Raw genomic sequence first — 141,877 nt, forward strand, 5'->3', positions numbered from 1 at the left:
TTTGTTTTTAGCGTTCAAATCTTTACTCCACTTGGAGATTTTCCCAATGCGTGGCATGAAAGTACGGAGCCAAATTTACTTTTTCAAAAAATGTCTATTCTGTTGTCCTGATATCCTTTACTTAAAATTCCTCTCTCCCATATTGATTTGAGATGTCACCTGTATCATTTACTAACCTCTTGTATCAGTTCTGGTCCATCGGTCCCTTTATCTCCCCAAGGCCATGCTGGTTTCATTGAGAGCTGTGGTGTCCCCCACTGTCTGATAGGGCTAGTCTCTTCTTGTGGCTCTTCTTTTTTTTAGTTATTTCTCAGAATTTTTGCTTGTTTATTTTCCCATATAAATTTTAAAATGCCTTGCCTAGTTCTGGGGAAAAACAAAACCCGTGGTATATTATTGGGACTGTACTAAATGTGTAGACTAACCTTGGGAGCACTGACTTTTTCATGATCTTGAATCTGCCCGACCAAGAGCACCAGCGGGGGCTGGGGCGGGGAGAGAGAAGGAGCCCCAGCTCAAGGTCGAGGTCATGAGGCATGTGTGTGACGGCATGAGTAGGGGGGAGGGTGAAGTCTGACTTCACCATGTCTCCAGCCACTCCTGCTACGACAGTATTTGTGCACAGCACTCACCCCAGTTGTTCCTGGTCCACTCCTGTTATTTGAGGTTTTATGAGAGGACGTAAGGAGCATTGAGGAAGTTTAGCAGGACACCCTAAACCTGTGATCTAATTTCATAATCTCCTGAACATCCAATTTAGGGTTAGGATTGGTCAGTGTCACTGGGGAAGAGGTGGGGGGCGGGACGCAGAGGAAGGCAAGTTACAAGTTTGGCATGTGTTTCCTATGACCTAACACTGGGGAAGGGGTTTTACAAGGAGGTGTAGATTCCCAGACACCCCAGAAGGGAGCAGGGCTCAGCAGCTTGCAAGTGCTTAATGCAGGGGGTGGAATTCTGTGACACACACCAAAGAGGGTGTGCAAAATGGGGTTTAAGTTTTGTGGGTTTTTTTAATTTTATTGAGGTCATCATAGTTTCTAACACTGTGAAATTTCAGTTGTAAATTATTATTATCAGTCACGATATAAATGTGCCCCTTTACCCCTTATGCCCACTCTCCAACCCCCTTCCCCTCTGGTAACCACTAATCTATTCTCTTTGTCTGTGTGTTTATTTTTATCTTCCAAATACGAGTAAAATCATACAGTGATTGTCTTTCTCCGTCTGGCTTATTTCACTTAACATAATACCCTCAAGGTCTATCCATGTTCTTGCAAATGGGCCAGTTTTATCCTTTTTATGGCTGAGTATTATTCCATTGTATACATATACCGCATCTTCTTTATCCAACCGTCAATCAATGGGCACTTGGCTCATTATATATAATAGCCACATCTTGGCTATTGTGAATAATGTTGCAATGAACATAGGGGTGCATAAGTCTCTTTGAATTGTTGATTTCAAGTTCTTTGGATTAATACCCACTAGTGGGATAGTTGGGTGGTATGGTATTTCTATTTTTAATTTTTTGAGAAATTTCCATACTATTTTCCGTAGTGGCTGCACCAGTTTGCATTCCCACCAGCAGTGTATGAGGGTTCCCGTTTCTCTACATCCCTTCCAACATTTGTTACGTTTTTGTCTTGGTAATTATAGCCATTTTAACAGGTGTAAGGTGATATCTTAGTGTAGTTTTGATTTGCATTTCCCTGATGATTAGTGATGATGAGCATCTTTTCATGTGCCTATTGGCCATCTATATATCTTCTTCGGAAAAATGTCTGTTCATATCCTTTGCCCATTTTTTGATCAGGTTGCTTGTTTCTTTGTTGTTGAGTTGTGTGAGTTCTTTATATATTTTAGAGATCAACCTCTTGTCAGATATATGATTTGCAAATATTTTCTCCCAGTTGGTGGGTTGTCTTTTTGTTTTGATCCTGATGTCCTTGGCCTTGCAGAAGCTCTTTAGTCTGATGAAGTCCCACTTGTTTATTTTTTCTTTTGTTTCCCTTGTCCGAGTAGACATGGTATTCGAAAAGATCCTTCTAAGACCAATGTCAAAGAGTGTACTGCCTTTATTTTCTTCTAGGAGTGCTATGGTTTCAGGTCTTACCTTCAAGTCTTTAACCCATTTTGAGGTAATTTTTGTGTATGGTGAAAGAGAATGGTCTAGTTTCATTCTTTTGCACGTGGCTGTCCAGTTTTCCCAACACCATTTATTGAAGAGACTTTCCTTTCTCCATTGTAGGTTCTTGGCTCCTTTGTCAAAGATTAGCTGTCCATAGATATGGTTTTATTTCTGGGCTTTCAATTCTGTTCCACTGATCTCTGTGTCTGCTTTTGTACGAGGACCATGCTGTTCGGATTACTGTAGCTTCATAGCATATTTTGAAGTCAGGGATTGTGATGGCTCCAGCTGTGTTGTTTTTTCTCAGGATTGCTTTAGCTATTTGGGGTCTTCTGTTGCCCCATATGAATTTTTGGATTCTTTGTTCTATTTCTGTGAAGAATGTCATTGGGATTCTGATTGGGATTGCATTGAATCTGTAGATTGCTTTGGGTAGTATGGACATTTTAGCTATATTTATTCTTCCAATCCATGTGCATGGAATACCTTTCCATTTCATTATGTCATCATCGATTTCTTTCAATAACATCTTATAGTTTTCACATATAAGTCTTTCACATCCTTGGTTCCATTTATTCCTAGATATTTTATTCTTTTTGTTGCTATTGTAAATGGGATTGTATTCTAGAGTTCTCTTTCTGCTAGTTCATTTTTATAATATAGAAATGCAACTGATTTTTGTGAGTTGATTTTGTACCCTGCAACTTTGCTGTAGTTGTTGGTTATTTCTAATAGTTTTCCAATGGATTCTTTAGAGTTTTCTATATATAAAATCATATCATCTGCAAGCAGCAAGAGTTTCACTTCTTCCTCTCCAGTTTGGATTCCTTTTATTTCTTTTTCTTGCCTAATTACTTGGGCCAAGACCTCCACTACAATGTTGAATAAGAGTGGTGAGAGTGGGCATATTTGTCTTGTTCTTGTTCCCAGAGGGATGGCTTTCAGTTTTTCCCCATTGGGTATGATGTTGGCTGTGGGTTTGTCATATATGGCCTTTATTATGTTGAGGTACTTTCCTTCTATACCAGTTTTATTGAGAGATTTATCATGTATGGATGTTGGATCTTGTCAAATGCTTTCTCTGCATCTATTGAGATGATCATGTGGTTTTTCTTCCTTGCTTTGTTAATGTGGTGTATCACATTGATTGATTTGCAGATGTTGAACCATCCCTGCATCCCTGGTATAAATCTCTCTTGATCGTGGTGTATGATCCTTTTAATGTATTGCTGTATTTGGTTTGCCAATATTTTGTTAAGGATTTTTGCATCTACGTTCATCAGCAATATTGACGTGTAATTTTTCTTCTTTGTGTTGTCCTTGTCTGGCTTTGGGATGAGGGTGACGTTGGCCTCATAGAATGTGTTAGGAAGTATTCCATCTTCTTCAACTTTTTGGAATAGTTTGAGAAGGATAGGTATTAAATCTTCTTTGAATGTGTGGTAGAATTCTCCAGAGAAGCCATCTGGCCTGAACTTTTATTTTTGGGGAGGTTTTTGATTGCTGTTTCAATCTCTTCACTTGTGATTGGTCTATGCAGATTCTCTATTTCTTTTTGATTCAGTTTTAGGAGGTTGTATGAGTCTAAGAATTTATCCATTTCTTCTAGCTTGTCCAATTTGTAGGCATACATTTTTTCATAGTATTCTCTTATAATCCTTTGTATTTCTGTGGTATTTGTTGTAATGACTCCTCTTTCGTTTCTAGTTTTATTTATTTGAGTCTTGCCTATTTTCCTTAGGGGGTCTGGCTAAGGGTTTGTCAATTTTGTTCATCTTTTCAAAGAGCCATCTTTTCTTTGTTTCATCAATCCTTTGTACTGTTTTTTTAATTCAATTTCACTTATTTCCAATCTAATTTTTATTATTTCCCTCCTTCTGATAACTTTGGGCTTTGTTTGTTTTTCTTTTTCTAATTCTGTTAGGTATAGTTTAAGATTGTTTATTTAAGATTTTTCTTGTTTGTTAAGCTGGACCTGCATTGCTATGAATTTCCCTCTTAGGATCTCTTTTGCTGCATCTCATGAGTTGGTATGGTGTATTTTCATTTTAATTTGTCTCCAGATATTTTTTTTGGTTTCTCCTTTAATTTCTTCAGTGATCCATTGGTTGTTCAGGAGTGTGTTGTTTAATTTCCACATATTTGTCACTTTCCCAGCTTTTTTCATAGTTGATTTCTAGTTTCATATCATTATGGTCAGAAAAGATGCTTGATATGATTTCAATCTTCTTAAATTTATTGAGGCTTGCCTTGTTTCCCAACATATGGTTTATCCTTGAGAATATTCCATATTCACTTGAGAAGAATGTGTATTCTGCTATTTTGGGATGGAGCGTTCTATATACATCTATTAAGTCCATCTGGTCTAGTTTTTTCATTTAAATCCATTATTTCTTTGTTGGCTATCTGTCTGTATGATCTATCCATTGATATAAGTGGGGTGCTAAGTTCCCCTACTATTATTGTGTTGTTGTTAATATCTCATTTTAGGTTTGTTAGTAGTTGCTTTATGTACTTCGGTGCTCCTGTGTTGGGTGCATATATATTTATAAGTGTTGCATCTTCTTGCTGGAGTGTCCCTTTTATCATTATATATTGCCCCTCTTTGTCTCTCATTGCCTGTTTTACCTTGAAGTCTACATTGTCTAAGTATGGCAACACCTGCTTCTTTTGTTTGCTATTAGTTTGGAGTATCATCTTCCATCCCTTCACTCTGAGCCTGTGTTTGTCTTTACAGCTGAGATGTGTTTCCTAGAGGCAGCATATTGTTGGGTCTTGTTTTTTAATCCATCCTGCCACTCTGTGTCTTTTGATTGGAGAATTCAACCCATTTTCATTTAGAGTGATTACTGATATATGAGAACTTAATACTGCCATTTTATCACTCATTTTCCAGTTGTCCTGTATTTCCCTTATTTATTGTCTGTGTATTTTGGACATCCAATTCAGTTTGGTAGTTCTCTATGGTGGTTTTCTCAGCTTTCTCTTTATCTGTCATTTGTATCTCTGTTCTGATTATTTGTATAGTGGTTACCATGAGGATTGTATAACAAAACTCTCATAGATGAGATAGTCCATTTTCTGATAGCTTCTTACTTCCTTAGTCTAAGCCAATTCCATCCCTTTCCTCTCCCCCTTCTAAGTTGTTGTTATCACAACTTATTCCATCTTGTGTTGTGAGTTTGTGGTTAAAATGACAAGATTATATTTATTTTTCTTTTCCTTCCCTTTATCTTTAATGTTATAATTATTTGCTAACCTGTTCTGATAGAGAGCTGCAATTTTCTGATTTTGTCTGCCTATTTATCTCCTTGCTCAAGGATTTTTAAACCCTTTCTTTTTTTCAGGTATGAGGGTCTTCTTGAGTATTTCTTGTAGCGGGAGATCTTGTGGTGATGAACTCCCTCAGCTTTTGTTTATCTGGGAAAGTTTTTTATTTCTCCATCATATCGGAAGGATATCTTCACTGGATAGAGTATTCTTGGCTGAAAATTTTTCTCTTACAGAATTTTGAATATATCATTCCACTCTCTTCTAGCCTGTAAGTTTTTGCTGAGAAATCCACTGAAAGCCTGATAGGGGTTCCTTTGTAACTTATTTTCTTCTGCCTTGCTGCCCTTAATATTTTTTCTTTGTCATTTACTTTTGCCAGCTTTACTACTATATGCCTTGGAGAAGATCTTTTTACACTGATACAATTAGGAGTTCTATTAACTTCTTATACTTGTATTCCAGCTTCTTCCCCAGGTTTGGGAAGTTTCCAGCTATTATTTCCTTGAACAAGCTTTCTGCTCCATTCTCCCACTCTTCTCCCTCTAGAATACCTATAACTTTTATGTTGCCCTTCCTAATTGAGTGAGATATTTCTTCATTTCTTTTTACTCTTAGTTCTCTCTCTTCCTCTATCTAAAGCATTTCTGTGTTTCTGTCCTCCAGACTGATAATTCTATCTTCCACAATATCAGCTCTGTTATTCAGGGAGTCCAGATTTTTCTTTATCTCATCCATTGTGTTTTTCATCTCCAATGTTTCTAATTGGTTTTTCTTTATAGTTTCAATCTCTTGTGAAGAATTCTCTCTGTTCATTAATTTTGTTCCTGATTTCATTGATCTGTATTTTCTTATAACTCACTGAGTTTTTTATGATAGCTATTTTCAATTCTCTGTCATTTAGGTTGTAAACTTCTGTGTCTTCAGGTTGATTTCTGGGTGCTTGTCATTTTCCTTCTGGTCTGGACTATTAATATATTTCTTCATACTGTTTGATGGCATGGATTTGTGCCTTTGCATAGTGATAGTATCTGGTCACAGATTCCATTTGCCACCACTGGAGGGGGAGGTCAGCAGTTGTGTATTCTGAGCCCACCATGGCCCCTAGCATCTATGCCTGTCCTTAGAATCTATGCTGACAGGGCTTGTCTGTGATTCCAGCTCGCTCGCTCACAGCTGCTGCTTTTCTAACCTATGCATGGCTGCTCTGGCCAACTGGCTGAGCTAGAGCACTGGGCAGTGGGAAGGGTGCTTTCTTTTATGTGAGAATGTGGGGGAGTTCTTGCTCTGCCCTCACTGTCTGCTTTCCTAGGGTGCTGGCTTGATGGAGACACCCCCACAATAGCTTAGCCACCTCTGTGTGGGGCTTTCCCACAGAGTGTGAGGAAATTTGGAGAGCAAAGGGGCTCCCATGGAGAGCCACCCCGCCTTCCTCTTTTCTCAGAGCCATGCATAGTCCCATGCACTGGGTTGCTACCATTTGGGAGGGAGAGAAGATCCCCTTACTTCCTTCCACTTCCTCCAAGGAGTCCAGCACCTCCACCTTCAGACATACGGCTGCATAGATCTCTCAGATGTCTTTTTGTGTTGTGTGAATGTTGTGAAACCTCATCTGTTGGTTTATTAATGTCCTTTTCATTGTCTCTTAGCAGGGGAGAGTCTAAGGGAAGAGCTCACTCTGCCATGGTGCTCAAGTTTAAGTTTTAAAGGTTACAGAGAAAGGCATTTATGGATAGCAGAGATGGACCTCAGCAAGATGTTGAGAATCATGAATTTTCCCCTAGTCTTTCCATTTTAGGCCCTTTCCTCCATCCATATGAGCCTTCCTCCAGACATATGAACCTGCTGTTGGCATTGGGCCCATCATATTCCAGCCATACCAAACAACTCAAGATGTTCAGAGGCAGTGATGGCTCTCATCTCTCTGTGTATTTGCACATGCTCTTCCTCTGCTGAGATGCCCTTTTCCCCTTGGCTGCCTGGCATCTCTTTCCCATTCTTCCAGACTCAGTTCAAGAACCCCACCACTGCCATGAAGCCACCCTGACCCTTTTCTGAATGCCAAGAGTCTCTGAGGCTTAGTCACCCTCCTGGGAGCACTCCAGTGCTGTGTGCTCTGTCCACTCTCTGCTTGCCCCCCTTCCCCTGGGTTATGCCCTCATGGTATGCCTCCGTGAAGGCCTCCCCCGTTAGACTCAGCTTCATTTGTATTTCAGTGCTGGACATGTAGAAAACATCCAACGCGTATTTGTAAAAATAGATGAGCTAACAAAGCATGAAGCAGGGGGCCCCAGGTTCAGATCCCAGGCCTCTACCACCCCCACTTACCACAACTAAGTGACCTTGGATAAGGTATCAAACTTCTGTTAGCCTCAGTTTCCATGCAGGTAAAATGGAGAGAATAATACCACCTCCTCAAAGGATTGTTGACAGGATTAAATAAGATAACACAGGTAAATGTCTAAAAGGCCCTCAATTCATGTAGCTACTATCATTGCCGTTAATGAGGTTTGAAGCTTGAGTGTTACATTTAACAAGAGGATCCCTGGTTGGGCAGAGGCTCACATTCCCTTCCTACCACACTCTGCTCCTTCCAGTAAACGCTCCTGCCTCGGCTGAGGGAGCGACCACCAGTGTAGACGGCCTCGGGGAGTTCCTGGATTGGGTGGCCTTAGGAGCAGCTGCCTCAGCAACAGAGAGCTCCTGCGCACACAGCAAAGTCTTGGAAGCCGGCTTAGCGCCCAGTGGCATGCAGAGCCCAGCAGGGCCAAAGCACAATTACAGTTCCCTGGGCTTTCTGGAACATTCATCAGAAATGCTTACTGAACAGCAAATCCCAACTTCACATAAGGTCCCATCGGAAAAGTGCTGACAAAGGCCTCGTTATGCAACTGAGACGGCAAATGATTAGCACAAATGCTCCCCAACAGAAGTGGAAGAAACACCCCCTAAGGCCTGAGTCATTCTCCAGAAGGAGACTGCAGAGAAAGTTGCTTGCATTAGCCCAAGAATCCGGCCAGGATTTTCTCCCTACAACAGACTTGGTTGAAAACCTTAGATAACAGCCTGCCGGCCCAAAGGAGATAGGCCAAGACCTAGGTATCTTGCTGAGGGGCTGGGGGGCTGCCAAGTCTGTCTTCACCCCATGGGAAGGTGCACAGAGAGGGCTGAGGGGCAAGAATTTATGAGCACCAGTCGCCCAAGGATGGAAAGGGGAAGCCCACGCTGCCAGCTCAGCCGCAGGGGACTTTTCCAGGCGGTTCCGCCTTGTGCTCCCACGCAGTGAGCACATAGTAGGGTCCAGATAAACAGTGTTGAATGAACAGATCTCCTGCACTTCAGGCTCTTGGCCCACAGGGGTTTGAAGTAGGTCATCAAGGCAGAGGGAGGGTGGCAGGCAGATCACCTCCCCCTACCAGGTGCCCACCTGCCTCCTCGAGCCAATAGCACTCCCGGGTTGTCCTCCTCTGTCTTGGGGCCCAGGGAGCTGAGGCTGGCTCTGTCCGTGGAGAGACGTTTCTCTTCTGGCTGAGGGCTAACACTCAGCCTCAGCAGTGTGGCGTGAGTCCCCGCACAGATTGTGAATCCGTGAGGACTGCAAACAGAGCTGCTGAATAAATAGTCTATGCTTTCAAAGCCCTTAAACGTGGGCTTCATTTCATGCTGGGATTCGCATTTGAGAAGTTTCTAAATGCCAGTCCGTGCATGTGTCCAGGAGCCACTCTGAATGGAGGTGTGTATAGACAACACAGCTTCGAGGCCACGTCAGTCTTTACCGTCCACCCGCGGCCCTCCCCGACCCCTGCCGCCTCATCAATAGCACCTTTGACAACACCGCCTGTCTTGTCGGAGCTTTTGACTTTGAACTCGGCCCCCAGGAAGAATAAGGCCTTCAGCGTTAGCCCCAGCCTTCCCTGATGCCACCATCGCACATGAGCCAAAGCAAAGGCGGCCTCACCAGAAGGCCAGGCCCTCTCGGCTTCCGCAGCTGGACTGGTTGGGATTCAGGCGCTTATCTTCAGAGCAAACTAGACACAGCCCCTAGCGGCATTCCCACCAGGCCCAGGGCAAGGAGCACCGAGCCAGGCCCCAGACGGCAGCTCCTACCCCAGCTCGGCCGCTAACTGGCTGAGGGCTTTACCCCCATCACTTAACCTCTCTGGCCTTCAAGCTTCTCACAGAGATTCCAGATGAAAACACCAGCTGGCCTACTTCACACAGTCCCTGCGAGGATGAAATGAGATCAGGGCTATGAAACAGCACTTTGGAAACAGAAAGCTCCATGTCTGCACCACACCGTGGGTCCCTACCGCAGCTTCGGGACAGCCGCAAAGACACGAGCTTGGAGGGCTGACCTCCTGGGCCAGGCTCAGTCTGTCCCGGAGAGTGTCTCCACCGATGGCCAGGTGGAGCAACACCTGGGGAGGGGAAGGTGTTCTTGCCTGACGTCAGGAGCCCGGGGTCCGGGCCAGCCTGGCCAGCCAGCACCTAGCCCTCAATCTCTCCCACTGTAAAATGGGAGTCAGACCAGCTGACCTCAAAGGCCCCTCCCACATCTACGTGCTGGGAGTCCAGCGGCCAGACTGATACTGCCTGCACGCTCTCTCCACTGGTGTTCAGAAGTTTATTCAGGGGTTTGCAGGGCCAATGTGCCCAGCACTGAGCCAGGAGGTCAGAGTACACAGGAGGAGCTCAGGCATGGTGCCTGGTCTCGAGGAGTCAGAGCCGAGTGGGAACGGCAGGACACCCAGGGCACGTGACGTGCGTGCCTGCACCGGAGACTCCCTTCCCCTCCCGACAAGCGTCTGCTGAGCACGTCCTATGGGCCAAGGACTGCGTCGCTCTCTTCACTTGTTCAATCTCCCACCACCCTATGAGGGAAATGTCATTGCCTCCATTTTCATAAATAAGGCAACAGAGGGTCAGAGAGGCAAAGCGACTTGCCCCACGTTCACACAGCTGTTAAGTGACAGAGTCAGGAAAGTGCAGGTCCTGCCTCCCTCCAAAGTCCATGTTCTTGAGCACAAGGCTCTCGCTGGCAGGAGTTGGCCAAGAAGGCATTGTGGGAGAGAAAGGTAGTTATTTATTTGTGCATTATTTATGTCCCTCACTCAACATAATTCCAAAAAGCTTTAAAGTTGTGTTTTTAATAAAAGGTGTACAATAATTGTAAAAGATCAAAACCCAAGGAGTAGAACAGGAAGATGATTCTATCTGACGCCTGAACTAAAATGCTTTACTTGCCGCTTGTTCATTCACGCATCTCTGCACTCACGGAGCATTCGTGGAGCGCCTTGGGAATGCCCGATCCCGGGTGTTCCATGCGGCTGTGAAGACTCCCTGCCCTCAAGGAACTCAAAGTTGTGTGTGCGTGCACGTGTGTGAGTGTGTGTGTGTTGAGAGAAAGGGAATGAGCCCATCAGCCTGGCCGTGCTGGAGGAGAGCGTGGATGCCGTGAGCACTGAGGGGCCTCTTTCCCAGGCCCGGGGAGGCAGAGAAGCTTTCTCTGAAGCACGGGTAAGCGGGGTTGGGTAGCACAAGTATTTCAGACCTTATGGGCCCTACACAGTGTTTGAGTTTTCTGGTGACCAAGGCAAAAAGGGCATTGCGGCCTGTTCCAGAGGGGTCTAACATCAAGGAAGCCTCCATTTTTCTCACTAAAATCGAAGACCATGGATATCCCTGTTTCAGAGACATGACCCATACAGGGCAGTGTCTTCCCGGGGGGTCTGCAGACAAGGCAAACCTTTATCAAATGGCTGTGACTTATAGCAATCCCCCCAAAAGTGAGAGTAGAATGCCCAAATGTGTCCCCACACACACGCTGACACGGGAGTCAAACTAGTCAGTCGTCCTACGTGGCTTTCCACTTCTCACACTTGGTGCAGCAGCTGAGCAAGACGAACGCAGGCGTGGGAGCTGAGGAAGCAAGCAATGAGAAGGGAACCTGCTTTTTTAAGAGCCTGCCACGTACCAGGCCCTGCGCTGGGCACTCCATGCACATGGGCTCATTCAGTTCTCTCACTTCTTGAAAGTAAGTGCCACTTAACCCACTTTACAGGTGACATATTGAGACTTAGAGAAGTTGGGTGGCTTCCCAAGACCACATAGCTGGAGCTTATGTTGGAGGACCTGGAAATTGAACCGGCCCACATTGGGACAGCTCATCTTCTTGAGCTGGCCACCCACAGCTCTCACTCATCCCACTCATTCTAGATTGCCTGATCCCCTGGTCCAAACCACTCCTTTGACAGAGGAAGAAACTGAGGCCGACACAAGGCAATGTCCGAGACCAGGACAGGGACCACAGCCTTGCTTTCCTGACTCCCAGGCAGATACCTTTTCCCTCACACCTTTTCCTCCAGGCCCAGCAGAAGGCCTTGTTCATCCTGGTGCAGCAGGCAGCCAGGCACCCCCACTAAAGACTACTTCCCAGTGGAGTGGAACCTGTCAGGGCCACTCTGCCCTTTGCCTGCCCTCCATCTCAAGGACATAGCCACTTCATTACAGCCCCGAGGGCCACACACAGAATTCCCCAAAGGATGAACACATCCTAGACCCCGTCCAAAGGGCCGCTGTGTGCAAAGGCCCCTCCATTTTCTCTTATGAGGCGATCTCCACTGTGCGCAGAGAAGCCAAGAAAAGCGAGAAGGGAAATCCTGCCACCAGCCTTCTCTGTGGATGCTTTTCTCTTTCTGTCCATGCGTCCGACTTCTCCCTGAATTTGTGTGCTCTGAGTTATGACATTTTTAAAAGCCAGATGAGGGGCTTAGCAAATTCTTCACCAGTTGCAAATTATCACAGGAAGAATGCCGTCCCGGGGCCATTAGGGAAAGGGCCCTGGACTGCCAGTCTCTCCGTTGGAGTCTGAGACAGAACAGCAGCAGCAGGACCCTCTGCAAAGTGGGCTCCTCTGGCCTGTGCCAGGCCCCATTGTGGTCCCATGGTCGCCTGAGACCACAAGCAGCTGGGTGGATGCGGGCCAGGCCAAGGAGGCCGGTTCCATGGTTCACTTCCCGTTGCCTTGTTGGTCAGTCAGCTTCCCACAAAGGAACTCAGAGGTTGGTTCAGAGAACTGTGAAAGAGTAAACAATTCCACCCACCTCCATGTTCTGCCAACGAGAAATCTCTAAGTGTGTGCCTACACACACCTAGTGGTATACACATACCCCGTCACCCCTCCTTGCAGGTGGGGCATAGGAAAGAGAAAACACATGTGGCCAGTCCGTCCTGATACCAGCTGACCCGATCTGCCGAGGTCCAGCCGGCAGCGCCACATGCGGGCTTTCCCACGCGTCCTCCCAGAGAGGAGAGCATGGCATAATGCAAACGCTGAGTATTTTTCACAGTAAGATTGTCAGTAAATTTAGACACTTAAGACCTAGAACTTGCCGTTCTCGGTCCCTCCCTTCTCCCGTGTCTTTAAAAGTCAGCAGCTCTGTGGCCAGCAGCAGAGGGACGTTTGCCTCCGGCCCTGGGCCCTAGTCTCCATCCATCGCCGGCTGCGGGGTGGTGGTCATCAGAGGCAGGCTGCTCACCCAAACAGGTGTTTCATGCAGTTATGTGTGCTCACTGGGGCACACTGGAATCTCTCGATTTTTGTCATCCCCCTGAGGTCGTATCTATTTCCTCCCCCTTCCGAGAGGCAGCTGCTGATCTCTGGTTAAAACGGCCTGGTGATTTCTAACAAGTTCCTCATCCCTCTGTAACGGCCTCTCTCAATCCCATACCTGGACAAGCAAAACGCGATTGTCCCCTTTTATTACCAGTAGCTGCGCTTAGTAAATAACCCCTTGCCAGCCTTCTTGGCCCTCTCCGTCGAGGCCCCTCTTTAACCCTTCTGCGCCCAGCCTCGTACATGGGGGAGATCTTTCCTTACTAACTTCCCACGTCATTGACCAGGACACCTGGCCACAGCGCAGAGCAAGCACACACACTTGGTGCAAATTCGGAAGGAGACTTGCAGATGCCCGGCTTTTTGGTGCCGGAACATCTTTTTTTTAACCAGGAGAGGAGGGTGGGTAAACCAGGACTGGCAGTTATTTGGAGGGTCAGGATGGAGAAACCCAGACGACTGCCAGCTTGCCTCCGGGATAAGCTTCCTGCAGAGGGACTCAAGTGAACTTGCCTAAGCAGATGCCTGAGTCTCCATCCGCAGCCGAGACACTCTCCCCACGGGGGTCTCTGCAAACACCCTCGTCAGATCCGCCCAGCTCTAAATCCATGGCGCTTCGTGGCTCGACCGAAAGTCCCTGTTGTTCTACCTGCCAGAAGAGAGTTTGCTGAGCAAATTAATCCTTTCAAATGAGATTGCAGGGTATGCACGGAACCGCCTAAGAGAAGGAGCCATTCTGCAGGGTGGAAGCAGGAGGACCGGGATCAGGCTAGGAAACGGAGTCCAGAGTTCTAGCCTCAGCCCTGCTGTTGAGGATGTGCTGGTGGCCTGGAATAAGGGGTAGGCTCTGGACTGGCCTCAACAGTGAGGAAGAGCTGCCCCAGACCAGCACTCTATGAGCTTCTGCTTTGAGACACTAGTTCAAGATTCTTTCTGTTTCTCCCCAACTCTGTTTTCCCTCAGTGTGCCACTTGCACACTCTCCTGGGACCCACTGAAACTCCATACCTACTTTCTTTCAGTCATTCAACAAACATTTGCTGAAGTCCCTCTTTCTGCCAGGCACTGTTCTAGGTGCTAAAGATACAGCAGTGGGGAAAAAAAGAAAACAGATAAGGATCCTGGCCTCTTGGAGCTTACATTCTGGTGGAAGGAGGTAGATCATAAATACCCAACACACACCCACACACGCACATGCATGCACCTGCGCACAAACATATGTGCATGTACGTGGTCTCTCAGAAGGGGATAAGAGCTTCGGAACAGTAAAGTGTTAGGGAATGGGAAGCCCTGAGGTAGGGGGCAGGGAGGGGTGCCCTGGACAGGGAAGGTCTCTTTAATTAGGTGACATGTGATCAGGGACCTGAAGGGAGGGAGAGAGGGAGGGAGCTACAATGACTGGAAGAGCATCCTGGAGAGATGGAACAGCTACTGTGAAGACCCCGAGGTGAGAGCCAGCGGGGCATGTTTGGAGAACAGCAAGGAGGCCAATGTGCGCTCTGTGGAGCAGAGTGGAGGGGAGAGCAGGTGGCGAGGAGGTAGGGAAGGCAGCTGGGCCAGACCCCACAGGCCTTCCAGGCCATTCCAAGGGCTCTCTCCTACTCAGAGAGATTATACCACATTTGTTAAGCAAGATTCTATAGTTCAGATTTTTATTCACTTAGGTGAGTCTCCCTTAACCTCCCAAGTGATTCAGGTGAGAGGAGTCTGGCCCCAGGTTGATGGGGATGCAAGAAAGCACATGTGAAGTCTGAAGAGGCTGACCCGGGGGCAGTGGCAGTCCTAGGACAAGCCCTGTGGGGGTGCGGAGCCTAACTGACTTATGAGACCTCCCCTCCCCAGTGTCTGCTGTCAACGCCACTGCCCAGGGAAGGGAGAGGGCCCTATTAAGGGGCTGGACTGGACGGTGGGAGAACAGAGGCAGGACCACCCCGATGGGACCAGCCAGCGGTGAGTCCAGGGGCTGTGGGCAGACAGGCCCCCAGATGCTGCTGAGTTATGTCCAGCCGCTGAGAGGACCAGGAAGCTGACCTGAAGCAGAGGACCTGGAGGAAGGAAGCCCCTGTTCTCCAGGGCCTACAGTGCTGATCAAATGCCTGTGCAGGAGGCGACCCTGAGAAGCCCAGCCTGGCAGAGGAGGCCTCCAGAGGAGGACAAAAGATGATGCTCCTGGGGGAGAGTGTTTGCGACTCCACATCTGTGGCCAGCTGAACCCCTCAAGGGACACGGCACCTGGCGTGAGGGAACCTGTGGCACCAACAGAGCCATGCCCAGAGTCCACATTCCTCGCTAAACCTACACTTGCCACCCAAGGCGCAGGCTCTGGAATGGCTCCAGCAATGAGGGAAGGTGTCCAGGGCCCAGCCCCGGCCTGACAACAGAGGGTGGAGCCAGGAGAGGAGAAGGGAGGGTCTTGGGGCAGCACCCCAGGGTGGAAGTCAGAGGTCCCACAGAGCACAGAGCCCTGAGGGATCCCCGGAGCATTGTCTTCACCGGAATCAGCCTTGCAATTAGTCACAGTTACCCAGAAGAAGGGACACCCAGAGGCCTCCCACTGTCCTGACACTATCAGATCTCACGCTGGGTCCACATGGAGAGGCCCAGGACCGGGCCAGGCTGAGCTGTGCCCTAGACGCGTGGGAAAGAAGGCCCCGGGCCTGCTCTCAGAGTGGGGCCCTCTGCCAGGCCAACTCGCAGGCGGTGTGGAGGACATGCTGCCCGCTGACGCCCAGAGACCTGTCCTCTCCATGGCTGCCCTGAGGCTGGACAGCGGGAGGCACGGTTTGGGCGAGTATGAGGGGCTGGAGAGGGGTCATCCCGTCACCCGGACAATAGCACGCCTGCACCATTTCCAAGCATCAGTCAGGCCGCATGTCCTCCTTCTGGAAAAGAAGGTGGCTTCACAGTCCAGGGAGAAACGCTGTACACACGCTTCCTGGAGGCGGTGTTTTAGCACTCGTCCTTCATGTCAGTGTGGCCTCACACTCACCCGCTTTCTGACACAGTGAGAATTAAGAGTGATTTCAGATTGCTGGGGTCCCTGAAAAAAAGGCCTTTCATCTTCCACTGAGGATAAAAGTGTCATCCCACAAGGATTTGTTTGGCCAGCCAGGCTGGACTCTGGATTTTAAATGGAGCAGGGTGAGAGCTGCAGCCTTTACTATAAGCTGTCAACCTCCTGCGGGGGGCGGGGCTGGAGGGCAGGCAGTCCACTGCAGGCCCAGGAGAATCAACGGGCACCTTTTCCCAGAAGCCTCTCTTCTGGCTGCAAGAGCATCGGCTCCCTGAATCGTGCCGGCCATGGCGGTTGTGCAAACTCTTAGACGAGAATTAGTCACTTCTGTCTGGGTGGTGAAGCATAGGAGGCCCCAGACCCTGGCCTGCTCAGCAGCACTCAGGTCAAGGCTGTGACTCGAGAGTGCCCTCTCCAGGGAGGGAGGCCGGGACGGGTCCGTCCTTGCTCCACGTGGCCTGGCGGCTGTGACTTTCCAGGAAATGGTCTCTTTTGAGGAGAGTGAATGGGGCAAAGCGTGAGGCGTGCCACCATCAGCCAAACCCAGAATGAGCCCCACGGCAGGAGTCCACGGCCCTGCATGAGACGTTCAGTGAAAAACTGGAGCAACCAAGCGGGTGGCAGTGTTTATTGAAGGAGAGATGAATTCCGTCTCCTTCCCAGTCCTTCCGTGCCGGGTTGGTGAGTTCAGAACTAGCTGGCAGTCAGAGAATCACAGAATCCTATGGTGGAAGGGACCTTGGAGAGCAGCGGCTCTGACCCTTCTCTCTGTAGATCAGGAAAGTGAGGCCAGCAGGTTAAGTGACTTGCCGACAGCCAGACAGGGCTTTTGGAGGCCCCACTGCCGTGCCCTGGCCTTCTCTGTGTGCCTATGACCCTTTCCCCCTCCCACCCCTCCACAGCGGCCTCCCTCACTCTCGGCCACAGGTCCTGCTCCAGCACATACAGGTGTCTTTGTGCAAACCAGGGAACGATGCCCGCTCCTCAGGGCCAAGGCCCAGGACGGGCACACAGATGGATGAGTTGAGCACAGCTGAATTTCGGCCCCATTGGCCCTCCTGGCCCACCACTCTGTGCAGAGCACAACTTCACAATCGTACGTGCAGCCCCCTGCTCCAGCCTGCAGCCACGTGTGTGCGGCCCACAGGCCCCTAGCTTCTCTCCTCGCAACCCCGCCCCACGCAGGACCTCTTCTCCCAGCGCTCTCTTTCACCCACTGGGCGGTGATTCACGCCCTTGTCACAGTGGCGATCTGCCCTCTCTCTTCCTCCAACCTAAGGTGATTTCAGCCCCATCACCCACCATCACTGTTTCTGCCACCAAAGCTCTGTGGTCAAGCCCAGGATTGAGACGTTGGTCTCAGAGACCATCTAGAGCAGAGGGTGACACACTGCGGCCCCCGGGCCACGTCCAGCCTGGGCCTGTTTTGTAAACACAGTTCTACAGGAACACAGCCAGCCCCGGTCATTTACGTACTGCCTCTGACTGCTTTCAAGCTGCAGGGCGGGGCTGGTGGCTGCAACCAAGATGGCATGGCCCACAGAGCCTATAACGTTTATTACCTGGCCCTTTACAGGAAAGTTTGCCAATCCTTGATCTAGAGCAACCTCTGTGAGGCACAGAGAGGCTCAGCGACTTAGCTAGGGTCGCTAGCTGACTTGAACCCGGGATCCCTGCCCTCCTTTCCAGTACGCCCCAGCCTTCTGGCAGAGGCCATGGACCCGGACATGGCATCAGACGCTCACCTCACTGCCAGCCTGTTTTCTGTAGCAGAATCACAGAGGAGAGATGGTTCTGCTCAGAAAACGTCAAGGTGACACAGAACTCCTTCCCAAAAGCTGAGTTAGGGAGGCTGGGGCTCTCTCCCTGCAGGGAGTCCCTGGGAACCCATGTAGCTAAGCCACTCTGCTCTTGCCTTGGCCCCACCAGGGACCCACACCAGCCTGGCTCCCAAAGATGCTGACGCAGCCCTCAGCTCCCATGCCAATCACCACTTCCTGTTCCCAGTTTTGAGCTAGTGTGCTCACTGCAGCAGCACATCCTCTGCCTCATGCACGGAGAGAGGGTGGCCAATGAAGGGGACGCATGACACTCGGATGTAGCCACTGTCCCCAGCGACTCGCAGATCAAATCAACTTTGCTTTACAAATACAAGGAAGTTTCCTTTTTCCTCTCCCCATCTCTCCTGCCCTCTTAACTCTACTTGGCAATGCTTCCAAGAGCGCAGTCCAGGAGCCTGAAAATGATCGTGTTCTTGTGTCTGCCACAGAGAATCCATGGAAGCTTCCAAGGTCACAGACAGGGGGAGGAAGGGAGAAGCTTCAAGGATGGAACCCAGCACAGCTCTTCCCCTGTCAAAAGGAGGAGCCCTGGCAGGCCAGGCAGGTGTTGGGGATCCACAGAGGCCCAGGGTGGTACACCCACTGGGGGAGGGGAGGGGCGCAGCTGAGCCCCACTGTGGGCCAGGAACCTGGTAGGTATCCCATTTAATCCCAACACTGTTGCTATGAGGAGGGACTGCCATCCCCATTTTACAGATGATAAAAGTGAAGCTCAGATTGTACGTGGTCACCCTGTTGGTGAGCAGCATATTTGGAATTCAAATCCAGGTCCGCCTGACCCCTCATCACCATGGTGCCCCCAAGGCAAGAGCAGTCCAGAGTCAGGCAAGCAGGTTCCCAGCTGGTCAGCCTCCTTCCTGGAGCGGCCAGCTTCCAGTCAAAGCTGTCTCCTGACAAGGCCATCATCCACCCCAGCAAGATCAGGATGGCAAACGGTGAGGTGGGACGCTCATGCCCTCCTCCACGCCCCCACCAAAAGGCCCCGGGGCAGGGCCACCTCTGCAGCAGCATCTTCCTTGTGCTTCTCTCCTTTCTTGAGTCCACACCATACTGGATTTAATGAGCTATTTACACAACTTGCTCACCTTGGAGAGGGAGAGAAGAATGCAGCAATGAAGCCCAGATTAACTGGAGCTCCCAGGAAAGTGGCTGCCTGTGTCTGGGCAGCCACAGGCCAGCACAGGGCAGGGCACAAATGTGGCAGCTCAGTTCGGGTGGCAGCCTGGCATGGCAGTTAAAGCACAGAGCAACAAGTCACCCGCCAGGGCTTGCATCTGAGCGCTGCCACCTTCCCTCTGTACGACCCTGGGCAAGATAAGAACTTGTCTATGCTGCGGTCTGCTTGTCTGCAGAATGGGGATACAGCACCAACCTCACTGCATCCCAGTGGGGACAAAGGGAGTTTTTTAGAACTCACACAATTTTGGAACAGGGCCTGGCACATGGTGAGAGCCATGAAAGCATCAGTTAAATATTAAATATACCTATTTTAAAATATCTACCTGTGGTTTGAGTGACGCTATTAAAATCCTTCTAAAATGTTCACTGCTCTTTTTCTGCTCTGGAAGGTACTGCACAAAATAAGTACTTCCCTCTAGAAGTGGAACGTGGCAGATGACGCTCGGGTTAACTGACGCTCTGCACAGCCTGGACTTTGAGGACAACGTCTTTGTGAAGATTTCACAGCCCTTTCTATTTACCCACTTGTTTTAACGTAGGAGGTGTAATGCTGGGGTTTTAGAAAATACATCAGAACTCAGAAGTGCGAGGTGGTTCCCCGGGCATACTGGCGCGCTCCCATTGCTCAGGACACTGGAGGTGCTAGGCAGGAAAACCATCTCACCTGTCTGTCTCGCCTCTGTCTCTCCTCCCTCCCCCACCCATCCACAGCTTGTTTAGAGTTGAGAAGCACCTTAACTATCATCTAATAGAACTTTGTAGATGAGTTAATCAAGGTTGAACAAGATGACCAGAAACCAGCCTTTCCACCACTTGAATCCACCAGCAAGGACGGTACCCACCATTTGGGTTCCAAATGACTTCGGCTTTTCTTAAAAAATTTAATCTATTTTTAAAAGACAAATATCTACTCCCACTGAGACCCTTTAAAAGAGTGAACAACAGGCAATGAATTCATTTATTTGTGTTAATACAGAATATGACCACTGTATCCCCTGACATCCTAGCCGACTTGAGAGGGAGGGCCCGATTTAAACTCACTTCACAGATTAGAAAAGGCTGGCAAAGAATTTCTCCACCTGGCAGTGTTAACACTGGGGCCTTGCCCTTATGTGAGTAAAGGAGACTTTGTCTTATTCAGGCATTTGGAGGTCAGTGACACTGGGCTGGGACTAGGGACGGGGACGCGGACACACTCACCCACACACACCCACACACACACACACAGACTCACAAGGCCTTCTGGCACGAAGTTGAGCCACTGCAAGTGGACCATCAGTCTCTGGGAGCCCAGGGACCAGCAGTTACCCAGCACTGGGGAGGTTAAACCAGGGCTCCTGGGTGGACATCTCAGTGAACAGGTGAGCCATGGGCAGGAGCCCAGGAGCAGGAGAGAAATGGCCATCCTGGCAGGCCCCAGCTGCCTGGCATCAGGAAAGCCTGGTGGAGATAGCAGGACCCGACTAGGACCTGAGGATCAAGTCAGGGCTCATGTCTTGGAAGGACTCGTGAGAACATGGTTGGGCTCAGTCTTGGGAAACCTGTGTTGCCAAGCAGGTTATGAAGGCAGGGCCTGGGGTGCAGGGAACTGAGATCACGACCCCGTGTCTGCTCTCCAACAAGGCAGAAGCCCAGCTGTGTGGCCTGCCACCAGGTCATTGCAGCACCAGGGCACAGCTCGCTCAATGCTGACTCCCCCAAGCTTCTGAACTGCCCTCCTTAGTCCTCTGCCACCGGGGGTCTCCGCCAGGCCTTTAGCCCAGTCTGAGTGATCCTTGCTGCAGTGAGAGGAGGGCGGCAGGGTCAAGAGCCAAGTGGGAAGCTGATGGCTGACTTCTTGGCTGAGCAAAATTGTCCGAGGCTGAAAGTTCCCCGGAGGGGAGAAGCACTCCTGTGTGGCTCAGTCTCAACAAGGTACCGGAGCCCAGAAAACAAGGACAAGGCAGCCCTGCAGACACATGCAAGGCCCGATCAAGAAGCCCCAGGGGCTAGTGGCAAAGAAAGCGAATTTTATAGACTTTGCTGACTCTGGGCTGGAGGCACAGTGGGCCTATATGGTATGTGGCTAACTCCCCCAAAGAACCCTAACATAATTTAAGGTAATTTAACATCTCTCTCTGGTGGCCCTACCAACCTGCTCCTGACTCCTTTCTTTTTCCTCTCCGCCCTTCAACCACAATCTCAAGCTCTAGGTCCAAGTGTCTTAATGTTACCACGTTCATTCAAACCATTAAACTAACTAGCATTAAGATGGTAACATTTTATTTTTCCCAACTTTATTTACATATTTTGAGAGAATCACAGAGAACATGGATCGTCTCAACCAAAGCAATGAATATTTAATGGTAAAATTTCAGCTATATGATACCTGGATGGGGAGGTGTTCTAAGGCAAAGTAAAGCTGACCAGCATCCATTCCTCTTTCATAAGGGCGTCCCTATTTTCCTTTGGGGAAATTTTCTCTCCCCCGTTATGCAATCCAAGGGCTGCTCCCATTAGGGATGCCAGACGTGACATACCCTCCTCTCCCACCCAAGTGCGGCAGGAGGTCGGCACAAAGACCCAATTTAGCCAGGCGAGTGATGGTTGGTGTGTCATCCATCACACAGGCAGTAGTGTCCCCTTCAGATGTCCTAAGTTCCTGCCCCTCACCTCCCCTGGGCCCGCCTCCCCCCACGGATTCTGTGAGCTGCCTTCCCCCAAAGCCTTTGAAGTTAACCAGCTTTGCCAATTGCCAAGAACACAGATTCCCAAGTGGACTCCATGGCCCTCTCCACCCACAGTAAGGCCAGTGGTGGCTCAGGATGAGGGCTGGCTTGTCTCACTGTCCCACTATGCAGAGGCCAGAACACAGTACATCAGGGTGATCACCACCATGGACCAATGTTCCCAGTGTGTGTGCAATCAGAAATGAGAGCCATGTGAGGGGATTTAGGATTGGGAGCCTGGAAAATAGCATGCCATCTCCTGATAGTGACAGGATGGGATCATGTGCAGCCCGGAAGGCCCTGCTAAGAGTGGGGACATCCCCTCCCCTGACAGTCTTCCCTCCTCCCTCCTGCCGTGTGCATACTCTCATACACGCACGTGAATACTTGCAAGCCCGCACACACATGTGCATGCACACATACACACTTAGCTGGCAGCCATCCTCATCCTCTCCGGGGAGAATCCCTCCAAGAGAATACAGCAGGCCCAGAGTCCAGTGGAAAGAAGGAACGGACACAGACCAAAAAAAAAATCTTTGCTCTTTTGGACTCCAATCCCAAAACACCCACAGCTGTCTTCTCTGGTGGGACCCAAGAGTCCAGCTCCCTGCCTTCACGATCACATACCTCAAATAAACCAGAAGTTCCACCGGGAAGACACCACCCCACTCTCCATGAGAGTAACAAGGCCGCCTACCAGGACCACCCAGGCAGCCTTAAAACAAAAACACAGTCGAGGTATAACATCCATCTGTCTCTCCCTCCATCCCCACGGCCACTTTCGTTCTCTTCCAGTTTGGGAGCAATGGGCACTGGCTCTGACTGGGAACAGGAGGTGGGAGATGACAACCAGCGGGCTCGGCACAGCCAAGACTCTCAGACCCTCCAAGTACAAAACCAGCTCCTCACAGAGCTCCGTCACCCACACCAAGGACACACGATGGATGGAGACACGTGCACACACACATACACACACACACGTGCACGCACACATACACACACTCCCCAAGGCCAGTGGGAGCCCCAGGTAAGCAGCCAAGAGGTGGCACGGGACCAAGGACAAACCGAGGAGAAGGCACACCCAGAGTGAGGCAGAGGAAACAGCTTCCCAGCACATTTATTGGAGCCTTGGCTAAGCGTGAATACTGATCGGGAGGCCCCTGCACAGCCCCGTCAGCCCGACCCAGGCAGGGACACGGGAATCAATCTCCTTTTCTTCCCATTATAGACAACATTATTAAAAAAAATAAACTTTACAATAATACATTTTCGCTTATCTGTTGGGGTATTATTCTGATAGTTTAAAAAAAGGAAAGAAAGGGGAAACCACACGATATATGTATATGGATGTGTATATACATATATGTTGAGGAAGGAGCCTTCTTATGTACATACAGTTGGCAGACGTCTTGGGAACAGGACAGAGAAACTGGACGAGAGGAGCAGGGGGACCACAGCGTGGGGCAGTAGGTAGACGTCCCAGCTGGCCTTCTCTGCCCCTCTCAGCAGCCACTCTCCCTGAAGGGAGACCTGCCAAATGGACCCGCGAGAAACCAAAAGAGCCAACAAAGGATCACTTCGCTCTGATTTCAAAATTCCTGCCCTGAAGGAGGAAGACACAGGCTTGAGTGCTGCCCCATTTGCTCTCTCCTCCCAGGGGGTCCCCAAGGGGCAGAGCGCCCAAGCCTCCCAGAGCGGCCCTGCCCCTAGGCGCTATGCTCGGGGGCCCCTCACAGGCATCCTGGGGGTTCCCAGGTCAGACGAAGACACACCCAGCACGCAGAGAGGGAGGCCAAAATAAACTCCATCCACAAAGCCAAGCGGAAGTACCGAAGGTGCCCAGCCAGACCCCTGGGGAGCAGTCACTGCTCTGCTGCCCATCACCCTCTGCCAGCCCCTGGCGGGCCCCCCAAGCGGGTAGCTTGAGAAGAACAGCTGTAGCCGTCCTGCCCCGGCCCGGCCCGTATCAGCACAGTCACAGTCTCTTGGGCTGCAGGGGGGCACCTTGGTCTCCTTTGTCGGCAGGGTCCAGAGAGGAAAATGCCAGGAGGAAGTGAGGGCATTTCTAGACTCCCATGCCCTCCTCTGCCTGGGTTCCCCTACCAGGGGACCTCCAGGCCAGCTCTCAGGCTGCCCACCTGCTTGTCTGTTGGTTTAGAAAAACTTGTCCAGAGAAGAAACCTGGGAGGAGACAGGTTCAGAGACAAGGTAGGAAAAAAAAATTTTTTGCAAGGTGTGTGTGTGTGTGTGTTTCCATTTTGTCAGGTGGGGGTCCTCGTCTGTGCAGCTCTCAGCAATCTCGACGCGGTTCCCAGCGCCTACAAGGCCAGCTTCAGCATCAGGAAAGGGACAGCGGTCAAGGCGGCCGAGGGTCTGGCTCTGCAAGGGCCTGAGTTAGGTTTGATCACCTTGTTACTCCCTGGGATGATATTGGTCGTGAGCTGCAGCAAAGAGAACCACAAACAGCAAGCAGGGCTGGGGTCAGACAAAGAAAGGGACTGGGAAGGGGACTCCTCAAGCCCTGCCCTCCAGTCCACCCAGGGCTGTTCTCCTGGTGCTCGCTCAGAGGCAGGCCAGGCTTCTAGAGAGCTGGGCTGGGCCCGCACTCGGGCAGACAGGGCAGCAGTCCCCAGGAAAGTGGACTGCTCGCCCCGCCTCAGCTGATGCTGCCAAGTCGGGAAGAAGGTCTGTGTCCAGCAAGGAGGGGTGCAGTGTAAAGACCTCAAGAAGCGCCCAGGGTCCACAAGGACCTGCTTCTTGAGAGGCGAGGAGAGAGAAGCTCCAATCTTCCTGTTCCTAAACGTGCTCGAACCCCTCCTGCTCCCGGAGCTTCCCCCGCACGCCTCCATCTGCGCTCTCTCCTGCTGCCCCCTCCTCTCATCCGAGTTACACACATACCATACACATGGAGGCAGAGGCATACTCCTGTGCTGGGGCTCCTTCCAGGAGGGGACTGTGTCCTTCCCCATCTATCTCCTCGATCTCACAGAACCAGCGCAGAGCAGGCGCTCGGTACACTTGACTTAAGAGTCATGAAGGCTTGAAGGGCCTCTGCTCAGAGCAGCCACTTGTCTCCCACCCAAGGAGACAGCCCAGGGTTCTGAATGCAGACTCTGCACCCGCCCTCCCACCCCCAGCACAATGAGCGCCCACCCAGGCCAGAAGCTCAGCTGGCCCAGCCCTTGCAGTGGGATCTGGGGCTCCAAGTTGAAGGCTCGCCTGGGAAACAGCCCCCTCTGGCCCAGTCCCCAGCACCCAGTCCCCACCCTGGCCTCACTCACCTCTGTGAAGCACATGCTTAACTCTTTGGAGTTATTGGCCTTTAGCCCCTGCTCCTGTGGGAGAGAAGGCCCTAGTTAGGATGGGCCACGAGGGCTGGGTCTCTGGCCAGGCTTTGTCCCATGATTCGGATGAGACCAAACGTTCTGTGGCCCTCCCATCCACCGCGGCCGTCATTAAACACAGGGTACATGTGAAGAGTGCTGGCTCAACCCCACGCAGCACAAAGACCCCGGCCCCTTCCTGACACTCTCAGTGATTAGGTCCCGTCTTCAACTGACAGCATTATGTAGTAATAAGCCATTCACATGCCTGTCTACATACTCAGAGCTCCTCTTGACAAGGCAGAGACCACATCTTCTCTTCCTTGCACTGACTGTCTGACTCCTAACAGTGGCTCAATACACGTTTTACTAGATGCATGAATGAATGAATGCCACAGATCAGAACTGGCATCTGAGTGCAGCTCCAGGAGGATCATGAGCCTCATCTGGGCTCAGTGGGGAATAGAACTCTGAGTGATTAGTGATGTCTGCCTCTGGTGCATGGCAGGCAAACATCCGGCAACAGTGCCAGGTGTTGGCCATTCCACCCTAAAGAACTGTGTGGCCCCTGGGGAGCTCTGTGGTCCAGGTGAGGAATGAGAAAGGAAGGCTGGCGTATTGACGATCCCAGGGTTCTTCTGGCATGAGCACTCCTGACATAACCACTTGGATGCAGGACCCAAGGGTGCACATGAAGAAGAGTCCTTTGTTATCATCATCATCACCACAGTGGTCCATGGGCGGCAGCTGGGGGACATGGTGTTTCTAGCCTGGCTTCAAATGGCTTGGTTCCCAAGGCACTTTGGGGGAAGCTCTGGCCACCGGAAGCAAATGGGGAGCCCAAGAAATCATGCCTAAATCACTGCTCTTGGCCAGAAGTATCAATAATCCCTTCGACATCACAGACATCTGCCACCTGGGGCATCTGGTCAGCAAAACAAGGCCCCAGCTGTCGCACAGAGGCCCCAGCCAGGAGCAGAGTCACCACCGACAGTGGAGATGTGACCGTGGTGATGAGGAGCACAGTAGGAATGGAGCCAGAGACCCGACCCAGGAGGATCCTGTTCAAGACCACAGCACCGGTGACTCGGGGTGCCAAGATCCAGTCTGGGCAGCCACCAACCTGCGTCCCTGAAGAAGGGCCCTTGGGACCCCAGGACTGGATTCTGGAGCCCAGGACCAAGGCCAGCTCCAGCCAGTGCTGTGGGAGGCCCGTGTGGAACAGAGCTGGCCCGCCCACCTCAGAGGCCATGCTGTCAGCACTGGCTTCCATCTGACTGTTGCCTCCCTGAGCAACTGCCAGGTCCCCACCTGGGACATCCTGCAGCCTGCGGGGCTCTGTGCCACACGGCCCTGCTCCTGTTTCTCCTGGCGGCCTTTCCTGCTCTAACTGTTCCAGGTACAACAGGGCTGTCTCTGCCCCCCAGCCCACCGCCCGGGGTCCATGTCTTCTTCCTGTACACCCCTCCCCACGCTGCTCACTAAAGAGCGGGGCTGTGTAGAACACAGGCAGACAGCCGGGAGCCAGGGCCCCACCCCGCTTGTACCAAAGCCGCTCTGTTTTTGTTTTATATGTTGGAGTTAGGGACAGAATTGTTTTAAAAAATAGTCCACTGCTCAAAAGTAAACAATGTTTGAGAACACAACTAAACTAGATGACCTCTGAGGCCTGGCCATACAACCTTTTGTGACGGGATGGCAGTTCCGCGGGAGCCCAAGGTCCTTGACATGGACCTGGACACCTGTGACTCTGGCAGGCGGCGCCCATGTCACCCAGGCACAAAGGAGCTGGCAAGGCCCCAGAGCCCCAGGACCAAGCCCTCCACAGGCTGGCACATCAGCCTGGGAGGAGAGGAGTGTCTGAATGCAGACGCTCCAGCCAACTGGCCTCCAACTGGAGTTTGCTCCTCAGAGAGAGGGGGATTTACAGGCTCCTCTTACGTGGGGAGAGGGGAGACACAGATATCAGAGAGGAAGAATGGGGCAAGAAGGAGGAGGAAAGAGGGAGAGGTGGAGAGGAGACAAGAGGAAGGGAGAAGCAGGGAGAAAAGAGAAAGGCAGCACCAGCACCAAGGGAGACAAAGAACACGGGGAAGAGAGGAAGGGGAGGGGCAGGAGGAGGGGAGAGGGGAGGGGGCTGGGAGAGGGGAGGGCAGGGAGAGAAGGGCCAGTCGGTTCATCTGTTGGCGCCCCAGTCCTTGGTCTTTATAGAAAATAGGGATAGACAAAGGGGCCTCACTGATGCGCTGTGAGGATTACAGGAGACCGTGCACAGCAGAGCTCTGCACAAACACAAGGGTTCCTTAGCTCCACAAGGCATGAAGCCAGGCCAAGCTTAGTTTTGCATCCTAGGGCAGAGCCTATGAGAAAAGCAGAGACAGCCCAGGGAGCGGGCTATGAGGTAAAACCCGGGCCGCCCCCTGCCCCTCCTCCACCTAACAGCTCAGGAGGCAGAGCACAGGCAGAAGTCTCTGCCCACGGTGGACACCTGACTTCAGAAACACAGAGCAAGCAGTGAAGGCTGCAGTCACCTCCCCCAGCCACAAACCCAGACCCCTCCCAAATCCTGAGCACAAAGAACAGTGCGGGTGTTCGCCAGTCAGCTGACCTTTTCTGAAAGTGCCATGTGGGGGAGGTGCAGGGAGAAAGAGGTTCCAGGACCTAATGCCAAAACCACCACAGGTGACTCAGATTCACAGCCTCCCTCCCTCTGCATTAACTCTTCCCACTGCTCCCGCAGGGCTTCCAAGGATGGTGAGCCCCAGCCCTGCTCATGCTCCAGTGAGAGAAAGACACATACCCTTGGTCCCCTCCGCACTGGGTCAGGCAACGGGAGGGGGAGCGGCTGTATCCTTCTCAGCCCCCAGGCTGCAGGCTGTCCCCCAAGGCCATGCCTCCCCCACAGCCGCCCTCAATGCCCATATCTCTGGGTTTTCTTGGACTCTGATGGAATGAGTCTAGAGGAACAGGAGTGGGTCACTCCAGCCCCTGCCCCCGACCCTGCTCTGAGCTCTCATCTCCTCGAGGGAGCTCAGGGTTTGGGGCTCTACAGGGTCTCAGAGGGCACAGGCCTGGGCTGCTGGGATGGCAGGAGGCAGGACATCTAACAGCAAATCCTGTGACGCAGAGGCAGGCACCGGGACTTTGTGGGAAGAGCTGACCCAACTGTGGGGTGCCACCAGAAGCACAAAAGAACGGGCCATGCAATGAACAGCACTGGGGAACCTAAGCAGGGGAAGGGACGCAGACATGGAGGAAGGATGGCAGCAAGGTCAAGGTTCAACCTTCTAGAAACTTCTCCCAGAGAGGCCCTTTGCCCGGGAAGTTGGAAGGAAATTACTGCCTTCCTCTTCTTCCTTGCCCACCTCCATCCACACTCCCAAAGTCGGGTCTGGCAGTCCCAGAGCCAGGCCAGTCTGGCACAGGTGCTGGGACTAAGTCTAATGTCGTCTCCATGAGAACCTGCTGGCCAGCTCTCTCCCGTGTCCCCTCCTTCTGGTCCCGGCCCCATCTCCAAATCTCAGTGCCCTCGGCCTTCTCCCTCCTGCACATACCCACCTCTTCTCACACTTCTGCCCCCTCCACTCCCTGCCGCCCTGGGTAACCCTTCCCATCCTCCGCCACCATCTATCACCTATAGCACGGCTCTCCGGCAGGTCTCTGACTCTCCAGTCTCTCCCCTGCCAACCAGTCTCCACCTGCTGTCAGATTACCCTCCCAAATCGCACTGCTCATCTTCTCATCACAACACGCCCCGCCAAAAAGCCTTCAGTGGCCTCAGACACTCACCGCTTCCACCTGCTCACCAGGTTTCAGCCCTGCCCCATCCCAGCTGGCATACAAGTCTCTGCATTCTCCCCAAACCCACGGCCTGCTGTTCCTCCAGATCAGCCGAGCCCCCAGGACTCATAACACCTAACCTGTAGGTAGGCTTCCTCAGTTTACCAGGCACTTTCGGTACATCCTCTCACATACAGATGGTGCATTGACCCCACTGGATCAAACCAAGTGTAAGACAAGCCCCCAGATGGTGAGTCTGCAGAAAACCAGGCTTGGGCTAAAAGAAACCAGGCAACGGTCTAGCAAAGTGCTGAGGGGAAAGAGAACCAAAAAAAGGGGAGTCAGAGCCATCAGGCACTTGGGGCTGCAGTGGGGGCACGAGGCCGCTGCTCTGAACACTTCCACGCCCACGGTGAGTCACAGCGAGAGTCCTGGGGACGGTCTGCAGCCACCTGCTGAGGCAGCGTCTCCCAGGCGAGCCACCCTGAGGGGCACGTGGGTGGAACCACGCCAGAGCATGGTCACCTGACAGGTGGCAGAGGCCTGACCTGCCGAGCTGCCGCGACTCTAGCATGAAGCCGAGCTGGCGACTGTCTGCGCAGTAGGCCTCTGAGCCCCCGCTGCAGCCACTCAAACACACCCTGTGTTATCAGGAGCTGCCCAAGGGTGACACGGGCACCTCAGCCCAAATCAGGAGGGTGGCAGATGGAGGGGAGCAGGGCACGGAAGGGCCCATGCAGAGCCTGACAGGAGGGCACTCGGAGGTCTGCTGTTACAGCACCAGGGAGGCCCCCAGGGAGGGAAGGGGGCCCTCCCAACCAGCACGGGCACCAGCACCCGCTCCTGTGGTGCAATGGGTGCCCGGGGGACCTGAACACCTCCCTCAGGCCCCATCCCTGCCCAAGCCCTCATCCTGCCACTGGGAATGCCCACTGGGGTTTGTTTCCAGCTTTGTTGAGTTATAATTGACCATCAAAAATTATATATTTAAGGTGCACAACCTCATGACCCAGCATATGTTTCCATAGTGAAATATTCACTTCCCACCTTTATCATTTTCCCTTTTTTTTTTCTTTTCTGTGGTGAGAATGCTTAAGGTCTACTCTCTTAGCAAATTTCAAGTACACAATACAATACCGTCAACTACAGTCCCATTGCCATACTCCAGAACTGACTCATCTTACGTGACTGAAACTTTACAGTGACCGTCCACATGCACCCCAGGAGCCTTGTGTCTTCACTGCCCCGACACAGCCAGGCCTTGTTCCCCTGCCCCCACACCTACGCCTCGGCTGTGCCCCGCACTGACCATACTGCAGACCCCACCAACCTTCCTGATAATTCCAGTCCCAACTCCTGCCTGAAACACCCCTCTGTTTCCCACCACCCACGAGCTCACTGTTCTCTCCCTCTGCTCTCCCTGATCTTCTGCTTTAGGTCCTCTTTCAAACTCTTTGTTCTAGGGGAGTGTGTGTGCGGGAGAGGGGAGAGGGGAGAGAGGGGAGAGAGGGGAGAGAGGGGAGAGAGGGGAGAGGGGAGGGGAGAGGGAGAGGGGAGAGGGGAGGGGAGAGGGGAGAGGGAGAGGGGAGAGGGGAGGGGAGAGGGGAGGGGAGAGGGGAGAGGGCAGGGGGGAGGGGAGAGAGGAGAGAGGGGAGAGGGGGAGGGGAGAGGGGAGGGGAGGGGGGGAGAGGGGAGAGGGCAGGGGGGAGGGGAGAGGGGAGAGAGGGGAGAGGGGAGGGGAGAGGGGAGGGGAGAGGGGAGGGGAGAGGGGAGAGAGGGGAGGGGAGAGGGGAGAGAGGGGAGGGGAGAGGGGAGAGAGGGGAGAGGGGAGGGGAGAGGGGAGAGAGGGGAGAGAGAGAGGGGAGAGGGGAGGGGAGGGGAGAGGGGAGGGGAGAGGGGAGAGAGGGGAGAGAGAGAGGGGAGAGGGGAGGGGAGGGGAGAGGGGAGGGGAGAGGGGAGAGGAGAGGGGAGAGAGGGGAGAGAGAGAGGGGGGAGGGGAGGGGAGAGGGGAGAGAGGGGAGAGGGGGAGAGGAGAGGGGAGAGGAGAGGGGAGAGGGGAGGGGAGAGGGGAGAGAGGGGAGGGGAGAGGGAGACAGGAGAGGGAGAGGGAAGGGGAGAGGGGAGGGGAGAGGGGAGAGGGAGAGGGGAGAGGGGAGGGGAGAGGGGAGAGGAGAGGGGAGAGAGGGGAGAGAGAGAGGGGAGAGGGGAGGGGAGGGGAGAGGGGAGGGGAGAGGGGAGGGGAGAGGAGAGGGGAGAGAGGGGAGAGGGGGAGAGGAGAGGGGAGAGGAGAGGGGAGAGGGGAGGGGAGAGGGGAGGGGAGAGGGGAGAGAGGGGAGGGGAGAGGGAGACAGGAGAGGGAGAGGGAAGGGGAGAGGGGAGGGGAGAGGGGAGAGAGGGGAGAGGGGGAGAGGAGAGGGGAGAGGAGAGGGGAGAGGGGAGGGGAGAGGGGAGGGGAGAGGGGAGAGAGGGGAGGGGAGAGGGAGACAGGAGAGGGAGAGGGAAGGGGAGAGGGGAGGGGAGAGGGGAGAGGGAGAGGGGAGAGGGGAGGGGAGAGGGGAGAGGGGAGGGGAGAGGGGAGAGAGGGGAGGGGAGAGGGAGAGGGGAGAGAGGGGAGGGGAGAGGGAGAGGGGAGAGGGGAGGGGAGGGGAGAGGGGAGAGGGAGGGGAGAGGGGAGGGGAGGGGAGGGAGGAAGGGAGGGGAGAGAGGGGAGGGGAGAGAGGAGAGAGGGGAGAGGGGAGAGGAGAGAGGGAGGGGAGAGAGTGGTCTCACTAGAACCAACCTCCTCAGCAAAGAATCTACTGTAGCAAATGGCATGATGGCCTGAGGGCTGCTCAGCAGAGAGAAAGCCTGAGCGGGGAGCCCTATGTGTCCCCACACAGTGCCATCCACTTGTGTCCCCTATCGTGGCACTGACCACAGTCCATGTCCGATACTTGCTGAATGGTTTGACCCTGACAAGACCATAAGGACCACAAACCCCAGGTCTGCATTGGCCTCATTCATCAATGTCTCCCCAGCATCTCACATAAGACCTGCACACAACGTGTATATAACACAGGTTGGATGGATGGCTGGATGGATGGATGGACAGACAGATAGGTGAACAAACAAATGCACATCATGGGTTTGGAGTCAGATGTAGGTTTGAAATCTTATTCCACCACTAACCAGCTGTGTGACCTTCGGCATGTCGCCTACCCTCTGGGTCAGTTTCCTGTGTGTAAAACGAAAATACCAACACCTCACTGTGTGAGAATTCACTCAAATAGGTAGAGAGTCTACTAGCACAGCACCTGGTAACTATTAGATGGCTAATAAATGGTAACCATGACATTTCTCTGCCCCCCGCCATGCTATCTAATACAATCCTGTGATAGAACAGGTGTTTAACACTTGCAAAGTGAATGTCTGGTGAACGGATCCATGAAAAACAAGCCCCCATCAGTTCTTCCCTGCTTCTTGGGTCCCAATCCACCGGGAGGAACTCATGTGCCCATCCCTGGCCCCCAGTCTGCTAATTCCCCACACCCACCCCCGACAGCATGGTGCCTCTCCAGGCCCTCAGCCCGCCCCCGGCTCCCTTCCCCAGCTGCAGAGCTCACCTGGATAGATGTGCAGGTGGTGATGATGCTGGTCCCCAGACTGGTGCTATCACTGAGATCATCTGGCAAAGAAGGCGTTTTCTCTACCCGAGGGGCCTGCGTGGCTTGGAATGAGGGGTTCTTCGGGGACAGGTTCACATCTGTGCCGTTGCCAAAGGCCTGGATGGCATTCCCTGTGGGGGAGAGAGTAGGCAGATGCAGGCAATCAGGGGCCACCTCCATCACTCCTGCCCTTCACCACCCAACCGCCAGCTTCCCGGAATAGCCCAGAGCTGGGGACAGAGTGTAGCTTGTCCAAACTTAGCTCTGCTGAAGCTCCTTTCAGATCCCTACTAAGGTCTCACAAGCAGAGAAGAAAGTAGCAAGAAAGAGGTTGAAAAAGACAGAAAAACCAGAGTAGAAAGAAATGGATGCGACAAGGAATGTAGAAGAGGATGGGAAGAAGTGGGAGGGTGGGAGCCTGGAAGGAGGGGCAGGCCACGCCCAGGGTGGCGAGCTAGTGCCCTCTTCTCTGTGTCACTCAGTCTGCGGAACACTCCCCCCCAGAAGTGCCCCAACCCAGCCCCCTAGGCACAGTTTCTCCTGGCTGCTCTGCCACCTCAGATGGTTCCAGGGTCTCGCCACTGGCATTCCAAGAGCCCCAGACTCAGCCCTCCTCTCCAGCTGGCCTCACCCACTCCCATACCATCAGCACTAATTCACTGAGGACCTTGTAGACAAAACTCTGTCCCCAAGACTTGACCCTGTGACCCAGTGCCTGCAGAAACGTCCACCTCCAAGTCCCAGGGCAGCTCAAAGTCATCACATCCGCACCTGAACCAGCATCGCTCCTTCTCACTGTGTCACTGAAGGTGTCATCTCTCCCCACCAAGTCCCCAGGATGCCTCCCTAACCACCCACTGACCCCACCTCCTAAAGACCTCTCCTCCCGCCCTCCCTGCCACTGCTCTGTCTCACAGTCACACTGTCCGCTCCCGTGCGCAGCAACTACACCCTCCAAGCGGAGTCTGCGTTGGTCACCTATCAGAACCACAGCCCTACCCCACCCCCTCCACACCAGACCCAGAGGATGAGCCTTCTGAAATGCAGGTCTGACCACAACACCACCTCCTGACACCCCTTCGGTGGCCTGCACCACCACCTCCGCCACCTGCAGGACCCTAAGATCCCAATGCCTTCAGGTCTGGGGGGCCCTTCATGAGGAGGCCTCCTCAACCTGTCCAGACAGCTCCAGTCACCACCAGAGCAAGGCTGAGGAGCCTGCAATTCCCGCAACGCCCTCTGCCCAGGCAACACGCTCTCCCTGCCTCTTCAGCTAGCCCTCAACGGGTCAGCCTCTGAGCCACCGTCAGGCCCTCTGACATGGGCATCCCCCCACTGGGCTCCTGGAGCACCCTGTGTAGACCTCTACCCTCGCACCGTTCAGCCCCGGCTGTTACCACAGTCACCCACTGAGGGTGCACCACCATCAGACTGCACGCTGCTCAGTGACAGGCACCGTAACTTGTGCCTCTGAGTCCCTGGTGCTGCACAGAAAGGGAGGATGGACAGACGGACAGGAGGAAGAAAGGAGGGAAGGAGAGGGGCAGAGGTCTTCAGGAGGGTGTGGGGAGCAAGAGTGTCAGACTGGAAAGGTCAAGGCAGACAGAGCTGTGGCTCCCCTCTCCCTAGCCTTTGGATTAGGAGTGTGATGACCTGAAAAGAAAGTCACCGATTCCCAGGGGAGCTAGACCCTTAAAGGGAGAAGTGACAGACGGCTGAGATCCTCACCACAGGGCTGTCCCTGAAGGAAGCTGGAACAGACCAGAAGCCTTCGGTCTTGACTTGACATAGGTTCAGGCCTCCCCTGGTAAACTGAGGTTGGCCTACCGACAGCTCTGGTGTGAATCTCCAAGAGCACAAAACCCAAGGTCTCCGTAGGCAACACCGTGCAGGAGACACCTCGTGGAGATCACTGGCCCTTGCATGGGAGGAAGCAGGGAGTGGCTAGGGCAGGCCTCCAGGGCCCCTCTGGGACAGGAGGGGCGTGAGGGGCTCCTGGGGATGGGGACTTACGGAGGCACGGGTTCTCGGTGAAGTCCCTGAGGAACTTCTCACACTCCTCCTCCATGTTCCCGCTCCCACGACAGCTGCACCAAGGGGACACCACGATGCCCGTGGGGCTGGCGTCCACGTAGTTGGGTGTCATATCAAACCCTGGGCAGGGCGGAAGGGAGGCAAAGTGAGAGGAGCAGTCAGGCCTTCTCTCTGGGTGACCAGACCCAGACACAACAGAGGCAAGGCTTGAGGCCATCCCTCCCTCCCACCTGCCACTGAACACACATACATCCCAATCATAACCCCAACTCCGAATGCTACCATCCCAGCGACCACGGGGTCAGCGGGGGCAGAGGGACATGGGCACAGAGGACAGATCGGGGCAGAGGAGACACCCAGGAGCTCCCCGCCGCGCGCCACAGAGCAAGGGCTCTTGCTTTCTCCTTTGCCACCAAGCAGAGCATGTGTTCCAGAGTCAGGGGGACTGAGGCTCACATCCTGGGTTTCCAACCCAGTGCCAACATTTACAAGCCAGGTGAACCTGTGCAACTTACTCAACTTCTCTAAGCCTCAGTTTCCCCAACTGCAAAATGGAGATACTAACACCTCCCTAGTAAGCGCTGTGGTGAGAATCAGATAAGACAGTCCCTGTAAACTCTCAGTGCAGTACCTGGAATATCAGAACCGTGCAATAAACGTTACATTCTCTTCTTATTCTGAAAGCCTTCTAAGGCCCCTGGGGCCCTCCTCTCCCCGTGATAAAGAGCTGGTGTCTCTGGTTTCCATCACAGCTCTGTCTGAAACTGCCACAGAGAAGGGCCAGCTCAGGCTGTCCACCTACTGGCCTGAGCTGGGCCTCAGCCCCTGCCCACTAAGCTTGGGGCAGCCAGGAGCCACTGTGAGCCCAGGCGCAGGGGGCAGCTTACCGATCATGCCTGCATAGGAGCCCAGACACGCCTGGTAATTGTCAGCAGGGCAGCTGGTAAGCGTCTGGTAGGAGGCGCGACAATTGGCATGGAAGTCCGCCAGCCGGGACCTGGTGTGGGGAGAGAACAGTTCAGTCTGGCTGCCCTCCCGCCTCCTCTGCGGCACAGGGGCTGCTCCCCACAGCTTCCTAGGATGGAGGGAGGCAAGAAGGCAGAGAGGAGGAACACAGGGGAACCAAGCTTTGGGGGCCTTCAGGCTGGGATCTCCTTGGGGACAGGACTTGCAGAGAGCCAGGCACACAGATTAGGCACAGCCTGCTCTGAGTGGATCTCTAAGTGAGAGGAACACAGAGAACCTGGGGTGGGATTGCTGAGGATGCCTGGGACCAAGCCAGGAAAGTTGGGCTCCAATCTCTGCTCAGCTCCATTCCTGGGTGACCTTGCCCATGTCCTTCAACACATCACTCTTCCCACCTGCAGAATGGGTACAACAATGCCACTCCAGCCACCTGACAGGATCATCTGAGGGTCACAGGAGCCAGCCCCCAGGGAGGTACGAGTGTCCCCTTCGGCTGAGACTTCCGTGGACATTCTTGACCAGTCTCTTCTGCATCAAGTCAGAGTGAAATCTCCACCAGCTTGCCCAACCCCATGGGCAGAATCAGCCTTTGCTTCCCCTGGTGACATAGCCTCTCTGTTGGCACCAGCGACACTGCTTCATAACTACGTGTGCATGGCCCTGTGCTGCCCCCCCGACACGAGCCATCTGAAGGCAGGTGCCGTCTGATCGGTCTGTCCCCAGCCCCCGGCCCTGGATGTGGCATCTCATGGAGCCCACGGAACCCATGTCTAACCTGCATGGCAATTCCCATTCCTCTTCCTCCTGACCTAGCACCGTGGCCATGGGCTGTCACCATCGGCCTGGGCTGGGGCCACCACCTCTCCTCTCGTCATTGCCTCCTATAGGCGAGCGCCCTTTACCTTGGGGTCCTCACGCATCCTATCATCTGTGTCTCACAGCACTGCAAGCCGTGAGTAATAAGGTCTGTTCACTGGTGTTTTCCCAGTGATGGGCACACAGCAGGAACTCTACAAGTATGTGCTCGGTATGAACACTATGGTAGTGACAGGAAGGACCAGAACCCAGCCGTGACTCCCTGCCCAGCTCTGCCCGCACCATGAGGTACCTCACAAAGCCATCCCAAAGGTCACCCCAAATTGAGCTCCCCTACTCCTCCACTGGAACTCCTCGTTTGGGAAAAGCCTGAGAAGAACGCCCTCAAAGCAGGCAGCTGTGTAGATCCCAGCACAGGACAAATTCCGGGTTGCCTGGAGGCCTCACGGTCCTGGGGATGGGGTTTGGGAGAGGGTGGAGGCTCTGCAGAGGGGTTCAACCCCCCCAGTGCCTTGTGTGTCCTGGACCCCTGCAGCCCCAGAGGTAGTGAGGTGCGGGAGACGGAATAAGAGGAGGGCCACACGAACTGGCAGGGGGCCAGGGTTCTCACCCAGCTGTGCCCTAACTCACTGGGGGCCTGAGGGGACTCCTTGCTTCTGGGAAACTCAGTTTCCTTATTTATCAAATGAATAAAAAGTGCTCTCCGTTTATAGTTTAAAAGGTATTTTCACAGTTTGGCAAGATAAAAAGTTCTAGAGATGGAGGGTAGCGACAGTCACACAATAATGTGAATGTCCTTCATGCCACTGAACTGTACACTTAATGGTTAAAATGGTAAATTTTATGTTAAGTATAATTTATCACAATAAAAAATGATTTGAGAAAAGGTACTTACATCCATCTTTTATCACTTAATCCTCAACAAAAACTCTCTGAGATCTGAGCTCTGTGAGACCTGACAAGCAGTAGTTAATATTACCCCATTTACAGAGGAGGAAACCGAGCCTCAGAGAAACTAAGTAACTTGCCCAAGATCACAGAGCGCCTGAGCCGCGGAGCCAGGACTCCGGCCCAGAGCTCCAACAAGGTGGGCGTCCTTTCTGGTAGGTCCCACGCCCTGTGCAAAAGCCCTTAAGGTCCTTCCAGAGCCAACATTCTGTGTCTCTGTCCAAAGGAAATCTGCCAGTGTCTCTGCCCTCCCTCCTGCCCATGAATACACCCTCCATCCCCTCACCACCCAGCCCCAAACAGGGAAAAGCAGCATTTCCACCCAGCCTTCAGCCCCTGCAGAATAAGACTTGGTCTTATGGCAAGCCCAGTATGTGTCCCACTCGCCCAGCAAATGAGAGAAGGTGCTGTGAAAGAATGAGCAGGGGGTGGTCTCTGCCACAGCCCAGACCTCCAGAGACCGAGAGGGGACGGGCGCTTTAATAGGTAGAGGGGATCTGGAGGCGAACAAACAAAACCTCTAAGCAGCTGTCGTGGGTAGAACCTGTCACCCACAAAAGATATGCTGAGTCCGAATCCCCAGTACCTGTGAACATGACCTCACTTGGAAACAAGCTCTTTGCACACGTAACCAGGATGAGGCTGTGGCGGATTAGGACAGGCACTCCAACCAATGACCGATGTCCTTATAAGAGAATAGACACGGACACACAGTGAGAATGCCTGTGGGGACCGGCAGAGACCCGAGTGATGCGCCTACGAGCCAGGGATGCCGAGGACTGCCAGCAACACCAGAAGCCAAGGGAAAGGCCTCTCTCCAAGCCTTCAGAGGGATCACGGCTCTGCCAACACCCTGATTTCAGATTCCTGGCCTCCAGAACTGTGAGAGAACACATTTTTGTTTTAAGCCACCCAGCTTGTGGAACAGCCATGCTTCAGAGATACTGCAGGTTCGGTTCCAGACCACTGCAATAAAGTGAATATCCCAAGAAAAGGGAGTCACGTGACTTTTTTGGTTTCCCAGTGCAGAAAAAATCTATGTTTACACTACACTGTAATCTAGTAAGTGTGCAACACCATTATGCATTGGTATCTTGCAATATCAAAAACAAAGTACATACCTTAATTAAAAAATACTTTATTACTAAAAACTGCTAACCATCACCTGAGCCTTCAGCAAGTCATGATCTTTTTGCTAGTGGAAGGTCTTGGAAAAAATGCAATATCTACAAAGCACATTAAGCAAAGTGTAATAAAATGAGGTCACCCTGTACTTTGTTACAGAAGCCACAGGAAACAAATACAGCACCTTCAAAGTCTTCATTGTTTGCTTTGGCCAATGTTTTCCTCCAGAAGGAGCCAAGGGGATACAGTCAGCCCCAGCACTGAGGAAGGCTGCAGGTAGGCAGCATAAAACCAGAACTGAGCTCCTGCAGGGTGTGGGGCAAGGAGGCTGCTAGATTACAAGCAAAGCCACTAGTTACCATCTCCTCCCACCAAAGATGCGTCCAAGTACCATCTCTTAGCCAAATACAGGAGTCCACTTCAATGCCATTTGATGACACACAGGCTGACTCCCTCCCTCCCTCCAGTCCTCCCAACCACCCAGCCATGTAGATGCCTCCCATCTCTTTACTCCAGCTGCACAGACCGTCTGGACCAGAAGATTTCCTACTTAACTGCATAGAGATGTACTGATGGCGCCCTGTTTGGTCTCTCCAACTGGAACATATGCTCCTAGAGTGGTAGACTCTACTCATTTCTTCACCCACATCCTCCAAAACCCTGTAGGCAGGGATGAGGGGACAGATACCCATTCGTCCCTTCTCCAAATATGTACTGAGCCCCCGCCACATGCCTGGCAGACTGAGAAGGGGAATGCACACAGGTCAATGCAATGTCAGAAAGGAAATCCCAGCTAAGGGGGTCAGGGCAGAGTGCCCACCAGGCCAGGGGCCAGGGCTCCATGAGAGCCATCTTCCCAGGGGAGCATGCCACCCACCACAGAGACCTGAGGCTGCATGTCCAGGCGTTGGCAGCCTCCACTCCCCTCCCTGCACACAGGGCCTCACTCCCCTTCTGCAAGGTTGGTTCTCCAGTCACCAACACTGGGAACCTTGAGGGCCTTCCTTCCCCAACCACGAGGCCCCTCAAAATGTCACTGGCCCAGGCTAGAAAAGGGGTGAAGGCAGGAAGAAGGAGAGTACAATGGCCCACAGAGATGAGGCCATCTGGAGGAGAGGTGGGGCAGAGGAAGCAAGCCAGGAAGCAGAAGGAGAAACAGATCAGACGCCAGGTGAATGGGCCAGTGGGACCCCACAGTGAGGAGAGGAGAGGGCAGATCCAGCTGCTGGAAGGGGAGAGAGTGCCTGTCACATGGCCATGTTCTGTCCATCACTCACCCGCTCTGTGACCTTGGGCAGGCCTATCATGTCTCTGTGCTCAGTGTCCCCAGTTATCAAATGGGGTGATCCCTGCCTGCCTATCTCCCTCACAGGGCTAGGTGAGAGAGCTGGGCACAGAGAGGAGGCAGGACCCTTTATCTTCTCCACCCAGGGAACTTTTCCTGTGTCTGATCCAGAAGGAAAAACACCTGTTCACCTGCCAAGGTGGTCTGGGTCCCACACAGGACAATGTGAGCATATCTCCCTCACCACTAGGCTGCAGAGTCACCCTGCGACCCAAACGAACAATGGCCTCCCCACCCCAACGTCACTCTCTATGCCTCGTAGAGGACACAGGGGAGGAGGACAGGCCCCCGAAGCCGGGCAACATGGACAAGGCCCCCGCACCCTGGGGCGACCCATGAGGAAGGGCCATCCTGTTCCTCTGAGGCTGGGGCCTACTTCCTGTAAAGCAGGCCTCTATTCAGAGCACAGGGAGGGCTGGAAGTAGGCCCGAGACCAGCAGCTGGCAGAGAGCAGAGAGGAGTGAAGGGAGCGGCTAGGCCTTCTGTTCCTCCCTTTCTCCATTCTCAGCCTCACGGTGGCCTTGGCAAGTGAGTGATAAATGGGGCTCATTTAGGAGGATGCCGCACCCAAGTCTCCAGGAGGCCTCTGATCACTCAGGTTCTCTCCACCCCTCAGGACAGGCTGAAGTCCACACAGCCAGCTCCCTCTGTCAGCATCAGAGACCAAGTGGTATCAATTTCCTTCAAGCCCACCCACGCTCCACTCCACCCAGCCATGTGAAGGTGCCCAGCCTAGTCCTGTAGGTGCAGTCTCCAAGGCAAATGTTATCCTTCTCACAGGCACGGCGGGCCAGCTGGGGATCTCTGTGCCATCTCCAGGCCCGACGCCACTCTTCCCTGCAGACGCCGTGAGGTCACCCGTCTCAGATTCTGCTCTTACTGCCGGGAACAGAGTTTTCCTGGATCAACCCCATCGTTTTGCAGATTTCTGCCTTTAGGAGTCCCCATGAGAGAGATGGCATGAAAGAAAGCATAAGAGAGAAAGAGATAGACAGACAAAAAGAAAAACAGAGCCAGCAAGAGAACCAACGTGAACATAAGCCAAGTCCGTCTCAGTGAGATCAAGGAAAGACTGCCAAATGAGCTCAGGGCAGCAGGTGGATCTGCCCGAAACACAGAACCCCTCTTTGGGCTTGTCTCAGCAGCAGCTGTGGCCTATTCAATCACAGGAAAGTGGCAGGAGAGGGAGAGAGACATTTGACTCCCAATCTGATTAAACAGTTGTCACATTAAATACAGGACATCCAGTTAATTTGAATTTCAGATAAACAACGAATACTATTTTCAGCATCAGTATGTCCCATACAATATCTGGGACATACTTATACATATATTGTTGTTTATCTAGAATTCAATTTAACTAGATATCTTGTACTTTGATTTGTTAGATCTGGCAACCCTGCTTGATGGGCAGATGTGCTCCTGCAAAGGGAAAAAGTGGCAAGGCTGGGTGTGCAAAGATCAACCCACACAAGCAGAAATCATCCAGACTGGGGGTGGGGGGGGACTTCCTACAGGTCAGTTGCTCTCAAAGTGTGGTCCGCCGACCAGCAGCAGCAGCATCACCGGGACTGTTGGAGATGCAAATCCTCCAGGCCCCACCCCAGACAGACAGGCTCTGAAACTGCTGGGGCAGGGCCAGCAATCTGTGCTTGAACAGCCCTCCAGGTGGTTCCGAGGCAGGCTGAAGTGTGGGGATATGGCACCTGCACAGGCTGCAGAGCTGGGCTGGTGGGGACACTTCAGACCCCACTCCCTGGTCTCAGCTTCAAACATCCCCACTGCATGGCCCAGCCATGGAGGAAAGCAAGGCTTCAGGCCGCAGCCCGAGAAGGCTCACGGTTACATAGCAGGATGCACGTGTTTCTACACACACACATACACACACACACACACACACCCCTCTATCCCCACAGAGACACAACTACACTTGGATACACACCTCTCAGTTCTGTGCTTTGGTCTTAACCAAGAGAAAGTCCAGGCACCTGTTCTCAGTGAGACACTCTTGCTCCAGATTGTAAACACCCTCCCAAAACACATACACTTTCTCAAATCTGTCTGGCCTAGAATAACGCTGGACAAATGGCTCCTCCAGGACCCCAAAGCATTCTAGTGCTGCCAACACAGTGCTTTTGGTCTGAAGTTCTCGTCAACTTCCCAAAGCTCCCGTTTATCAGGATATACCTGTTATGCTGCTGCCATGGAAACAAATGGGTTCCTACTAGATGGAGAAGTGGAGGAGGAGGAAAGGGAGCTGATATTTATTGAGGACCTACTATGTGCCAGGCTTTGTTATCTCATTTAACTTGCTGAACAATCCCACAAAGTAACCTATTTCACAGTGAGGACACAGCAGCTCCGAGAGGTAGTTCTCACAGTTACACACCCTACAGCCAGCACACCACGGTCAGGCACCTACCAAGGAGGACAGGGTCTTCTCTCCAGCTCTGCTGCCATGAGCCACCACTGCGAACAACACTTCCAGAGGCAGCCACCAGCACTGCCTCATGCAAATGAACAGGGCACTTGAATATTTCATGGAGGGGGAAAAAGGGCTCCCAAGAAGTGCAAATTACTCATGATGGGCTTCACAGACAATTTATGGGAATGCAGAGAAAATGGCTTTAATAGACCCAAGTGCCTCTGGAATGGCTTTCTGAGGTCCCCTCCAGCAGTGCAGGGCTTAGTTAAGTGGGTTCAATGTTATGCAACACTGAGAAAGGGGAAAATGGATTTCACCCACACGGCTGCTCTCTGACACCGCCAGGGCCCACCACAGACAGCCCGGGCCTCCGTCCTTTCCCTCTCTTCCTCCAGGAGACTGCCACCACTTGTCTCATGAAATCCAGAACCCATCTGGCTCCTTCCCTCCTGTTTATTCTCTAAGTTTATGGTGGATACTTATTCCTCCTGCCCAACAGAGCAGCTCCCTGTGGGTGGACTGAAGGAGGGGAACTTCCTCCTCTGGCCAGGCAGTTCTAATGAAGGCCGCCCACCATAGCACGCCACCCTTCTGGGCCGCAGGTGGACCCATGACCCATGTTGCCCCAACCGTACAAGTCTCTTCCTGGCACACTCACTGGTCTAGGGATAAGGACGTAACACAAGCCAGGCCAACAGGGGCCTTCCCTGAGGTTTTCCTAATGGAGAAGGCAAGGAATCAGCACGATGTGAGCCAGATAAATTGAGACCATAGTTCCAGCCGCATGGTCACACTAAGAATAAATATGCAGCTACCCTGCAGAGAGAAGAGAAACCAGAGAGAGAGGCCTATTGGTATTTGAATCCTGGAAACACTCCTGCCCTTTCTATATTTTATTGTAAGCCAATAAACTACTTTTTTATTTTTCTTAAGCTAGCTTAAGCTGGGTCTCTGTTACTTAAAACAGAAAAATTCTTGACTACTATTGAGCTTCACTCTCTGATCTTATATGATGTTCCTGTCCAAGTTCAAAGCAACGGGAAAAGGCACAGACTAAAAAGGACACAGACCAAAAACGAAACCCACCAAGGGTCTAAGCCACGCGAAAGAGCCAGGATTGCAGCAGCGCCTCAGCGAGAGCAACCTGGAAAATGGAGGGCGGTCAGACTCACGAGGGAAGGCCGACCTGGGCTGGATCTTTCCCCAGCTTACCCAGAGAGGAACGGCTCAGATGTACAAGCCACAGAAAGCTGCATCCCTATTAAAAATGACAAGGACAGAGATTGTGCCAATATATGAATATTCAAACGTGAAATCATGTTAAGGAATAAAAAAGCAGGAGACTATACAGCTCACGCACCCTGCTTAAAACAGGGGAAAATGGTAAATGTATGAACTGACGAGATCCAGAAGTAAATTTCAAAAGATGCTAATAAAATATAGTGTTCATTATGTTCTCTTTTAATACAGCTGCTTTAAGATTATAATTATTTCTTTAAGTTTAGTTGGAAGAGGCCTCAGAAATCCTGTTATTATAAACAATGATTTTTCTAAGCCTTCGGTTAGAGAAAACGTCACTGGTCACAGAAGCATCAGTGAATTCAGCTGATCCTCTGTTAGGACAGAGGTCCCAGACAGCTGCCCCAAGACAAGGAGGCGGTGGAAGAGCTAGCGCCTCGGAGAATGGGCTCCCCCCTCCAGGGCAGCCCGACTCCAGGAGGCCGCAGGCTGGAGACAGAGCCTGGTGCCGTGCTGGGCAACGTGGACAGAGCCCCCCGGACATGACCAAGGCCTCAGGGTAGGCTGCTCACATAGGAAGGCTTGATCTCCTCCCACCGGAGGACCTGAACTCGGCGAGAACCCCTCCCCTCCACCCCAGCTCCCCTCAGAAGCACACCCAGCATGAGGTCCACCTTCTGCCATCACGCTGACTGGGCTGAGACCTTGGCAGCTACTCACTAGCTGTGTGACCCTGAATAGGCCACTAAAGCTCTCCAGGCCTCCTTTCTTCATCTGCCAAATGGACATAATGCCAGTACTTCCCTCATAGGGTTGTGGCGAGGATCGAACAAGATGGCCAACAAGCCCGCATGCACACGTGCTGGACGAGCCTGCACATACCGGGTGGCCGGTCCAAGCTCGCCGCTGCTCCTGCTGACGTTAGGGGACTCTGCCAAGCACTGCCTCAAGTGGAACACCGTGTGGAAGGCATGAGCTCTTTCCCGTCAGGCCAAAGGGACATCATCTCTCTGATCTATTACCAGCACCCCTGCATCTGTACAGCGTCATGCCAAGCGCTTCCACCACCATCGCCATGTTCCACTCCAACAACCATTCTCTGAAGGCAGCGTGATTATCCTTGTTTTACAGAAATGGAGGCCTAGAGAGGTTAATTAGCTCCCTTAATATCACAGCAGCAAGGCCAGAAGCCTGAGCTTCAAATCTTGACTCCAAAGCCAGTGGGTTTGCCCTCCTCCACGCCGACCCAGCCCCACCCAGCCACCTCTTTCCCAGCCACTCCTCCTCCCCCTCTCCCAGCATCTGCAGCCACAGAACCTGAGAGGGTTACTTCTCTCTGGCATCATCCCAGGGAATCAGTGGGGTGCCCCCCAGCATTCCCTCCCTCCTCCAGGTGAGCCATGAGGGTGTCCATAGGAAATGACCTGGAGAGGGCTGTGGTTGGAGCCACTGGACCCCAGCTGACCAGAAGCTATCAATTAGACCCAGGCCACAATTGAGGGCCCAACACACCAACCACAGTGGCCAACCCAAGCCTGAGAGGGTCAGGAAAGTCTGGATGGGGCAGAAGCCAATCTGAGCCCACATGAATCTCCCACCCAGGGCCCAGAGATGGGAGCCCAGACTGCTTCCTTCTAGAGGCCATCACTGGATAGACTCCTTCATGTCCTCTGAAAACACAGGCAGATGAGCAGATACCCTCTTCTCCATTTTTCCCCAATCCCTTCACCTATGTTCCAAACCTATTATTACCTGGTAAGAGGAGAGAATTAAACATATGCATCATTTGATTTTAATTGAAGGACTGTTCTATTTCATTGAACTGCTAAGTAAGCTGAACAAGAGATTGTGTTTACATAAGCAAACCCCGAGTCACTATAGACTTGCTGTCACATTAAGTCAATACTTATGAAGGCTCTCTATTTAATTATTCAGTGAGGATTGACTTATTATTGTGTTAAGAGTGTGGTTAGCCTTGAGCTAGGTAGCCGGTCAGCTGAAAGATTTCTTTCAACTTTCTCTGAATGCTGATATGGGTCTTGCTGGTGGTATGAGGTTAGGTTTCTTCCCTCTCTCTCCACCACCACCCTCCCTCCTGCTCTAGAGCAAAAAGCTCCAGGCCCACCTCCCTCCAGTCTTAGGGTGGCAGGGGATCCTGTGGGGGCCAAGGAGCAGGCAAGACCCCAGTTGCCAGTGGTTGGCCTCTCAGACGGTCTTCCTAACCCCAGTAATTAGTCCTAAGACGCTGACCCCTGAGCTCTCAATAGCTTAGTTCTCCTGTTCTTAGTTGGAACAGTTCCAACCTTTCTTCTCTCCATTTCCAACACTGAGGACGCCTACTCAGAGACCCAGACCCCTCCCCACCATTGTTATTTCCAGCCTTTCCCTCCCTTCAACCTCCACAGAATGTGTTTCTCGGCCTTCACAATCCACCCAAACCCTATTCTTCTATGGCACCTTGTCACACAGATTCAGAGAGGTTCTTATATCAAATCATATTTCCTGAAACATAACCTACGGAGAAAAATCCAGAGGTGGAGACTTATCCTAAACTGCAGACCAACGGGAGAGGCACAGTGATTGAGAGCAAACTCCCAGGCACCAAGCCACCTGGGTTCAAACCCCAGCTCTGCCCATTACAAGAGGTGCGACCTGGGCAAGTGACTCACCCATCTGTGAGTGTCCTCACCCACGAAAAAGGTCTACTCATTTCTGGCAAGAGTAACTGAGCTTCCCGTACAGCACCTAGGGCCATGCCTGCATGCTGGCCTTGGCTTTTTGAGGGGCCCATTCTGACTCTAGTGACTACATCCCCACTAATGCCCCCAAAGGAGAACTTCCTGGGCTTTGACAGCCCATCATTTGCCACCCTGATCCTCACCCACCATGGGGACCCCGGTGATCTCTTGACATCTCCTCTCTCCTCACACTGCTCCTCCTCTCTCCCGTTCCAAACCCCTGTAGCAATATGGAACAGCACACGCTCCCCAGCCATGACGTCTCATAGACCCTTATCCTGTGGTGCTCCTCTCAACCATGTCCTCCTTAAAAACCTCTTCCAGTTCACCCTTCCACACCCAGTTCAGGTGCCAGCTCTTCCAGAAAACTTTCTGTGAATGCCTTGTCCCAACTCTGAACATGTTTCACAGACTCCAATTATTGTGCTTGCACTACCAACCATAATTTATATTTTTTATATCTGTTTCTCCCATTAAACTACAAGTTCATTCAGAACAGAAACCATTTTATTCATGTTTGAATCTTCGATGCCCAGAATACTGCCTGACACTGAACACAGACTCAATAGCCATTAGATGGAAAGAGGAAAGAAAGGATGGAGGAAAGAATGGACGGATGGATGGATGGATGGATGAGTGGATGGGTGGATGGACGGATGAGTGGGTGGGTGGATGGGTGGATAGATGGATGAGTGGGTGGGTAGATGGACGGATGAGTGGGTGGGTGGATGGGTGGATAGATGGAGGAGTGGGTGGGTGGATGGATGAATGGAGACTATATCTGGGGGCATGGAAGACTTTTCTCTAAGCAGGAAGAAAGCCAAAAATTCTCCTAATACCTCCTCTTGAAAAATAAAGTTACAAGCAGATTTTCAGCTGGCAGTACCGCAAAATACATCAACATTGCATTAATTTAGGCACCAAGATAGCTCAGGCCCCAAAAATGCCCTTTGGTAAGTCTGTCTTCCTCCCCCTCCTAAGATCCTGCCTGGTGGTTGTTAGGAATTTGGAAAAGTATCTTTGATATCTCCCGTAATAGCCATTTGCTAAAGGAGGCCCCGGTGGCCTGGAAGAATTAACATGTATCCTTAAGCACCACTCTTAGATGAAGAAGTGCCTTGGGGACCTGCAGAGGAAAATCCAATGGGTCCCAGGAGAAAGCCTGGGTAAACTGTCCATTCTCAAAGAAGCAGAAGGGCAAAGGCAATCAGTGACAGGGCACAGTGTTTGGGTCACAATGCCTGCCACTTACAAGCCATAAATCCTGGAAACATCACTGCACTCTCGGTGCCTGAGCGGCTCTGACACCCACACAGAAGAGTGCTTGGAACAAAACCACACACACAAAAGTACTTCTGAAAAAGAGAATTCACTGCATACATGTTTATGCTTTTTCTCCTTAGGAATAATAAAAAAGAGAATAAAGCAGGACTATTGCACCCAAATTCCCTTCTTCAGCTGACTCAACAGACCAGCTCCCAGTGCAGACAGCCAGAGGCAGGAGGCTGGTGTGGCAGTGGGCGAGAAGCCCGCATACTGCAACCCGGATCCAACAGGCAGCAGGAAGGACCAGGTGTGGCCGGGGTCTGCTCTCAGAGTGCTGGGAGGACACACCCTCAGAGCCATGGAGGCTGCAGGGGCCTTGGGCCCTCCCCACCAGCCTCCAGTCCAGGCCTTCTGGAGCCAGCTGCATAGGCAAATACTTTTCCTATCAGGCAAACATCTGGGCAGCTATGCCACCACTAGGAGTCTTTCTCATTATGTAGACTAATGAGAACACTGTGCTTCTCGGGAACAATTTATCAAGGCAACATCCATTATAAATGACATTTTTCCTGAACTAACAAAGGATGTGAGGCTAGGGAAACTGGTTAAAAGGAAATGTTTAGCTGATTCCAGAAACCATTCAGAAATTAATTACCCACTCCCTGGCTGGCTAGTGGTCCTCTCTGAGCTCCTCCTCCCACATGGACGCCCTGCCTGGCCACCCACCTCCCCGCCACCTGCGCCAGCAGGCTGGGGAAGGCGTGTGACGCTGGCTCCCAGGAATACACTGCCCCAGGAGGAGCGCGAAGTCTTCGGCGGCAGCACTGCTGAAGCATGTAAGACCAGATTATTTGTGGTCCCAACTTGCTGATGCAAGATGAAAAATACAGCAAACTGCAGCTGCTGAACTCAGCTTTTTTTCTTTTTCTTCCTTCTTTCTTCTTCGCTGAGGTTAGTGTTTTACAAAAAGCGTTTTAAAAAAAATAAAATCTATAAACTGGGGGGGTTGCAACCTGTCAGCTTAAGGTGAAGCACACAGAATGCAGTATCCAGGGAGGAGAGAACGTGGCCCGTTTGTCTCACCTGCAAGCAGGCCGCTGGCCCACACGCATCCCCACCTGCATGGCCATGTGAAGGCCCTGCCACCCTGACAGACGCATGCAAGGCCGCATAGCCCCTCAGGTAGAAAGTCCTCATGCCTCCCAGCCACAGGCCCTCCCCTAAGCCCTGAACGTTGGGCAGGTCCTCCCCGCTTCTTCCTTCCAACTCCAAGACAAGGGACAACTTCAGGCATCCCTTTGACATCAGTGGGCGGATGCCATGTCCCTCCTGTGTGGGCGGCGCTGATCACACAGAGCTGCACTCTCACAACAGGTCAGCTTCCACCAGTGCCTCCGTGAGTGGCTGGGTGGAAATCAGAGGCAACAGGGCAAACATCTCAGGGGGAGCGGATGGTCACTGGGTTCCACCAGATTAGTCACTGGCCCTCTGAAAACCTCCAATATAAATCAGTGAAACGTCAGAACCCTGGAGCCTCCAGCTTCATCCAAGGAGAAGATAACGTGTACAGGTGGACCATCCCACGCGGCAGAAGAAAGATGGCGACTCCCATGCGAAGGCCTAATGCCAAGTGAGGACTGAGAACTCTCAGCCAGCTCATCGAGCATCTGAACGCATCTACCTTAGAACAAGCAGGTGCTGGGGCCACATAATATCTCTCACTGCTTCCACTGACTCTCACAAACCCTCCAAGGCTGAGGTTCAAGGGATGGGGGACAGGACACAGGAGCAAGGTACAAAGGAAAGAAAAGCCTGACTCAAAATTGAGACACAGGAGGAGAGGGAAGCCACCATGGCCAACGGTGCGACGGAGAGCAGGAAGTGGATCCAGCATTGGGAAAGTACAGATGAGCAGGTTCTGGAGGCAGAATCTAGAGTGACGCTCCAGAGTCTGGATGCAAAGAACACAAGCCTTTCCAGGGCACCTATGCCTTGCACAGAAGAAAGCCCCTGAGGGGCCCGCCATCCACTGACTGTTTGCATCCCCCTAAAATTAATATGTTGAAACTTAATCCCCAATGTGCTGGTATTAGGAGGTGGGGCCTTTAGGAGGTGATCAGGTCATGAGGGTGGGGCCCTCAAGAATGGGATCAGTGTTCTTATAAAGAAGCCCAGAGAGCTCCCTCACCCCTTCCACTGTGTGAGGGTACAGTGAGAATACGGCCGTCTGCGGACCAGGAAGCGGCCCTTACCAGATCAAATCTGCGGGTACCTTGATCTTGGACTTTCCACCTTCCACAATCGTGAGACATAAATCTCTGTTGTTTATAAGGCCCCTTGTCCATAGTATTTTTGTTATAGCAGCCCAAATGGAACAAGACAGGGTTCACCACTAACCTCTCATTCTATCCGGTGAGTGTAAGGGACAGAGATCCCAAGGTCTACTTGGAAAGCTCTAAGCCCCACAAGGGAATTTTGAAGCGGAAGGTAGGTCCTAAGACCACTCCCTCAGTCCTCTTCCCAGTAGGCCATCAAGTGCGTTGGCCATAACACTACTGGACATGCAGCACTTCCTGGAGAACAAACTCCAGTTCCTCAATCCTGTTCCTGTGGTCGGCATCGGGGTACCAGGTAGGGGGGCACCACCTCAGTGTGTCAGCCAAGGCAGATCCACACGGTAGCTGGTAGAAGCAGGGCTGACTCAACAGACAAGGTCTCAGTGCAGGCAGGCAAACAGGACAGAAGAAACGGCAGCTGGTGGGCACAGTGGGTGGGAAGCCGCAAACTACGGCCCAGACCCACCAGGAAACAAGAGGGGCCACGTGTGGTGGAGGTCTACTCAAAGAGAGGCACACACAAGGGAGCTACACACTAAGAGGCACAGAGCCTAAGGGAGAACAGTCAAGCAGGCTGATGACGTCTGACCCTGGGCCCCAGGGAGCCAGCTTCCTACACAGGAAGGTAACGTGTCCAGCAGGAAAGCATGGTGGTGTCCTCCCACAGACGGTCTTCCATGGCACCTCATGTTTTGTGATGTTCCTTCTTGCTGCCCCTTGTCCTAAAGGACATGTACTGGATGACCTCACAGGCAACCTGAATTTCATCTGGATATTGCTTGTGGTGGAGATGTTGGTGCTCAAAGGAAAGAGACATTAGAGTGTACGGTTGCCCTGGATCGGGGTACAATGAGTTTCGACATATGTGAATCTGTAGTCATGAGGAAAGTGGACCGGTTGTAGAGCTGATAAGAGGAATACTCTCTGAACACCCAGAGGATACACTCCTCTGCAGAGGTAGGTCTGCAAGTAGTGGACAGATGAACATGCTGTTGGAAGGCCTTAAGCAAAGCCCCCCCAAACCAGCAGGTAAACTGGGAATAGCAATTTGAGATCAGGGAGCTGGTGACCCGCAGACAAAGGATCTGCAAGAGGCAAAAGCTGCCATTTTAATGTAGGCGTCCAGGACGCCAGGACAACGGCAAGGCTGGTGCACAGAACTAAACATGAATGAAATAAAGAATAATCATACCCCAAGGGGCCTTCGGGAGTGAGCATAGGATGCAATAGTCTCCTTGGCCGCCTGCCCCACCCCACAGGCTCAAATGCAGGCAGTACACATAATGGCATCACAGTGTTACTCCTGGTGGCAGTCCCTGTGGGACACAGTCAACTTCTTGACTAGGCTGCAATGCCAGGGCAATGCAGTCATGGCCCAGGCACAATCTCTGGACAACCAGGCTTCCAGGCTAGGACTTGCTCCCACCCACCCTCATATAGCAGACCCGCTCTGAAAGGAGTAGACGGGGAGCAACAGACACAGAGAGAACAGGATGCCACCCAAGCTTGCGTCTTCAGAGCAGAGCCAGCCAGCCAGGAGAATGTGAGGACCCAAGGATTAATACCAGCTAGTCCAGCCCAAAGGAGATTTCTGAGTTTCCAAAAACTGAGACCTCAGAGCTGGGTCGTTCCAACCCAGCTCCTGTCAAGGAGAAAGACCTGCAGCCTTGCTCCCACTACAAGGAACGGGCTGCTGCTGCCAGCAGCAGGCGACTGAAGAGGCCGGGGATACCTTCACAGAAGCCCGCGCCCAGCCAGGGGGTTGTAGGGTCGGGGGAGCCAGCCCAGGCACTCGGGAACTGAGACCTGTGTCATGGAAACCAGGATTTTTATGTTATTTATGTTTTCTATAATTGTTCCTTTCAGTCCTGCCTTTGCATTTACTGAAACCTAGCAAACTAATACTAAATAGTAAGAGCAATAATTTTGAGTGCTTCCTGTGTGTCCACTAAGCACCTCTAAAAGCACTACTGTGTTTAATCCTCACAAACACCCTGAGACAGGCACCACGAAATCCCCCACTTCAGAGAGAAGGAAACTGAGGATGGGAGAGACGACACGTGTCACAGGCTGGGAGGTGCTTGCTGGGACCTGACCCCAGGCCTGTCTGTGGGGCAAGCCAGAGACCAGCTGACCTCTCAGAGGGGTAGATGGGCTTGGGCTTCTGTTCTCATATGGGATGCCCATCACTCTCTGGGGGTGGGTATGATGGTGGCAGCAGAAGTCAAGAGAGGCCCCAAAGTGGGGTGACGGTCATGGTCAGGAGGGCAGAGTCAGCACCATCTGGCCTGGAGCATGCTTGGCCCCCTTCTCCTTGAGAGTCATGCCCGGGCTCCACCCAGAGGGCACTGGACTTTGTGGCCACAAGGAAGGCTGGCCCCTTACAGGCCTACAGTGCACCTGCTCTTGGTGTCTGCCCTTGAAATCATGGTCTTTCTCCAGCTCCTCTCTCTGCCCAGTAAACCCTGATCCAGAACTGACCTCAGCCCATCCTCCCAAGCAAGTGCCCTGGCACCCACCATGCCCCTCCCACCCCCTCCCCTCGGAAAGCCGCCTCAGCGCTTCCCAGGCTTTCTGGAGCAGCACCTGCCCTGTAAGTCCCCTCCTACCTGCCTGGCACAGGACGTACCTGTCATGAACTTTGCCAGGACCGCCAGCCTTGGGGGCCAGAGTAACAGCAGCCAGCCAGCCTTTCTCTGGCTGATGATCCCTGGAGAAGTGCGGGACCCTCGCCTCAGTGTGTTAGCATCCCAGGTCGGCACAATTCACCACTAACTGAGTGGCTTAAAATAACAGAAATTAATTCTCCCACAGTTCTGGGGGCTGCAAGTCTGGGACCAAGGTGTCAGCAGGGCTGTGCTCCCTCTGAAGGTGCCAGGGGAGGAGCCTCTCCTGCCTCCCCCAGCCACCACCGGTGGCTCCCACGATCCCGCGATCCATGGCATTCTTGCTTGTAGCCATCGCTCTGGCTCTGCCTCCATCTGCACGGGGCCCTCCCTGCATGTCTGCTGGCTCTCCTCTTCTGACAGGGACACAAGTCACTGGACTCAGGGTCCACCCTAATCCAGTGCAAACTTGTCTCTACTAATTACATCTGCAAAGACCCTAGTCACACAAGACCACGTTCTGAGGTTCCGAGTGGACATGAATTTTTGGAGGGACACTGTCCTACCCATTTACGCACATCAATCACCTTCCCCTGGCTCTCACCCCCACCCCGACCCCAGCTGGGTTCAGATGCAGGCTCAGACCCTCGGCACGTCCAGCCTGGGTGACCTCTCCTCCAAGGACCGGTTTTTAATCTCCAGGGTCTCAGTCTCTGATGCCCACCCGGGGCGGAGCCCAGCTCCACATGGGAGACAGGCAGGGCTTCCCCTGCCCCTGCTGGGGGCCTTCTCTGGGTTGGCCCTCAGGGGCTGCCATGGGGAGAGGATCAAGTCCCCTGGGCCACCAGGTCCCCAGGACCGGCTCCCTGCAGCAAGGCCCTGGGAGAGCGATTCCCACTGTGCTCTGTCCCCTCCCTGTGTCCTGCCAGGGCAGGACCACTGCAGGGCCTTGGCCTTACTTCCTCAGGTTCCCAGACTCCAATCCTATGTCCCACCAGGGCAGGCACACTCCAGCAAGGGGTTAGAGAGGCCATGCAGGATGCCACCATTGGCAGCTGACTCGCTGCAAAGGGGTCAGTTAGACCCGTGCAGTGAGTGCCCCCACTCCTTGTCTGACCACAAGCAGCAGCCTCCACGCTGGGCCTAACCCAGTCTTTGAGGCTCAGGCCATCCATCTGTTCCATTCCCACCTCAGTGGTCTCTGCACAGACATCCCATTTCCAGCAACTGTCTGCATTCCTGGCAAACACTCGGCCTGGTTGCCGAAGGACAAGCAGCATGGGTCATCTTTACAGTAAAAGTCCTGCTAGATATTAAAACAAAAGTGTCTGGATGCTGCTCACAAGTTAGTGGCAGATAAACCCAGGCCCCACTCCAGCCCAGGCCTACTCCATCTACCACTGGAAGAGCTCTAGAGAACACCGAGCAGGTGAAGACGTCAGCAAGAAACCCCTGGCGGCGGATCACAGGAAGTGGAGTCGTCTGTCAGGCTGCCCATCCCAGGACCTTCTCCTCAGGCTCCTACCATGCGCTGATCCAGGCAGGGGCCCCGGGGCCAGGCCAGCACCAAGGGGTGTCTGCACGCTCACTGTGAAGACGACCACCCAAGGAGCCAGGGAAAACTGGATCCCTGGACCCCAAACCCAGGGTATCTGTTTCACTAGGTGTCAGGAGGGACCCAGGAATCGGTGACTTGAGAAGCACCACAGTTGACTGAGATGGGCCACAGGCCACACCTCCAGAGACGACACAGAACAACAGTGAAAACCCAGCCTTTGGAGTCAGTCCTGCTTCAGGCTTCTGTTCCACCTTATAAGCTGTGTGGTCTTAGGCAAGTCACTTAAAATCTCTGGTCCTCAGTCTCCTTTTCTGAACACAGAGAAATGATAATAGCGCCCACCTGAAAGGGTTGTGAAGCTGTGAGGCCAACATGAAAACCCCTCACAGAGATGCAGCGCCCAACGTGAAAGCCCCTCCCACCTCTCCCGCCTGGAGGGCAGGTCCTTTGGGGCTGGCCTGGTCTCCCAAGCGGGTCGCACTCCCTGGGTCAACCACAGGGGAAGGGACAGGTCCCCTCCAGCAGCCACGCTCTTTGGGGTCTGGACAGCAGAGAGGCCTGTGCCTGGGCAGATCCCAGTGGAGCTACCACACAGGGCGAACAGGACCAGAGCAGCCGGGCTGCAGCCGGGCTGCAGCCGGGAGAGCACGGCAGCCTCAGGGAAGCCGGTTACTCTCTGTGTTGACCTTGCAGCATCTCCCTGAACCTTTATCTGTGTGTCAGTACACATCTCAGCCTGATCCCGGCTGTGCTGTGGGCATCAGAAAGTGCAGAGAGATCTCCTCTGGAGCCCGAGCGTTACAGCGGAGTGGGGCTGCCCGCCCCTTCACAAGTGGGCAGGGCAGTGGTCATCTGCCAAAGACCCCCAGGCAAAAGGGGCCCGCCCACCCCGCCTTCCACTCACAGATTTCCCCCTCTACAGCTGTGGAGAGCCTGGTCTCATTATTATTAAAGAAGAAGGCAATTTCTGTACAGAAGTAGCACGAACAGTTCAGAAACATTTTGGGGCAGCATGTTGACAAAATCCACAGATAATACATGGACCTGCTCACGTTAAAAATTCTTCCTTCATGCTACATACACGTTCATTCACTCATGTACCCTCATCTGAGTACACACTCATGCCCCAAAGGATACACACACCCAGTCTCCCCTCTTCCCACAGCCACTCCCAAAGGGCTCAGTGACCGTGGGTGGAATCACCAGGGAATGACTCTCTCCTCTTTGCTCTTCCAGCCACAAGAATTACGGGGCCATGTCCCACCCCAGCCTGCTTGGCCCCCCCGTGTTTCTGGGCCTTGGAAGCCCATATGCCACACAGAACAGCCCATGGGCCCACAGACCTGTCCTCAGACCTGGTGCATCTAGAACAGAGACGCCATGCCCAGGATGCTCTGCAGGTGACCTGTCTTTCACTACCCCACTCAGAAAATCCAAGGAGGGAACAGGCATCGGGCAGACCCCCACGTTCTCCCTCGACGGGAGGAGGAGGGATTGTAAAGGTATTTCTTGGGTTCTCAGAGTTGTGGCACAAGAGAGACCTTGGAGACCCCTCACTGCAGAAACGAAGTCGTTGCTGCCCAGAGGGGGCATGGCTCACCCCAGCCCCTCCTTCAGCTCCTGTCTGCTGCCAGAGGGGAGAGTCTGGGCTTTGCACAGCCACGCAAAGCGAGAAGCCCCTCCTGACAGCTCAGCCACTCAAGCACCACCTCACAGGCCCACATCTCCCCGGCTATTCCTTGGACCCTCACACATCACACACACACAGTACTCCGAAACACTCACCGCCCACATCTTTTGTGCAAACTGACAGTCATAGGGCGCAGTGCAAAGCCTCAGTTTTCTGACCTCACTGGGTAGCAGGAACTTTACTAATGCCCTGAGTTCACGGTTCTCCTCAGATCACATACTCCCCTCCTCCCCTGCTCCAAATTCTAGAAATAAGGCAAATCACAGATTATGAAGCACAAACTCTGAGACAAGTGTCATTTCACTCAGCCCCTTTGTTTAGACAAAGGAGCAAGCCCTCAGAGGTTACACAGTGTCCCTGAGGTTCCCCAGTGACATGGGACCAGTTTAGGGGTAGGAGCCAGGAATTCTGGCCCAGGGCTGGTCCCTCCCATCAAGCGGCTGACACTATCCCAGCTCTCACCTCCACATATTTGAAAAGAAGCCCTCACTCTGCATTATCTCTACCTGGTCCTCACAGCACCCCTGCTCAGGATGGGCATTACTGTCCCCATCGCCAACCCGGGTGCTCACCATCCCACAGTGAGGAAGCACAGCTCCAGGATGAGACAAGGTCCTGTGCTAGTGCCACAACCCCACCCCTGAAACCAAAACCGCCCCCATCTGAATCCCCGAGCCCACAGTCAGTGACAAAAAGACAGTGAAACTGTGTTGTTACCCAAGGTCATCAAGGAAAACAGACAATGAAGATTTGGTCATTTTCTTTTGCAGAGAAACAGAGTTCCCTATCCTTATCCATCTCAGTAGCCAATTCTAATTCCAAAAGGCCTTAATACACTCTCTTGTCCCTTTTCAAAGTCATCTTAAAATATATATTTTTAATCTAAAAGGGCTCCACCGTAACAGCACTTTTGTAGGTCACTCATCTGGCAGCCTGCCAAGAACGAGGAAGCCGCCCACACAGGGTGTAAAGTTTGTACACTAGACAGATATTCTACTCCTAAGAAAATCCTCTCTCTCTTCACTTAGAGTCCAGTGGCTCTCACAGCACACATAATTCTAACATGGGTGCTCTGGTTTTCTATTCCGTGGAAAACCAGTGAAAGAGAAAGGGCAACTGAAGGAAACTCCCAGGGGCAGACAAAACCTTCAGCAAGAAGTGACAGCAAACACAGTGAAGGAGATAGACATACCAGAAGAGCAAAACACAGTGAGTCAAGATTCACAGTATCCGGGGCTCATCAGCATGGGGGCACACAGCTCTACATAAGTCGGTAACACCTGAAGGCCACACTCCACCTGTGCGACTTAACTGGGAGTCAAGGAGAGCCACACCGTCCCCTTGTGTCATCAAGGAGAGATTAAGTTATCTTCCACAGTGTCTAAGGGGACAAAGAGCATTCAAGGACACAGCAAGTCTTTATTGCGCCCGTGCTGTGCCAGGCCCAGGCTGGATGCAGGGGCAAATGAACAAGTGAGGTGCACCAAGAGAGACGCACGGGGCACGCGCATGCAGGACAACCTGGTGGAGACGGCAGCTGTGTCTCACCCTCCTAAAGGTGCAGCAGAAGAAGAAACAACTGAAATGATGAAAAGTGGTTTCCCTTTGCCGCCCCACCCACGTGCCCCTTCTAGAAGGCAAGTAGGACTTTGAGGTCTGGAAGCCTAGTTGTCCCTGCCGCTAACGTGGCCTGATTTTCAGAAGCCTCCTGAAGGCAGGCCAAGAGCTGGAGGCACCCAGGGCCTGGTGATTGAGAGAGCAGACAATCCCAACAGGGTGGGGGAGAAGGCTGCTTCCCCAAGCTGGAGGAAACCTGGGCCCCACCGCCCTAGGGCCCCGAGGAGGGACTGCTGGGAGGAGCTGAACAGGGGGCCCCATGGCCTTGAAGAAAGTGCCTGGAGGGTCTCTCTGGGCAAGTCTGGGGTAAGCGGAGTTTACAACTGTAGGGAAAAGGGGAGCCCAGCAGATGCTGAAGGACAGGGTCCCACAGTGAGGCTGGAAGGAGGAGCAACACCACAAGCTGAAGGTCAGCTGCCCCGCCCCTTGCAGCTCACTGCCTGGAGCTTAGGGTCCTGGAGCCACGCCCAGGTGAAGCCTGGGCCTGCCTTTCCTGCCAGCCAGGGTGGGGAGGGGGAACCCAACCCGTAGCCATTTAGAAAAGTCAGGAAATGTGATCTGACCCTAGATCTTCGTAGAGTAAAATCCACACACTTGACATGTGCAATGCATCCTAAGAATAGCTCTGACGGGCTTGGGACAAAGCGGTGCTGGAGCACAGGGAACAGAGCACAACTCCTGGAAGACAGAGAAGCCTCAAAGAGGCAGAGACCTGGAAGGGTCTCCTAAGGGGAAAGGGCACTCCCCGTGTCCTAGCAGGCTGTTCCAGCAGGGCCTGTCCCCGCAAGGTCCCAGACGCAGACGCAGGCAAAGCACAGGCCAGGGACCCGTCCAGGCTCCAGGGAGGCTGGCCAGGAAGGAGTGTCAAGAAAGGAGGCTGCAGGGGTCCGAGGCAGGGGGTCTCACAGCCCACATTCTTCTGGAACCAGAGGCAGGAGGGCCCTGGGATTTGAGCATTTTAAAAGTTCATTCTGAGGACTTATCTGATGCCTGCTCACTGCCAGGCTGTTTGATTGCAAAATCCATTTCCAAATGGCCTGCTCATCTATGAGAAGCTACAGGGACCGTATGTCAGGAGCACCATCCTCCCAGGTTCCTTCTGTGCAGCCGCTCCTGTTCCACACAACCCGGCCCACAGGCCCAGACCCCCTCCCGCTCCCCCAACTCCCCGCAAATCACCAGGCACCTACCCTGGGCCCAGCCCCCACCTGCCCTCAGCCCATGATCAGGAAGAGGAGGGTCATTTCTCATTAGAATGAGCACATCACAACCCCTGCATTTATCTACAGTCTCTGGTTAGAAGGAAGGATCAAAGCCCATAGTCCGAGCACCACGGCCTTTGCCCAGCACCCCACACCTGAGGATGTGCCCTTTCAGTTCTCTAAGGAGAGAGGAGACGGAGAGAGAGAAAGCCCTGGCCCCTCCTCCATTTTAACCACCTGGCGGGTTATCCCAGGCGCAGCAGGGCCCACGGCTAAGCTGGGGGCCACTGGAAACCCTGCTCTAGTTAAAATACATCTATCTGCGGCCTTCAGAAAATAGCTATCTACAGTATTGCTTTCAGCTATAATGGAAAACTGATGGCTTTTATCTCCCCAACTTTATGACTATTGATGGGATAGAGGCTGAGGTTTGATGACCATTTAATAGCCGACCCTGTGCAGTTAGAGGAGCATCAGAAAGCAATGAAAGCTCCGAGATGATTGTCTGGCAGAGAATTCTCCGCTGAGGTCCAGGAAGCAAAACAACCACCCTCCCCGGGCTCCAGCAGAAGGAAAAAATCAAAGTCATCATCATTTCTGTTTCTCTCCCCTCCTTTCTGCCATTGACCTCTGAGAGGTTGATCCAAAGGGGAGAGAGGGGCAGGGGCACAAGAGCAGTGCAGGCCTGAGCCCTTGTGGAGAACAGGAGGGTGACAGAGGGGGCCGTGGACCTGGGCCCCCAGTGATGGACACCGCCACGGCCCCAACCTCCTGCCCAGCGCTCAGGGCACCACGGACCAGCTGGGCTTCTGGCAGGGCTACAGGGCTCAGGCCTGTCTGGGGCTTCCTGGGAAAGAGCTGGAAGGAAAGGGAAGGAAGCAGAGGCCTGGTCTAGCCCGTGATCCAGCAGGTCTGAGCCCTTCTATCCACAGCCAGAAGCCAAAAGCCACAGCCAGGGCTCTGCGTGCGCCCCACCACCCAGGCTTCCCAACATCTGCCCCTCCCCTTCCAGGGGTTCCACCGTCGCTGCCCACCTCTGTCCCCAGGTCTGCAGGCAGCACTCTGAGCTGGGAAACAGCACACTTTAACACAGGGGAGGGCCGCCAGCGGGGCGGATTCCTCGCAGCCTTCACAGATCTCCTCTCATTCTCTACCATGGCCCCAGGAGGTGGACAAGAACAGATTTGATTCTGTGCATTTTTTTAAATAAGGAAAATGAGGCTCAGAGACATTCCATGTCCCAAGTCTGGGACCCTGGTTTTTGACTCCCTTCCAGTTGACCCTCTGCCATGCCAAGATGCCTCGCGCTGCCTAGGGAGGTACGACCTGACCCTTCGCCTGGGCCCAGCCACTCCCTAGCCATGTGACTTTGGGCAGATGACTTCGCCTCTCTGGGCCTCAGCTTCTTCATCTATAAAATGGAATTCTGTTGGGATGAGCTTCAAGCTCTCCTCCAGCTGTGTTTCAAGGTGAAATCATGGAAGCTTGGGGCTCCGCCCAGAAACCTTTCAGGCGCAGTGACGTCTTGCTCTGCCCACAGCTGCCACCTTTCCAGACAGCAGCACACCTCCCGCCCATCGAGAGGCAGGCTGGGCACACAGAGCCAAGGCCCCACCCCTGCCAGCCCCATCGTTATACACGTTGCACCCAGGCCTCCAGCCACCTCTCGCCAGCAGGGCAGGGAGGCAGGATCTCCAGGGCTCTCCCTTCCCACCTTCTGCCCAGGGCCCCTTCGATGCTGGTCTGGCTCTCTCAGGCGTCCTCTACTGCCCAGCCTCCTTAAAGACATAGGCCATCATTAAAGCCACTAAAATACAATGAGCCTGCAACAGGAGGAACAGGCAGAAGAGATGGCCACCTGGCCACCAAAGTGCCTCCTCCTCCCTGGGCTTCTGGGGACAAGATTCCAATGGAGGTGGGGGGGCCCAGATCTGCTCACCTGCCCAGCTTTCTTCCCGCCCCACCCACCTCTCCTCCCGTCAGCAGGCAGAGTTGGCAGCTTCACTCCCCTGCGCTCCCTGGTTACCACTCAGTAGCTACTATTTGTTGAGTTTTCAGGGATTTCCAATCATCTCTGCTGGAAGCAGGGGAAGATTAGCAGGGAGCGGGCAATGATCCTTGCTTGGTTTACTTAGAAGTCCCGAGAGAAACAAAACACTTACGAAAACCCAATGGGGGGAAGCACCACGGCCTCAGGCCTTCCTTCCAGGCCAGACCAGCCCTCCCAGCCTCTAGGCTCCACCCCACGGCCCTCTCAGCACACCAGCCAGCTGCTTTTTTAATGCTGCCATCATACATACCGATTCCTAAAATTTTCCACTCTGGGCATCATCCGTCCTTGTCTCCGGATGGCCGCGAAATAGGCCTCCGCGTGTTCCATTCCGAACCTCACCAGCTCCATCACAGTCCTCGCCCTGCGCAGTCTCCTAATGACCCCCCAGCGGGAATGGCCCAAACCCACAAATGGAGACCACCCAGAGACACGCCCACGCCGTGAAGAGGCTGCTGCTTTCCCCTGCGCTGCCCCTCACCTCCTACCTCTGCACTGGAGCCCAGGGCTCTCAGAGAGCCCTGAGAGCCTAGAACGTGCTGCCCCCTACCGTCCGCAGGCTCCTGTCCAGACACATGAGGAGTGCGACTGGACGCGTGTACACAGACAGATTCTGCAAGTCATCTGCAGGACCCAAACCCATAGGGGAAACCAGACCGCCATTCGAGCCAGCAAACCTGCACTTACGGAGACGTGAACAAAGACAGAAACGCTAACAACGTATTCAGAGAAGAAACAACAGCCTACGAAACAGCATGTACGGCATGACATCATTTTTGTTAAAACATGTTTATGCATATTTAAAAAGACTGGAAGTATACATTCTCCAAAACGTTAATCGTGGCTTATTGCAGGGTGTTAGGATTGTGGATGATTTCTACTTTCTTTAATATAGCTTCCTGTCTTGCCTGAGTTATGTGCTATAGTGAGCACATACAGCTTTTACAGTCAGCAGAAACAGTAAAGTGAATTTCATTTTGAAAATTAGGAAAAAAAGAGAGAGAGAGAGGAGGGGAAAAGAAGCAAGGAGGAGGAGGGAGGGAGGAGAGGCGGGAGGGAAGGAGGGAGGGGAGGAGGGAGGGAGGGGAGGAGGGAGGGAGGGAGGGAGCCTCCTGGATCACATGATCCACTCCCATCACTTGACCCCTAGAGACAGGAGATCCCTGTTACACGGGCTCAGAAGCAACCTAAAAAGATCACTGGCCTCACCCTCACCCGCGGCGTGGTAAGGGGCCCTGTCCTCTGCTCTGTACCTCTTGGGATGGGGCACTCACCTCTAACAGGGTCACTGATTCCAGCTCCTGAGGAGATCAGAGTTAGCTATGGGCACAGGCAGCAACAGGACTGCAGGTGAGCTGGGTTTAGCGTGACTCCTCGTCCAGGACTCTTTTCACCTGACTCTATTTCTTCCTCATATTAAGCCACAAGCTTGGAGAAACAAGCTGAGTCCGCTGGAGTTGGGGACCAACAGGTGGGGGGCCAGGAGGGGCTGGGGAGACACTATCTGCTCAGCTCCTCCCCAGGGCATCTCAAAGCTCCAATCTCACACACACGCACACACTCTCCTCCCTTCACCAGTGCCTTCTGCTCTGAGCAGGACACCCCCCTGCCTGGGCAAGCCACGCCCAGCCCTGCTTCCCCTCCTGCCCCCTTCTCCTGGAGCCTCCATCCCGGGCCAGCTGCAGGACCCTGACTCCACACCACCTCCCGTGGCTTTCCAGCCACCCAGCTGAAGGGCTACAGCAAGCAGTCGACCGTGACAGCAGGTAACTAAGCAGGCCCTTCCTTCATATCAACCTTGCCCCTGGCGAGCCCCGCCTCCCCAAACCAGCTGATAAGCTCCCTGAAGGGACTGGTGTTGGCCATGAGCTTGGGCACCAGGCCCCACGCTCCACGCTCTTCCCGCACTGTCTTGCTGAATCCCGGGATCTCCGTCTCCAGCCCTGGCCCCTCCCTAACCCCTCACACACTGACCCCTCACACACAAACACCTCACACACACACCCCTCACTGCCATTGCCACCTGCATGCTCCAGAGGCTCTCAAACAACAGGTTGGAACCCAAACATCCTCCCTCTCTGCCCACACCTCCCCCTTTCCTCTCTTCTCTCACGTACTGGCTTTGCCCGCGGGTCACCAGGCAGAGACCCTGCCATCACCCTGGGCTCCTCCCCCTCAGGTCCGCACCCAGGAAGCCCCAGACCTGACCCCCGAGGGCCTCCCCACTCACCGTCTGCCTTCACCTGATCTCCGGCCCCGTGTCAGAGGGTCCCCCTCACGCTCCTCCGACATGGCGCGCACAGCGGCCAAAGCCATCTCCCCCAGACACTGCCGGGATCACGGCACTCTCTTGCTGAAAAGACCTTATGGCTCCCCACTGTCTCGCAGAGAAAATCAGACTCGTTGGCAGAATACACAAGGCTTTTATGAGCTGGTTCCCCCTTTCCTCCCTGGCCCTGTCCCTTTGACACACGCATGCCCTCTGTGAGGGCCCGAGGGCCACTCCTCACACAGCCTCCTCCTCCCAGCCGCCCTCCCGGCGGCCCCTGCCGCCTCAGGGCCCCCGCCCCGCAGGCAGCACGAGCCTGGGCAGCTCAGGGCGCCCCAGGCACTGGGCACCTAAAAATGGAGCTCGGGGAGGTCCTGCTGACTGGGTTACCAAGCTTCACGGAAGGACTTACTGTCCTTGTTTTGCCAGGGAGCACGGAGGCTCTGCGCCGCCACAGACCCTGCGCAGTGCACGGGACCCTGTGCCCCTTGGCGCCCTTTGGAGAACACGGCTGGGAGGCTGTTGCCTTTGAGGAACGCCGCTGGGAGGCTGTTCCCTTTGGAGAACTCGGCTGGGAGGCTGTTCCGGAGCCGTCGCGCTGCTCGGAGAGCACCCCGGGCCCGGTGACGGGGACACTGCAGGCTCAGAAGCACTCCTGCTGGACGGCAGCAAGGCAGCCAGGCCAGGCCAGCCCAAACCTCCCACCCACTCCGACAAGGAGCTATCTTCCCCTTCCTTCACCATAACTCAATGGCCTGGTTCTGCTGGAGCAGGGAGGGCACCCACGGTGCTGTGATATGTTACCCACCTCAGAGACCCAGGGAAAAGGGATAAGACCTACCTGCAGGTCTCTGAGTGTTCCAAGAGAGCCCCCGGAAGGACCTTGAGGCCGACAGCTGGCTCCAGGCCATCAGGCTAAGGCCATCTAAGAAGAGGGGAGCAGGCCCGCCTCACCCTGTGGACACTGCCCCAGGAAGACAAAGAACACATTCCGGCTGGCCTCAGGAACAGGCACATCCCACCAGCTGAGAACCTTCGAGAGGAATCCCAGCACAGGAACCCCAGGGCACCTCGCGAGCACTCTCAGCTGTGCTCAGTGCCTCCCCATGAAGAAAATGAGGCTCCTCAGGCAGCCCCAGGCTTCCTTCTCTGGGACAGCAGGCCACCTAGGCTGCTCAGAAGAACACAGGCTTAGAGAAGGTCTCTTGCCACATTTCAAGGACTCTTTTGGCCATGGCTAGAGAAGCTGAGTCAGTGGCGCCCATATCGTGGCCCCTCAGAGCCCAGTGACGTGGGAGGTAGGAATGTCTGGGGTCCAAATCACATGGAAGCATATGGTTCAGCATCAAAGACCATCAGGCACACCATGGGCTGCCCCCAAGGCTGGGGGCCTCAGAATCACAGAGTGACTCTGGCCAAGTCTGTAGTCCTAGGAACCACAGAGTAGCATGGCGGAGCACCTGGGATGGCCCACAGGAGCAGAGACCTCTACCCGACACTTCCCAAAGCCAAGCCGGTGTCAGGTTCTGCTTGGTCACTTCTCCACTGAAGGGGCAGATGAGCAACGTCTCCACACTGGACACAATCTTTCCACAAGGATCTTTCCAGGAAGCTCTGACCAACCAACTGACAAACTAGCTCTAGCTCTGAGCAGGTTTCTGCAATCACCACTTCATCAAAACTGCTGCAGAAGAAGTCACCAACGTGCTCCACCTCCCAAATCCAGTGCACGCCCTCATCTTTCCGGATCTCTCAACAGCATCTGGCCTAGTTGGTCATGCCCTCTTTTTCAAAAATCTCCTTTGACTACCAGGGTGCCATAATAACATCACCAAACACTCATCGGGCACCAACAGGGGGCCAGGCATGTTCTCAGTGCCTCCTCTCAAGCCAGCCTCTCCCTGGGAGAGCCTACCTATTCCCCCAGATTTAAATACCATAAATATGCTAATTACCCTCAGAATTTACAACTCCAGTCAAGCTCCAGACAGGAATGTCTCAAAGGTCTCTCAAAATTAACATGGCTAACATGGAATCCCTGCTTTCTGTCCCCCACTGAGCCTTTTGCTGCAGAAAGTGGCACCATCACCCACCGAGCTGCTCCAGCCGGAAGCCCATAGTTATCCTTGAGTTGCTTTGTCTCCCTTGCTGCCACATTGAGAGACATCATTTCCATCTGCAAATATCTCAAATCTACCCACTCATCTCTCTCCACACGGCCATGCCCTGGGCTGGGCTGCCGTCATCTTCTCTAGTACGACTAAACTAGCCTCCTCCCGGTCTCTCCGAGGCCCTTCTTGCCTCTTCCTCATTCCCCACACAGCAGCCAGGGCCACAGTTTTAATAATATCACTGCTGGGCTTCGGAAGCTTCCTTCCAACTAGACTCAGAACAAATCCAAACTCTGCTGTGAGCTGCGAGGGCCTGCCTGCCCCTCACCTCCTCCGGCACCTCCCTTTTGAGCCCCTTCTGCTCCAGCCACACCAGCCTCCTCTCACGTCCCCAGCAATGCCAAGTTGCTTCCCTCCACCAAACTTCCGCACGGGCCACTCCCTCCGCGTGCAACACTCTTTCTCCCGTCTGCCTTACTTCTCTGGCTCCTCATTCCTCAGGTATGAGTGTAAAGGTCATCTCCTCAGATAAACTTTTCCTGACCCCCCTTTCCAAGCAGGTCCCCCTCCTTCCCTATTATTCTCTATTTCCACATCCTGCTGATTTCGAAAATGTCAGTTATATACTAGTCTACTTACTTGAGTACCGTCCATCTCCTCTAACAGACTACAAGCTCCAAGGGGGCAGGGACCATCTCTACGTGCTCTCCAGTCAATACCTAGCATCTAGCACAGTGCCTGGCATGTGATAACTATTTGTTAAATAAATAAATTGACACAGTCATAATATAAGAATATAAAAAAGCAGATACCTAACTGGGAAAATAAACAAAATATTAAAGGAAAGCCACACGATTAGTGCCACGTGAGGACAGAGACAAGCTTTAGAAAGCATCAGTGGAAGAAGTAGCCAGGAGAGGGCTCAGTAAGATGAGCATCGAACGGGCTTTGAATGAAGGGTAAGTCTAGGTGCTACAGACTGAATGTCTGTGTCCCCCAAATTGATTTGTTGAACTGCTAATCCCCAGCGTGATGGTATTTGGAGGCAGGGACTTTGGGAAATTACTAAATCATGAGGGTGGAGCCCTCAAGATGGGATTAGAGCCCTTTATAGAAAAGAGAAGAGACAGCAGATCTCTCTCTTCGTGCACGCCCCTAGGAAGGCCGTGTGAGGACATAACCCGAAAGGGGACCCTCACCAAGAGCCCAACCACGCTGCACCCTGATCTCGGACACCCAGCCTCCAGAGCTGTGAGAAAGAAATGTCTGTTGCTTAAGCCGCCTAGTCTATGGTATTTTGTTAGAGCAGCCCCAGCAGACTAAGACACCAGCAAGGAGAGAACCCAGGTCGATGAGTGGAAGCAGAAGTAATCAAAGAGCCCGGTGGGAACAGGGGAAGATGAAGGCAGCTGGAAGTGTGCCCTGCCCTGTGTAAGCACACACACACCCAAATGCAGTGATGCCTCTGGTATGAACAAACCTGTCTGACTTAGGTTCTGATTCTCTCTGCATAAGTGGCATCTCCCCAGATGGGTTGTTCCTCCTGCCAATCATCCAGCAATGGAGTGTGTTCACACGCAGAACTCCACAAGTGGGAGCCTTACCTGAACAAGGAATGCACCTCGTCTCTCTGGGTGTGAGCTTTATGGAGCCCAGAGAGGAGCCTGGATGATAAAGATTAAAGCTACTCTCTGCCCAGCCATGCTGCTATCCCTGTAGTGGCCAGGGAGGAAAGATGGATAAACCATATCTTGTAAACTAGATATCTAGGTTACTGCTTCTCTGTGTTTATTTCCCCCAGAGCTTTTAGTAAAGTTATGTTCAACATTCCAGCCTTGTCTCAACTTGCCACAGGAAATTCCAGGAAGAGTCATTTGGGCACCCGTGGCCCAGAGCTCACAGTTGAGCGGGGTGCCTACAGGGGCCAGCAGCAGGAGCCAGCATGGGATCCCCAAGGGGCAGATGGGCCTCAGAGTCTCTGGCAGGGCTGAGGATCCCACGGCACCTCGGCACACAGAGAGTCTCTCTCCACTGGCAATCTTGCTAGTTAGCTTTTCTTCAGGAAGACAGTGACTTCTTCACCCCGTGGCACCCCTGGGCACAGCCTGGCTCTGAGGATGGATGGGACTGCTGGGCTCTGAGCTCTGCTCAAGATCAGGCAGGCCCCTGAGTGAGGCTCATCCGTCTGTGGCTCATCTCACCAAGAAGGGGCTGCTCTCCAGTGCCACCAGAGTGACCCAGGGAAGACCTGGTAGGTAGCAGAGTAGAACTGGGGTTTCAAGAGAACTTGAGTGGAAACGCTATCACCGAGTTTATTGTGTGGCTCTATTCCCATTGCAGAGGCGATAAACAGTGTCCTGTCAGTAGACTGTAAGCACCCTGAGGGCAAGGACCTCTACCTACTTCATTAACTATCCAGTCCCAACACAGGGCCTAGCCCAGAGTGGAGATCAATAAACAGTTGTCAATAAATGAATAAAGGAATGGCCCCAAGACCCCATTCCTCCTGTTACCCGTGACCCACTGGCCCCAGGAATGACTGGCTGGATTCCACCAGGCCATCCATTCTGCCCCTCCCTTGCCCATGGCAGGCATCACTAATCAATCACAGCCCTCTTCTCTACGGAGCCAGGAGGCACATTCACAAACGTCCAGACAGCCCACCCAAGTTGGTCCTCAACAGAAGGCAGAGGTTCTCAAGATTTGGGAGGTCAAGGAACCCTTTGAGAACCCACTGAAAATAACAAGTTTCTCTCTAGAATATACACATGAAACTTGGCATGTGATTTCAAGACATTCAAGACCTCTCCTATAGAAGAAGTGAAGGCTTGGAAGCCCCACAGCCCATCCACCCCTAGGCAAATAATCATTTCCTGCCATTTAGAGGTAACTCACTACAAACAGGAGCCAACAGATCCTACAGAGAGTCCTAAAGAAGCTGGGGGACAACCCAAGGAGCCAAGAGTGAAACCCAGACCTGTCCATCCACACTGCCTGCAGACACTAAGTATGCCCCAAGCTAGGCAAGAGGGGGGCTCTGCCGAAGGGACTCCTCCCTGCTCTCTGCAGACAGTCTTAAGGGAGGGGAGCCCCCACCCCTCTGCCTTCTCTGGGACAAGGACAGTATCCACTGCCCGAAGGGGCCGAGGCAGCCAGGGAAGCCCCAGGCTAGAATCTATTTATACACAGCCTCAGCACCCAGAGGTTAGACTGCAGCCCAGGCTATGGCACGGGGCCAGCGTGGAGTTATTTATATCCTCTTGGCAGAGCGAGAAGAGCAGGGCATTTCAGAGGGCCTCTTCCAGACGGTTTATAGGACAACAGAATTATCCTCCCCACAGCCCCACAACCACACCACACCCACACAATCCGTACCATCCTTGCAATGAGTATACGCTGAGAGAGTAGAAACTAAAAGATTTTGTTTAACAAGAGAAAAAAAAAAGTAGCTCCTTGTTCATTGCAAGGCTAGGGTGAGAGAATTCAGCCAAATTCTACAGATTCATTCCAAGAGATTCTCCGGGCTTTCCAGACTCCGTATCAGAAGGCTTTCAAAGGAAAAGCCCCGCCTGGTCTTGAGCCCACAGTCCTGAGGCTTGTGGGTGTGACCTGGACAAGGACGAAAGGCAGGGCCTGCACGCCGGGTCCAGGTGCAGATTCAGCTTCAAGAGCAGCTGGAAGCGCGGCTGGAGCAGGGGCCTCCACGCTCCCCCCACGGACCCGGGTCCAAAGGGCAGGCGGGGAAGAGTTCACAGGGCTTCCAACACCCCGGGCCCAGCAAGCAGCTATCCCTGCTTAACCGAAGCCTGCTTCAAACCCCTGCCCCTTGTCATCGGCGACAGTTCATCAGACAGCACAGCCGAGCCTGTTAAACATCACACAGCACCAGGGATGCACGAGCCTGCCATGGGGCGTGCCGCACAGCCCGGCAACAGACTCGCTCTCACGGAGTGCCAGGCGAGGAAGGCTCTGGCCGAGCTGCCCTGCCAGGATTCCACAAGTCCAAGCGCCCCCCGACACTGCCGTCGGCATGGCACAGCCCCCCAGGCGCCTCAAATGTTGCCCACCCAACACCCCCAACCGAATGGTTCCATCGCCCCACAGTTATTCGCCTAGGAAACATGGCGGCCACCATTCAGTTATCCGCTCAGGTAACGTCTGTGGAGCACTCGCCACACGCCAGGCTCGAGGAGCAGGTCAAGGTGTGCAGTAAACAAGACAGAAATGGCTTTTGCCTCCAGGGACCTTTCAGCCAGTCATCCAGTCCTGACAAGTCTACTTACCACTCACCTCTGAAATGACACACTTCCCTCCATCCCCACAGCCAGTCTCTTAGCCCAGGCCAGTATGCTCTACTGGAAAGAAAGCAGAAGGGACCAGGTCCCAGCTCTGAAATGTATGGGCGGGATGACCTTAGGCAAGTCCCTTTCTATGTCTCTATGTCCTCATTTGGCAGATAAAGATCCTAACAGTGCCTACTTCGTCGTGGGCTTGCTGCAAGGAGGAAATGGGACAAACCATGTAACAGACCAGCATCGGGCATGCAGTGAGCAACATCTGAATCTCTGCCCCACTGAGATCTGTTCCTCCGGCAGCCTCACCTCTGGCCTCCCCACCTCACGGCCCCCATCTGCAGCTGCCCACAAGCCCAGACTCTCGCCTACCCTCCAGCCTTCTCCCATGCTTTTCTGCTGGCTCCTTCCCCAGCTTTCTCCTTCTCATTTCCCATGGCTCAGCTCAAGGCCTCTCCTCTGGACCCCTAGGCCAAGGCAGACGGCTCTCCCCTGGGCTCCCTCCCCTGGGAGCCCGCAGCCCCCATCCCACTGCTCTGGGACCACTGCTCTCCTTGTCTGTCTCCCCTTCTGGACTGGGTGCTCCTCAGAGAGCATCAATTCACCTCTGCACACCAGCCTTAGAACTGAGCGCTGGATGCAAGAGGGACTTGATAAATGCTTAACCACACAAACAGCAAAAACATGAAATTACAAAGAGGCGAATTTCAACTCACTGTAGCAAATAATCAGTCTCCACCTATTAAGCATTACTATAAGACAGGCTCTGTGCTAAGCTTCAGACCCACGTTATGTCACCTAATCCTCACAATAACCCTGTGATGTGGGTATTTTTACTCCTGTTTTGCAGGTAAAGGGACAGGACTCAGGAAATTTTAAAAACCTGCTCCAAGTCACAGAGCTAGAAAGCGGAAAAGTCAGGATTCAAACCCAGGACGGTCAGACTCCAGACCCACACTCCACCCCAACACTGGACTGGCTCAGCTCTGGGTGTGGAGGAGCTGCCTGGTGATTTCCGAGAGCCCTTTCAGGACTGCCAGGTGACCTCATTGGGATATTAGGTGGGGGGCTTCCTGTAGACGTGGGACTAAATTCACCGATGGTCCCTTCTTGTTCCAGGCTCTCCGGCTCTAGGAGTTTAAATCATAGCTCCTTGGCTTGCTCCTCTTGGCCTCCCCATGTGCTTAGCAGGAGGCTGAGCACGCAGCAGGCAAACAATAAGCCTGTGCTGAATGAAGGGACGGACGGCAGCGCGTTCTGCACACGTCCGGCCACCCTCTTTGCCCGGCTCAGGACCATAACCCACGGGCCAGGGGACGCAGGGAAGGAACGCCTGCGACCCGCTGGCCGCGCGGTGCCCTTACCGGCACAGGTGGTCGGCGCGGCACACGCCGCGGAGGTCCAGGCAGTTGGGCTTCTCCTTGTCCTCGTAGGAGCAGCTGGGCAGGATGGTCTGCCGGCGGCGCTCGGCGCATGCCTGGTCCTGGCAGGAGCAGAAGAGCATGCGGTAGGTGTATTCGCGGGGCACGCGGTCGAAGAACTGGCGCAGCGCCTTGTGGCACCTGCGGCGGTTGCAGGGCTCGGCGGGCGAGACCTCGCGGTTGCAGATGGAGATGTAGGAGGAGCGCAGCTTCTTGCAGTTGTCGTTCAGGTTGCAGGCCTTGGCGGCGTCCAGGCAGTGGTTGCTCCTGGCGCTGACGGCCGGGTCTGCCCCTGTCCCTGGAGCAGGGAGAGAGAGAGAGAGGTCAGAGCCCGAGGGGCACCGGGAGAACGCCCCCCGCGCATGCTCAGTGCACTCTGCGCTGGCGTCCTCCCCTGCGGACCACCCAACAGGCCCAGCTCCTAAGGCTGTATGAGGGTCCAGAAGGCATGTGGAGCAGCGCCTGGTGAGAGGAAGCTGCACATGTGATGACCTATTCTGATGAGGATTGTTAATCCAAAGTCTTGTTGAAACCTTATCACAAGGGGCAAGCAACTCGGCGTCCATGGCCCTGCTCACAGGTGTGGGAAATGGGGAGATAAAGCCACTGGCTCAAGATCCCACAATGGGGTGGCAGCTGAGCGTGCAGCGGCAGCACGCTGGAGCAGGCCTTCTCGTTAGGGGCACTGCTGACACTTGGGAAGGGACAACTCCCATCGTGGAACCTTCAGCAGCCCACTGCCACCATCCCCACCCCCACTGCTGTGACCATGAAACTGTCCCCACACATTTCAGAACGCCTGGGGATGGAGGGCTATTGCCACTAGTTAGTGTAGAGACCCTTACAGGAAGCTCCAGGCTGGGGGCCCCGGCAGCGTGAGCTGGGGCCAGGACTGAACAGGGCCTAGCACAGAACGACCAGAGGGTAGCTGTGCTGGATGCTGGGACCCTGGCTTCACTGCCATGGCTTTGAACTTTGTGCCACTGTCCATGGAGTGGACCGTCTTGGGCACGAAGCAGGATTCCTGGGGACCATCAGGTTCCCTCTGTAGGGACTGCCCCACCCCACAAGTCTCAGCTGTTCTGAGGTGAACACACAGCACAGGGCCTCCACTGCCAGCGACTCCCAGCTGTAGAGCGTCTCCGGCCCATCCTGATGATAGACAGGGTGGGAGGCAGGACCCCAGCATGCACATGCGCCCTGAGACATTCTGGTGAGAGCCGATGGCAGATCATCTAACCCACCTCTTTATTTCACAGAGAAGGAAACTGAGGCGCTGATGGGCAAGGGGCTTGCCCAAGGTCCCCCAGCGCGCTGGCAGCACACAGAGCAGGAGCCCAGGACACACCAGCACCACAGTACACCAGGGAGAGCATCGGGTGAGGCTTTACGAGGAGCCAGAGCATTTTCACTTGTTGCTCATCCACCCAACAGGTGCTTCCCAATATTCACTCAGCACCCCCGCTCCAGGGGAGGCCCCAGGCAGTGGGAAGGACCCGGGGTGCAGTGTGCGGATGCCGGGCACCCCCCCACCACGGCTAGCCCTGGCGCCCGGGCCTCTCCAGCACGGTTCCCAGTGTCCTGCTGTCTTGGTCACTAAAGATCTATGGAGTCCCCCCTCTGTGAGGGGCTGTGCTGGACAGAGAAGTATGAGAGGAGCCCGTTCTGGAGGAGCTCACGAATCCAGCTGAGAACCAGGGGGCAGAAGAGCACAGCGGTGCAGACTGGGTGTTCAGAACTGAAGCATCTGCGTGCCACTCGGCCCCACTACTACTTAGCTGTGTGGCCTTGGGCAAGTGACTGCACCTCGCTTGGCCTCAGTGTCCCCGTCTACAAAAGAGTGCCTACTGCGCAGCATTGTTGAGGGCACGAATGAGATAACTCATTTTTCTCTCTCCTGCATGACAGCTTTGCCACGTACTGGCTCATGCCCCTCAGCCATTACATCGCCCACCTTTAAGGGAGAAAGCCCCCTTGTGACCATACACCCCCACTAAGCTGCCTCTCTATCTTTCTGCTCCCCTTTAAGGCAAAACCCCTCAAACAAGTCATCTACACAGCCGCCTCTTTCTCCCCTTCCGTGCTCTCCCATCTGCCTGCCCCGTCAGTGGTCAGGGACCCTGGGGGCCTCCACTTCCTCAGCCCATCAGCAGCACTGGACACAGCTGGTGGCCCCTCTGGCCCCTCCTCACGGCCCCCTCTCCCTTCTGCCCCCTGCCCCCTCCGTCTCAGCCTGCTTTGCTGGGTCCATCTTCCCCACCAGGGCCCAGCTCCCTATTCCCTACAGGCACCCCTCCCCAGGGCCCTCGGCTCACCCCACGGCCTTAAACGCATCAGTGAGCTGTCGACTCCCCGCCCAGCCCTCCCCCTGAACCCCAGACTCATGTGTCCCACTGCCTGCTTGCCAGCCCCACCGGGAAGGCTGACGCCGCATCCCAACCTTGACCGGCCCAAAGCCAATCCCACGCGGCTCCCCCAGGCGGCGCCCCGTCTTCCTCGCCCCTGTGACAACAACCGCACCCTGCCAGGAGCTCAGGCCGGAAATCCTGGGGCTTCCTGGACTCCTCTCATTCACACGCCCCATCCAAAAACCTGGCCATTCTACCTTCAAAGCACATCCAGAATCCAACCGCTGCCCACTGCCACCGCTGCCACAGCCGCGGTCCAAGCCGCCGTCCTGCGCACTGGGGACAGCTTCCCTCCCAGTCGCCCTGCCCTGCCTTGCGCCCACCGCACTCCATCCCCACCCAAAACCGTCCTCTCATCACAGCTGGAGCAAGCCTGCTGGCACCGAAGGCACAGAGGTAACACTCCTGGGCCCCAAAACTTCCATCGGCTCCCGTCTCGTTCAGAGGCTGAGGCACGGCCTGCGAGGGAGGAGCTGCGTCTGTGCTGACCAATATGGGAGCCACTAGCCACACACGGCCGCTGAACTTGAAGTGTGCCCAGCTCAAAATGAGATGCCCACACCAGATTTTGAAAAGACACACCAGGCTGTGAAAACTTAATAAGAAAAAATAATAATATAAGCATTTCATTAATAATTTTTAACTTTTATTACATGTTGAAGCAATAACATTTTAGAAATACTGTGTTAAACGAACGTATTGTAGGGGCCGGCCCTCTGGCTGAGCTGTTAAGTTTGCACGCTCCACTGTGGCAGCCCAGGGTTTTGCAGGTTCGCATCCTGGGCACGGACATGGCATGGCTTATCAGGCCATGCAGAGGCGGCGTCCCACACACCACAACTAGAAGGACCTACAGCTAGAATATACAACTACGTACTGGGAGGCTTTGGGGAGAACAAGAAGGAAAAAGAAAAAAAAGAAGATAGGCAAGAGATGTTAGCTTAGGTACCAATCTTTAAGAAAAAAATTATTACCAAATTAATTTGCTTGCTTCTTTTTACTTTTTTTTTTTTTTTTTTTTTTGGTGAGGAAGATTGGCCCTGAGCTAACATCTACACCAGTCTTCCTCTGTTTTGTACGTGACCTGCCGCCACAGCATGGCTTGATGAGCGGTGCATAGGTCCATGCCTAGGATCTGAAACCCAGAAACTCAAAGCGGAGCACACAAACTTAACCACTACACCACTGGGCCAGCCCCTCTTTCTTAATGAGGTACGAGAAAACTCAGAATTACATAGGTGATTCATATCATATTTCTATTAGCCAACACTGCTCTCTATGACCTCACCTCCTACTCCTTCCCCACGCTTACTTACTCCATTCCAGCCACATTGGCCTCCTTGCTCTTCCTGGAACATGCCCTGAACTCAGGGCCTTTGCACTTGCTGCCTCTTCTGCCTGGAAAGCTCTCCCCCACTCCATGACCACATGGCTCCTTTCCTCACTTCTTTCATGTCTCTGCTCAAATTTCACCTTGTCCGTAGTCCTTCCTGACCACCCTATACATAATAACAACACTTTACCCCCTATTCTGACCTCTACTCCCCACGGCACCCATCACCATCTGCCATAATGTATACTCACCTGCCCATTGGTTTGTTTGTATCACATGTAAGCAGCATGATGGCAGGGCCTTTGTTGGTTGTGCTCACTGCTGTGCCCATAGCTCCCAGCGTCTGGTGCATGGTGGGTGATTAATAAGCATTTGATGAGTGAAAGAATAAGTACACTTAGAACAGTGTCTAGTTCACGACACGTGCTCAAAAACGCTGGATAATCTCACCGAGGAAGCCACACCAGCACAGAGCTGCAACAGCGGCCAGGCCAAGACCACGTCCAACCAGCCTCAGGCGGGGCCCGGCCCAACGGAGACTGAGCCATCACCCCAGCACCCTGCCTGGCCAACAGCAGCCCTACAGAGGCAGAAAGAGGAGCGCTCCCTCTTCTCGTCGTAAAAATGAAAGGGGAATTAAGGCAGAAAGGGAATCAAGGTTTGTTTCCTCACTCACTCCATTACCAGACCTTTCCTGAGGGCCTCCCCCATGCCTCCCCCAGAGGCCCCTGTGGGTCGGGGAGGTGGGGTGCTGTGGGAGCAGAGAGGGAGGGATCCTGCCCAGATGGGGTCATGGAAGCAGTGACACTTCTGCTGAAACCTACAGGATGCGTCAGAGGAGGCAGAAAGATAGAAAGGGGCCCCAGGCAGAGGGAAGAGCAGGGCCAGCCTGGGAGGAGCGGATAGCAATTCAGCGTGCCTGGAGGTAGAAACTGAAAGAGGGACCACAAGAGATGACGCTAAAGAGCCAAGCGAGGGCTTCTTGGCCACAGTAGGGTGTGTGGCCTCCCAGGCCGGTCATGAGCTGCTGCCAAAGCATTCTGCCCCGGCCAAGCAAGGACCCGAGGACCCCGTCCACACAAAGGCTACTCTGGTGCCACTGCCTCTATGGGAGGGCTCCCCCACCAGCTGGCTGTTCCTCCACCTGTCAGGAAGTAGCCTGGGGCCCAGGCGGAGGAGAGCAAGAATGAGAGGGACCCCGGAAGGGAGTAGGGTGACAGCCGCAGAGGGAACAGCGGCTAATTGGGGCCCCGGCTGCTTTCCCATCCCCAGCTGCTCGGCCCACCCCTCTCAGCACAGTCCTGAGCTAATGCTGGTGTAATTACAGCCTCGTGGCTGCCATTTGGAGCTTGAATGGTGAAAGCTTTTGCTAAGGAGGTGGGAAATGTAAACCCCTGCGCCAAAACTTGGTAAATTTCCTAGAAAAAGAAAAATACAAAAAATGTAGCGGTAGTAACAGCAATTGCCTAGTTACCAGGAAGATGCTCCCCCCCCCCAGCCCCTGATCCTCCCAGGGTAGACCACAGGCCAGGGGGCTTGAGAGCAGCCCGCTGCAGTCGGGGAAAGGCCCCGGGAGCGGCCTGGGCTGCGGCTCTCCCAGTGGGGAGCGCGTGTCCTTCCCAGCTCTCCCTGCCTATCCTCACCACCAGGGCCACGCAGGTCCAGGAGGTTTTGTGTGCATCTTCCGAGGCCCCAGGCGGGGCGCGGAGGAGGTGCTGGGTGACAGCCCTGGACTGACACGTCCCAGGGTGGACAGGAGGCCCCAGGTGCCCCGCCCCGTCCATGCACAGACCACAGGGCCGGCAAGGGGCACAGCAGCTAGAAAGTCATCCGGGCCTGGACGGGCCAGCCCCCAGACTTCCACCCACAGGCTCTGCTGAGAGGAGCCCAGAGGGGCCTAGGGGTCAGTGGGAACAGCCACCGGAGGGGGAGCAGGCAGGATTTGACCACGCCCAGCACCTTCCCAAACCGCAGTGAATTCATCCTCCCAGCGCCAGCCCCTGGAGACACACTTGGCTTCTTCATCCCTCCCCTGGCCGCCCTCCGTGAGGGCAGGAGAGGGTGGGCCACCGGAGAGGGCTCCCTCACCCCAGCCAAGCCTCGCCCACCTCCCCTCCTCCCTCCTGGGCTGCTGCCCTGAGCCAATGACCCTCTGCCCCTAGATCCTCCAAATGACGTCCTTTGAACACTTGCTGGCACCCCTGCAGCACCAAGTTCACCAGCCCACACTCCCCAGGCAGCGCCTGCATCCTTTCGGCCATGCTGCCAGCACCACCCGTACTAATATTTAATTAATTTCTTCTTTAAATCCCTTAATTTTAAATTTCTTCAACTGACCCACTTTTTAAATTTTTCAATACCTATCTAGATTTGTCCTAAATGATAACATCTAATTTTTCTAATACATGTTAAAATGCGCTGCTTTTAAAATAAGGATATTTATTCCCAACTGCACCCCCCATGCCAGCATTTAGCGGGGTGCGTGCACTTGGAGGCAAGCAACTCATTTAGAGGCAAGGGTCTCCAACTTCGGCTCGTTGTGACTCACTGGAACTGCCTGTCACCCACTGATGCGCGGGCCCCACCTCAGACCCTGCGAGTTGGGAGCTGGCGCCCAGGAATCGGGATTTTGCCAGCTCTCTGTGACCCTGAGGCTGCCTTCAAAGCTGGAGGCCCAGAGATTTAGAGAGGCTGAGCTGCCCCCGGCCTGCCCCAAACATGCACACACCCACACGGCACTCAGTCCGCCAACCCACCCTGGGCAGAAGGGAGCTCATGGGCCTCTGCTGTCACCAGAGCATGTCCCCTGGGGATTCACCCCCAACCCGAGCGAGGGGCTCCTCAAGGAAGACTTTCCAGCTGCAAACTGGCCTCTCCCTCGGGAGCAGAAAGAAGATGCTCACCATTCCGTGACCCTTCCAAGCCAGGGGGCCCAGGGCGTTGCAGCTCCCCTTCTGGCTTTCCGGGAAATTGTGAGGCTGGTCACTTGCCCTAATCCCATTCCCAGAGGCCATGTCCACCCCAAGCCCACCCTGGGCCCCTGGGGCATGCTCTACAGCTTTGCCACTAAAGTGGGAGTCGGAGACCTGGCCCTAATTCCGTCTGTCCCTCTCCCAGCTGGGTGAAACTGCAGACCAGTCCCCGGCCTCTCTTGGCTTCATTTCCTCACCTGAAAAATGATGGGTTTTGAACTCTATGGTCTCCTCCCATCCCCCTCCCCCCACACACAGCAGCACAAGACTGAGGCCTGAGGGGATGAGAACGCTCCCCATCCCTCACTGTCCCCGAGAGAGGGCTAAAAGGAGTCTGCCCCAGCCCTGTGCAAACACAACAGCACGTGTGCACACAGCAGCACACACGCACACACAAGGGCTCACAACCATACCTGCCTCCTCCACGCACATCACCCACAGCCCTTTGGTCAAACAGCTGTCAGGCAACAGATATTACTATGGACTGACCAAGTGCCCTAGAGATCCAGCTGTGAGCTGGAAAGAGAGTCCCCGCTCTCCAGGGGTTCTACCCTAGTGAGAGGAAGACTACCAATAAACACAAAAACAAGGAAAGAAGGTAATTTTAAGTGCTGATAAGTGCTATGAAGAAGATAAAATAAAGGTATTCAGAAGAGAATGATCAGGGGATAAGGGAGAGCCTGTCCTAGGAGGTGACATCCAAGCTGAGATAGAATGACAAGCAGGAGTGAAACATGCAAAAAATCCAAGGTAAGAGAATTCCAAGCAAAAGAAACAGCAGGTGCAAAGGTCCTGGGACAGGCATGAGCTTGGCATATTCGAGGTCAGAAGGAAGGGTAAGGTGGCCAGAGTTTCCTTAATGGAGAGGGAGAGGACACTAGAAGGACCATCAGGGGCGACCACGTGGGGCTCTGTGGGGCCCTGTGTTGCAGGGTAAGAACTTCAGATTTTATTCTAAGATGCAAAGCATTGGAGGGTTTTAAGGAAGGGAATCACCTGAGCTCACTGACTGGCTGACGGACGGAAGTCAGAGTACCATGGGGAGAGGGGAGCTAACGGGGAGACCAAGTGGTGGCAGCTTCAGAAGAGTGGTGCCTGCAAGGATGGCAAAAAATGGTCCATTCTGCACATAATTTAGACATAAAGCCAACAGGAATGGTTGGCTATTGAATGGGAAGAAAGAGAGAAATCAAAGAAAACTCCTGGGTTTTGGCCTGAGCACCAGGTGGATAGTGGAAGCATTTTGTGAAACAGGAAAGACTTGGAAGAAGAAGAAATGGATAAGTCTGTTTTCCACTTAAGTTTGAGATGCCTTTTATTGGATGTCCAAGAGGAAATGTTGGACAGACAAAAGGACAAGTGAGTCTGGAGTTCAGGAGAGCCCTGGGCTAGAGACACAAACTGACCACATTGACATCAGAGGCTATTTAAAGCCATGTAACTGAACGAGGCTGCCTGGGTCCAGAGTGAAGATAAAGAAGAGGAAAGGGGTCAGGATGGAGCTCCAGGTGCCATCACTGACTGGAGACCGGAGACTGGGAAGGAGTGGACCACAAGGTGGTGGAAAATCAGGAGTCGCTGGTGTCACGGAAGCCAAGACAAGAGTTTCAAAAAGGAGGAGAGTCAACTGAACCCAAATAACTAGGGGCGTAAGGGTGAGCAAAAAAGCAATCAACAATGAGATGTAGATGAAACACCATCTAAACTGGGCTGAGGGAAGGGAGGAAGAGTGGTGAGGAAGAGGGAATGGCCAGGAGAAGAGATTCCACGAGAGGACACCGCCTTTCCTGTTGGGTTGCAGCCACCCCAACCATCACCTCCACAGCCCTTGCCCTCATGGGGCCATCCCTGCCCAGGAGTCCCTCAAGATTCACTTACTTTTACAAAGGCTGCTTACTGAGCACCCACTAGCACCTCTGCTCCTCCCTGCTCGGGGCTGAGCTGGTGACAAAGAGTGGGGACTCTGGCCCAGCAGTGGCTTGGGAGGTAGAGGACCTGGCTGGGCCACAGACTAGCACAGCAAGTGTGCACAGGTTAGGCAACCTCTTTGAGCCTCATTTTCCTCATCTGCAAAATAGGTACCCAACACCCGTCCCACCAAGACTACGCAAAAGATTAGACAGGAGAATGTAGGTGAAAACACCTCACACAGTTTCTGGCCCACAGCAAACAGGCAACAAATGCTTGTTTGAAGATGTGTTCCCCAGTGGGACAGACTCTCCCCTCCATGTCTCCTTTTTCACGGCGCCCTGGAGCAGAAGAGGCCGGGCCCTGTGCCTCTTGCAGCCTCCCACACCATGCCCCCAAAATAAGAGGGTCCCCAGTCTCCCTGCTGGTGAGCAAGACGAGGCCTTCAGATCGCCCCCCCACCCCCGCCGCCCCACTCATCCAGAAGCTAGGAAAGCAGGACCTCAACGACCTTTCTCAGCTCTGGGTCCCTGCACCACTGGGCGTGGTGACCAGGAGCCCCATGCCATGCTTCCTCGGGAAACGCCCGGGCCAATCCCAGCATGCCTCACCCGCCAGCCTTCTGTTGTCACTCAAGGCACAGGGATCCGGTGGACCCCAAGCTTCCTCCCCTACTGCTCTGCGTGGCCGCGGCTCCCACCTCTCAAACCGGCCCTGGCAGCCCTAGGCCAGGCGCCCTGACAGCCCCACCTTCTCTGGGAGCTTCCCTCACCTCCAGCGCCACGCCCCATGCGGCCCCCCAGACTCTCCAGGGCAGTGGTATTGGGGAGGCGGGCCAAGCCCCCAAAAGTCAATTTGACGAATGGCAAATCCTCTGAAAATCAACTCAAAAAAATCAATTTGGACACTCTTGAATATCATTTTCTATTTTGTCAAATTTTAACCACTGGCAGAATTCTTTCTCCAATTCCTCAAAAGGCAAATGTGTCTTAATTTTGTGATTCCAGCAATTAAAAATTTTAAATTTTATGCTTTCACATTTGAAGGGACTTTTTCCAGCCACTTTTGGGGCCCCAATTACTTTTAAATATAGTTTTAGTGGGTTTTTTTTTAACAGTTAGGATTTTTACCATTCTCACGCCAATTCCCACGATGGCATATCAGCTTTAATCTTGTATTTATAATAATTAAAAACCCAAATTGAGGCATTTCACATTGATGTAATTCACCTAAATGCTCCATCAGCATGTTTTTATTTGTGGTGAACAAATGTAGGACTGGGGCACTAATCACAAGCTAAATATTTTCTCTTTGATTATGGAACACACTTTTCTTGCAATAACAAGTCTCTATCACCTCCTGGCCCTTAGATTACAAACAAGTGGATAAATCTGAAAATACAGCTGTGAAGACCATTGGCAAAAATCTCCAGAAGCCATGAAAACCATTCAATGTCACTTTCTAAAAACTTTGAAAATAATGAAAAGAAACAAGTTTTGGTACATCAATAAATTTGGTAAAATCAGTGATTTGGTCATTTAGCATACTGATTTTGAAAGAAGTGACCACTGGGCAGCTCAGGGACAGTGACCTCCAGGCCCAGAGGTGGTGGGACTCCTGCCTTCTCCTCAGGGCCATTTCTAGGCCATTTCTCCTCCTGTGGGATTCCTGCCACCCGCCCACAGCCCTGCCCCTCCTTGTGGCTGTCTCTGCCAACCACGCCCCCCCCCATACCCACTGCCCTCTCAGGGAGGACCTCACACCTGGCTCGCTGTCCTCCCTGCCTCCCCTTCCCAGGGGCTCCCACTCCACACTCAGCATTCCCGCCTGCAGAGACCTCTTCCCACGCCTCCGCTCCCCACTGCCATGTCACAGCTGCCCTCGCCTTCACCAGCATCCCCCCAGCCAGAAAGGGACTGCCGTCAGCCCCCTCAGACCACCGTCTCCTCACCTTTCAGCTCCCTCTCTGGTACCCCACTCCCTCAACTTTCCCCAGACCCCACTGACCCCCCGACTTGCTCTTCCTCAACCATCCCCCCACCCTGTGCTCGCTTTCCTCCTCACCCAGCAAGCACCCCGACTGCCTCAGCGCCTCTCTTCCTCGATCTTGCTCACAAACCACCAGCCCTGGCTAATCCACTCCCCTCCTACTCTGTCTCTGAACAGAAATTCCCTCACTTCTCACCACGACAAGACCAACCTGTCACCTGGACTGTGCGCCCAGCTCTGCCTCCCTGTTCCAAGGTAGCAAGGGCCCCTGACACTTGTGCCCTGGGTCCCATCCCTCCTCCCTCCCAAGGAGATCACTCCTCAAATTGCCCCTTCAATCTCTCCATCTCCAAGGGATCATTCCCAACAGCATCCAACAGCGTACCATCATCGCCGGTCTCAGAAGGTGACAAATACAACAGCAAAGCCATCCATGACCCCGCATCCCCCTATTTCACTCTCCCCTTCACAGGGAAATTCCAAACAGCAGCCTACAGTTGCTATTTTTACCTTCTCACCTCACATTCTCTCCTCCATCCTCCCAAATGCAGCTTCCAACCCACCCCCCCACTAAGGATACTCCAGTCAAGGTCGTTCGTGACCCCCAGGCTGCTGAATCCGCTGGTCACTTCTCTAAACTTCTCTCTCTTGACCTCTGGACTGCAGTCGGTACAGCTGACCACTTTCTCTGTCTTGAGACCTGTGCTTCTCCTGGTTCCCTGGCACCCCTGACTTGGTTTCCCCTTTCTCACTGGCCCTGGTCTCAGCCTCCTCTGTGTGGAGAGCCCAGCCTCCCTCTCTCTCCGTCTACACTCTCCCTAGGTGACCTCATGGGTCCACAGCTTTAAAGACCATCTACATGCTAACGACTCTCAATCTAGACACCAACCCTGACCCCTTCCAGAACTCCAGGCTTACATCCAACTGCCTACTTGGTATTTCCAGGCGGAGGTCTAACTAGCATCTCAATCCTAACGTGGCTGGAAGAGAACTCGGTTTCTGCTCCCACCCCCAGCTTGTTCCTGACCTCCTCTCCTCTATCCTAACATATGGCAGTAGCTCTGTTGTTCAAGCCTAGATTATCAGTTATCCTTAACTCCAGCCCCACATCCACTCAACTCCACCCCAAAACAGATCCCAGCCCGTGCATCCTCCCCATCTCCCCTCCATCTTAGGACATGGGCCTCTCAGTCGTTCTCCCTGCCTCCACTCCTGCCGCACCCCTCCCCGCCGCACGATCCACTCTCCCACAGCGCGAGAGTAATCTTTTCAAAAGCATAAATCATACTGTGCCGCTCAAGTGTCTATAATCCTCAAAGGTTTCTCATCATCCTTAAAATGAATTCCAAACTCCGTAACTTGCCTGCAGCATCTCAGTGATCTGGCCTGGCTGCCTCTGTGCCCACCTCCCAACCCAGTGCCTCCACCTTACTCGCCGAGTCCCAGGCACACGGCCTTCATCCCGCCCTCTACCATACATGTCCCCACCTGGGGGCCTTTCCCTAGCTGTCCCATCTGCCATTCCCCGAGCTACCCAGGCCTGGATCCTTCCTGAGAGTCATGCTTTGGCATGCCCAATCTAGACAGGCCACAGTCGCCTCTTTCCCATCATCCTATTTTAATCCTTGCTTAGTGTTCATCGCTATGTTACTTTTTTTGTGTTAAGCTGTTTGCTGGTTTGTTTTCTTTTTTTTCTCTGTCTCAGGCTAATTGAACATAAGCTCCCTAAGAGCAGCAGACTCCTCTGTCTCGCTCAGTGACGTATCTTCAGCACCTAGAATGGCAGGCACGGCAAGGATGCTCGGCACAGCCAAGGGATGAATTCCACACGCACTGCTTCTGCAGAGGATCAGCCTTAGGAAGCCCCAAAACACACACATAAAGGTTCAGCCCTCTAATTATTCCTGTTGGTCAGACAACGATGGCCTTTCTAGCTCCGTATTCATCCCTGGACCACTGTTCCCAGGGCTTCCCTAAGAGGGAAGAAAGGGGGCTGAGGGCAGCGGTTGCTCCCCTGAGAGAAGGGCCATATCTCCCCTCTCCACTGTCCCACTCAGGCCTTCTCCATCCTTGCCTACCTTCCTTCCCTATCCACCTGCAGGAGGCGGCCACCGCCAAAAACCCATAACTGCTCATACACACCTCCCTCCATGCACCATCCCCCAACATACACCATCCCACACACACCACACACATCAGCCCACACACACACCACCCATCGACACACATACTACTCTACACACGCACAATACACACTCCATACACACAGACCACTTCATACACACACACCACCCACAAACACACACACACCACCCTCCACACACCATCCCCCCAACACATATCATCCCACATACACTCGCACCACACACACATCACCACACCCCACACACACACGTCACACACACTTACACTCCCCACCACACACTACACACACATACACACTCTGACCCCAGTCTGCTCTGTTCCTTTCTCTTCATACCATGGGGTTAAAGGAGTATGTTGACAGACATGGCCAGGAAGGGCGTTCCCAGGGCGGTTAAATAAAGTGAACCTGCCTTATAGCCAGATCAATGAGGTGAGCACAGTTGGTGGCTGCGCCTGGGGCATCCTCAGGGGACCGAACCCTGTGGAGCCCTCTCAGCAGCTCCTGGAGAGCAGGGGGGCCCAGCCCAGAGCACCCACATCCCCATGCTGGCAAAACCTGTCCCAGAGACCCCAGGGGAGCAGGAGGTGCTCCCGAGAAGATGTTATACAAAGGCTACCAGAAAACCTCTTCACCCCAAGACCCTCACCCCAGCCACAGCACCTGGAAATCTATCATGAAAAAGCCTGTCTTTGGGGTTAAATTTTGTTCTCTCCTGTTGTTTATTTCACAGCAATTTCTTCTTTGGACACAAGTCACCAACACCCTGCTCACACCTTAGTCCCAGCAACTCCCTCCACCCCCAACAGGAGAGTGGGCACCAGCGGGAGCAAGGAGGAAGTCAAAGGCAAGAGGGCGATGCCTGGGCCCCCTGATGGGGAAGCTGGCCTCCTCCCAGCTGGTCCCCACCGCTGACCAGAATGGCGAGGGCTACTGGTCACCTGGTCCCACCACCTCTTCTTCCTGTCCCCAAAGTCCCTCTCTCTCCACCCCCACCCTCTCCTTGGCCATCAGACGAACTCTCCCTGAAAGGGGAGGTGTAAGAGGTGACAGAGCTGCAGCTGAAGCCCAATTTTCGTTGACACTCAGAGCCTCTGACAGCTGTTAGAAGAAGAATGTGATTTTGAAATTTAAATAACACGCTTCTGCATTCGGCTCAGGGAGACAACCTGAGGATAAGCAGTTTATCGCCTGAGCCACCACATGGGGGGAGGGAAAGAGGCTGCCTGCTCCTTCAGTTCCTCCCGGCCCTACAGCCCAAACCCGCCCCCACCACCTCCTCACAGGGGCTGCCTTAGAATGAGCTGCGCCACCTGACCTGCTGAACCGGTAAAGCCCTGCTCGCCAGTCTGCTGCTCAGCAAGCCCAGAGGAGGAGGGGCTGGGGGCACCCCTCAGGGGAGCCAGGGAAGGGAAGGGCCGCCCTAGGAATCCAGCAGAGCTGAGCCAGGCCCAATCCCCACCCCCGACCCTGGCTAGGGTCACTGAGGTGAGCTTCACAGGGGATGACTCCCCCACCCATGGGCAGCTCAGCCACTCCCCGGGGACCCAGGCCCCCTGGACAGGCAGTCATGCTGAGCTCTGTCCGGGAGAAGTCCTGGGCAGGAGACCCAAGGGAGGAGACCCCAGAGAGGCCAATTTCCCATCTGCCACAGGGGTCTCTACTAGTGCCGTCTGAGCCCACCAGGCTCAGAGGACATGCAATTCCTTCACCCCTAGAGCTTGGCCAGGCCTCCGAGCCATCATGCTGCCAGGAATGTCATTCCCAGATCCCACTCTCTCCTCTTCCAAGGCCTTCCTGATTTTCCCAGGCACCCGCAGCTGTTGCCTCCCCTGAACACTCGGGGCAGCACGTGGTCTACACCTCCACCAACAGTAAACCGCCACCTCGTGGGTGTCTAGGTGGGTGTCTGCATGCCCCGCCAGGCAGCGGGGCATGGGTCTGACGCCCTGTAAGGCAGTGTCTTACATAGTATCTGGACTGCATGGAACACTCGATGTTGATCAACAACATGGACGTTCCCGCAAGCCCCAGCCCCAGCCCCACCTCTCCCACGAAGTGCGCGCACCACGGCCAGGACCCCCTCCTCGAAACCTCAGCTCCTCCCGAGACGCGGCACACGGGACACCTCAGACCGGCCTGCACCTCCTGCACCTCTCCTCGTGCAGGTCTAACGCCTCACACCAACCGTTAGCTCCCTCCGGCCCCCGACAGTGCTGGCCGTGGCCACCGTCCAGGGCGCTCCTGTGCTCGGCGCCATGCCGGGAGTGTGCATGCATCATCGCCAATCCTTGCAGAGCAGGCCGAACTGCTCCATTTTATGGATGAGAAAAATGAGCTTCAGAGGGGTCCAGTGACCCAGCCTGTGGTCACCCAGCTGGCAGGGCCAGGCCAGGCCTCAACACTAGTACCAGCAGGCCTCCGAGTCCAGGTCCCACCCACCACTCCAGGATCCTCTGTGGTATGCTTTAGAAGCGCAGCGCAGTGCGGGCACCCAAGGGAACGCGGAGGCATGGGAGCACCGACACGGGGAGACCCACTCCCATGATCATGGCGCCCCAACACATAAGAGCGAGTGCCACGATAAAGGACAGAGTGCTGTGGCACCAACAGGGAGGGTGGTGTCTCTCTCTCAGGGGCCATCTGCAAGGCCTCCCCTCTCCTGAGCCCCCAAGAGGGAGGCCACTGGAGCCTCCAACAAGAACATGACTGGCCTCTCCTGGCTCCATTGGAGCAAGACGGCCCACCCCAGAGGCTTGCTGGCTAACTGAGGGGGGCAACGCCCTCTCTTCTTCCTCCAACCCACAAAGAGCCCAGCCCAGGCCTCTTGCCAGCCTCCATGTGTCCCCTCCTAGTCACAGGGGAGCACACAAAGACCACAGCAACTCAGCAGGAGCCCCAGGGTCCTACTATCCCCTGCAGGTCGCCTGGTCCCCTCCCCCATCAAGCACTGTCATGGGTGAGAGGCAGCCTCATGTCACCAAAAGGCATGCAGCTATTCCCCAAATGCCAGGCTCCAGGCCGGCCCTGCCACAGCCTGCCATCTGACCGTGGAGAAATCACTCCGTAATAAGTTCCCAATGGCCACCTATTTGGTGCAATGCGCCAGGCACTGGGCCAGTGCTTGCCTGTGGTGTCTCACCTAGTCCTCACCAAGCCCTGAGAGGCAGGGCTCCTATGAGCCCCACGCTGTGCAGGAGGAAAGCAGGGTTCGGAGGAGAGGCACCTGCCCGAGCTACACACCAGGCAGCAGGGGAACCCGGATCTGAACCTCGGTCTACATCTGTACCTTCTCTGTAGGCCTCAGTTTCCTCTTCTGTCAAGTGAAGGGGTGGGCCCAGATGATCTCTAACTTTCCTCCCAGCTACAGAATGGAAAAGACGTGTTTGCATAAATATGCTCCCAGCCCATGTGTCTGGTGATGCCCACACCAGATGCGGAGGCCCTGGAGGCCTCCTGCCCTCACCAAGGATGCAGAGCAGTGCCTGCTGACAGCCCTGTCGCCTCGCCCCATCCCTGAGGCACAGCCCTGCGGTTGTGAGGGAACGGCTGGCTGGCCCCCGGCTCCTCACTCTCCACACCGCCCTGCGCCCTCTCAGCCTGCACAATCCCTTCTTTCCCTGAGAAGCCCTCCTCTCTTCGCTCCACCTGGTTCCTCTTCTGCTGCCTCCTCAGCTGGGACCGGCCAGGATCCCGTGTTCACAGGGTCATGGCCACCTGGGGATGGAGGGACTCTCAACCTCAGCTCTCCGGCCCCCTGCAGCCCCTCTCAAGGCAGCCTGCCTCCCCTGGACGCTCTCGGCAGAGTGAGGACGACTCCCTGTCACGCTGCCTGATCCACTCTCGCTGCATCCTCTCTGCGGGCTGAGGGGTCAGTACCTGGGCACATGTGTCTCCACCTGTGGATCCACCTGTGCCAGCAGGGATGCGATCCCATTTACAAATACAGGCACTACAGCCCCAAAAGGCCACAATGAGGTCCCAGACCACACAGCCCTAAGCTGATGACTCGGGATTCAAATGCAGGACTGTGCAGCTCAAGGCCCGCGCTCTTCCTGTGCACCAGGCTGCCTCCCAAAACTCCGCTTCACGTTTTCAAGGGCAGTTGGAACTGCTAGAAACAGGACAAACCTTACTTCTCCATGAAGGCTCCCTTCTTCCCTAGAAGGCTGAGGCAGGACATTTGAATGCCTCCAATGCATCTGTCACAGTGGGTCAGGACAGAGCCAGACTGCTCTTGGACTCGGGACTAACCTGGCTCCAGGAATCCCAGACCCAGTCCCTGAACCCAGTACCTGAGCTTGAACGAGGCAGAAAGCAGGGGAGAGCACGCCTCCCCCGGGCCTCTGCTGTCAGAGAGAGCTGAGGGAGTCCTGGCAGCCTTCTTTGCCAACAGAATCCCAGTAGGACTTTCAAGGACTCCAACAGCGAAGGAAGGCCAGAGATAAAGAAGAACAGGTGTCCCAAGAGGCCCTGAATTCTCAGACAGTAGATGGCAAAGAAAAAGTAGCAACTGAGCCCCAAAGGTACAACAGCACCCTTCTCCGAGTCCCTGTGGCCCCGAGAAGGGCTACCAAGCCCCCCCACCGCGTTTCCACACAGACATGGTGGAGGGGGCAGCATGCAGCTAAATGTGGGGGGGTGGAAGTGCCAAGGGACTCCACACAGTCTTACAAGGCTGCAGCCTTATCAGCCCAAAGCATCAGTGCAAGATCCTGGGTCACCCAGGCCAGGCCTTCCCAGACAGTGAGCCACAGGTGGAGACACATGTGCCCAGGTACTGACCCCTCAGCCCGCAGAGGCCTGCGATCACCTGAGCTCCCCGCTGCTCTGTGCACGCAGTGTGCCAACAACACTGCTACATCAGTGCGCCCTGATGGGGAAAGCTGGGGAGCATGGCCCCCAGCTCGGGTCTTCCTGCTTCAGAAAGAAACGTCAGGCCTGGAGCAGGGAAGGAAGCTGCCTGGAGGCCTCAGCCGACGTGTGGCAGAGAAGGCAGCAGAATCCGGGCCTCCTGACCCCCGATCCAGCCTTCTTGCTGCTGCGTAGCCACCACAGCCCACCAAGCCAGGGCCTCCCCACCCAGTGATACACCCAAGTTTGCCCAGACAGGGCTGCCCACACACCAACCCTAGGCCTGCTCTGGGTGGAGCGGGCTCAACTGAGCCGAGGAAGAGGGAACTGTCAGAGATGCCGGAGCCTTGTTCTGACTGTGGGGAGAGATCCCCATAGCCCAGGGATCCAGGGTCGTGTGGGGCCCAGTTACGTCTGGGCAGCAGGTAAAGGAAGCTAATTCAGTGAGCCACAGACCCAGTAATCTCCTCATTTGTCTTGTCAACATCCTTGTCCCGTGGAGTGTCAAGTCCATTACATAAAGATTTTCTGCTAAGAAGATACTTAATATGTGTCAGGGAAGCAGCAGCGGCCTGAGCTAAGGTGAGGACCTCTGATCTTCGACCTTCAGGGAGCAAGCCAAAGCTATTTCTTTACTGGAGGTAAACCCAGTGCCTCCCACCCCTGCAGTAGCACTCAGTGGGACCTGAGCTACTGGTAGGGTGGGAAGTGGGTACATCTGGGGCCGCCGAGACATCCCCAGCATAGCATCCACGTGCCGATGATATCCTCAACTTGCATCTGAGCCCCAAACACTGTCTCAAAAGGAGCAGTCCAACAAGAATTTCTATCCAAAACTAATCAGGAAATGTGAGGATCAGAACGTCTGCTAGGAGGGCCCTCAGTCAGCCCACCATCCAGTCCAGCCCTGTCAGATGAGCAAGGCTTACCATAGAGTGATCACGGTGCCCACAGGCAGAGCTAGGATGGGAACCTGCTCTGAGCCCAACACGTCTGCTGTTACCCAACTGGGCAGGGTGCTCAACACACCGACCAAAGTCTCCATTCCATTCAGCACCAACCCCAACCCCAGCCACCACCATGTCCAGATGCTCTTTGCCCAGTGCCTTCCTTTTCGTGGGGGCCCAGGATTTCTCCCACCAGGACATGCATATCATCCCATCCCAATTCCTTAGAGCATGCATTCCCAACAGGAAAAGAGGGTATCACCCCCAAGGGAACAAAAATTGCTTCTTGGATAGGCAAAAAAGTAGCTATTACAGTAGTCTGTGGCCCTCCAAACCTCAACACTATCTGACAAAACGTCATTCTTTGGCATTTGCGATGGACTGAATTGTGCCCCCAAGATTTCACATGCTGAAGCCCTAACCCCCAACATGACTATATTTGGGGACAGGGTTTTTCGGAGGTCATTAAGTTTAAGTGAGATATCGCCCTCATTATGGTGGAGCCCTGATCCAATAGGACACGGCCTTATAAGAAGAGGAAGAGTTCTCCCCACCCCCACAACTCCCTGCCCCTCGCCCTGTGAGGATGCGGCGAGAAGGCGGCCATTTGCAAGCCAGGAAGAGCACCTCACAGAACCCGCACCCTGCTGGACCTGCACCTTGGACTTCCAGCCTCCAGAAATGTGAGATAATACATCTCTATTGTTTAAGCCACCTGTCTGTGGTCTTTTGTTGTGGTGGCCCAAGCCCAAGACAGTATTTCTCTAGTTAGAGAGAATTTGTTTTTCTCCTTAGCGGGGTAATAATTTTAAAAACTGTTTGAGCAGCATGGTCCTGGAGAATTCTTCAGGAGAAAGGACGTGGGTCTCACTGGAGAGTCCTTGTCTTCACAGTTTAGAGCAGTGCGTCTCATCTGGCAGCAACTGTGCCCCAGGGGCATTTGGTAATGTCTGGAGGCCTTTTTGGTTGTCGCAACTTGGAGGGTTGCTACTGGCATCCAGCGGGCAGAGGCCAGGGATGCTGCTAAACATCCTACAGCACCCAGGACGGTTCCTCTCACAAGGGAGCATCACCCAGGTGAGGTGTCAATGGCCCTGCTGTTGAGAACCTGTTTAGAGCAAAGGAACTTCAGCTGTCTTCAAACACTGCCACAAAACTGCCTGGACACCGGAGGCCGACGTGGGGGTGCCTGGGACCAGAGTCCTCAGAGGGGTTCAAGAAGTGGAGTGCTCTCGGGGGGGGCAGGGAAGCCCGGAGCAGAATGATGGTGGTGACAGTGACACCAGCTGCCACAGCTAACAGTTCCAGAGTGCTTGCATGCCAGCAGCACGCTGAGCCCTCCCTGTGCAACCACTGGCTCAATCAGACCTCACGACAGTCCAACGAGGTAGGTACCCCCGGCACAACTGAGGAAACTGAGGCACGGAGAGGTTAAGCAACTCAACCAAAGTAGAAGAGCTCCAAAGCAGAAGAGTCAAGGAACTGGAAAGAAGGGCCCAGCAAGGCAGGACAGGTGACGAAATAGGAAGTGACACCAGGTTTCAGATTCAAGGCCTTGTGCAAGGCAGGCTCAGGCTGGCAATTCCCGGAAACGCTTTCCTCCAGGCACCACCTGGGGGGGGGGGGTTGTCTCCTCTCTTACAGAGGGGGACCCAAGGCCCAGAAACGTGAAGGGCTCGCTGGGCCCGGGCCCCACTGCCCGCTGCCTGCCACCCGCTGCAGGAACAAGAGGCCCGGCCCCGGTGCAAGCGCACTTACCTGAGAAGATGGACGCAAGCCTGAAGATGTCCGAGAGGCGGGAGGTGGCCGGCTCGTAGGGCGAGGCTTCGTAGAACTCCTCCCCTGGAAGAGAGGACCGCCTGAGCCCCGCGCCAGCTGGCTCTCCCGCACAGCGCAGAGCGGCAGGGCGCTCCCCGGCTCTCCCGCCCTCCCTCCCTCCCTCCCCCAGCCCTCTCCTAGGACTTCCTCAGGCTTCTGGAAGAAGGTGCGGGGGGAGCCGGGAATAGCCCATGGAAGGCCAGGTGCGAATCCTGGGATGCCTCCACGGCCGCCCAGTGCAGCTTCCTCATTTCACAGGAGGGCTCTGAGGTGGCCCAGAGAGGCAAAGCAAGCTGCTGAGATCACACAGCTATTCCCAGCGGAGCTAGGGCTGGACTCCAGTCTCCTGGCCCTCACACCCGCATCCTCTCCCACCACAGAATGGCCTCTTTGCTTCCACCGTGTCACCAGAAAACCTGGCTCGAGTAGCTACAGGTCCGCTGCACAGAGGCAGGAGCCCAGCTCCTAACTGCCTGGCCCCTCCTGCCCCCCACCTGCCCTCCCCACCCCCTGCTGGCTTCTCCACCTCACTGCGAGCTTCGAGCTTCGGGGTGATCAGAGGCTCAGCGAATGAGAAAGCAAGCTAGCGACTAGAGGAAGTGGCACAGAGCCCCAGCACCAAATAGGGACTCCCGCCCCCCCACCAACGCATCAGTGGGAAAGGAGACACCCCTGAGACGCCCTGAGGAGAATTCAGCGGAGTCATGGGAGGCACCTGGCGAGGGGGCACAGAGACAGGTGATGACCCCCAGCCTCCACTGCCCTTCCAACCATTACCCGTCCTCCCAGGCATTCTCCAGTCCCACCTCCCCCGAGGCCTGCAGGGCCTCACGGGCCTGGACGTCTCAGTGTCCTCCACTCTACACACTAGCCTGTGCTGGGTTACCAGCCACTACCATCTTTAGGGGCCAAATAACGGAAGAGCTTAGGAAGCCCTTTTATAATAAAAACAACGTCACACTGTGCCTTCTACCTGCCGGCACTAGTGGAAGTGCTTTAGATGTACCAACTCATTAATCCTCTGGGTTTCTCTAGGAGGTAGACACCATGATTCTCCCTATCTGACTGACAAGGAACTGGGGCACAGAGATGCCAAGTAACGTGCCCAGGGCCACACAGCTAGTAGGTGGCAGAGCGAGGTTTCAAACTCAGGCTGTTGGCCCCAGAGTCCAAGTACTTAACTACAATGAATACTACTGCCAAAAATAAAAAGTGTTATTGAAACCAAATTGTTCTTAAACAAGCACTGCTGTTGGTTAAGTTTTCACAGCATCAGCCTTCTGCCCGCTGGACGCTCGCCCAGAGCAGGGCTGGTCCTTCCCTCCAGCATCTGGTGGGCCATGCCTGAGCACAGATCAGCTGGTGTGGCTGACAAGGGGCGTCTCTGGGGGAAAACATCTTCTCCCAGGACTGGTTAGGAGGGGCCATCGTATTTAAGTCACCTCACTCCCCGCTCCCGCGGGAGAACGCCCCACTGGGGAATCCGAGACCTGGCCACTTGGGCGTCCCGGCAGCCAGACTGACGCCAAACCTCAGCTGTCAGATTCCTGGCCTATGACCTGGGAGAGGACACAGGGGAGAACCCTTGGCTCTTCACCTCTGAAGGACCAAGGTGACGCTGAAATTCAGTGTCACCTGTGGAGAAGGCAAGAAGCCTTGTCTCCAGTCCCACAGTGACAGCCCCACCACATGGTGGTTATGGTAGCAGCGATGACAGAAGGTGAAGATGGGCCCAAGGCCACAGGCTGTCCCCCAGGGCAGTGGAAGGGAGTCTGGATAAGGAGTCCGGGGTCCACCACCAGCTTGCTGCGGCCCAGGAAGCCACTCCAGCTCCCTGCAGCTCAGCTTCCCACCCAAATGGAGGTGGGACCAAATGACCTCGAGGCCTCTTGCAATTGGGACTGTCTAGCAGCTGAGCAGAGGCCACACTCCTGCCACCACCAGCTCTGTCCACATGCTCGGGTCCTCAGACTCTGCACTGCGCAGCAAGCTCAGCCTCAGGTCGAGGGAGAAGGTGGGGCCCAGTCTCCAGTCGAGCCGAGGAGAAGCCCGGATCCAAGGGCAAACCCATACTGTTCTCTCCTCTGGGAGAGCCGGCCCCAGCCCAGGCCCAGGCGGGCTGCTGAGCACCGGGAAGGAGCAGGGAGGAAGTGCCCGCAGCCTGCCCCAGGGGGATACTCCCCGCACCATGACCAGTCACCCCCAGCTAGATCCTGTCACTGGCAGGAACACCCTCTGCGGTTAAAAGGCCTCTGGGGGTCCCCTGGTCAGCCCTGGGCAGAAGCTACCTCCAGCCTCCCCAGATCCATGGGGAGGGGATTGTGGGATGCCGGCAGGGGAGGGCAGGGCTCTGAGGAAGGAGAGAAGCAGGCGTCTGCTTTTCTAGAGTGGGCCAGGGGAAGGGTCCCCCAGCCGCACGCTGGCCGGCACAGGGAGCACGGCGTCTTGTGCTCTCACCCTCTGAAGCACATAGTCAGAGCTTAAGAGATGTTTGTGGAGTAAACGAGCCAACAAACCATCTCAAGACTCGGAATGCCATCTCGGTCAGGCATTCCTGGAGGAAAGGACGATGAAGACCCACGGCGATGCGCAGCATAAATGCACAGTATGCTTACTGTCACCCCCATGACGCCTCATTTCTCCAGCAAGTCCTGTGTGCTCGGATGCGGTGATGCCCGAGGGAGCCGCTCGGGTGGGCAGATTCTCAGGCGGCCACCTGCTCTTCTAGCTGGCAGCTCCTCTGGCCCCTCCCCTGTCCATTCTGCAGCCTGCGGCCACCCCCGACCCTGGTGCCCAGTCGCCCTGGGGTGAAACTGAAGGCTGCCGGGAAGAAGATAAGAAACTAAAGAAGCCCGCTCACTGAGTCAGGGACCTTCATCTTCCGTGCATGACAGTCAGCCTCGGGGTGAAGACACTCCTCGTCTCACCAAGAGCAAAGTGCAGGGCACTGGGGCAGTGTTTCCCTCTTGGCTCACTTCAAGGTCTAGGACTCCAGGTCACCGGAAGTGGGCGGAGGAGCTACTTTGTTACTAGTGGTGGTGACACTATTAACAGTTACATGCCTGGCTGATTCCTCTACTCAGGGCATATTCGAACCACCTCAGCCACTGGTCAGGAGTCCCTCACCCTCCAGCCTCCACTGCTGATCCACTCTCTCCCTCCCTTCCAGCCCCTGGAGGCAGTGCTGCTCCTGCCATCTAAGGCTAGCCCCTTCCCCGGGCCCTGGGCCCACCCCTCGCCCTTCCTCACCTCAGCATCTCCATCACCACTGTCCTACTTTAGAATTTAAACTTCTCAATCCTCTCACATCTTCACAAAAAAAGTCGGGGCTGGCCCTGTGGCCGAGTGGTTAAAGTTCCGCGCACTCCACTTTGGTGGCCCAGGTTCACAGGTTTGGATCCCCGGTGCAGACCTACTCCACTCATCAGCCATGCTGTGGTGGCAACCCACATACGAAACAGAGGAAGACTGGCACAGATGTTAGCTCAGGGCTAATCTTCCTCAAGCAAAAAAAAAAAAAGAAAGATTGGCAACGGATGTTAGCTGAAGGCAAACCTTCCTCACAAAAAAAAACCAGCATTCTTTGTTCTTCTCTGCTCTTCACACCAAACTTCTAGACACTGTTGTCCACATCATCATCCACAGCTCCCATTCGCGCCCTAACCAGGCTTCTGCTCTGAGCAGCCACCTAAGCAGCTCACCCCAATGGCATCAGGGACCCTTTGCCATCCTCTCCTGCTGGACTTGAAGTATTGGGGGCTGTTATTCTCCTTCCCTCTGAGAGTGAGCGAGTGAGCTCCCCCCAGGGCTCCCGCTGTTCCCCCCTCTCCCCCAGAGCCTCCTCAACACCCTTGCAGGCTCCCTTCCTCCCTGCCCATCTGTAAATGTCGGCAGCCCCAGGGCTCCATCCCTGCCCTCCTCCCAGTGCGACGCCTGGGCAGCACCTACAGGTTGTTGGCAACTCTGAAGTCTCCGTGTCCGGTCCCCCTCCTGAGCTCCAGCCCTGCATGCCCAGCTGTCTACAGGGCACGGCCAAAAAGAGGCACAGGCCCCAAAATAAGCTCGGCATCTCCCACCCTCCCCCCTGGCACTTCCCTGCTTCTTGTGAACGGCCCCATCACCCACCCAGCGGTCCAATACACAGGACAGGTGCAGTCCTCAGCTCCTCTCTCCCTTCCTCTGTTGATTCTACTTCCCAAAGGGCTTCTACACCCTTCCTCCCTCCTGCTCCATGCCCTTCCAGCCACCATTACCCCCGGCCCACCTCTCAGCAGTAGCCTCCAGCCTCCCCAGTCCACTCTCCTCTGCAGCCGCATGAAGGTCATCCCGACGCATAGAGTGGTCCTCTCACGGAAGACCTCTCAGGGCTCCCTGCCGCCCTCCCGCCCCACCCTCCCACCTCTCCTCAGCCCTCCCCACTCCCAACTCCCCCTCCTGGATTCTGAGTTCCTGGCACATCTGTAAGCCAGCTCAGCTCCCTCACACGTGGGCCTTTGCCCGAGCTCTCCCTGCTCCTCCCACGCCCCATGTCCCTTCACCACAACTGCAGCTCACTCTGCCGTCTCAGCCTGGAGGCTGCCTCTTCCAGGAAGACTCTTCAGATTTTGTAACAAGGGTAGAGACGCCCCTCATCGGTGCCCCCACAGCACCCAGTGCTGCACCCCCAGGTGACAAAAAGTCCCTGAGCCATCTGCATCCCCAGGCCATGAGCTCCACGGAGGCGGAGGCTGCCCTAGCTTCTTCTCAATTGTTCCCACAATGCCTAGCAGACAGTAAACTCTCAATGAAAGTTGTTGAATTAATAAGTGAACAAAGTGAACATCTGGCCCAGGCGGCCACCCTCCCACAGTACCTGCAAACCCTCCACACTCCCGTCTGGAGGGGGGGAAGTGGGGGGAGGTGGGTATTGGGGGGCAGGGGGTGTGAGGTTCTGCCTTGGGACTTGGAGTAGGCTTGCCAAGGGATGCGGGACCCGCTGCCCTCACACTGCTCCAAGCCCCACAGAAGGTGCCCGAGCCAGCCAGGTGGTCACGAAGCCACCAGCCAGGCAGGCCTCCTGGGAGCAGGAAGAATGAGAAGGGACAGCCCTCAGCTCAGTGCCCGGTGGGGAGAGTGGGGGGCCAGTTTGCTCCCTCACAGCCCCACTCTGCATGCACATAGCCCGTCCTTCTCTCTCCCCGTTCTCGTCGCCCCATCCCCCTTCTGGTTACCACTTCACACCTCCCTCCACCTGTCCATCCGTCCATCCGTCCATCCGTCCTTCCCTGGTTTACTTCCGCTCCGCTCTCCTTTCTCCAGCCTTGCTCTCCTTCTCTCACTACCTCGCCCTCCCTCCTCCTCAGCTGTCCCCACTCCCCCTTCTTTGTCTCTCCTAGCCTCCTCCAGCAACAGCTGCCCTCCTAGGTCGGCAGCTACTCCCTCTGGGTTCTCGGTTCCCCTGGCAGGTAGAGACAGAGAGCTGGCCAGTCCTCCCTCTGAACCTCGGGCCCCACACACCCCTCACCACCAGCACCACGCCTCCCCCGGGAGGCCCACCCAGGCTTACCCTCGGTCAGCCCCAGGTGGATGCTCCAGTAGATCTGCAGACACTGCAGCTCCTTCTTCATGCCCCGCTTGCAGCGGCAGTCGTACAGCGGGCTCTCCTGCAGGACCTCCAGGGCCGCCTGGCATTCCTTGTTGGCCAGCATGGTGTTGCGGTCCCGGCCTGCCAGGCACTGCCGCAGCGTGCGGTAGCGGGAGCTGCAGTTGGATTCGGCCGCACACAGCTCATTGGCCCGGACACAGTCCACTGGCGGGCGCCAGCCGTGGAGCTCGGGGCCCTGCAGGGAGGAAGGGCTGGCCAAAGAGCGGAGGGTCTCGTCTGGGTGGTGGGGAGGGAAGACAAGCATGAATGAGGGTGCCACAACCTCAGACCCAAGATGCAGGCCTGGGGCCTCGGGCCCTTCTGGGAACTTCATACCTGTTTTATTTCAAAGCACATCAGGGCCAGCTCAATGCTGCCTTCCCCAACAGAGAGCAGGTCAGAGGAAGGGCTGCTGAAAGATCCCAAAACACCACCACCCCTCCCCAAACCCAAAGCAGAGTCAAGCTGCCATTCTGCCCCGGCTCTATCAGATGCTCCCCCGGTTCCACCCCGCGGTTCCTCAGCACCGGCCCTGGGCCCAGGAGCACAGCACAGTAAAGCTGGAAAGCCGTCGCTCAAGACCACAGACATCTAAGGCGCCAGGAGGCGAGAGAAGAGTGTCACAGCCTCAGCGGAGGGCCAGGAGCCGCAGGGCTCGCGGGGCTGCACGGGGGACTCTCACCTTCCTATTACCCAGGCCTCCTGTCAACCTCAGTTCCAGCCAGAGGGCTGGCCAAGGCGCAGGGTTGAGCCTTGAAAGCAACAGAAAGTATTTTAACTTTCGTAGCCTGCTAGGACCTTAGAGACACAGAATCCAGTCCCCACATTTTACCCCAGGGGAAACTGAGGCCCAAAGAAGGGAGATGACAACTCAAGATCACACATCGGGCTGAAAAGGCCCCTCGAACCCCTAGCCTATTCATTCAGAGTTCCGAGAGGTTAAGGGAAGACCCTCAGAGAGCAGCCTAACTCTGTGGTCTGAGGCAACCCCCGGAGGGAGGAGCTACCTCTCACGCCCAGCCCCTCCACACCCTCCTGCCCAGCTTCACACCAGCTGCCTTCCGCGGACAAGGTCTACCCAGTGCCCGCCGAAAGAAAGTGCTGTAGAAGATGCCCGACCAGCAACTCCACTGCCTCTCACTGCGCCTCTCCCCTGCCTCTCGCACACACTTCTCTTGCAGACTTCCACCTAAGAGGGCTAGTTCGCCATCCTTTTCTCTTTGAATGGCCTTGTGTTCTCTCTCCATCCCCTCCTACTTACTTTTTTCTTCCCTTCCTCTCCTCTCTGCCCTCCCTTGAAACACTCTCCCCCTCCGTCTCTCCTTTATTTTCTTCTTTCCAAACCCAAATAATAAGTCACTTGCAAAAGAGAAAGCGTTTTCCTCCTCGGCCCCTGGCCTCACTCGTGGAGCCTCCCCCTCCAAAAGTGAGCAAGCAGGAACCGGTCCACCCTTCTCATCCATCGCCCCAGGCCCCCAGCCCACCCAAACCCACAGTCCTCAGAGCGGAGGGGTCGGGGAAGAAGATTCATAAGTGAAAGGCAGGGAGAAGCCCGCCTGGTCCTTTCAGCATCAACCCCAAAATGGTTCCCTCTAGACACACACTTCTTCCCAGGCTCCCTGCCCTCTCCCAGCCCCTCATTCCAGATCTTGCCCCAGAAAAGACCCAGACCATAGCCCAGAGCCAAGACTGGCTCTTCCAAGACCCAAGGAGTAATCCGGGGGGCTTCCTCCACTCCATCCTGTCCCAAAACACAATAAGATCCTACACTAGAAGTCCCCTCCTCAGAATCCCTCAGAATCCCCCCATCTCTACCCAGAACCACCACTTCTCACTCCTCCCCCAAGGAGGCCCTGCTCCGGGGGGAGCTACTGCAGGGAGACAGCGACACCTAGAGGCCAAGGGCTGCACGGCGACCCTGTCACTCCCAACAGACCCGAAGAGGGGAAAAGAACCACTCCTGGAGCCACCAGGCCTACCCTACGAGAAGGGGTGGAAGAGGAGCAGAGGCGGGCCTGGAAAGGAGAAGGCCTCAGCGTCCAGAGCAAAAGGCATTTCCCTCTCCCACTGACACACCTCTGCCTCGGGACAGGAGGAGCTAAAGACTGTGGCCAGGCGGAGTGGAGACCAGAGAAGAAACCAGCATGTAGTATGGGCATGGACAGCAGGGCGTCTGCCCAGGCACTGGCTAGAGAGATGTCCTCTGCCCAAGCTGGGGCAGCACCTTTATTTCCTGGCTTCAGCAAATTCCTAGGCCCCCGAGCAGGACTCGGGTGCATGTGGGCCACCCAGGAACAGCTGAGCTAACCGGCCTCAGTGGCACCTGCTGCCCCCACCTAACCAGCCTGCCAGCAGCCTACTAAAGCCTCAAGCACGGCCCAGTCCCGGGCCTTCCAGTGACTTGGCCCACCAGCACCCCAGCTGCCTTCTCCCCTCCCGCCCTGACTGCCCCTGAGTCTGCACTGTCTGTCGGAAGCAGACTGAGACAGGCGCATCCTGGCTGGCTTAAAGGTCAGGAGGTCAGCCCAGGAGATTGGAGCAATGAGGACATTTACTCCTGCTCTACAGGGTCCACAGCCCCAAGGGACAGTCCTTGCGGAAGCCTAGACTCCTGTGCCGAAAGCAAGGGCTTCCCCCATCCTGCCAGTGGGCACACGTGACCAGGGCAGGGAGACGCTCTGCAGAAGCCTGGTGCCTCCTCTCGCCGCACAAGCTCCCTGACTGCCACCTGTCCCTGACTCCTTGAGCTGGCATCATAACCCCCGGAACCAATCGAGCCAACCAGAGAAAGAAATCATGGCAACTCGGAGCCTTTGGCCAAGAATTCCAGGAGAGTAAAGGTTGGAAGGTATCCTGGTGATGTTCCCAAGTTCTAGACAAGGGAAATCTCAAGCTCGTCAAGAAAAGACACCGGGAGAACAGCTTCTAAAGACACAGGGAGACTGAGAGACCACAAAGAGCTACAACCGCCCTCCTGCACCGACTGTCGCCCCAAGAGCTACAGTGGGAAGTGGGCCCTCTCACCAGCCCTGCTCCCCATCACTTTCCCCACCTCATTCTCTCCGAGAATGTCAACACTGGCAGCCAGGACGGCTGGGCCCGAGAGGCCTCTCCACCCCCAGACCTCAGCCAGCACCTTGGGAGAGGCACACTGAAGACCCTTGCTCCTGGGAACAAGCTTCTAGAACTGGAAGTGCCCACCAAGTCTCAAGCTCCTGAAAACCCTCTCCCCCAAGTGGAAGCTCCACCTGACTCCCATCTGTGGGCTCCTTGCTGGGAAAGGGGCCCTGAGGCTGAAGCTTCCTTGACAGCAACCTACCCCTTCCTTCCTGGCGGGCCTAACCCGGAGCCTTTCAATATCCTGTGGTCACTCAGTTAACCCCTCACCCCAGCTTTGGAAAGGGCTTCTCAAGGGAAGGGAACTGAAGGGCTCTGACCAGAGAGACAGCTGACCAGCCCCTATTCCTCTCCTGCTCTCACCCTCCTCTCACCACTCAGCCCCCAGGGTGGCAGACCCCGGGCAGGCATCTCTGCCCACACCCCCACACACACCCACACGTGCACCAGAGAACAGAGTCCACACCTCAGCCCCCTCAGCTGGGAGAAGCCTGCCTGCAACCTGGGGGTCCGGGCCTGGAGCTGCCTGAGGGGCCCACGCTGCCCTCCTCCGCACGAGACCCCAGAAGGCACCATCCTGGGGGCCCTGTTGGCCAGCATGTGTGCAGCTCAGCAGCAGGCAATCTGGCTGCTTTTCCTGAAATACAGTTTTCTTTCTTTCTTGGTCCTGCTTACTGTTGGCCCCAGAAAGCTAGGTTTTCAAACCAGAAGTGGGAGAAAAGGTCAGGTTTTATAATAGCCCATTCAGAATGAGAGTCCACTCACAGAGGTTACCGGAAAAGGCTGCAGGATCACAGTGGACCCCATGGGCCCCCAGCGCCTTCCCAGCTGCCCCCCTCAGGCCCCCCGCACCCTCACGCTGAGGGAGGCAGGCTGGTGAAGGCCACACCCTAAATCAGGGCCTTGCCCCCTGGGGATCTTAGGCCTTAGGGAGGGGAACAGGAAAGGGGCGGACAAAGGGCCAGGGCTGACCAGCACTGACTGGAATCCTCTGCCCTAGTCAGGAGGGCACTTTTTAGACCATCCACATCTTCCTGCGACAAGCACTTAGCTCCCCAGCCTTCCCCTCTCTCCTCACCCAGGAGGGAGAGGGTGCTCCTGACCCAGCTGGACAGCCTGGCTCACCGCTGGCTACACAGCAGGCCAGGGTAGGCTGGAACAGCACCCACCCTGAAGCAGATGTGTGCTCCTTCAACACACACACGCACACACACAGAGACAAGTTCCCCCCCTCCATCTCTGGAGCATCTACTCCCCACCAGCTCCGTGCCTGGGACTCCTGGGCAGCACACAACCTTGCAAACACCCTCTTTTCCTCACCTCCACTCCCAGAATGCTCTCTTTACCACTGTTTCCCAAGCAGCTGAGATTTCACATAGCACAACAGGGGGCGAGGGGCTGGGAATTCTGGGTGGGAAAGAGACTGCCCAGGTTCAGGGGCGCCAGGATGCTCCTCCTCCCTCCGCTTGGAGGAGTGGGCTCGCAGAATGAGCAGGGGGCTTTGTTCAGATCCAGTTTTTCCCCTCACCCCTCTCCTTCTTCACCCGAGGAAGCAAACTTTGGCCTCCCTCCTTCCTCTTTCCACCAGCTGCCTACGGGTCCCAGCCCCGCAGAGGCAGCAAAGGGAAGGCAGTGAAGGGCTGCTCACACCCTCCACTCCCGCCCGTCCATCTGCCTCGGGTCTGGGAGACAGGGAGGGCAAACGGTGGGGAGAAACTTGAGAAGTGTTCCAGGGGGTGGAGCCGCCCGGAAGGGGTCGGAGAATGGGAATCGGGGTGCATTTTCAAGAGGTTGATTGGCAGGTGGGGGATGGCTGTCAGCGCACCCCCCACAGACGTGCAGACAGGAGAAACCCTCGTCCTCCCCCACGAGTGCCTCGGGAGCCCACGGAAAGGTGGGACTGCCAGGATTTTTGTCTCCCTGCCCCTGAGCCTCTCCCCTCCCCCTCCTCCAGATCTAGAGTTGGATTTTTTTTCTTAAGTTGCCGCAATTTGAACCCATTATTCTGAGGGAAATGAGCGCTATCACTGTGTGAGTGAGCAAGTGTGTGTGAGTGAGCGTGTGCGGGGATGGTCTGGGCGTTCTAGGTCTCTATCCCAATCCCCCGCGTGCGTACCCAGCCAGCCGCGGCGCCCTCCCCGCCGGTCTCCCGCCCGCCCGCGCCCCGCTCGCCCCCCGCGTTCCCGGCTGCTCGCCGGCGCCCGAGCGCGCGGCCCCGCGCGGGCCCCCAGGCTCCGGCGGACAAGCTGCCCTCGCCGCCCGCAGGTACTCACCTAAAAAGAAGAGGAGGCAGAAGGCGTTGGCCAAGATCATGTTAAATAAATCCCACAGTTTTTTTGTCTTTCTCCCTTGGGTAAAAAAAAATAATAAAAATAATAGCCAAGCAGAGAGAATCAGCCCCAAATCCAATGCGGAGATCCCAGCTAGCCCACCCGGCGAAGATCCGAGTCCTGCGATTCTCGCCTCTGGCTGGAGAGGTGGGGGAAGGAGTGCGGCGGGCTGCCCCTCGACGCCCCCCGCCCACTGAAACCAACACACACGTAGCTGTGTGTGTATCCGCTTGACAAGCCGGCAGCCGGGTCCTCAGGTCTGCCCTCCCTCGCTCGCCCGGGAAGGCGCGAGTCCCCGCGGGTCCAATTCCCCCGCGCTTCCCGGGAGGGGACTGGGGAGGTGAGGGAGAGGCGCGGTGAGAGCGAGGGCTGGAAGGAGGCGGCGAGGGGGGGGGGGGGTCAGAATAAAATGCAAATAGGAAAGAAATCCACCGACGGGTATAAGCGCCAAGGAACAATCCAGCGGGAGCTTCGAGGACGAGAGACCGGAGTCGCTTCTTTCGCACCAAGACGAAGAAAAGATTCAAAAAAATCTTCTCCCGCTAACCCTTGCTCGTCTCACTTTTTGCTAATGGAATTCCAGTGGCCGTGTGTCTCTGCGTGTGTGTCTCTCCCTCTGCTCGCCCTCCTCTCCTCTCCGCGGCTCTCGCTCTTTGCTCTCGCTCTCGCCAGCTCTCCCTCGCTCTCCTCACTCCCTCCCCCCCTTCCTCTCTCCCTGCTCCTCCCTCCGCCCGCCCCCTTCCCCCTTCGCGGCTCCCTCGCCGCGGCTCTCGCGCCCGCGCCCCTCTCCGCCCGGGGCTCGGCGCTCCGGCTCCCAGGCGGCTGGCGGCGCGGGGAGCGGGAGCGCGGCGGAGCAGCGACGCTCTGCAGCGGCGGCGGCGACACGGCGGTGGCGGTGGCGCTGGGGAACGCTGGCCGAGAGGAGAGCTCCGCCGCTGGCTCCCTCTGCTCTGCCGCCTGCCCTTCCCCGCACTGACCTGCTGCCTTGGCCGGAAGCTGACCGGCTCCCCGCCGCTACGGCTCAAACCCACCGAGGCCTCGGCACCCTCCTCCTCCCCCGGCAGCGCGCCCCCCGCCGCCCTCCCCCGCCGCGGGCGGGCTGCACCCTCCAACCCCCACCGCCCCTGCCCTTGGCCCCGGCTCCCGGAGGCCTGGGGAGGCTCAGCTAAGGCCCGAGGGCGTGGAGTCCAGGGCGCCCGAGCCATCCCGGGGGCGTGGGGAGGACGGGCACTAGAAAAACCCCGACTTAATGGCCCGAGTCTGGCGAGGGGGCTCCACCCTCCGCGGGCGGATTCGTCCTTGGCCAGGGAGCCGAAGCAGAGCGTCTCCCCGAAGGCGCAAGAGAAGAGAAGGACCCCCTACAGCGCCAGCCTCCAGCGTCCCCGCGCAGCCTGCCCGCCCAGGTCTGTCCCCGCGCAGGCATACACGTGTGCTCTCCACGCGGAGCCCGAGAACTTTCCCCTAACGCCCCAGCGTCGCAGCCCTTCGAGACTCTCCTTCCCTATTCGTCTCCCCTCCCCCAGCGCAGGAAAAAGGCTACGGTTCCGGAGCGCCCTGACCGCCTCCTCCCGGGCCGGCGAACCTGCTGGAACCCCGCTGGAGAGATCAGGCGGGGGTTCGCACCCCACCCCAGCGAGAGCGCCCCGAAACCGACCCGGGCCAGGGCTCTGCTGGGGCTAGGCTCCGGGGAGCTCTCCCAAGGCAGGCGGCAGCTCCTGCTTCCGAGGCTTCGGGTGGGGTCCACCTCCCTCAGCCAGGAAGGGGGCGATTGATCCATCTGTCGATGGGCTGGGCTCACCGGCGTGTTTTAGTCACGGAATTTACAATAAATGCCCAGAAGCACCAAAAAGGAAGCGTCCGACTGAGAAAGGGCTGAAAGAGGTGAGGTTGCTGACACGTTCGGGCAAGAGGGGGCAAGGTGGCAGGGCTGTGGACACGCGGGAGCACACGCCGCGGTGCGCATGGGGCACACACCCGCGCACACCGGGCACCCGAGTCTCCTGCTCCCTTCTGACACATCCTCAGCTACGCTGGAGCGGCCCTGCATCCCTCGGCTTTAGCGCACATATTCCTGCACGCGGCTCCGCGCGCACCCCGTGTGCTGGGGTGGGGTGCACGCAGTGCCTCGTAAACTTTCCGCCCTATCCCAAACCGAATCCAGGCTGGATCTAAGGTGTATCTAGTAGCGTCTTTTAAGATGCCTTTTTAAATGAAGACTCTGGAAAAGAGTAAATGCTGGAAATCATCGACCTGGGCGCGAAGGGAGGGGTCACTCATAAAACCAGCAGCTTTGGCCAGTGGGAAAGCTAGAGGGTGCAACTTCCATCTTGCGGGTTTAGGCGGGAACGCGGCTTCTCCAGCCTCGGGAGCGCGGAGCCCCCGGGCTCCTCCAAATGCCTCCTTCATTTGGCCCATCGTGGGACGTTGGCCGTCGCTCTGTCCTCTCCCTGTTCCCGTCTCCCACTGAGCGCTGCCCGCTAGTGCCCTAGCAGGTTAGCAGAGGACCCAGGCCAAGAGGGCTTGGGGACTGGAGCTGAGGAAAGCCCCCTCCGGGTGCCCTCCTTGTCATTTCTCAGGACCTGTCCAGTTCTAGGAAATGACTTCACATCTCACAAAGTCTCCTGGCTTCTTTCCAAAACCTGGGGGATTTAAGGACCCAGCTTCAGAAAAGTGTAGGTTGAAGGATGAAAACAGGATAGGAGCTATACTGCCAGATAGTCTTGCACCGGAAGCCAGAGGCTGGGAGGCTGATGTCAGTAAACTTTCTCCCACCCCTCCTTCCCAGCCTTCTGGTCGCCCAGATACCCTCCACCACCCCACGCTGTGGTATCCCACCCAGGTCTTCCCTCTTCCGAGGGCCCTACTCCAGGCTCCAAGATTAGTGCTTAGCACATCCTTCTCCATCCCCCCCCCAAAAAAATGTTTAAAGTTGCTTTTAACCCTAACTAGGCATAAGGAGGAAAACTATGGAACATATATAGGAGCTTTGCCCTGCCCCCTTTCCAGTGAAGGGGCTGAGAAAGCAGCAGTGGCTACCCAGGGATGGCTCCCACTGACTTCCCAAGGTGGGGGGCTGGGGGGGGGGGTGCAGGAATCTGGTAGCAGGAAGTGAGTGGCAGAGGCCCTTCAGGGACTTGCAATCACCCAGGCTTCACAAGGACAGTGGACAACACCAGCCACCACCAACATTCAGCTTGCTGTGGCTCTGGGGCACTCTGACCTTGGACATTCTCTTCCTTCCTGTCTATACAAGCCCCTCCCACTATGCCCCACTCTCTGCAGACCCCAGCCCTCAACCTGAGCTGCCCTTAGAGATGGCAGAGTCCTAATGCCACACTGTCATTTCCTGAGCATCGCCGGGATCCTCAGAGGAAACACAGAGGAACACATACCAGCCACAGGCAACTTAATCTCCCTGAACCTCAGTTATCTCATCCATAAAATGGAGATTTAAAAAAACTAACCTTGTAAAGATGAGGTGAGATACTGTCCACAGAGCAGCTAGTCAAATGCCTGGTTCAGAGAAAGTTGTTCTTAAAAGGTCACCCCTTTCCTCTGGGATCCAGAAGAAGAACTAGGAACCTACGGCACGGCCTAAAACCTAAATGGGGAAAGAGAAGCAGAGCCAAAAGTCTATGGAGGTTCAAAGGAGGCAGAGACTGCTTTGTAGAGAGTCAAGGAGAGGAGATCCTGCAAGAGGGAGTTGTGGGAGAAAGGAGAATCTCTGGGCAGATTCGAGCGAACACCCGTGGCTTCTCTGATACACTTCCACCCACCCGCAGGTACTGTGTCCTTCAGCGGCCTTCGCGGGCCCTCCCAGCTGTTCCTGAGCTCCCCAGCAGATAAGCCTCCTGCCTATGGCCCGCAGACTCAGGAGCTACCGTCTGCAGGGGAAGAGAGCACTGAGACTCTTCATTTCTTCCCTCTCCTCCTCTCTTTAGGCCTACTCCTCTTGTGGAGTGAGTTGCCTGGAGGGCAAAAGCAGTAGAGAAGAGAGAGAGGGAAGGACTAGTGGAGGGCAAGAGGGCTGCAGCCCCACCCCAGTACACACGCAGGTATTAGCCGCAGAGCTCAACTGATGTGTGCTGCTCCCAGCAAGATCTCATCCCTTCCTTCCCTTTGGCGGAGCCAGGAAGGCTGAGTTCCCTTGCCCCAGAGATATAAACCAACCAGGAATAAATAGAAGGTGCCGCCTCGGACATGTCAGGAACCATGGAGCTGCCAAGCAGGGGTGCCCTCAGCCACGGGAGAGCAGCTGACCCAGGCCTCCCACAGTCCGTCAACCAGCACAGACTTATGGGACCCCCTCTCTGGCCCCAGCACGTGCCGAGGGCTCTGGGGAATATGGTCTTGAGCAGGACTGCCCCTGCCATGGAAGCATTTCCAGATGGAGTTAGGGCATGTACCATGAAAAGTTAGTGAGCACCCCGCAGGCACACTGGGGTCAAGTGAGAGACAGGAAGAGTGGGTGCCACTGGATTCGGGAGGATTTGCTGGGGGAGGTGGGATTCGAGCAGGACCTGGAAGGATTGGTAGAACTTGGCTGAACTCAGAGGAGGGCGCTCTGGGAAGGGGCAGCACAGGCAAAAACACAGCAGTAAGGAGGGTTGAGGAATAGTCTGAGAGTCGGGAGGAACCAAGCGCACGGGTGGGGAGGGGCCTGGTGGGAGAAGATCTGGAGGGTCCAGTTGGGATGCACAGTGGAGCACCAAGCATTGAAGGCTTCAGACTTGCTCCCCTAGGAGCCACTGAAGGTTTTTGAACAGGCGAGTGACATGACAAAAATGGTGTTGCCGGAAGATTGATCTGACGACTCTATGAGGGATGGAGAAAGAGATCAGTTAGGGGGCGATCATAATGTCTTGGCCTGAGGTAATGAGGGGGTCCAAAACAGGAGGAGGTGGTGGCATGGACAGGAGGAGGAGGTGTGGGCACGGGCAGGAGAATGAGTGGTGGGCACAGGCATGAGGAGGTGATGGTAGGCACGGACAGGAACAGTGGTGGTGGGCACAGGCAAGAAGAGGAAGTGGTGGGCACAGACAGGAGGATTGGTGGTGGGCACGGACAGGAGGAGGAGGTGTTGGGCACGGGCATGAGGAGGTGATGGTGGGCACAGACAGGAAGAGGTGATGGTGGGCACGGACAGGAGGATTGGTAGTGGGCACAGGCAGGAGGAGGAGGTGGTGGGCATGGACAGGGGGTGGTGGTGGGCACAGGCAGGGGCCGGTGGGCATGGGCAGGGGGAGGAGGCGGTGGTTGTCAGGGGCATCATAAAGATGAATCAGCAAGATGTTGGTGATGGATTCAACAGAGCGGACAGGGAAGAGGGAAAGTGCCTTCCACTCCAACAGTGGCCAGGCCAGGATAAAGTGACCAGCCCTGACTCCTCAAGTCTTGTCATTGGAAAAAATAAAGCAGCCAACTTATGGCAAGATGCATGTTGATATTCTTTTAGCCCTTACAGTGACTGTGGGTGGGCGTTATTTACAGCCCCGTTTACAAATGAGAAAAGTGAGGCAGGAGAAGTGATTTAAGTTCCTAAGGTCATATTTTAAGTGGCAGAACGAGGATTTGAACTCTGGCAGTTGCGATCCAGGGTCCCGCCCTGGTAACCTCTGTGCCCTAAATAAATAAGCAAAGTGGTGGCTCTCCAGGCTATAAATTTTCATGTCCCGATTCAGAACATCTTCAATGCGCTCTTTCTCCCTGCCCTGTCCAGCAACAGTGTGAGGAAACCATGAGAACTGGAATTTCTTCTCCTTCCTGTGGGTTTGTTTGACCGACTCCTCAGAGTGCAAGTCTACATCCTAGGAAGGATCCCACCCAGAGGGCGCGGCTGATGGTGCCCGGCTCGCGGTGGGCTTTCCCAGCCCTGCTCCAGCCTGTCTCCCTCCTAATGGCAGGCTGACCCCATCACCAACACTCGAGGTATGGAGACCAGCACGGGTTTACCTTAAACCATCTGATTCCCAAAGGGTGAACAGGGCTGCTGGGACGGCGGGGGCGTGGGCCGGCGGGGAGCGGGGAGGGAAGGGCCGCCTGCTGCACTCAGACATTGATTTCTCTAGTTGATTTCCGTCAGGGCGTTCTCCATGCTTCATCCTCCTCTTTAGAGGTAGGCACCACTGGCAGGAGGTGGGAATCTGGCTTTACTTAGCCTCTCCCGAGGGCCTCCAAGGCCTCTCTGCAGCCCCACCCATTCCAGGGAGCCCCCAGCCCCAGGGAGCCCATTAGAGCGGAGGCAGCTGGTGCTGCAGCGGGGCTGCGGGAAGACAAATGGGCAGCTACCCAGGCAGGGAGCCGTCAGAACCACCTTATGTGGATACAGCACCTTACAGTTTCACAACTTATTCTGCCATGATCTGGAAGCCCTTTCAACATCCCTGGGAGGAGGGCCAGGCAGAATCAGCTTCCCTCCAAATGAACAAACTCAGGCTTGAAGATGGCCCGTGACGTGGCCAAGGTCACAACATGGCCGGCAATGGGCAGAGCCAGGACTCAAAAGTAGGTCCTCCACACCCTGGTCTAGTCAGCTTTCCCTTCTAACACAGAAACCAAGCTCCATGCGCTGCTCTGCCCCTCACCGGAGATCACGCAGGAGGGAGGAGGCACCCGACACCCAGGACAGGCCTAGGAGGGGCTGTTTCTCTAAACTCCTCTTTCACCAGAAGTCACAGGTGTCCTGAGAAAACCCTGAACCCCACTCCTCCCCTGCCCCCTTCATGGCTCCCTAAGGGCAGCAAGAGCTGAGCTGGTAAAGGGCCCTTCTGGTGAGCTGCTGTCAGCTTAAAATAGCCCAGTGCATTGTCAAGCACCCCCACCACTGGCCTGACCATGCTGCACTCCACTGGGTTGGCCCCGTCCCTGCCACGCCTTGGCACTGTGCTTGGCGACCCCGGCTGCCTGGAACAACCCCACAGCCTCTCTCCTGAGCATGCACCCTGCCCACCCCCACCCAAGGCTCGCAGGCACGATCTGCCAGGTTACCCAAGGTCAGAGGCAGTGTCCAGGGAGAGGGGCAGTGATGGCTCTTGCCGAGCTGTGGGGAGCCAGCTCCTGCTGTCTGGAGCCCCCCAGGAGAGCTCTCAGGCCCAGCGGCTCCCTGCAGGGACCATGTCTTTATTTAGCCAAGCCTGGCAAGGCGGGTGGAGCACCAGAGCTAGGTCTGAGATGGACTGTCACTTGAAGGGCCCAGCTTGGTCTCCAGGGGCTGACAGGCAGCTCACAGCGGGCTCTGTACAGAAGATGGGGACCAGAGTGCCCCTCTCTAAGCAGACATGCCTTCCCAGGGCCCAACCTGGAGTTTGGCAGAACGAGCACCTTAACCTGCATGCCCACCTCCCTCAGCCTGACCTCTCGTTCTGAGGACTTTTCCCATCACCTAGAATGTTCTCTCCTTCCCCCCACTGTCCCCATGCTGTAGTGCCTTCCTGCTAGCCTATGTCTCTTGCCCCGGTAGGAAAGTAGGAGCCCGTGCTGCTCCCAGGAGGAGGGACGATGTCTAACCCACAGAATGAACTACTGATAGTAGAATTTCATCCCCAGCCCTCAGGCTCTTAGGGTTGGAAGGAAGCTTTCGTGACAGCAATAATAAACAGCCAACAAGTGCGTAGCACTCCACAGCTTACAAAGATTTTTTTCTCTAAATTCGGCTCCCTTAGGCCTCCCACACAGCCTCTGAGGTGGGCATTTTTCAGAGGACAAAACTTAAAGTCGAGGCATCAAGTGACTTGTCCGCAATCCCATAAGCAGTGAGTTGCTGACCTAGGACTTGAACCCAGTCCTATCTGATTCCAAATTCCCTGTTTGCAAGACGGCCTTCGCTTAAACAGTTCAGTAAAATAAAATATCTTCCAACGGTAAAAACTAAGACAATTTCACAGAAACGGTTTCCCTGAAGGAGGCGTGTTCCTCCCAGGCCCTGCATTCCGTGGTCTCAGACAGCATGGACAATTGAGTTCTTCCTTATGCCAAGATGGACTTTGCCTCCCCATGACCCGCGTCCACAAGGACAGACAGTGCAGGGAGTCTCCCAGGAGCCACAGACTGCACGCGCCCGTGTCGTCGCCCATCGGCATCCAGGCGCGGGCCTGTCCCAGCTGCTGCTTGCCTTCAGCGGAGCAGGCACACGCTGCTGCCACCCAGCCACAGCGTCAGGCATGGGTGCCCCTGCTGCCACCCAGCCCCAGCACCACGGGAAAGAAGTCACCACACCCACAGAGCAGGCTCCAGGCTGGGCCATGTCCAGGGCTCCAAGACCTGCCACCCCCAGAACCCCAAATTGGGTGAGTCCTTGCTCCTCGAGGGGGCTGGGGCTGGCTGCACTAGGGGTCCGGGCTGCTGATGGGGGCTTCGATGGGACCTTCAGGATCCCGCAGTCTTCCCAGCCCTGAAGCGGTCCCATTTCTTCATATTCTTGCGACCTGGCTCCTGGGGCAACACCCCAACAGGCAAGTGTGGCATTTGGGAATGAGGCCCCCACCAGGGTTCGAGTGCCAGCTGTGACCTGGACTTGCTGGCAGCAGGAAGAGAGTTCAGTGCTCTTTAGGGTAGCACAGTGCGTAGTCAGCCCTCGGTAAGGATGTCTTAGTTGAAAGACAAGAAGAAAGGAAGGACAGACTTGGGTGCTGTTAGAATCTCTGTGCTCTCCTTGTCTCCGTGCTCCATCCTAATCCCCAATTCGTCTTCCACCCAGTTCACCCCATAGAATGAGCCAGCAAGGTGTACTTGGGTTCTAGCCCCCAGCTCTGCCCCCAGCTCCACGTGTGACCTTGGATCTTCTGGGATGACAGTTCCCATCCTGCCAGCCTCACAGAGGAGAAGGGACATCAAATGTAGATGCTGAAGGTGACGGTGCTGGGAAATGTGTGAGACCCTGCAGCGCAAGGAGCCATCATGGCATCCGGGGGAGCACCCCATGGTGAGTGCTGGGGCCATCCTTCCCTGCCTGCTTCAGGACCGAGCAGCCCACGCCCAGCGCACTGCCTGGGACAGCCCTCTGGCTCCGCTGACTGGGGCTCCCGGTAAAGAGGAACATTCTCCTCCCACAGGCGGGAGCGCCAAGGCCTCGAGCGCAGCACTGAGCGCTCTGTAGAAAACGCACGTGTTGTCATCTGTCCTCCTCACTCAACTCAAAGCTCTGAGGGGACAGGACCTGCATCTTCATCCCCACAGCGTCAGAGGCTGGCACTTGATAATCGCTCAGTGAGTGCTTCGGAATGACGAATGAACACGTGCTGCCTCTCCCCTGAGGTAACCTCAGCACAGGGGCCCGGCCGGGGACTGCTGTCCTGTGACTGGACACACAAGGGTCTAACTGACCCATAAACACTTCTCTTCCCTCCCATTCTGTTCTCCTTAGGAAAATTGATAAATCTGACCAGAGGAGTTTTTTGCCATTTAAGATCTTTTACTTCAAACTAGATTGGCTCATGCTCTTCCCTTTAAAGTTTAATTCTATAACGACCTCCTACATTAACGGAGTGGGACTCGTTAGAATTCCGCATCGACACCATGAACTGCCTGGCTCACACTTGTCAGCGTGTAGTCCCCCACCCCCTGCACTCCGGCCCAGTGACCCCAATAAGTTTTGAGTCTGAAGAAATGAAGCAGCTGCACCCTCGGTCCTCGCCCAGCCCGACCTCCCTGAAGAGAACGGGCGAGAGTGCCAACAGCACGGGGATCTCCCAAGAAGAAGTTTCCAAAGAGAGGAAAGAGTGGAGCAGGTCTCCTGCCCTCCCACAGGTGGTCAGTGCCTCCATACCTCTGGCCCCCTGGGTCCCCACTGCAAGCTGCACCTGGGGTGGGGGACCTCCAGTTTCCAACCTTACCTTCCACCAAACTGATCAGCTCTCCAGTTTCCTCTCAGCCACCTGCCACTTTGGAAGGCAGTCTGATAAACCTATCCTAAGCCAAGTGATAATCTATGTATTTTAAGAGTTGCCAGTGCATTGCATTTTCCAGAACTAACAAAACTGATAAGTCTTTTTGTTGCAATCAATCCCTGAATTCTTCAATATCCTCTGGTTACTCCTTCTCTGACACATATGTGTTTTAAAGAAAAGTGAACAGAGAGACAAGGTCTTAATGCGAGGTAATAACTCTCCAACAGTAGAAATCAGGAGACAGGAGTCAAACGAAATCTGAGGTTTGTCCGCTGCATTCACGTGCCACTCCCCTCCCCAACCATGGCAGATACTGTTAATTAAGCACAGCTACGATTTCTCCAGGCAGCCACAACAGTCACTTGGAGTGGGCACACAAGTTCATCTAATCCATTTGCAAATGCTCGCTGAATTCTGGGTGTCCTCCAGGTCTGAGATCTGGGGGTCTGGGAGGTGACTCGGAAGCTGCCCCCTCCATCCTTCAGATCACACTGTGGGCTGACCCTGAGTATCCAGCCATGCCAGGAGCGTCCAATGGGGGTGTCTAAAAGGCTTTTCAAGAGAGTGAGCTTCCCACTCCCCAAAGTAGAACAGGAAAGCGGTCTGTTAGAGGAGACCTATTGTGCCAAGAAAAGCAGTCAGCTCCTATTGAGATCTGATGACTAAAACAAATGTCTGCTACAGAAGGGCATCCACCTCCTGCCAGCCCTCAGGGAGGTGCGTTTCTTCCCAGGGTGCCGCTCACAGCCCCTGCTGGACCACCACACCCAGACGCTCCATCCGTCTGCTCCTCAGATTGGACCCAGGCCGCTAGAGAAGGAGAAAGGGCCTCCGCTCAGTGCCCCCACCACAGGAGCCAGGAGTAAGGGAGGCTGGAGGGTGCGGCTGATGTTGTGTTTGCTAATGAGCATTCTGGGAACACTTAAGTGGGCTGCACGGGTGCAACAATGAGCCCCCTACACACAATACCACCTGCTTGGCAGCCGACCCAGCCAGGCATTTCCACAGGGGCAGGAGACAGACACTGTGTGGGCCCTAGGGGATGCGTACAGCTGGAGGGAGGGCGGGAAGGGGGCACAGGGGCAGGAGACAGACACCCTGTGGGCCCTAGGGGATGCATAGGGAGGGGGAAGGGGGCCTGCGCGTGTTCCCCACCCTACACCCCATCACAGTCCCAAGCTCTCAGAACTCTAGTCAGAGCTCCCTTTCCTGCCTCACTCCACCTGCCTCCTCCTTCCCGTTTGTTCAGGGGACACTGGATTGAGCACAATCCTGCTGCCAAAAGGGTGGCAGACAAGGAGTCCCCCCCCCCACCAAGGGAGCCCCTGTCCCAGTCCTCTCCTCAACACACTGCCTTAGTCCAGCCGGGCCATTCTCCAGTTTCGAGGCCAGTTAGGGACTCCTTACTGGCCTTTGGAAATAGGAAATGCAAAAGTAACAGACATGCCTTACAAAGCAGCCTGGCACATGCCATCTCATTGGACCCTCAAAACTGCCTGTGGAAACAGGCCACGTTGTCAAGTTGGCTTTCCAGTCAGAGGCGGGGCTGGCCTGTGGCTCTGCCACTCACCAGCTGTATGACCTTGGGCAAGTTCTTTAACCTCGGTGTGCCTCAAAATGGGGGCAGCGGGCCTGCCCTGCACCCCTTACACAATTGGTGGTTCACGCAGCCATCATTAAAACACCTGCTGCAATAAACACTGGTACCCAAAATCGACAGCCCTGCCTCTGCCTTGAATAAGACAGCATCAAGGAGCTTCCCCTGGGTGGGGGAGGCAGATGTGTGAACAAGGTTTGGAAGCTACAGAGGTAGAATTAGGGTAGTGGGGAAAGGGTCTACTTGAAAACGGACTAGTGGGGGCCAGCCCGGTGGCGCAGCAGCTAAGTTCACGCACTCTGCTTGGTGGCCGGGATTCACTGGTTCAGATCCCAGGTGCAGACCTATACACCGCTTGTCAAGCCATGCTGTGGCGGGCATCCCACATATAAAAAGTAGAAGAAGATGGGCACAGATGTTAGCTCAGGGCCAGTCTCCCTCAGCAAAAAGAGGAGGATTGGTGGCAGATGTTAGCTCAGGGCTAATCTTCCTCAAAAAAAAAAAAAAAGAAAGAAAACAGACATGTGTAGGAATGGGAGGTTTAGAGAAGCAGGTGATATTGTGTGTGGCTGGCTCATTGTTGCACCTGTGCAGCCCATCTAAGTGCTCCCAGAATGCTCATAGAGAATTTTAAAGAAAGAGCATTTACTGAGCTCTTACCAGGGGCATTCCCAAGTATGTGATTGTTCCGAGGATCAGAAAAGATAATAGATGTGATCCTGCTCTATAGTAAACTATGGAAAGCCATCCAGTGTAAGGGATTCGTTTTACTATTAATGTAAAATGTCAGACCTCAGTCAACCAAAATGGTGTATTAATCAAGCTGGGTTATGCTACAGCAAAAAACAGCTGCAGAGTCTCCAAGGGTTATACTGCAAAGGTTTATTTCTTCTTCATGCAACATGCTCAGTATAGGTTTGCTGGGGGCTCTGCTCCACACAGTCATTCAGGGATCCAGGCTAACTGATGCACCGTCATTTTCCACCTCCTGGAACACAAGGCCTCTGTAGTCATTGAGGCAGGAGGAGTGAGAGCTGGAGTGTAGAGAGCTGGCCAAAGTGATATGTGCCACTTTCACCCACAGTCATTGGCCAGAACCAATTACAAGGGCCTGTCTAACAGCATTGGGACTGGTAGGTGTGGGGAAAAAAGATGGGATGTCTGGTGGGCATCAATGTCTTTATCCCAGGGGCCATAGGACTCTCTCCGTCCTGCAAAACTTGAGTGTTTTACGAATCAGAGTCCTTTAGGGAACTCTGCATCTGGTCCCCTGAGGGCCAAGCAATCTTGGAGGCACCAGGCTGGACCTGCATTCTTCCTAACTCTAAGGTGACTGGCCATGGCAGAGCACTAAGGAGCAACCACAAGATTCAAGTTATTTCTGTGACTCAAATGAGCTCAGAGTTAAAACAATAATCATCATAGCTAATGTTTACTGAGCATTACTATGTGCTAAGTCCATATCACCTATATTGATCCATTTAAACCTTGAAATAACCCAGGGAGGTAAACGGTGGCATTAGCCCCAATTGATACATGAAGACAATAAAGAAGTCCAAGGTTCTTCATACGCTTCAGTGAGGAAAATAACAGAGCAGGAAATTGAATGCAGAACTACCCTGTCTCCAAAACCCATTCACTTTACCACCACACTATACTATCTCCCACAGCAGAACTGATGACACACACACTAACACTCACACACACACGGTTTGCAGTCCCAAGACCTGGATTCTCAGCCTGGTTCTGTCACTGGCCATGTGGCCTTGGGCAAGTCACTTCACCTCTCTGAACCTCAATTTCCTGTCTATCTCATGGGATGGTTGAGAGAATCAAAAGATTATCCTTGAATTGTCTTATAGAAAAGAGTTTTTGTCAACTATAAACTTCTCTGCTGTTACATGACAAAAAATAACTGTGGATTAGGTATCCCCAAGGGGTGAGGCAAGGGTCTGAAGGGAGGTCACACCACTGAATGGGGGCCAAGGCAGGACAGCTGCCATACCTCCTGAGGAGCCTTGCTGCCACACCTGGAACAGCCCCGTCACCTATAGCTGGACATGGACGGAGGCCTTGCTCACCTCTTTGTCGGGTCCCACGCTCCCTTTGCAACTCTGCCACAGCTTTGGACGTGAGTGTTTTCCCCCAGGGGTTTTGGCGGTATTTCTTCTAAGTGGGATGGCGACGTCAATAAGTTCCATTGCGTCCTGAGTCTGACTGAAGAGCACAGTGGCTGGCTGGCTGGCTGGGCTTCTGGTCTGATGAACAAGGTGCCCTCTCGCTCACACCCCTCCACACGACACTCTCCCCCATCTGCCCTCTCCAGCCCTCTTCCCCTCCTCTGGCCCCCAACTCCATTCTACTCCAGGAACCCCGCTCCAGCCTGCCTGACCCACACCCCCATCCCCAGAGCACCTACCTCAGGTCTCGGCCTTTCCCACACCAGAGCTTCCACTCAAGACGTGTCTTCCAGCTAGGGTAGCCTGCCACTGTCTCTGCCTGTCGAAACCCTCCCCAGACACACACAGCAATGGCAACAGCAGTCATCTCTGGCTCATGAGATTACAGATTCTCTTCTTGGTAATTTTCTCTATTTAGAGATTTGGGAGAATGAGCACGTATTATTTTTATAATCAGAAAAATGCAAGGAAGTCATGCTTCAAATCGCTGCCCTCCTGCCAGCCCCCCACCCCAGCTTGCAGTCTTTCTCCTCAGAAATGCTGTAGCTCTCAGCCCGATCACAAATTGCTTTGTGCTCCAGTTAGTTTGCTGCGTGTGAATATCTGATATCCACCACCAATAAGCGCATGAGAGCCGGGACACACTGCACACATCTCCCTCCCAAGCACAGCCCTCTCCGAGTGCTCGGGCTCCAGGCATACACTAAGTTGCGAGTGAGACTTAGCAAGTACGGAGGCCATGGGGATGGCCCTGCTAGACCTTATATTGGCTTGGGGAGCTGGAATCATAGGAAGTTAGAATGAAGGGGCCTTGGAGGTCATATAACCCAATGCCCTGCATTTATACAGACTGTTTCTGACACTTAATTTACCCACTAATAGGGTTTTATTACTCCCACCACATAAGCAGCCAAACTAAGTCCTAGAGAGGTAAGGCGATTTGGCCCAAGAGTCCAGAACCCATGTCTCCTGTTGCCAAGCCCGTGCCTTAACCACTAAACCACAGCTGCCTCTCCAAGACCTTATTAATAGCCATTTCTCCCCCCAGGCGGTGGCTGGACATGCCTTGCCAGGTTAATAATTTGTTCATTAGGCACCTAATGAATTACTTGTTAATTGCTAACTTGGTGAAGAGCCAGCAGTCCTCATGTGCCTGGAGAAATGGCAGCAAATGAGCACAGAAGGGCTGGCCGAGCCCCAGCCACTCGAGAGCAGGACTTTCAGCCTGAGAGGCAGGTGGCAGTGGCTTCTAGGGAAGAAGCCTGTCTTGGCCAGTCACCCAGAGCACAGAGACGTCCCCAGGGAGTACTGCCTTCCAGGAAAGCCAGCACCGACGGTGCAGGGGCACCACTTGCTGCGCCTCTAAGTTCCCTGCAAACGTCCAGGACAGCCCAAGTCTTCATTCCCCCAATATTTCAAACCCCTCTCCAGCAAAACCTCCCCTAATGACTCCCTTTGCTTTTTATTTTCACTGAGCTTCCACCACTTCAAGTCAGCACTACTCAATTTAAACTTCACATATATACATATTATGATATGCTATCATATTTTCTCTGAGTGCTGGTCTTGTCTCCCCATCTTCAAGGCAGCCACACTATCCCTGTTGGACTTTAAGTTCCTGAGAGCAGAAATCACATCTTTCTTGTTCATCCTTGTATCTCCTCTACCGCATAGGGCCCAACTCAATATGTATTTATTGAAGAGTGAATAACTCATACTTTTCATATAACTGTACTCATTTGCTAAGGCTGCCATAACAAAATACACAGGCTGGGGGGCTTAAACAACAGGAATTTATTTGCTCGCAGTTCTGGAGGCTGGAAGTCCAAGATGAAGGTGTTGGCAGGGTTGGCTTTTCCTGAGGCCTCTCTCCTTGGCTTGCAGACGGCTGCCTTCTCCGCGTGTCCTCACACGGCACTTCCTCTGTGCACGAGCAGCCCCGGTGTCTCTTTTGTGTCCAAATTTCCTCTCCGTATAAGGACACCCTTGTAAGAGTGCACTAGGGCCCATCTTGACGACCTCATTTTAACTTAATTACCTCGTTAATCATCTTATCTTCAAATAGAGTCACATTCAAATAAGTCACTAAGTGGGGACTTCAGTGCAGGAATTTTGTGGGACGTGATCTAGCCCATAACTTCTCACCCCACAATACCCACCTCGGTGCTGGGCTCATATTAAATACTCCATACGTGCCCCCAAGTTGATGGGCTTTCTGTTTTCTCTGGAGGAGGAGCTCACCTTTGGCCTGGGTTCCCAGTCCTGCACAGATCCCTGAAAAATTCCACGGTGGGGGACGTAAGGCAAACCTTCTTGGTCACGTCAGCTCCTAAGTCCTAATAGCTCTGTTGTTTCTGAAATCACTTGAGAGCAGCACTGGATAGAGACGACGATTCTTTGCATTTGCGTAGCAGTTTCTTGTCAGAGGATGTTCTCGCTTTCTCCTTCCGGCGTCGCTGTGAGGGACGATGAGGAGGGTTATGATGTACATCTTATGGACAGAGAATTGAAATAAGAAGGAATCAGTGAACTTTCCCAAGGCGAGCCAAACCCAGTGTGTGGCTTTGGCTCCTTGCCCCTTCCCTGTGAGCCCCTAGAGGACGACTCGGTCACTGTCTTTGTGTCTGAGCCCCGGGCCCAGCACAGCTCGGAGCGGTGCTCAAGGGAGGCTGGGCATTGGCGATGATGCAGCTGCCGGTAGAGCCTCTGCCCGGAGCAGCAAGGTGCAGAAGAGTCGGGACTGACTACAGCCCCCAACAAGCATCCTGGGGCAAAAAGCAGTCCCAGGGCCAAGTACATGGGGGCTTCAGTGTCTGAGGTTCCCACACCAGCCTGCTCTTCAGTTAAGGCACTGAAGGCCAAGGTTAAATTGAAAATGAGTCCAGGAAATAATCTGTCTATTGTCACTTTCACACTGCTCGCAGTGACGATAAGGCAAATGTGCTTATGGTACAATTGCAAAATGATTCCACATATTATTTATTTTTATCCCTTTATATCACAGGTATTTTTAGAAGCTTCCTCAAATCTGCTGTGGAATGAAGGAAGGAATGGATTTTAAAACTATGCTATCTTATTTCATCCTCAGAACAATGTTTTAAAGTGGCTAAGGAGGATGTTATACCCATTTGGCGGATGAGTAAAGCAAGGTAGAGAGGGCCAAGTATTTGCCCACCTTCTTACAAGGACCCAGTTAATGAGCTGGGCCCTGACTCACACTCCACGCCCTTTCCTCGGGTCACTGGATTGGCGTGTGAGGAACCCTGAGGAACTGAACCAGGAGAGGTCCCTTCTGAGGGCAGGAGCAAGAGAAGAAGTCTGCACAGCAGCTGCCGGATTCTGTCTGCAGATGTATCTCCTTCCGGAGACACAGAGTTTTTGAACAATTTGTATCTGAATGACTTCAGTTGAGGTGCAGACTCCCCAGGCCCCTCAGGCCCCCACCCCTGCCGCACACTCCGGGCTACGTTGCCGTCAGGACGCTAACGGCTTGTGAGTTTGCAACCCCTGCCTGGTCAACAGCAGCCTTGCAGTGGGCTTCCTGGGGCAGCCTAACTGGTGTCAGGGATGGGTATGAGCTTTTTAGTATGAGACACAGCTCTGGAAGGGGAGTAGGGGAACAGCGAATGCAAACTGCGCACCCCTCACCCAGCAACACACTTCTGCCAGGATCAGACAGACCCTGCCCTGGGTGATGGCGTCTGGTGCCTTAAGCCCCCAGATGCTGCTTCTCCTACTGTCCCAGGGATAAGTGGAGCACATTTTTTATCCTCCCTGAGCATCCTCCATCACTTGGTGTGAAGTAGGCACAGAATTAACAAGCCATGGTCTCTCACCAGCTCAGCTCAACAAGGAGAACTTGTGAGCCCCGCAGCTCCTGGGAGCACCCCTCTGCACTCTCTGCCTCATGCCTCCCTGGAACAGAAGCCAGAGCTGGTGTCCCTCTGAGGTGGCCTCACAGCTGGTCCTCACCGCAAGCGGTGCTGCAGGAGGTCCCGACTGAGGTCTCTAACCCCTTCTAAGTTCCCCAGCCAGGAGACCTTAACTCTCCAGTTTTTCCAGCTCTTAGAGTACTTGGAATAGATTTTCCCAGGCTGGATCGGAGTGACAGTTGAATGCCCCTCCCAGGATTAAATCCCAAAGCATATCTCCCTGGCAACCACGAACCAAATGCAACAGCCGGGCCCCAAGGATGTGGAGTCTCCCCGGGCCCCCAGCCACCTGAGGCGCTCGGTGGGCTTGAGGAGCAGCCCATGTGTCCCTCTTGCTCAAGCTTCATATTCCCAAAGGCCCTGGTCCCTTGCCGTGAGCTCTTCCACTGCCAGGGACCCTGGGGACCTCCTGCGTAGCAAGCTTCGCCCCCCTACAGGCTGTCCTAACAGCTAGTTTTCTCCACAAGTGAGTGGAGACCTGGCCCTCCACCCCCATCCCTAGGGTGCTCATTGCAGAGGCTGGCTGAGGTATGTTTTGTTTTGTCTTCTTAAAAAATAATTAGAGATTCACAGGAAGTTGTAAAAAAAATAGTACACATGGGTCTCCCAGACCTTTCATGCAGTTTCCCCAAGTGGTTACAATTTAAGTAACTATACTACAACATCAGAACCAGGAAACTGACAAGGTACAACGTGTCTGTGTGGTTCTGTGCCTTTTCTGGCAGGTGTAGATTCATGTAACCGCCCCTTCAGTCGAGACAGAGCACTTTCGTCGCCCTGAAGGTCGTGGCCTCTTCCTCCTCCCCTCAAACACTCCCCTGCCCTTTTCCCCAGCCCCAACCTGTCGCTAATCTGTTTTCCATCCCTGCTAGTGTGTCATTTCCAGTCTTTGCCCCCACTGAGCTAGTGGCCATTGAAAACCATCTCAGAGACTGGGCAGACCCCAGCAGAGAAGAGGACTGACCGGAGCAGGCAGGCTCAGGACAGAAGTAGCCCAAGGCACAAGGAGTCCAGCCTCATTTGGATTCAGACAATCCCCATACCTGCAGCCTTGGGCCACAAACCAGTCCTCACCAGCCCGTGTTGGGCTTGCCTGATCACTCCGGTCCCATTCTGCATCCCTGCCTCCAGCTGCCCAGGACGGAGCCCCTCCCCTGGTGACCCACGCCCCCAGGGAGCTCTGCAGAGCAGCTGCTCTCTGCTGCTCCCATCAGGCCGCCTGCCACTCAAAGTGTCCCGGCCCAAGGATTTTAATTTGAAATTCTCCCAAGTCATGTTTCCCTATACTGTGCCTACATAATTCATTTTTATTACCTAAATATAGGGCTTAATACTCGTCCCTGTTAAATTTCATCTTGTTTGTTTCAGGCATCATTTCAGCTTATCAGGATGTTTTCAAACCCTTAGCTATCTCTCTGGACCTCAATTATCCCTTCTGTCATCTAAAATTTAATAATCCTGTTCTCTGTGTCTCAACCCACGTCATAGATGAAATCGTTGGATCAAAGGGGGTTCAGGATCGAGTTCTATGGCACAATACTAGGAGCCCCCCTTCTAGACTGAGGTTTGAAATTTAAACAATCCCCTTTCAGGACAGTTGTTCGGCAGCTGTCAGTCCACCCAAACGGACTATCAGCTGGGCTTCATGTTTTCCAGGTACTCACAAGGCTGCCGTGAGCGATCTTACACTGCCTGCTCAAGGACTGACCCACCCATAGCGAGGCTCATTGGCTCCAAGCATAAAATGGACTCACATTTCCTTTCATACCCAAGTCACAGTGGCTTTGGGTCCCCACCCACTTAACCAAGGATCTGATTCCCAAATATTCCCAAGAACACACAGGGCTGTATATACTTATCTACGATTCAGCCCTCCTTAGGCTACCTGGCCGTTACCTGCAAAGAAGCAAAAACTCAGAGGCCAGCTCTACTCCCTGGCCTGCTTTGCGATGGCTCTCTGAGGTGAAAGGGAGGGCATCAGATCCACCCAGGACCCAAGTATTGCACCTGTAATTGGATGTATGAAGCTTTTCCCCAGGCCCACCAGAGTTCTAAGCTGGTCCAGGGCCACTCTGGGTGCCCGAGCTGCCCCCACATCCTGAACCGATGGTCCTAGAGGCCTGGCCCGGGCCGACTGCCCTTCTCCACTGGCGAGCTTGCCCCTGTGGAGCCCCGCTGTGTCTTCCTGCCTGCTCGCAACAGCCGTAGCCATCCAACACAGCCACGTGGCACGGGGTCCCTTCCCCGGCCTACTCCTGGGTATGTTCAGGGTAAAAATAGAGACATAAGAGAGGGATGCCCCACAAGGCCACCCCACGTACCTAAATCTGTGTACACATGGACAGTATCAGGAGAAGAGTACCTCCTCAGCCACCCCCTGCCGAGCAGAAGTGCCTGCCACGCTGCCCCTCTAACAGCTGTCAAAGAAGGGGAGAAGGTGTGCTGATCTGCTTTGTTCTAGGTGAACTTGTGCTGGCTGCTAGCAATCATCTTGCTTATCTAAGAACCCATGAATCCTCAGTTTCAGCCTTCTGTTTTGGAATTTTCCCAAGAATCAACATTGAAATTAGTGAATGATCATTTCCAGAATCAGCAGAGGTTCCCAGCTACCAGGGCCTGATGAATGAGTAAGATCCTAAATGAAAGCCAGGCTTCTCCAAGCCCTGCCAGCTGTTCCTGCCCTGCTCACCCCCCAGCGTGATCCGCACACCCACGCCCGTGCACACGTGAGGCAGCTCCCGGACTACACTCAGAGGACCCTGCCCCATCTAACAGGACACGTCATCCAGCACAAGGACGCCCACAGTCAACATCCCTGATTCTTCTGCATCTTTTCTTCTTTTTGCCTTATTCAGAATCACTGTCTTTTCTCTCCAGTACCTCCACCCCTCCCAGGGAGGTAATAGATGTCTTCATAGCTCTGTCATTGTGACTGTGGCTGAGTAGCCATATGATCACCAGGAGAGGGGAGCCAGACGCACAGGAAGGTGCCAGGTGGGCTCTGACCCACACTGCAAACGCACTTCCATCTGTCGGCCACGGCCCTCCCTGCCTTGGGAGTCGGTGGAGCGTTGACTGCCACTTCGCTGTTGTCCTTGTCTGTGGCCACTGCAAAGACAGTTTTCCACGGAGGAATTCTAAGGCTTAGACTCAAGTCTTCTCAGAACTATAGTAATTAAAGTTGAGAGCAGCATGCCAGAGTCCCTCCTAAACCTGTCATTTCTGAGCTGATGACAGGGCTCCGACTTCAAGTTCACTCTGTCCTCCTCTCAGATGCCCTTCCTCTTTCCTTTGTGCCCCTTCTCTTCTCTCCAAGCCAGGCCTCAGACAGCCAAGGGCCCAACCTTCCCCAGTCACAAAGGGGAGGCCAACTGGAAAAACAGGCACCTTCAAATGCAGCTCTTGGGAGCCAGCTGAGTCTAACTGAGCTGGTTCCTCCAGGCTTTGTGGGGGCCAGAGGCTGGGCCTGAGACAATGTCGGACCTGGAAGAGGCCTCAGATACCTCAAATCCCACAAATGAGGAAACCAAGGCTCCAAAGAGAAGTATCAGCTGAACAGTCACAGAGCCAGAAGGAGGACTCAATCCCCCTGACGCCTGGTTTATTCCACTACCCAGAGCCATTTACGGAAGCCAGGCACAGTGCTGGGGGCACATAAGTTATTGCTAATTTTCACAGCAACCTTTTGAGGTATCATTATCCCCACGTTTGGGTTGAGAAAAAGGAGTGATTTGCCCAAGGGCAGACAGATAGAAAGCGGTAGATGAGGAACTCAAGCTCGTTACACCATTCTTTCTCATGAATATCCATCAAGGGCAGGCAGAAGCAAGTCTAAGTGGATTTGTGAACACACGAGAGGGTCCCAACAGAAGTCCTGAAAGCCACCTACTGGCCTGTCCCAGCTGTGCATCTCCACCGACGACACTGAACCCACCTCATCCTTCACAGCTCAGACAGCGAGGACCACGTGTGGCCAAATGTCAACAAACATGGTGCCAAGAAGGAAAGACGCACCTGAGTATAACAGATGGAGAAAGGGTTCATGGAGAAGATGCACCTGGAAGCTGACCTACAAAAAGGAGGATTTAGAGAGGCAGATGAAAGCAGGGAATTCCCTGGAATTCGTGAAATTTCAAAGAGGACCTAGTAAGACCCATAAGCCTCCTCCCTTGGGTGTTGGTGGCTATGCATACTGGAGAGAGAAGGGACACAGACTCCCAATCTAGCTAACAGATGTCTGCCCATCCCTCCCCATTCTCCATCCCCCTACCCCTGGATTAACAGGAGGATTGATCAGACCTCAGAGAAAGTTACAGGATTATTTTGCTCCTGAAGCACTGGCTCCGTGTACCACACTCCTACCCAAGTTCTTGCGAAGTTAAGAAGGTTTGCAGAGAGCAATCAGGGGACAGAGTGTGGGGTGGGAGCAGAAGGTGGCTGTTTGTGTGGAGGACACAGTCCCACACCACTTGGGAATGCGGCAGAGGGGTTGACAAGTCCCAAAGCCTTGTCTTTGTGGATTTAGGCGTGGAGTGACTGCTTTCTTAGCTTTCTCCGTGAGCTGAAAGAATTGCCGTATCATCGTCACTTGAGTTACACCAACTTTCTCATCGTTTTTCTTTGCAAAATGAGGATGATAATAGTATGCACCACACAGGTTGATTGTGAGAATTAAATGAGATGCCAAGTACCTGGTATAGTTGCTGGTGCATAATCAGCACACAATAAATGTTAGATTTTTATTATTGTTTTTATTTCTATCTTGATGAAAAATGTCTTATTTTTATGCTGTCATAAAGCTAAGAGAATCACAAGTTAGGTGCCACAAATTTTATTGCCGAAATCATGTACTTTGGACAGTTCTATTACATTTGTGTTATTTAAACAAAAATTTTCCTTCTCAGGCAAGTTGGGAGAAAAGTGCTCCCTCTGCCACCCCAAGGCGGTGCTTCTGCTCGTAAAACACTATCTCATTTCAAGGCGGTTTCTAACTGCTCCTCATCATGTGCTCTCAGTATAATTCTGAGGTCAGTGGGGTAGACATTGTTACACTTCCTTTATTAGATCCTGAAACTCGTGGTAGAGGAAGTTTGTTGTCTGGACCTAAAGCCAGGTCCCTGAGGCCTCTCTCAGCCGTCAGTCCAGCAACACTCAGCGCAGATGGCTCAGGAGCCTGGCTGTCTGTCCACCCCAGCATGCACAGGGTTCCTATTTGTGACCTGCCCCTGACCTTCGCTGAGTCCTGCATCCCTCCCAAGCTGAAGCCAGACAGGATCCTCGCCTGGGAATGAGATGTTCAGAATCTTGAGGAGTTTAGAATTGTCTGCAAAGATCATAAGACTGCTCTTTCAAAAGGAGCATAATGCAGAAATGTTTTCCATTCCATAGAGTCTTCTGGAACCCAATCTGCCATTCCCAGCTCCACCTCCCACCGTTGTTCACAACTAACCCCTTTCCTTGCGTATCCTGCCTCCAGAAAGATGGTCAGGCTTACACTGGTACTATTGCTGGGGGAGGGGGAGGGGCAGTCACGGTGGTGCATGTTCTGATTGGTCAAAGCTCATGTTCTTCTAGGTGTCAGAGCTGTTCCAGGCCTTAGCTATTTTGAATGTCACCTCTGCCTGTTTCCATATTTCCCATGATCCAGATATGCCCACTCCCCTACAGGTAGGCTGACCACCATTCCCCAAACAGCTAGGCTTAGTCTCCAAGGCCTTGCTTGGTCTTCCCTCCTAGAATGACTGTCCCTACTGGTCCAGCTCCTGCCCATCCTCCCGGACCCTGGTCAAGGGGCTTTTCGACAGGAAACCCTCCTAGACCATCCCTAGCCCACAGTGTTTACCAACATTTTCTAGCTCCCTAAAGTGTCTCTTGTATAGACTGATTTTTTTTTTCAAGCTGCAGGTTGTGTATCATTAGAGGGTCATGGAAATCAATCCAGTGGGTCACAATGAGTATTCTTTAACAAAATTGAATAGAATACAAAATATCAAAATATATTGCCAGTGATAAATATTGATCCCAGCATACCTATATACATATATATGTGTTGCATGCTGATGCATGCAAAATGCATTTCTCACTGTGAGTTGCAATCAAAACTTTTTGAAAAACGTTGGCTATTAGTGCCTTCCATCCTCAATAATACTGCGAAACTATAATCTGCCCAACTTCTCCACCAAAGATGCCAGGAGTGAGGTCATGGAGAAGAGAGGAGGGGGGCCAAGACGGAGCCACTACCGTCTGGGAGAGAAACACTGTCAGCACCCCTCACCACCTGGCAGGAGTGACGAGACGAGAAGTTCACGAGGCAGGGTCTCAACGTCCACGCTTCCCTCTCTCCCAGCGCCTAGAACCAAATAACAGGAGTTCAAAAGTACGTGTTGGTGAATGGATGGCACAGGTTAGGTTAGATGACTCTGTGATAACAAGGGAGAAAATCTCCAGGGCTTGCCATGGTTTATTTCCCGTGATACAGGGTCCTCTCTGGGTTAGCTCTTCTCCATGCAGGAGCTCAGAAATCTAGGCTGCTTGCATCACGTCACACTGCATGCTCAATCAATGCATGGATTCCAGGTACCCATGCAGAAGGGAGAGTTAGAGGGCTGCACATGGTGACACTTGTCACTTACCCTCCCAGCGCTTGGCCAAGTCTTCTCACATAGCCCCCACCTAACTGCAAGGAGGATGGGAAATATAAAGAAGCACATGGCCATTTGGTGAGCAGTAGTGTCTCTCTCACAACACTGCACGGCCGTGTCGTTGCTTAACTATGCCTGACTCTGTGTGTCCACCTCACCTCCCAGCTACCCAGCTCTTCACCCCACAGAACTCCGGGGATTGGCTCTAAAGTAAGCGCTGTGCCGATCTCCGGGAACACAGAGATGATTAAGACACTGTCCTAATTTGGATCCCCTGGAAGCAGACCCCGAGCCAAGGACCAGAGCGCACGTCTTAGGAGGCGCAGGGCGGGGGATGGACAATCCAGTAGACGCCTTTCTTTAAGCCACCTACCTCAGTGGGTGTGTGGAGCTCAATCCCATGGAGAGGCTCCAGGAAACAGTACAAAGCACACTTCAAGATTAACCCCAGTCAAGGGTTAAGTTGAGGCAGCTGAGGCATTTATCCACCCATTCCCACAGGCCAGTCATGAACTCCTCACAACCCTCGCTGGAGCCTTGCTTTTCCAGCCTCCTTTGTCCCCAGCAGCAGCCATGTAACCTGTTCTGGCCTGTGAGAGTGAGAGGAGACCCTCCGGGGAGGGCGTTAAGGTGGCATTTGCTTTCCTGAGCAAAAGAACAGGCGGGTTTGCTGCTGCCCTGTCCTTCCCTCTTGCCCTGAATGCTGGTGTGATGCCTAACACAGCTGCAGCCACCTTGCCACCATCAGGTGTTGAGCAGGAGGACAAAATGCCAACAGGCTCAGGGTGGCAGAGTGGGAAGGGAGAAGGAACCCGGAATTCTGACAGCATCACTGAACAGGCAGACAGGTCTGGCAGCTGCCTGTCTTTTTGTCATGTGAGAAATATGAGGTCCTACAGATTTAAGCCCCTCTTACTCCAGTGTCCTCTACTTGCAGCCCAACACAATCCTAAGCAACCCAAGTGGGAGATTTCGGGCAGAGCGACCTTTGTGCAGTAAGTCGTGCCGGGGCCGGTGAGAGGCTCTCTGTGACTGGAGTGAAAGAGGCTGCAGGGGAAGGTCGGGGACAGAATATAAAAGGCCCACGTTGCCATGCAAAGGAGTTCAAAGGAGAGGTTTCCAGAGCTTCAAACAAGGAAGTAAGATGATCATATTTGTGATTTAGAAAAATAACTGCAAGAATCCTGTAAAGGGAGAAGTGTCACCCCTAAAGCCGCAGCAACGACCTGCAGACAGCGGCCCGCGCGGTCTGGCACGATCCACAGCCTCAGCACAGTTGCCGTGTGATGCGTGCTGAACTGATTGAAATGAAGTTACCCTAATTATTTTCAGGTGACACACACTGCTTCAATCAACTGCTAAAGTGATTCGCAAAAGTCGTGGGTGTGTCTCTGGCTCCGCCACTAAGTCAGCTGATGACCTCGCCATGTCACTTCCCTCTCTGGGCCTCGGCATCCTCATCTGCAAAGGAAAAGGTAGAACTTCGTCTCCCTTTCTGCAGCAGTCCTGTGACTGACTGCACACGGCAACCAGGAGAGGTGTCCTGGCTCCCTCCTCTTTACGCCCACAAAACAGGAAGGGGAAGTTGGTGGGACGCCTGAGCCGAGAAAATGGCTCAGTAGCTGATGCCCCACAAGCCTGATTTAGGAAAGAAAAACTGCAGATCAAATATACATATTTCTGTAGGTCTCAAATTACCCACGTCCCAATATGGTTCTCTCTCTCCACATAAAATACATGTAAGGTTGTGTTGTTGTTTACTCTTCCAACTATTGTTTCAGAACCAAGGATGAGGGGAGAAGGGAAATCAGATGTTTTCTCGCAAAGCCTTCAAATAAAGAGTGATCAATTAGCTCCCCAAATTAGGCACACACTGGGGAGATCCACAAAGATGAGGCGCTGGACTTTGCGTTCATACACCCATCAGTACTCCAGCCCTAAATTATATTTGACATTTAATTAAAACCCCAAGGCAGTGAAGTCAAGAGCTGAACTGCTCAATTTCTAGAAAAGGAGCTGCTCTTTAGGATGGATTCATTTATCTCCTGTCACCAAAGGCACCAATACGACCCCATGCACCCACCCCAGCTCCACTCACCAGCACGGGGAGAAACACAGCAAGGGAGAAACACAGCAAGGCCGTGACTGGAGAAGGGAGCCTCCCGCCCTGCCCTCCCCTCCCCCTCACACTCACTCAGGTGCTGTCACTGCCAGAACAGAGCTGGTCCTCCCCAGGTTCCATGCCATCTAGAGCCACCATCCCTCCTGGCCACCCACCGCCAGCCCCAATTCCCTGCTCATTTCCTTTCCTAGAGACAGCACTTTTGCTGTCCAAGGACGTGAAAGTGTTCAGCACTGAGCATTTTTCGTTCTTGCCTTCCTTCCATCTCTCTACCTTCCCTCCTTCCCTCTTTCCTTCTTTCCTGGCTGCCCGCAGAGCTCACAGAGCAGCCTCCACATTCTAGGGCTGTGCTGAATGTAATGGGGACACAGAGACCTATAAGACTCAACTCCTGCCCTTGGGATCTTTTGGTGGAAGCCAGAGAACTCATGAAATGCTGAATATCTGCACCAGATGTAGCGAGACAACATGCAGTTGCACCACCGAGGGCTCCAGACAACAGGAGCTTTGAGTCAGAGGGAGGAAAGCCTCCGGGGGCAGGGGGAGCTTCATGCAGGAGCCAGGACTCGTGCTGGGCCTCAAATACTGATGCGATCTAGGTGGATGGGAGGAAGGGGAGAGGCCTTCCAAGCCAAGAGAACAGCATTTGCAAAGGTCTAGAAACAGGATGAGAACAGGAAATAGTAAGACCACCTGTCCGCCCGGAGTTGAGGGCCGCTAGGCTGATAGGGAAGACCCCGTGAGAGGAGCCTGTTGGTCCGAGGCAGCAGCGCTGGTGGTGGAGTCTGGACTTCCTCCTGGTCCTGGAACCCTGCAGCCCTGCAGGGATTCTGGGGGTGTGGGCGGCTGGGACACTCTGCAGAGACGGAGACTGCACTGCTTTCTGACTCTGCTGTGGACTGGCCGTGTAGCCTTGGGAAGGCTGCCTCCTCTCTGAGCCAGATTCTCTTCCCTCTATGAAGTGGGGAGGGTCACCGTTGTCCCTGCTTCCCCCCAGCCTACCTTTCAGGACCAGATCAGTGCCAAATGGTACCACGTGCCAGGGATGCAGGAGGTGTCCCTGGACTCTTCTTCCACAACTGAGACATCAGAACAAGTGGCGCTTCCCCAACGTGGATCACAAACCCGGCACAGAATCAGACTCAGACGTGTTAGCAATGATGCAAATGCGAATAAATCTCACTCTGCTGAAAACAGAGCGTTCCAAAGCTTCTCAACTGGCCTTGTTCACAATTTCTTCTCCAGAAGGTTTAGAAGGTAACAAAGGCAGCAGCCCTCTCAGGCTTCATTCTGATCCACCGAGAAGTTACTGAGTACCGGGAATGAAGAACCACAGACAGATGGACAGATGGGACAGGAGCTGTGGGAGTGCGCACGTCGTCTTAGAGCTCAGAGTAGCCCAGAAGGAGAACAGCGGTCCAGAAAGACACATGTCAGTGACTTTAGGGAGCCTAATTTCCAGACCTCTGGGGAAAAGGTGGCCACAGTCCTGTGACCAGAGACTCTAAAGGGAAAGACAACTCAGTAAAGTGGGTAGCAATTCCTGGAGACAAGATGCTCACTATGTGATTGCTAAATGTTCCAGCAGGGGAAGAGAACAGAGAGGTCTCAAGAACACAATAACCATCTCGGCTGCACTAACAGCTCTCTGGCTTGAGCAAGAAAGCAGAATTAGTAAGCTCCTACCTTCTTCTGTGTCACAGAGAATGATCTTTGCCCTGAAAATCCAGTTTTAGTCACGTCCCTCCCCAGCTCTAAAATGTTCCATAGCTCCCTCTTTCACTGTGAACTGCCGGCCAGCATGGACCTGCCCTACCCTCCCACCTCGGCTCCACTTGCAGCCCGCCGCATCCCATGCCCTGGCCAGGGGTCAGCAGGCTACAGCCACAGGCCAACCGCAGCTCACCACCTGTTCTTGTACAGCCCACAAGCTAATAGTAGTTTTTTCATTTTTAAATGGTGACGAAAAAAATCGAAAGATTCAAATTTCAGTGTTCATAAATACAGTTCATTGGCACACACCCCACTCGTTCGTTTGCGCAGTGCCTGTACTTGTTTACCAGTGCTGCCGTAACAGAGTACCACAGACTGGGGCGCCGGCACAGCAGACGCGTGCTCTCTCACAGTGCCGGAGGCTGGAAGTCTGATCTCGAGGCTGGTTTCTCCTGAGGCCTCTCTCCTTGGTTTGTAGATGGCCGTCTTTTCCCTGTGTCCTCGCATGGTCTTCCCTCTGTGAGTATCTGTGTCCTGATCTCTTCTGATAAGGATAAAAGTCCTATTTGATTAGGGCCACCCTGGTGACCTCAGTGTACCTTAATCACTTCTTTAAAGGCTCTGTCTCCAAACACAGCCACATTTGGAGGCGCTGGGGATTAGGGCATCAACATACAGTTTTGAGGACACAGTTCAGCCCATAACATTGCCTATGGCTGCAGTTGCAACAGTGACCACATGGTCCACAAGCACTATGATAGACAGACTTTTAATATCTGTAGACTATTTACTTTGCGGTCCTTTACAGAAAAGTTTGCCACCCCCTGCCCTAGACTATCTGTACTTGCTACAGACCCCCTGACGCCATACCTCACTGTCTTGTTGCTGGGCCTGAGCTCACAGGGGAACCTGGACGCCCTCTCATTTCCACCAACAAAGCCCTTCCTATCCTTCTAGACACCAGCGCTGGCGATGGCTTTGCGTGTAACCACTCCCAGGGGCATTTGCGTTTAAGCCAAAGAGATGAGTCTCTCATGAGACTTCAGGCAGTGGGACACACTGAGCAGAAGCATGGCAGCCCCTCTCATATCCCACACGTTCCACTTGAGGGGAGTGTGGGGGTCTGGAGGTGTCGGCGCCAGAGAGTCAGAGTGGAGGAACTGGAAATATGGCTGGGACTTAGCTGTGGGTGTCATTTTCACCCCTCTGGGAATGGGTGGGTCTGAGGAATGAGCTTTAGAGACACAAGTAGGAAAAAAGTATGATGGAAGATTCTAGGCCAGAGAGCTCTAAGAGGTAGATGTCAGAGCAGAGAAGAGAGGTGGGAGAGGAGCAACCGGAAGAGGAGGAAACCCAGGTGACAGGGCCTAGGAAGGGAGCTTTCAGACAACACAGAGTTATCTTGGTGTCTCCTGGAGACAAGAGTCCCTGCAGCACAGTGTCCCGGTGCCCAGGTGAGACGGAGGTTCAGAGAAAGAGCACTGAGAGCTGAGTCAAGATCTGGGGTTCTCGCGCCACACGGCTGCACTGAGGGGCAGACCAACTGGGCACGAGTCTGTAAAGGACACGAAAACATCAATGGGACACAGAAGTAAACTGGGGCCTGACAACTGAGGTCTCCACACTCTGCTTCTTCAGGAACTGGATCCCCACTGCCACTGAAATGGACAGGAACACACAACACTCCTCTTGGGCACCAACTCCAGCCCCACTGAAACAGTGTGGACAGATAATTCACAAAGCCGGTCTGGAGGGCACCAAAACACAACCTGCCCGGTGTGCACATCACTGGTCCGGGCCTGGCTCCAGCTGGGCCAAGTACCAGCTGTGTGACCTTGGACAGCTGCGTCCTCCTCAGCCTCAGCATCCTCATCTGAAACACAAGGGTTGGGCCAGTCCTTCCAGGCCCTTTCAGCAGTAATGTTCTGGGAGGGGCGGCTAAGGGATTGAGCATATGTGGGCCTTGTAGGGGCCTGCAGATGTGGGGGAGGGCTGGAGGGAGCAAGAGAGAGCGCTGGTTGGACGCAGCCCAGAAACCCTTGCTGTGGCTTGTTGCTCTGAGAGCTTGATAAGGGTGTGCTGCAAGGGGGGAGGACAGTGATCTAGCAAATGGGGTCCACCGGCAGACAGAGGATGTGCTTAGGATGCTGAGCTCACTTTGTGTGTGTGTGTGTGTGTGCATGTGCACGCACGTGCACGTGCACGTACACACACACACACACACACACACGGCTTAACTGTGCCTTCCCAGCCGAGGAGGAGGGAAGGGGCTTGGCAACGAGACAGAGCTACAGAGAGGGAAATGACAGAGGGAGAGAGAGAGTCCCTGTTCTGCTTTGGTCCTGTGCAAAGCTATATAACTTTCCCCAATTTATGGAGAGAAACTGAGGCAGCCCTCCGTAACTGCATTCTCTTAAGGAACAAACTGGAAGTGAGACGGAAGCCTCAGGGCTGACAGCTTTCTGGTTCCCACTTTGACTGACCAGCAGGGCAAAGACTGTGGTAAATGAAGATGGCTCAGATGGAGGGTGTGCTGGAAAGCGTCTCACCCTTTGTAGAGGAGAAAGCTGCAACCAGGGCTGCCATCAGCGGGGAGAAAAGAGAGGAACATTCCGGGCATTGAGGCCTGTGGTCGAATAAATGGCCCCACAGCCGCCTCGTTGCCTCGTCCTCGGTGTACATTTCCATATACCCAGCACCGGGAGGAGGAGCCAGCCGCCAAGGGCAATTCGAGCCGGGACCTCTGGGCTGCTGGCTGCTGCCGCTTGTTCTAAGGTTCTGTTCCCTTAATTCCCAGACTCATTCCAGGCCTCGCTGTCCGGCATTGACCTCCCCAGAGATTTCTCAATCCATCACAAACTTCTCTTGAAACAAAGCTCAGGCCCATCTTGTTGAATTCTGCTCTTTAAGCCACATGGGACGGCTCCACGGAACGCAGGCCAGGAGCCACTGGGGAGACCAGTCCTGGTACTTGGAGACATGAGCCCCAGTCCCCAGCTGGGGCCCGTGAGGTGGGAGGGGGGTGGAAAATCAAACACCTCACTCTCACAGAACACCTTGCCCGTGTTTACCACTCTACGGGACCGAGCATTTCCCATGGGAGGGGAAACCCTGCTTCCCCAGCCCGGGTTCTACATCAGGAGGTGGCCTCGAGGTGTGACTCCTGGGAGGGAACACGCTGGGGTGGCTGCTGTTGTGCACCCTCATCCTGAAACAGCCTTCATTTCCTTCAGCGTCACGCCATGGAGCCGTCACGCACGGAGGTGCGAGCCCCGAGCAGACCTCCCTGTGTCTCCAGCAGGCCTCAAGGATGAGGTGCTCCATGCACTCACAGCTCACCGTGGAAGCGGGGCTTGCTTTCCGCTGCACCTGAAACTGCCTCCCTCAGGCTCCCTGGGGCCCTCGCTCTGCATGAAAGCACCAAGGGCAAGGGGCAAGAGACTGAGTTCTCTGGCCAGTCCTGCTGCCATGAGCCACTGTGGCGGAGACTGCTAGACCTCAGGGGTCTCCAGGGGGAGTGGGGGGCCCCAAACTGCCCGTGGGGAAGCAGCTCCCCACTAGCTTTCACTGCTGTCACTGTCCTTGTGCTGGACAGGGAATTCCTGGCTGTATTAGTCTCCTGTGGGTGCCGTAACAGATTACCTCCAACTGGGAGGAAAAACAGCTTTATTCTCGCACAGTCTGGAGGCTAGAAGTCCAGAATCAAGGCGTCAGCAGGACCACGCCCCCTCCGAAGGGTCTAGGAGAAAGTTTCCCTTGCTTCTCCCGGCTCCTGGTGGCTCCTGGCCTTTCTTGGTTTGTGGTAGCGTCACTCTGGTCTCTGCCTCCATATTCACATGGCCTTCCCTGTGTCCCTGTGTCTCAAATCTCCCTGTCCTTTCTCTTATAAGGACACCAATTACTGGATTTAGGGCCCATCCTAAAGCCGGGATGATCTTATCTCAAGACCCCTAATTGAATCTACAGAGACCCCATTTCCAAATAAGTTCACATTCCTGGATACAGGGGGTCAGGACTAGACATGTCTTTGAAGGGAACACAGTTCACCCCACTACACTGGTCTACTGGTCATTCCCTCGAGGATGACCCCCTCAACCAGATGTTGAGGTCCAGACTGTCCTGTGTGTTATCAAGCCCCCAGCTTCCTTACCGGCCCGTTTCCCATGTTCCCCACAGCATGCCCCCACGGCTGTCCTCTCTCTCCCCTTCTCGGTGTCCTCATTCGTGGTACTACACTCTGCTCAAGCTTCCCTCAACCCAAGGTGTCCTGCCTGCTTCCTTCTGGCCACTGGGTCCTGCCTCAGAGCCTCCCCCAGCACCCCAGCCCCTGAGGGACAGAGGGAAAGGAAGGACTCGGCCCCAAGGCCCTGAGTGCTGGCTCTGTCACTTACCAACTACTTGAGGCCAGACAAGCTTCTCAATGTCTCTAGGCCTCAGTTTCCCCACCTGAACAGGGAGACAACCCCTTCGTCACACATTGGTGAGGAGTAAATGGCGCAGTGCACATGAAAGAGTCCGTCACCCAGTGAACTCCCAATAAACGTTTGTTTTCCAGCTTCTTGATCCTCCTTCTCTGAATCCAGGTCTATTTGTGGTCTGCACTGCCCTTACCTGTTTCGTTCTGCTGGCCTCATCTCCCCTGGCTAAGCTTCTCGAGGAAAGAGACAGGGTTTGGGGCTTCTCTGGGCTCTCTCACAGCGCCTGGTATGGCCCTTCGTCAGTGAAGACCTGCAGTAAACACCAGAGCAGTGCCCAGGGGTCTGCATTTCAGACTGGAGAGGGAGCCTGGGCCTGGACCCAGCCCCTGGGTCCCTCTGTCACCTCCCTGGTCTACTTACCCCCTAACCTCATACCTCTGAGAAGAGGCAGGGCCAGCCTGGCTCCTGCAGGCAGTGGCCAAGGCGGCGTGCGGTAATGGAATGAGAGGCCCTGAGGTCCAATTCCACTGGGATTACAGCGAGAGGGGCAAACTCCAGAGGCCAGTTGTTGGGTGTGATCAGGGTGGGCAGTGAATAATGGCAGGCTGAGACCCCAAGGCCAGACGGCCGGCCATCCTCGTTCCAGGGGCCCTGTGTCAGCCAGGCCGAAGGAGCTCTCTCTCCATTAGGTCCTGGCAGGGAAGGGCGAGCAGGCTGCTCTGGATCATCTGGGTGGAGCGGCTGAGTGGATGTGACATAATTGAATGAGGCCTCCGCGTCCTCCACCCAGAGCGGGGGAATTAGCAGGCCCGACCCTCGCCCAGGAGACTGCGTTCCGCCCTCATCTGCCCGCATTGCTCCACTCCACAGCCACCCACCTGGGCTGGGGGCGCCTGCCAGGAAGTGGCTCCCGCCAGGGCTGCTGAAGGGAAAAAGGAGGCAGAGCGCCATGGGCAGGGGTAGGAGGGTTCAGCCAGAGAAGTCCCAGGGCAGGGGGCAGTGGGGAGGAGGTGATAGTGCCGGCAGGGCTGGGGAGCCTCTGAGTGTTTGCCAGACTGCCATACAGATGGCAAGGAGATAGCCAGAGCGAGGGGGGAGGATGGGGATGGGGGAGGGGTGAAGACAGGCAGAGAGCGGGAGATGAGAGCAAGATAGGCTGGGAGATAACATGACAGCGGCCAGAGATAAAGAGATGAGCAGAGCGATGAGGGGAAGGAGACGGGCAGATAAAGAGCAGCTTAGTAAGAAAGATAGAATGATGGGCAGCCAGAAGAGTAAGCAGACAGGAAGACAGGAGCTTTGTGCAACGTGGGTCTGGAGCCTTCTGCAGTAACAGCCAGAGTCTTCGTTCCTTTGTGCCCTCACAATGTAATGGGCACTGTTCTAAATGCTCTCATTATCTCATTTATCCCCCAACACACTGTCTTACAGATGGAGAAGCTGAGGCCGAAGAGAATAAGGCACCTGCCCGAGGATGCCCAGCTACAAGCAAAGAAGCCAGACGTGAGCCCAGGCCTGGCCCCCGCTGCACGAATGGCGGCCCCTCCTGGTTCAGCTCCAGGGGAATCTGTTCCAGGCCGGTGGCTCTCCAGGCTGGCTGGATGCAGAGGACTTCCTGGTGGCTGCGGGCAGAGAGTGTGGTCCGGGGATTGTCTTTATCACCTTTCCTGGTCTCTGCCTCCTTCTCCGGAGATCTGGCGCTTCCCCTCACCATCTACATAGGCCTCTCCAACTCTCAGCTGGATCACGTCATTTTAAAGCATAGCCTTGGCCAAGATTGGTTAATTTTAATAGCGGACTCAGGTGTAATAGGAGAGACATTTGGGCCACAGGCAGGGTTCCCTGTACCCTTAGTTACCCATCACGGGCAGGCTCCTCCCCTACGTACTCAAGCCTCTTCTGGCTATGTGACCTGCTCTGTCCAGGTGGGGAGAAAAGACACCTGGATGCTTATCACCTATTGCCTTTGTGTCCCCTTGTCCTCCATGGACAATTCTCAGCCACCGGCACCAGTGTGGAAAGTTCTGCCCGCCAGACCAACCCACTTCTCCCCAGAAGCAGGGGCTTTGCTTCTGGTGGGGACCCCCAGACAACGGCTCCCACTCACCAAAGGGGCTCCCCCGTCCCCCCTGGCTGCCTTCCGTCAGGGTTCAGGGGGCTTCAGACGGGGACAACCCCCAGCTGCCTAGCTGCTGGGCACTCTCTGACCTGGGCGGATGGCTATGAGGGTCCGATGAGGCCCCCCGCCCCGCCCAGCACTCTCCCAGCCCTCTGTGGGGAAGGGAGAGGGCGCCCATTTCGGCTCACAGGCAGCTCCACGAGGAGCCCTGAAGGGCCAGGAGGTGGTTCACGTTCCCCGGGCAGCCGTTTCCTAACAGCCACGCGGGGATCTCAGTGCCCAGGAGGGAGGTGCTCGTCCCTCCACCCGCTCCACTCTGGCGCAGCAGGGCAGAGAGCAAATTGACTGTCCACTCTGCGCACAGGAAATGGCCTGGCAAAGAAGGCCGGGGAGAGGCTCAGAGAGCAGGAGGGTGAGGGGGAAGAGACAGGCAGGAAAGGGGCTGGAGAAGAGCCACCGACGAAGGAACTCGAAGCCGAGGAGTGACTTCATCCAAGCCTCTACTCTCACCAGCAAGGACCCTGTCAGGTGGAGGGACTCACCCGAGTTCTCTCAGCTGTCCCGACACTGGATGGGGTCCTCCCGCGGCAGTCTCATCATCAGATCCTGACTGGCGGCCCCAAAAGGAAGCTCATGGCTTCTTCACCAAGAGGCTGGAAGTCTAGCTCTGCCCTGGAGCCAAGAGCCACGTCTCCTCTCCTGCTCAAAACCCTCCGTGGCCTCCGGAACCACAGCCCCTCTGAGCCTGGCAGTCAGTGCTCTCCCCACCTGGCTCCAACCTACTCTCCTTTTTGCCTCCCACCACTGCTCCCCACAAATCCCCGACCGAGCCTGCTCTGTGCTGCGTGGTGATGCTCCGCACTCTCTCGTCTTGGCTCACACTGGAATCCCCTTCCTTTCAGTGCCTCTCTCAGATATCAGCTCCCAGGCCTCAGGAAGCTCTCTCTGTCGTGTACTGTCATGCCACAATTTTTGTACCTCTCATGGAGAGAGGAGAATAACATTTATTGATATTGGTCTCTACTTTCAATATGCCTGTTATTATGATCTCCACTTTACGAATGAAGAAACAGATTCAGAGAGGTTAAGCAACTGACCTAAGGTCACACAGCTAATTATTAAGTGAGTGTTGGAGGCGGAAAGCAAATCTAAGGCTAACTCCAAACCCCTGCCATGCTTTACATTATAGTTGCTGTATATCGCCCATTCGCGGCCTCTTGGGCAGTAAATTCCTTGATGCAGGGGCTGTGCCTTCTTGTCTCTGTATATCCAGCACCAAGCAAAGCCCTGGATTCATGATGGGCACTCCAAATACCATTTTCAGGATGGATGGATGAGTAGGTGGGTGGATGAGCAAGTGGGTGGATGAAGGGGTGGGTGGGTGGGTGGGTGGATGACAGAAGGGTATGGCATCTCCATACTCATACGAGAGGGTGAAGGAGGTTGGGAAAGGCCATGCAGCTCTGGGGAGTGGGGTTTGAGCATCACTCCAGGAACCACAGATGCCAGCACCATCTCAGCAGAGTCTTAGGAAAGAGGTGATGGTGGGGGCTGCCTTGGAATCTAAAGGGTGGAGAGTGGCTACATGACCAGAGCAGGAAAGGGCTGCTTCAGTCAGTGGCAAGGATTCTTAGACTTGAAACATCAGCGTTGAACTGGGACATCCACAGAGATAACGAGGTCCAGCCTCGCATAGCCCCTACCCTCTCATTTTGCAGATGAATAAACTGAGACTCAGGAAGAGAAAATCCATGCCATATCACAGAGCTAGGTGATTCTGGACACTCAGTTTCTACAGAAACAAAGTGATTTGGGGTGAATAGATGATATTCAACGCTGTGTCCTGAGGCACAGGAGCCTCTGCTGGGAGACCCTTTGTGAGGGACCATGGGAAAGTGCACTGCAAGGGAAGCCCCCGGACAGCAAGGACTACTGGCCACCAAGCCCCAGGGCATGGAAGGGCTGCACCCTCTCCCTGTGGCACCCTTGCCCAGCCCGAGAGGGGCTTGGCAGCGCAGCCCACTTAGTCAACCCATGCAGCCCCCCATCTTGGCCTGCTTGGGAGGGACTCTGATCTGCCCCACTTGCCTCGGTCTTCCGAGGCTCCCTCAACCCCAGGCGGCCCTAGGTCCCGGCTCGTGTTGCAGTTGTACTCCGCCCTTGCCTCCAGGGGGCGCAGGCAGTCTGTCCAAACACGCTGGTGCTTTATTTGGGCCCCATGATTGGATTCCAAATTGCGAGTCACCCTCCCACACTTTTGCAAGGCAGGTAAGGAAGGTGAGAACACTGCCCTTATTCCAGTGGGGAAACAGAGGCACTGAGCAGCTCTGGGCAATTTGCCCAGGCTAACCAGGAAACAGAGGCGCGCTCAGAACTCCTAGAGCTCTCAGTCCCAACCCTGCCTTCCGTCTGGTTCTCAGCAGCCCCCAGAGGCACGCTGAGCTGAAGCCAGTCCTCCTGGAGAGACAGCACTTGTCCTCGCTCCCCCTGTTCTAGCTGCGCATCCTCCTAGTCATTTATCTTTGTCCCCGAGCGCTCAAGGGCCCCTTGAAAAAGCTTCAAGTGGAATTCCTCCAAAAGCCCTGGGAGAAGGTGGGGCGGCTAGGAAGGGCCCCCACACCGGGAAGGAGCCGTGGAAGACGCAGGGAGGGAAGCAGAGGGGCTCAGAGTGGGCAGCAGGGCGGCGCGATCAGAGCCTGTAACGTCCAAGGGGCCTGTCGGGAGCGTAGGAGAGGAACGACGAGGAGGCCCCGTCCCCACGGCACAGGAGCCACGGTCTGCAGAGGCGCAGGGCTGGTTTAAGCTCCTTGAAAATGCTTTCCTTGATTCCGTCCTGTCCCTCGGTGAGGCGAAAAGGCAGGACGGTCCGCTCTCCACCCGCCCTCGACCTGAACCCAGTGGGATCCAGAGGCTGAGCACTGTCACCCAGATCAATTCCACTGGCATAGTTCCCTCTCTTCCTGCCCACACACCTCCTTCTAACCCTCCCCCTCTCCCATTCCACTCTTAAAAACATCAGCGGAGACAAAAGTGGTAGCCCACTGAACACAAAAGGCTCTGGCTGTCCTGGGCGGGTGGAGGGAACAGAGACCCACTCGCCTGGCCGACCCAGAACTTACCCAAGGGGCACTTGAAAACTCGGGGCCTGGTGGGCTGGGTCCCAGGGGCAACTGAGACACGATTTCTTATTCTGCTTCTGTTACTACCGAGCTGTGTGACTTCCAGCAAACCCAGCCCCTCTCAGGCCTCAGTTTCGTTCCCCGTGTAACGAGTGAACGGGGCCGGGGGCGGTGGGGCGGTGGGGGGGGGGGGGGGGGTTGTTGCTGAAGAGACAGGGAGGAGTCAGCTAGGGGCTAGGGCCCTCACCCCCTGCACCTGAGCAGCCCTGCTTTTGTCTCTCTCATTTGTAAGGCTTCGGGTAAGATTTCATAGGAAAAAAGGTTTGTTGGTTGTGAAAAAAGACAAGAAAAGGCTTAAATCCATCGGCCTAAAGATGACGTCCGCGATTCCTTCCTCCTCTGCCTCACTCTGTGATTCAGTCCATGCACATATAGTTTTCCTGCCACCCTAACCTGCACGGTCCTGATGTCACACCCCCTTTCCTGTGTCCCCACGAGTTTTCATAGTACCCAGCCCTCATGCCCTGATTTGGATTCAGGAGGTGGGCCCTGCGCCTCTGGCTGGGCGTGTGAGACGTGGGCCCCTCCCCAAAGTCCAGGAAACAGCTGCCCCTGAAAAGACAAGCGCCCCGCCAGGACGGCCGGGCAAGTACAGAGGGAGCATTTCAGCCCAGAAGGGCCGCGGGGGAGCCGAGAGGCTGAGGTGGCCCTAGGCTAGGCTGCACAGGGCAGGCTTCCTGGAAGAAGTGGAAGAACCAGGTACATACAGATTCCAAGGTGGGATTAGACTGGGGATGTGGCGAACCAGCAAACGGCCAAGCTGGCTTCAGGGGTGAGCAGGGAAGTAAGACGTCAAGGCCCTGGGTCTGAATGCCTGGGCTTAACTCCGATTCTGTCACCTAATTGCCATATCACTTGGGCAAGCCATCTACATTTTTAACCTCAGTTTCCCCATCTCTTTAAACAGGACCCAGGATTCTATCCAGCTCCCTATGATTCTCCCCTGCTTCCGCCTCAGGATCTTTTCTAGAAGGGGCGTTGGTCAAGTTTTCACGGGAGAAGAGATGGACAAGAGAGGAATTCAAGACTCAGACAGGTCAGATGGAAACCCGCAAACGGGGGACCAAATATGGAAGCCAGTTTCTGCCTCTGCCTCACTGCAGAGCTCAGGAGGGGGCAAGAGGAGGGTGGGAGAGAGGAAAGGCAGAGTGAAGAAGGACCACATCCCACCCTTTGCCTGCCAGGTTCATTAGCAAGCCTGGAGGAATTCCCACTGCCCAGACAGGGGAGCTCCCAATGAATATTCATAGTCACCAGGGGCCTCCTTTGCCTGTTAAAATTCCCCAAATGCCACAACAAACAGCAGCCTCTGTCCTCTCTGGCTTCCCCTCTCCTCTCCTGACCTGCCCAGCTAATCACCATCACTCTCCTGCCTCCCGCCACCTCGCTCACCTCATCTCCCCTGGCCTTCGCTGCCCTGAGCCACCCCGTCCACAAGGTTCCCAGTCCCTGTCAGGACCCTCTGCCACCACCACCCAGCTGAGCCAACAAGAAAGTCTGAGCCAGGACGGTGGGCTGCCAGACCCGGCAGGAGGGCAGACAGAGAGGCCCCGGGATCAGGTTGGCAACGCTGTAAAAGGAAGAAAGGTGGGTGGGGTCATGCTTGGGCCCTGAGGAGTCCCCTCACGCCCCCAGGAGAAGAGCAGGGGACAGAGTGGGAGCAAGGTGGTTTTGCCATCTCATAAAGGTACCCGGGTGGAGGAAGGAAAGCGTTGGCCCATCACCCTCAGCATCAGGCCTCCCTCAAATGCCCTTCCATTTCGGACAGTCCCGAGATCCGTCAGGTGAGGACTGGTTAAACAAGCGGTGCCTCCTGAACACTGCGGAATATTACATGGCCGTTAAAAAGAATGCCGTGTAGATTTTTTTAAAGCTACAACACATTGCTAGGTGATATAAGGAGGTTGGAGAAGTATGCTTAGCAGGGTCCTGTTTTGTAGCATAAATTTTAAAATTAATAAAAGAATGAAGTTATTAAACCAGCAAAAATCTGTAAGGACACCCTCTAGCTATCTCACAGGGCACAAGGATAGATAAGAAGGGACTTTTTACTTTTCGTGTTAAATATTTCCTTCTTGTTTGAAGTTTCAGTGTTT

The 141,877-nt window shown here is 54.5% G+C and overlaps 1 protein-coding gene across 4 annotated transcripts; it reads right to left on the reverse strand.

Moving 5' to 3' along the window:
* Nucleotides 1-22,840: 22,840 nt before the first annotated feature.
* GFRA2 (GDNF family receptor alpha 2) lies at nt 22,841-103,070 on the reverse strand. Of its 4 annotated transcripts, none has more exons than XM_070261200.1 (10): nt 102,974-103,070; nt 101,940-102,014; nt 96,472-96,786; nt 90,867-90,950; nt 70,498-70,852; nt 35,422-35,531; nt 34,514-34,654; nt 32,459-32,631; nt 25,035-25,088; nt 22,841-24,194 (listed from the first exon to the last, which is right to left on the reverse strand). In XM_070261200.1, the coding sequence occupies exons 2-10, from the start codon at nt 101,977-101,979 to the stop codon at nt 24,072-24,074; spliced, it is 1,395 nt and encodes a 464-aa protein (XP_070117301.1). In that variant the 5' UTR covers nt 101,980-102,014; nt 102,974-103,070; the 3' UTR covers nt 22,841-24,071. The 4 variants fall into 4 exon arrangements, with proteins under 4 accessions (XP_070117301.1, XP_070117302.1, XP_023491874.1 ...); XM_070261201.1 differs by lacking the exon at nt 102,974-103,070 and adding an exon at nt 102,559-102,652; XM_023636106.2 differs by lacking the exons at nt 101,940-102,014; nt 102,974-103,070 and having other exon boundaries at nt 96,472-96,938.
* Nucleotides 103,071-141,877: the final 38,807 nt, after the last annotated feature.

The sequence above is a fragment of the Equus caballus genome, chromosome 2, assembly GCF_041296265.1.
Source record: "Equus caballus isolate H_3958 breed thoroughbred chromosome 2, TB-T2T, whole genome shotgun sequence".
Classification (NCBI taxonomy): domain Eukaryota; kingdom Metazoa; phylum Chordata; class Mammalia; order Perissodactyla; family Equidae; genus Equus; species Equus caballus.

What these genes read in the sequence shown, in the direction of transcription:
- GFRA2 (XM_023636106.2), bottom strand. Translation starts at nt 96,883, where the DNA reads ATGAAGTTCCCAGAAGGGCCCGAGGCCCCAGGCCTGCATCTTGGGTCT. An exon ending in CCACCTGGGGCTGACCGAGG is followed by an intron (nt 90,951 to 96,471) that starts GTAAGCCTGGGT and finishes CCTCTCTTCCAG; the next exon opens with GGGAGGAGTTCTACGAAGCC. An exon ending in CACCGAGAACCCGTGCCTCC is followed by an intron (nt 32,632 to 34,513) that starts GTAAGTCCCCAT and finishes TCTCCCCCACAG; the next exon opens with GGAATGCCATCCAGGCCTTT.